The 144,179-nt window shown below is 45.3% G+C and overlaps 3 protein-coding genes across 3 annotated transcripts; 1 reads left to right on the forward strand and 2 right to left on the reverse strand.

The window, feature by feature from the left end:
* Positions 1-21,062: 21,062 nt before the first annotated feature.
* Positions 21,063-60,131, reverse strand: SDHAF3 (succinate dehydrogenase complex assembly factor 3). Its single transcript, XM_075143707.1, has 2 exons — positions 59,938-60,131; positions 21,063-25,611 (listed from the first exon to the last, which is right to left on the reverse strand). The coding sequence occupies exons 1-2, from the start codon at positions 60,097-60,099 to the stop codon at positions 25,408-25,410; spliced, it is 366 nt and encodes a 121-aa protein (XP_074999808.1). The 5' UTR covers positions 60,100-60,131; the 3' UTR covers positions 21,063-25,407.
* Positions 60,132-89,335: 29,204 nt separating this feature from the next.
* Positions 89,336-91,840, forward strand: DLX5 (distal-less homeobox 5). Its single transcript, XM_075140781.1, has 3 exons — positions 89,336-89,690; positions 90,899-91,083; positions 91,352-91,840. Exons 1-3 carry the CDS (start codon positions 89,336-89,338, stop codon positions 91,682-91,684), a joined length of 873 nt encoding a protein of 290 aa, XP_074996882.1. The 3' UTR covers positions 91,685-91,840.
* Positions 91,841-100,140: 8,300 nt separating this feature from the next.
* DLX6 (distal-less homeobox 6) lies at positions 100,141-104,278 on the reverse strand. Its single transcript, XM_075140782.1, has 3 exons — positions 103,717-104,278; positions 102,608-102,801; positions 100,141-100,853 (listed from the first exon to the last, which is right to left on the reverse strand). Exons 1-3 carry the CDS (start codon positions 104,078-104,080, stop codon positions 100,602-100,604), a joined length of 810 nt encoding a protein of 269 aa, XP_074996883.1. The 5' UTR covers positions 104,081-104,278; the 3' UTR covers positions 100,141-100,601.
* Positions 104,279-144,179: the final 39,901 nt, after the last annotated feature.

Here is a 144,179-nt window from a genome sequence, read left to right on the forward strand (position 1 = left end):
CCATGACAGAAGGTGGCACCAGGCCTGCTGGCGACGGACGGAGTTCAGCTGTCTCACAGGGGGAAAAGGATTCTCACGTATGAGTTGGCCGGGCTCATTGAGAGGGCTTTAAACTAGATTCGAAGGGGGAAGGGGATAAAACCAGGCTCTCTAGAGAAGAGCCTAGGGACCGCACGCCAATGTTGGGGGAGAAATCGGCAGCCCAGCTCAAGTGCATCTACACCAATGCACGCAGCATGGGTGGCAAACAGGAGGAGCTGGAAGCCATTGTGCAGCGGGGTAGCTATGACTTAGTCGCCATCACGGAAACATGGTGGGATGAGTCGCACGATTGGAGTGCTGCAATGGATGGCTATAAGCTCTTCAGAAGGGACAGGCGAGGAAGGAGAGGCGGTGGGGTAGCCCTGTATGTTAGGGAGTGCTTTGACTGTCTAGAGCTCAATGGTAGTGATGACGAGGTCGAGTGCTTGTGGGTAAGGATGAGGGGGAAGGCCAACAAGGCAGATATCGTGCTGGGAGTCTGTTACAGACCACCTAACCAGGACGAGGAGGCAGACGAAATATTCTACCAGAGGCTGGCAGAAGTCTCACAGTCGCTAGCCCTTGTTCTCGTGGGGGACTTCAACTTTCCGGATGTCTGCTGGAAATACCACACGGCAGAGAGGAAACAGTCGAGGAGGTTCCTGGAGTGTGTGGAAGATAACTTCCTGATGCAGCTGGTAAGCGAGCCCACCAGGGGAGGTGCCTCGCTTGACCTGCTGTTCACGAACAGAGAAGGGCTGGTGGGAGATGTGGTGGTTGGAGGCCGGCTTGGGCTTAGTGACCATGAAATGGTAGAATTCTTGATACTTGGTGAAGTAAGGAGAGGGGCCAGCAAAACCGCTACCATGGACTTCCGGAGGGCGGACTTTGGCCTGCTCAGGACACTGGTCGAGAGGGTCCCTTGGGAGACAGTCCTGAAGGGCAAAGGGGTCCAGGAAGGCTGGACGTTCTTCAAGAAGGAAGTCTTAAAGGCGCAGGAGCAGGCTGTCCCCATGTGCCCTAAGAAGAACGGGCGGGGAAGGCGACCGGCCTGGCTGAACGGGGAGCTCTGGCTGGGACTCAGGAAAAAAAGTAAAGTTTACCACCTTTGGAAGAAGGGGCAGGCAACTCAAGAAGAGTACAGGGATCTCGTTAGGTCATGCAGAGAGGAAATTAGAAAGGCAAAAGCCCAGCTAGAACTCAACCTGGCCACTGTCGTGAGAGACAACAAAAAATGCTTTTATAAGTATGTTAATGACAAAAGGAGAGCCAAGGAGAATCTCCATCCTCTATTGGATGCGGGGGGGAACGCTGCCACCAAGGATGAGGAAAAGGCTGAGGTACTTAACGCCTTCTTTGCCTCAGTCTTTAGTCAGAGTGGTTATCCTCAGGGTACTCAGCCCCCTGAGCTGGAAGACAGGGACGGCAAGCAGGATAAACCCCCCGTAATCCAAGAGGAAGCAGTTAACAACCTGCTATGCCACCTGGACGCTCACAAGACTATGGGGCAGGGTGGGATCCACCCGAGGGTACTGAGGGAGCTGGCGGAGGAGCTTGCCAAGCCGCTCTCCATCATTTACCAGCAGTCCTGGTTAACTGGGAAGGTCCCGGATGACTGGAGGCTCGCCAATGTGACGCCGATCTATAAGAAGGGCCGGAAGGAGGATCCGGGGAACTACAGGCCAGTCAGCCTGACCTCGGTGCCGGGGAAGATCATGGAGCGGTTGGTTTTGAGGGTGCTCACGAGCCATGTCCGGGACAACCAGGGGATCAGGCCCAGCCAGCATGGGTTCATGGAAGGCAGGTCCTGCTTGACCAACCTGATCTCCTTCTATGACCAGGTGACCCGCCTCGTGGATGAGGGAAAGGCAGTGGATGTGGTCTACTTGGACTTCAGTAAAGCCTTTGACACTGTCTCCCACAGCATTCTCCTAGAGAAGCTGGCGGCTCACGGCCTAGACAGGTGCACTCTTCGCTGGGTAAAAAACTGGCTGGATGGCCAAGCCCAGAGAGTTGTGGTCAATGGAGTTAAATCCAGTTGGCGGCCGGTCACGAGCGGTGTTCCCCAGGGCTCAGTGCTGGGGCCGGTCTTGTTCAATATCTTTATCAACGATCTGGATGAGGGGATCGAGTGCTCCCTCAGTAAGTTTGCAGATGACACCAAGTTGGGCGGGAGTGTTGATCTGCTGGAGGGTAGGAAGGCTCTGCAGAGGGACCTGGACAGGCTGGATCGATGGGCCGAGGCCAACTGTATGAGGTTCAACAAGGCCAAGTGCTGGGTCCTGCACTTCGGCCACAACAACCCCAGGCAACGCTACAGGCTTGGGGAAGAGTGGCTGGAAAGCTGCCCGGAGGAAAAGGACCTGGGGGTGCTGGTTGACAGCCGGCTGAACATGAGCCAGCAGTGTGCCCAGGTGGCCAAGAAGGCCAACGGCATCCTGGCCTGTATCAGAAATAGCGTGGCCAGCAGGAGTAGGGAGGTGATCGTGCCCCTGTACTCGGCACTGGTGAGGCCGCACCTCGAATACTGTGTTCAGTTTTGGGCCCCTCACTACGAGAAGGACATGGAGGTGCTGGAGCGTGTCCAGAGGAGGGCAACGAAGCTGGTGAAGGGCCTGGAGCACAAGTCTTATAAGGAGCGGCTGAGGGAACTGGGGTTGTTTAGCCTGGAGAAGAGGAGGCTGAGGGGAGACCTCATCGCGCTCTACAACTACCTGAAAGGAGGTTGTAGCGAGGTGGGTGTTGGTCTCTTCTCCCAAGTAACTAGCGATGGGATGAGAGGAAATGGCCTCAAGTTGCACCAAGGAAGGTTTAGACTGGACATTAGGAGAAATTTCTTTACTGAAAGAGTGGTCAGGCCTTGGAATAGGCTGCCCAGGGAAGTGGTGGAGTCACCATCCTTGGAGGTATTTAAAAGACGTGTAGATGAGGCCCTTAGGGATATGGTGTAGTGGGCATGGTGTGTTGGGTTGACGGTTGGACACGATGATCTTAGAGGTCTTTTCCAACCTGTATGATTCTACGATTCTATGATTCTATGATTCTATTACAAGGTATTCTCCAAAACAGACAGCAGGTCGTCTTTGCAGGATGGTGCAGTCCCTCACAGGCTTGAAGGATCAGCATGCACTCAGTGCTGCCTCACAGGGAGGAGAAGTCCTGCCCTTGAGCCCTACAGCTACAGCCAGGTCTACATCCCTTGGCCTTTTCATGTCTTGGCCTTCAAGCCCTCCAGAGCTGCAAACATTATTATTTTTCTTGAGATAACAACTTTTCAATCTTTTCTCTCTCTTTCAAACAAATCTCTAGGCTAAAGGCCCTGCAAGTACTACAGTTTCTGTTTCTCGCTGCTGCCCACACTCCCCTTACCTTCCACTTATTTTCCCACCTTCTGGCTCTGACAGAGGCTGAGATTTGTTTGAGGAATTCAGTGACACACACACACAATTGTTTACTGCTCTCAGTCATTTGGTTCCAGCTGTATTCAAGCTTTTACCTGCTCCCAATCTTGTGTACACAGTCTTGTCTCTTCTCCTTGCTTGTGCCGAGCAAGGTAGCTTTCATTGCCTCTGCTGTCACATGCTGCTGTTGCCCCCTGAGGATGCTTTCATCCATAAATCTTCACAGCATGTCACACCCAAAAAGCACAGATTCCTTCCAAATTTAGGCTTCAGATCCCTCAGCCACCTAAATATTCTGCCTCATGGATGAATGAAACACAGTCGAAAGCACTGGGAAGGGCCTCAGCACCTGCGGATAAGGAGCCAGCGCATCCCAAGCGGCACTGGGAGCCAGCTGGCCAGGCGCTCTGCTGGCTGCAGCCCCAGCAGTCGCACACCCCGGCTGCACCGGCGCCAGCAAGTCACTGCTGTAAAGACCAGTGACCATAAGCAAAGCAAAAATAGTAAACTTGCAGACCTTAACTTTTTACATCCAAATCTTGACCTATTTTTCAGTGGCTGGACTGAGATTACATCAGTCCCTTGCTTTTTTCTTAGCCCTGCTGTCTATCACACGCACGGGTAATCACTTGATCACAGCCTGTCTATAAAAAGAACAAGTTTCTGTGTTATAAACAGGAGGTTATAATAACCAAGAGAAGGACTTAAAGTATATTATTTCTATTATCTGAGGAATGTTTTATTATTTGTATAAGTGAAACTTGTAACCTTCCCCACTTGGAAAATCTATCCATATGGTGCTTATAGACAACGTATCCCTGTGGGATAATAGTGCTGCTTACAAGATGTACTTATACATAACACATCTAGCACAAATGTTTGCAATCCTAAGATAACCTCATAGCAATTAGAGCATCATAGGGTGGCAGCTATACTAAAATTATCCCGAGAGTGTTTGCAGTAAGAAAAGCTTGATAATACTTCTTCTGTCCCTCCTGGTTTGCTGTCATCTCACTGTTCTGCAGGTGGAGTCCCTTGCTGACCTACACAGGGAGACTGAGCTTGAACTGGCTCTCTCTCTCTCCTTTTACCTTTCTTGGTATCCTTTTTCTCTAGGTTACAGGTTTGCAACAAATGGTTTTGTCTGCCTTGTGCTACTCTCTCCCATCCTTAAAAGTGGATCAAATGACAATACAACATTTTCAATTTGGAGGAAAAATGCCCACACGTGAAGTTATCCGGCAATAGCCGGGTGTTACTACACATTCAGAAGACTTCATCCTAATCCCCAGATGAATACCTGGGATGAAGCTATCAGACAAACTCTCGTCTGTTCTGATTCTATCTGGCATGAAACACCATCCAATACATAAAAAGTGCAAAAATCCCACATACTGGGAAGAAGACAGAAAAGAGAAACAGCTTTGTAGACTTTTCAATATCTTGTTCATAAATGTATTCTAGACTTCCACAGCAAGATGAAATGAAGGAAGTAAATATCTATTTGATATATGAGAGAAAAACTAAGCATTTGAACTGCCATTTTTTTTGTTATCTGATGGGGTAATCTGTTTGCAGATAAGGGTTGCTATAATTAAGGTATCTGGCCGAAAGTGATTGGTTTAGTTTAATTAATTATTTTATGTAATCTATTAACCAGTACCTGTAGATTTATTTCTAATTGTACTTAAGTCAATATTTTTATCTGCAATACTAATGTCCCTGTGTAGTGTTAAATTACCTGTGGAATATTATTTTACAGATTCTGATAGAAATAATGTGATTGGTTAATTTGAAATTAAGTAAATTGTATTTGGTTTTATGCACTGATAACAGGACCCACTAAAAATCCCATCTCATTTGAAATGCTATACCTAGCACTGAGGACACACTACTTGCTGCATGAGCACAGCTACTGGAGTTGGCCAGATGAATTTATATGATGTTCCCCATTCCTATTGCCTTGTGTCCCTTGGATAAGTTAGAACAGACTTGCCATAAAATATGATACTTAAAATCAGACATTAGAGATGGAGCTTGCAAGCATTTACCCTGTCTGTCATTACCAGAAACAGACAGGCTTGATAAAGCTTATTAAACATCTCCAGTATGTCCTGTACAAGTTTTTGGATCACTGGCTGAAATGCAAAAAGCAAAACCAAACAAGTTTTGGGTAATCTGATAACCAGATATTTTGTTTGACCTAAAAATGAAACGGCCTGTTTAATTCTCAGGAAGGATTACCTTAAAAAATATAAGTTAAGTAAATTGTGAAATGAAAGTCTAAATATGTTTCATTTATTTGAGAAGTCACCAAAATGAATTAGACAAAGGAAAGTTTAAACAGTTGTTCCTTCAAAGGAGTTGCTGTGCAAGCAAACCATCAGAAAAGTAGACAGAGTCTTTTTCCTACAAGAAATTCAAATAGCACTGGGCATTATTTTGTCTCTTCCACACTCCTTTATATTCTCATGTGTATGTTCAAAACGTAGACATCAGTTCAAAATCAAAATCAATTTGCAGACTAAAGCTAACTACAAGACGTGAACAGTTGCAGTGCACAGAGGGAAGTCTATGACCAGTGGGAATATAAATGAGTTTGAGTAGCAAAGCTGCAGTGGCCAAGGGCTCCCCCTTCCCCTCCCGGGCACCGCGCAGAGGAGCCGGCTGAGCCGTGGAAGTGGTGATGGGGTGAGCTTGGAGATGGGGCTGCTTCCTTCTTCCCTCGAAGGCTGACCCCAGCTCTGGGTGCCTGTGCTCCCAGCAGCTTAGCTGGCACGCCTTCGGTCCTGGGATTCGGCCACTGCTCAGCACTTCTGCCTGCTAGCTAAATTTACCCCCCTTACAAGGGGTAAGCAAATGATGAAAGACTAGAGGAGGGGAGGACAGGATGGGAATTTGGGAATTTTTTTCTAAGTCCTTTCTGGGATTTACAGCTGGTTAGGCTGTAAAGGGCCGTGCAGAGAGCCACGATGTTTCCCAGCTCTTGTTTCCAGAGCTTCTGTTCCACTGTCTCAAACGATTAGTAAAACTATGGATAAAAAGCAGTGCAAGACCTATAGGAGCATATGCTGATGAGTATTGAAGGGCTATAGAAAGCACAGATATGACACATACTTAACCAGCAGATTTCCAGAATTTCTGAGGCATAGGCTGCAAATGGAAGTGTTAAAGAGCCACCGTCCTTCAGAGCTGCTCTTGGACCGAGCATGAGCTAACGCAGTGCTTTCAGCCATGAAAAACTAGTACACTTATAAGAAACTGATTAACAAGGCATACCATGTGCATTCAACTGTCTGAGCAAACTCATCTGAAATTTGGGGAGGAAAGTAATCAATAATTCATGGTTTTATACATCTCAGTATCCTACCAATGCCAGGTTCCCCGTAGAGCAAGCCAGCCCACTCCACCTGACAAATACTGGTACACAGTGGTCTAGAGCAGCAGTGAGAGTACTTCCCAAAAGAAATGAAGTTGCAATGAATCACTATGATGCCTGGGGCAACAGCTCATCCTGTGAAGGACAGTTTTAAAGATGTTTTTCTTTTCCGTCAATGAAATATTGTCCCGTCAGAAAGTGCTGATGAATGAGTTAGCTGGATATGACCCATCTCTGCAGCAAGATGAATCTGCCTTTTCCCAGGGAACACAACATGAGGCTTAGCGAGCCGATCCATGAACCAGAGGACCTCTGAAGCACTTTGATCCAGACCAGCACACAGAGCAACCTCCAGCTGGCGTGGCTTCAGAAGAGCCGAGCCACCGGCTCCCTGTGCAGTGTGCTGCAAGAGTCATCAGAATCATCAGATGCAACCAAAATTTGCTCATATAAGAAAAAAACATCAGGAGCTTGGGGCTGTAAAACAAAGCAAAGGGCTGTAAACCTGTTTCTAAATGAGCTAATCAATACAAAATCAGGATCATGTTTTCCAAGGGCATGACGAGGTTTCACAAGGGAAATTAGGTCAGATCCGCGTTCCTCATCTTAAGCAGAGCTGATAATAGGGACCTATTTAGAACATATATGCCATTGTCATACATTTCATGAGTAAAGCAGATTTTGAAAAGTAGATTGAAATGGGAAAAACACAATGCTTTTGAAGACTGGGGCATGTTTCGTACAGATCAGGTGCCATTAAACTCACAGCAAGAAAAACAGGATGAAACATAGTCTGCTCATGTTGCAAAGATGACTGCACTTTTGGAGAACCTTCTCTGTCTAATTTCAGCTAGACTGGATCCTGTGAATCTATAATAGGGAGAGGCAATAGTTCTGAAAAACCGAAAGTTTAGAAAGAAATCACTGGAGATTGCTGGGAAATGGGAAAAGATGGGGCCTATGTCTGCCTCAGAACAGCAATATTGGACAAGCCCTGGACTATAATACCTGCACCCTATCTAACTCTGTGATTAACGGTCAGTCGCCACTGACTTTAGGTAGAATTTCACAGCACAAGGTCTTTTTCTATTTCTTTTGTAACTTAACAAAATGTTAACATTTCATTAATGTTAATCTGCATTTCACAGGAAATTTTTAATATTCATCCACTTCTCATGACAGTCCATACTCTGTTGTTTACGGGAGTCCTGGCCAGGATCCTTGAGCTAAGAAGTAATTAGGGTTTTCGATGTCTGGAAAGAGGAAAGTTTGGAGAACTTGGCATCCCTCTCACTGCAGGTTTGGCAGCGGAGAAGGAGCTGAGACCACCTGCCCACCCTCCATGCGCCTAGCCCAGCACCACCCACACAGCTTCTGTCCAGTGCATCCTCACGGCACAGTGGCATCCACAGTGGCATCCCTAAAATTCACTGGATGGGGCAGAAAATATCCAGCCTGTCTTTTTTAGTAAAGCAGCAGAATTTTTAAACACATTTCAAAATTACTATTTTCTCCTTTTTCAGAGACTTAGTCCAGAAAGAGTCAGATTTACAGTGGTAGCTAATTGCACCTTCATAATAACCACAGAAAACAACATTTTGTGGTTCAGTTATCAGCAAAGATGCAAGGGATTTGGATGTAAATTTGGACTCTTAAAGGGTTAGGATTACTAGGGATATTTAGAAGGTACTATGCAGGTGAGCTGCTTTTGTAGCAATACTGACAAGAAGATAATATTAAAGGTAATTATAAATATCTTCAAATTTTGCTGCTAAGAAAAGCCTTCCTCATATGTTTTTACCAGCAGATGATGACAATATTTCTTCCCTAAGAAGAGAGGCTTGGGACCCCAAGCATCCCGCACCGAAGGAGCTCACCTGGACGGGTGAGCAAGGCTGAGCGCTGGCTGCTGCAGGGGAAGCCGTGCCGACACCCAGGGGAGTTGTGGACGCGAGCCTTGGCAGGGGCAGAGACGCTCGTGACTTCATGTGATTAATGCAAGCCATGCTTGCAAAAGCACATGGCAAACCCTGACCCTCATTAATCACATTAGGAAGGGGGATTATTTTGCCTGTCACCATGATTAGGCTGTGTCAGAAGGAAACTTTTTCCACGTTTGCAATTATTAATATTTGCTAAAAAGCTTTAAAGCATTATTTAATTAAATTTCTTTTGACTCCAAATAAGGCCCTCTCTCTTGCTCTTTTCACCCAATTGTCTGTATCATGCTGATAAAGGTGCTTTTGTCACACCACTCTTTGTGGGGCTTGGGGTTTTTTTTGCTAGTTATGGAATTTTTAGTGGTTTTTGATGAAACTGAACTCTGAGCCCTTCTAGTCTCTGAATTGTTTCACCCTACCGTACAAACAGTAGGTAACAATGGCACGCAAGGGATCTTTCACAGCGTCTGTGTTTCCCCCGCCTTCTCAGGGGGGAGCTCACGGCTGCCCAGAAAACAAGAATTCTCCTTCACACAAAAAAAATCACTGATCTGGTTCCATGCAGAAATGACAAAGAGATCTTTTCTAGAAAGAAAAAAAAATAGACATCAGGGAGAGGTTAGACAAGCTCTGAGATATGCAGCATCAGCAGGAGTTTGAATCTGGGTCTGCTGCATTTCAGCCCTCAGCTCCCTCCCTCCCTCTCTCTGACCCCACCAAAATTAAAGCAAAAGATTTTATCTAAAGGGATGCCCTTCTGTGGGGATCTTCATCTTCAGCCAACCTACATTTTGTGATGGAAAAATGTTTCATACACCAAAACTTCAGGTAATTGTAATATTTCTAGGAAATAAAAGTTTTTCAATCCAAAACTATTCTGAATCAAGCTGTAGACTTTGCGTCCAAAGATTTTCTTTAATTATTTTTTTGAATTTCAGCACCGATCCATTAACTTATCAGGGATAATGGAGAGCATGTTGCTTCTTGTGTTACAGTGCTAATGTATAGCATTTGTCAGATTTGGTAATTTTCTGTTTACAGGAAGCCAACATTTACCAGTCATTAGTCTTTATCCTTTTCATCTTTTTGCAGCAAGGAGTGATCTGTATTTTCTCCAGTGGAGTCATTGAGATTTGTAAGCCATATAGCCTCGGATCTGATATTATTCACAATGGGAACACTCTCTCAAATTAACTTATTGGAGAAAAATGTAAATCAATTATGTTTACAGCTCTCAACAAACAGAATTAAAATCTTCCACCAGTCTGCTTCGAGTTCCTTATCATTTGTGTGATTAACCCAGTGTCTGGGATTTGCAAGAGAGCATGAGATGAATTGCTTTCTCTTCATTATCTGACATTGTTCAGTTATTCCTGAGGTGTCCTAAAAAAACAGGCAAGAAAACAAATCCCCCTTAAAATCATTATCCACTGGGAAATGGACAACACCCACTGACATTCCCCAGGACCATTGTGCGGCGTATAAGCAAGTCGGAAGGTCACGCTCTTGAGATGGCAAATGAAGCAAAATCACTCACAGGCCAAGAATAAACCTGCCTGCCTCTGGTCAGCCTGCTCCTGAAGGAGTGTGAGCGAAGGAAAGAGCATTTGGTGTGTGATATATAGAAATGCAACTCTTGAAAATAATCAGCAACAACTGAAAAGGTGAAGCTCTAAGTGCCACTTACCTGCCCACTACAACATTTTAATACTGTCCTCTGCAGTACCCATTTCCCATCGATTCCACTTCGTTTGGACCAGTACAATAAGGAGGCTTTGGTGATCCCCAGGGTCTGTCTGCTTTTGCAACCGTGTTAAAAGCCAATCCCTAACCCATATGTGCGATTTGGTTCCCGGCTCTGAAGGGCCCTTTGGGGCTGGAGGGGTCTACCCCGTGCCACTCCCCAGGTCCTGCTCCCGGGCTAACAGCCGTGGGGGTCGCATCCAGGCTCCCCACCCCTCTCCTGCGGAGAGGAGGGATGTCTTTGGGTACGTCGGAAAGAGAATGTGTGGGGATTTGCCAGGATAGCAGGCCTGGAGCTCTTTACCTTTCTGTACAGTGATGTACAGTGATGTATCACCATTTTTAACACTATTACCACTTTTGTCGCCCCAGCAGTCGTGTGAAGCAGAAGACCATAGCTGCCCCATCATACAGATGGGACATTGAGGCAGAGCCCAAAGCCAAAGCGCGAAGGCTCCCTGCGTAACTAGCTTCCACAGAGGTGCATTATTTCAGGAGAATCCAATGTGTCGGTAGCGTTCTAGAGCCCAGACAGCTTTTCTGAGATGCAATGGCTGGGCTAACCCTGCATGAGAAGTCAGCCCGAGCCGTCGGGCAGGCTGTGCTCACTCCACTGCAGGAAGAGTTCAACCAGCAGGAGCAAAGGGACCAGCTCTTCACCCAGAGAAGGCAGAAGCCTCCACCCAGCAAGGAGCGAAGGGACGAGCCTCCACCTCTGCAAGAGCGCCGGCGCATCCCGCTCTCCCTACGCACGGGCTGCAAGCCCTTGCACCAAAATGCAGTTGCATGCAGCAGGAGCGCGCTGTTCCTAGAAAGAGTGTGCTGTTCTCAGCAGCCTTCATCCACCTCTGAATTTCAACCGCCCAGATCCTTCACATCCTTATGTAAATCTCTGCTCATTCTAGAGTTTGACAAAATACATACCTTACACAGAGCCTGCACCAATATCTATAAAGCCAGCATTTACTGGCTTGACACACTGATAAAATATCAGACTCTTTATTCCAACCTTATAATCAGAAAGTCAGAATTACAGTAAATGGAATCTTTTCTATCCTCTGTTTTAAAAGGTCTAATTATTTTATTACTCAATGTATGTACATGTGGATAAGTAATAATTATTCTGAGTATTATCCGGCATAATAGAGCCAGTTAATGCTCAGAGATAATAGCGCAGAGACAGCTCATTATACCAATTTGTACAAAAATAACAGAATTATTTTTTTCTTCTGAACAAACTTGGTCTGGTTTGATAATAGCAAGTTTCAATCACTTCTTTCTTTGCTGCAATATTAAACCATGTGCAGCCAGTATAGTGATTATTATTTCTATGATGAATCACCACGTGCTTTTCTACTGGATTCAAAGAGGAATTAGCCATCCAAAGGATTTGAAGACAAATTCGTGTAAGGTGATACTAAAAGGAGGATGATCCTGAAATTATTTCCCAGCTGTTTATACACAGCCTTCCTACAGGAAATGTCACCTGTGAGCTCGTGCCGCTAACAGCTGAGAAAACTCGGATGAGCGTGGAGAGGAGGCAACGGTGATGTTTTCCAGAACCACGCAAGTTCAAGGTCTAGAAAACCAGTTTGGCCATGGAGCGCATTTGGTTTTGTCAAGGCTGGACTTGAAGCAGGACAACTGCAACACAGGAGGTGGCTTTCCTGCAAGAAGAAGACAGCGTTATTCCTTGATAACCCCGCTGCCCAGCATACCCCCTGCTCTCCGGTGGATCTGGCAGCGTGCTGCCCTCGATGCACTAAGGAAGGGAAGTCCTGGGACAAAGCACAGGTTTTGTTTTTCCAGCCCTTTTTTCTTTCATTTCCCCTGATCCAAGCTCACTTCATTCAGCTCCTCCTTACCTAATCCCTTACTGCACTTTTGCCCTGAAATAAAATACTCTAGGAAAAAAGCAGAAAATATAAAACAATCGCTTGTCACTCTTGGCTCCTTTCTCTCTTACTCCCGTTTGGTTTTTGCTGCCTGGAGGCCACAGGCATGACATGGCCCGAGGCCACAGGCAGGGCCACCGCGAGACCAAACGACCAAGCCCAGGGGACTTGAAGCATTAGCCAGCCCCACGATGCACAAGCCACGGCGCTGCTGGTGAGGCACAGCGAGGGTTTGGTTTTTCCCAGCACCAGGAATTCCTCTTACCCCAAAAAAGGATGGGGCAGGAGGACACAGGGCAGGGGTGAGGAGTAAGGCTGCCCACCAGTGCCCAGGTAAGGCCAGGATGGAGCCGGACAGCCCGACCGTCTCCGCTAGCGAGAGGGGTTGTTTCCCGGCAGCGACCTCCGGGTCACCGGCAGACAAGTGCGATGCAGCTGCTGGGGGCAGGTTTCCGAGGAAAGGATCAGACACCTCCGCTGGCACCCGGCCGGGAAATCAAACCTGCGGAGTGGCTGCAGGTCCCGAGGGGAGACTCTGCGCCGGCGGCAGACGTGTTTCTGATGAATACCCGTGTCTGTCTGTCCGTCTGCTCAAAGGCATGATGCCTCTGTCTCGCATTTAGTCACCACCTTCTCCCCATTAATTGTGTTTAGGAGGGGCTCTGAATCTTTGCCATACCCATTGCTGCTTTCCTCGCACGAGTCATTTATGGCTCTAAATGCACACGTTTATAATAGTTGTTAATTTTGACTAATTACTAAGTTTTTTCTTCTTTTATACCAGCTTGATTCAGAGAAGGAGTTTGTAATGAGATTCCGGTTGGAAGCAAAAGCTGCTATTAACACTAAGCCAGCTGATGCCAGCTGCTGTGAGTTACCGGCAAGTTGGAAAGCATACAGGAGGCCTGCGGCTCCCGACCCGGGGAAGTGCTCGCTCGGCCCCTGCTGCGTTCCCAGCCCCCCCAGGTCGCGCAGGCAGGCGTGGGAGCAGGCAGGGCACCACACCAGAGCTCCTGGGTTGAGACACCTCACCGCCTGCCCTTGCTGCAGCTGCCACCTCCCCGGGCTGGCAGGGGCCCTCGCGACACCAAAGCCATGCTCCATTGAGGAGCAGGGTCTCAAGAGGACTCAGGAGCTTAATGACACCCACAAGTCACGGTGCATGGCCTACAGCAAAAGAAGAGCCTGGTCAACGTTACCAACAGACAACCACCTCCATCCCAAACCATGTGCTGCATCAGCGGTACATAGAGCTTCCTACTGAACTCCCAAAACCCATCCTCACCTGCCAGCCCCTTGCCTAAAATCCTCACTGAGGGGTTCCCACAGACAGAGCTCACCCATGCCCTCCAGATGATGGTTGGTTTCTAATCTGGATGATAACATCAGAGACCAGCTAAACTTGGCTATTTCAGGCTTTGTACAAGTACCAAATTTATTTTCAGTTTGCATTAAAATATTTCGAAAAACCTCCAAACCCAGCAAATCTACCTGTGGGAAGAACTTGGTCTGCTTCTGACTGAGCACTGAGGAGCACAAGTATCCTTGGCTCTTGGGGGCAGTTTTGACGGGAGGATCACCAACCGCAGCATCCTCACAAGGTCGCCCGGGATGTCTCCTCCAAAGGGAGGCAGCCCACGCCATACCTCACAGACCGACATGGGGGGTGGCTGGGGCTGCAGCCGGCATCTCCCCCAAAGCCAGCTCTGCCCCGGAGCTGTGCCCTGGGAGCAGGGCACAGCCGGACTGAGCAGCAAGGAGGAGACTGACCCACTGCCACCTCCTTTTCCTGTGGGATGGGCAGTGCCAGAGACTTCTGGCACAACGACGTACTTTCAAGGAAGGAAAATAATGCACAGAGAACTAAAATAAAATCTCCATGGAAAAGGAAGACTTTCATTTCAAGCCCTTCTATCTTGCATCCCTTGGAGTTCTGTCCTGCAATGAAAAGAGAAAATTATCCTTATACTGAACACAATTTCATAGCTCACTTCTTCTTTTGATGAAAACTCATTCGTCCTTTTTTTTTCTGCACCAACATTTATGCATGCGCCTAGGGAACGGGAAGGTTCCCTTTAACCAAATGAAATATTGTTCCTGCCTCTAGACAGACATTACGGATCCCTGCAATTTCCATCTTCCAGCAGAGGAGGCCGAGACTGTGAATTTATTTGTCTGCAGCTTTTGGGTTTTTTCTACGCCAGCCACGTGAGGTGAGCGATGCTGCTCCTTGGCTGCGACCTGTCCTGCTTTGACTGGAAGTCCAGGTTCGTTCTTGGGCCGAGGCGCTGACCCGTCTCCATCACTGACACAAGCAGCAGGAGCCTGGCTCTGCGGGCGCGAGTGAACTTTGCCACCTTCTCCCCTCTATCTGGGATTTATTGGAGGAACGGCGCTTGCCCATGGCCTGGATTCCAGCTAGTCGATAACGCTGCCGCTTGCAAATTTTATTTCTACAGTGCTGATGAGTTCCTTTTCCATAGATTACAAAGGGCATTTTTATCATCCAAATTGCATGAGCCAGCAATACAATTCACTGGAATATAGTACCTCTATAAATATTTCATAGAAAGATGCCAAGTGCTATAAATTGTTTCATACAGCCACTCCCGAACACCACCAAAGCATGGGGCACACCAGAGGCATCGCAAGGCCTGTGGTCCGAAGCCTAGAAGGAGGAGCTGTCTGTCCCATCTGTTGGCAAGGGGAAGAAAATACACTTAAAACCTCGCTCGGGCAAGGTGTTCACGGGCACACCACCCCAAGGCTCTGTGACAGCTCTGAGTTTTCATGGCATGCAATCTGGGCAGAATGTCATGGAAAGAGTGGGAAAAAACCTTCATATTTACGGCAGAAACTATGAGTCTAGTGACGAGCCCCATTCCTGGGGCTTGGGAAGCCTTCTCCTCCGTGCTGAAGGAGGCCAACCAGGGATGGCACAGGGCAGGGAGCGGTGCGTGCCGCGGGATGCCCAGAGAGCAGCTGCACCCAGTGCCTCTTAACACCCTCCACAGCTTCTTACATCTGTTTATCCCCACCCCTTCCCGTGCTCTCCAGGGCTGGTCTCTGTGCCTGCCCCCTCTCCCCCTGCTGAGCAGATGTGCTTTTTATGCAGCAGATGTTGGTATTTGCTCTGAGATCAGTAATAGATCTTTCCATTGGCACAGGGAGTGAGAATCGTTTCTTAAAAAAATAAAATAACCAGCCTGTTTTGGGACTTATTGCCAATGTTCATTAAAAAGTTCATTTTTTATTTAAAGATGTGGCATTTTAAGGCCATTCTCTTTAAAAAGTTGGTGTTACAGGCCTTATGCAGTGCCCTGAGGCTGAAAAAACCAACCTGGAAATGCTTTGATCTCCAATCTGCAAATGCCTGAGGAGAGGCAGCAATGGCACGTTGGGTCCTGAGCTGGTGGAGGAACAGTTCACAGGAAACCAACACCTGCGCAGCCCATCCACAGCAAAGAGTTTGAGTAACTTCCAGAAAGGCTCACTTCAATCCAGGACAGACAGATGGTGCAAAGTTTCCTTTCTAATCCCCTCTGTGGCATGTTAAAAATAAGACAGAAAAGCCACCCAGATCCCTTGGAGCGATGTCAGAGGCCCCTGCTCATTTGGACAGAGGAGACCTTTTGTGCAGAGCCTGGCGCAATGGGTCCCGAGTATCCTAAAGCTTCAGACGCTGCAGTAAAATAGCATCAATTTTAATAATCTTAACCAGGTTTGCAAACCTTAAGCAGGTTTGCTTACCTGCAAAGGGGAGAGCTAAGGACTGTCTTTTTTTCAAGCCAGTCTTTCCATTTTTTTCAGTTGAAAAGCAAACAGTTCTGGTAAAAGAATGCCACCTTGGGACTGAAAAAACCATAGTCAGAACAAACACAGTTGGGACAGGATTTGGTTTGATGCAATTTTCAGATTCTTCCAGTTTTTCCCCCGAGGGAAAGGGAAAGGCTGGCTGTGGGCACACCACCGCAGTCAGGAGATGCTTCGCTGGTGTGCTACATGGGGAAGAAGTGAACCCTTGCAGTCCAAACCTCAGTCCCCTGAGGGCAATGGGCAAATCCCTGCAGGATAACGTTAGGATTTCTCTCAGTGGCTTTCTGTGCCATGCCAGAAGTGCCCTTCTTCACCGTCCAGAGGATGGAGGTGGCTGCCCCGAGCCCCCTGAAGCTGGTCACACTGCCCAGGGAGGTGCCAGGAGCAGGGACCACAGGGAATGGCCCTGGGGATGGGTCCCCCTTTCCCGTATGGGGACGCTCCCCGGCTCCCACCAGCACAAGCAGTCCTTTGGGCCCCGGAGGATGCTGCAAGGGTGCGACATCCAGTGCTACCTGATTTAGAAAGAAGCCAAATGAAAGCCAGAGTGTGTGGTTTAGCTTTTAATCATGGCTACGCATCATGCCTCATGTTCCCGAAACATCCATGCTACAGCAATACGCTGTTAAGCATCAGAGCTATTGGAAAATAGCAATTGAATCCCACAGGTAGCACTGATATTTCATGTTTATATGAATATAAACCAGCTCCCTTTAGGCAGGGAACAAACTTCTGCTCTTACAAATGACTACACCATAACTAATTACATAGTGATCAGTTTGTTTTAATAGAAGGGGTTATGTGGTAATGATGAGACCCAGAAGTGATTATAAATCACATGTACGGTTCATGTGACACATGCAAAGAGCTGCGCAGATATCTCGTTACGTATATTATGTTCAGGAGTAAGCAATAACATTATTCATTTTCTAAGCCTTTTTCTTTTTTTCTGGAGTATAGCCCAGGCATTTTCAGATTTCTAACGTATTTATAGGAACTTTTTTGTAGTGGTCTTAAGAACCCTTGCCATCAGTTTTTGTAATTATTCCTGAACTTGAAAAGAAATAGCTACAATTTTTAACTCATCAAGTAGTTCTTACAGTAATAAAGAGCTGAATTAAGCAGAGTGAAATACGAAGAACAGCAAAGCTGGTCATCTGGGATTCCCATACCAGAGGGTAATTTCAACTTCGTAGAATTAAATAAAACCCCCACTACCCCCCCAACTTGATAGGAATAACCAAGAAAACAATCTGGGTCAAGGTGGAAATTCCATGCCACAGCTGAACTATCACAATTCACGGAAAGTTAGCAAAGCAGGTTTCGTTCTGCAAAGTTTGGGATTTGCTCTCAGAAGCCCCTTTGACTCCCTGGTCACCTGTGAGCTAAAAGATTTGTCACAGGTAAGAGCAGAATAGACAGCAGCTCCTGCCCACGTGCGACCCTCTTTTCCACAGAGGAAAAGCACCGCACTTCAGAGCAAGAGGCAAGAACAACCGACTTCAAGGTCGTATCAATTTCTTAACTTGCACTTGGCATTTGAAGACACTCTGCGGTTTGAAGGACCTCCTGCACATCTCCCAGATCCCCCTTCCAGTTCTCTAGATGTTTTCTCAGAAGCTGCTTTACTCTCCCTTCCTTTGAGATTGATTTTTACACGGACTTTAGAGCTCATCCCGTTTTTGAGATGGGGGGAATTATATTTTGGCCTATAAACTTGCTCAATATTGTTTAAAAATAACTATCCGCATTGTAGAATGTCAATTACATCTGAATAGCTTTTACAGGATTGCCTCTAACTCCAAGTACGCCCTTGGCGTTGCAGGTCAATATTCCTTGCTTGCTTTGTCTCACTGTATAGCTTTTAGTGAGCTTTTATTGTGATATCTAGTAAAATCCCTACCACAGTTCAGGATTAGGAATCAAACTAGTAAATTCCTATAACATGTCCCCTGGCATCTCACTTCTGTTTGTTTTTTTGATTCTGAAAGCCATTAGCCAGTCTTTAAATCACTGCCAGTCAGCACAGAAGTCCATACACTCTCAGCCTGGCTGCTCTTAATGCATGGAGGCTATAGAAGGTGTTTATGAATAGCCGGGAGGGCACCTCTTGCTTTGGGAGCCAGCTGTGGCTTTGCAGAGCCGATGCAAACAGAGAAGAAGAGACAATGGAGAAGTTAATTCCATCTGATTTACTTGTCCTGGAGCATCTCCACTTGGTGGGATGCTGTCTCTGGACTAACACACACATCGCTGTGGGAAAGCACAGGGATTCAGGTATGTCCTGAATCATGACAATCAGAAGAGGCTGCTGATGGATCCGAATGGTTAGGGATGGGATCCTTCTTTGCTCCTTCAGCACAGAAATTCAACGCTCATAAACCAAAAGGGATATTTCTCCATGGTGCTCTGAAACCTGTTTGACCACTGTGTCAGGGATGCCTTGTGCCTCCGCTCTAGGGCTTAAATCCTGTGACATCAAAATAGCTTTAGTCTGGCAGAGTCTCACTTTTTGGTGTGGATACGCTATTTTTTGAAAGGGCAATCTATTATGCTTAAGATGTGTCATTTTTTGAAGTTTTAGAGCTGCTTTCAAAACGGTGCCTAAGCAAATACTGCAATAATCTATCCATTGTAGCAATGTGAGCAGACACACTTCATGCTTTGATCTGCAATAAAGCAGGGCACGGACTTCATGCAGTGCCATCATGCCCATACCAATCCCGTGCCCCCAAGGAACAGGTACGTGTTCGTGCCTTGCTACGCTGCCATGCAGTTCCTGCAGCAGATTTTGTCTCAGGTAGTGGACTAGCAAGGGAAGACCTCATCCACAGCCATTTAGGAGAAGGTAAAGTCCCAGAATTCATATCCCTCTTGTCCAAAGACACAGATTATACAGAAAATGTGGGTAGGTCTTATTGTTAGAAAGTGTCACGCTGTTCTCTGAGCATCCGGTCATCACCAGAGTGCATGAGCTGAGGGGCTGGAGCAGTGGCTCTGGATGAGGAACACTGGATCCTCCAAAGGACCTGCAATAGGTGGTTGCTCTTGTCTCCACTATAGCCCTAGTTCCTTCTCTGCAAAAAGAGACTGTCTTATCACAAAGTCTCTTTTTCCCTTTTCCTGTCATCTTTGTTTTCCTTTGCGATACTGCTGAGAGGTCACTCAAATTGTAATCTCATGTACCAGAGGTTTTGTCAGTGATTTTTTGTGTTGTTCTCTTTTTTGGCATAAGGTCAAGGAGATGGGAAACAGAACAAGTCACTACTACATAAACTCCAGTCTCTGTAGCAACAATGAAAAGTGTTCTCCTTCCTCAGTTTTACAATTCCAAGCCTATAGTCTCACTTGAGGCTCAGCAAGAGGTTAAAATGTTTCCTGACTTACTCGCTCATTGCAGAGTTTTAAAAGCAGGCTACTGGGGTAAGAAGCATGGGCCAAGTGAGACCCAGGAAGCTTTCCTGAGCTCCGAGACGCAAGGCAGGGTCTTGGGAAGGGCAGGTGGGAAATAACATTTTCACCTCTGTAGGACTTGTATGCGGTAAAGCACACTTCTGCGGCACAAATTGCATAGGGCAAAGGAAGTGATGGAGAAAACAGAACATTATGCAGTGCTAGTTTTCCTCAGACTGCCCATCCCACCACGGTGGGATCAGGAAGGCAACACTGTACTAACTCCCCCGAGAATATGGGGCCGCATTGCTGTATTTGCACCAAAATCAAAGCAATTGCCTTGTCCCAAGTTACTGCTGTGAACCGGCTGCAGCTATGCAGAGTGGACGCTGCACGCAGGCAATGCTGCACGCCCCAGCTCAGGGAAGCTGCGAGCCATCGCTGACAGCCATCTCCTGCAGCTATGTGGTTTTGATACTTCATGTGTGTTCATGAAATGCTAAAATTGCTGAATGCTCAGGAGAAAAATTCAAGGAACCTGTGACGGACAAATTGAATTCCCCAGGACAGATTGGGGAATTTTCAGCCTGAGGAAGACTGGACCCCCCAGTCCCTGTCAACCTCTGGCACCAAGACCTCTGCCGTGGCTTTGGCACTCTGCGTGATGGATTAGTGCTTGGCAGAGGCCTCTCTGGAGGAAAATACTTTAAAGAACCAAGAGGTGCTTGGAAGACCTTTCTATTTGTTTGCAGAGCCAGTTCTTCCTAAATCTTCTTTCCTTCCCTGCCTCCCAGCCTCCTGGGCAGGGGCTGCAGGCGAGCAGCAGGCAGCGGCTGCGGCTGTGCAGCTGTATGTGCCATGCTCCTGCCCGCGCCGCTGCAGCAACGCGTGTCAGTCACACGTCACTAAGGCATCCAACTCATCTGTATAAAAGGTGTTGATTCCCACTCCCTCACAATCTGAGCAAAGTCCCACCGTATGAAATTAGCAATTAACAGCGTGACAAGGGCAACAAAATCAGGCTGAAATACAGACACATCTGAACAAACTTTATTGAACCTCAGTGCACATAAAAACTGCACTTGATTTCTTTTCCAAGTTGATCTTCCAATTAAAAATGTTAATTTGGAATAGCTGAATTGGGCAGGAATGGCACATTTAACTCAAAAGAAAAAACAAAACAGAAGAGTTGAGTTTCATCATTTGTAAAGAAACTCCCCAAATGTTTTTCCAGTCAAAACCAGAAATAGTAACCTTTTGGGAAAAAATGATAAATGTGTTAGCTCACTTAACAGATGATTTAGATTTCGCTTCATCCCTCTAGGAGTGTAATTGGCATAAAACAGAAGGCTCATTCGTGCTGGAAATGGTATTGCAAATGGTGGTATTTCAACAAACTACTTATTGAGGGCTTTACAGTAGTAATATGCACTTGTCTTGATGTTCCTCAGCATTTATAACAAGTTGACAGATATTCAGTAACTAAAGGTCATTTTATTAAATAAGGATTCTTGTTTTATAGTCTCAAGTACATGCTTTGAAATTGTTAGAGAGCAGATTAAACACTGAACTCCCCAGACACACGTATCTCTTGCGTAGGATCCTATACCACGTAAATGGGCTTGTTGAAACACCTGATACTTACTTGTATCACACATTGCTAGAAGTGGCAAAACCATTCAGTTCTTAGTCGTTTATACATTGAATTTATACATTGACTTATAACTCTCAATTTCGATGAACAAAGAATACTTTGTATAATGCTTATATAATGGTTGCATCCAAATAAAATTAAATTCTGTGATCTTCATGTGCCTTAATCGGTAGACACAAACCACTGGAAAAGCAGGAAGGACTCAGCACTGTCGAGTCTGTTCCCAGGGCAGAGCTGTGCAGAACTGAAATTGCTGAAAATGTTCGTACCAAAGCCAGTGGTTATGCAGCAGGTATGTAACCTCCATGAACAAGAGCAGATCATTTACAAATGCAATTATTGTCACTTCTAACACCAGCCATTTGATTTGTGTCAGTCTTTACAGTGAACTTCCTGATGTGGTCCAAAGGGGAAGACTTCCCAGTACCACCATTCCTCACCGTGAGGCTCTTGGGTACCGAAGGCTGGCAGGCGCACCACGTCGGGTCCAGCTCTGGGACACGGATCGGTAGGAGGTGGGTCAGGCAGTTCTGTTCTCAAACAAGCCCTGCAAAACCTGTGTTGCTGCATCTCTACCCTCCAGCAGGAAGGATTTACCTTGAAACCCTTTCCCAGAGGTCTGAAACTCAACACTGAAGCAGGACAGCACGCAGAGGCATCTTTTGCCCTAGAATGGGAGATGCCTTTTACAGTGATTGAGCTTTCACCCTTCCTCAAAGGTAGACGGACTCTCTGTGTTCACACCTAGAGTAAATCAGTCTGCTGAGAGATTCAGCTCTCCCTCTGCTATTAGTTTGGCTATAGAGCGTAAAAATTAAAATAGATGATAACAGGCAGGGAAAGGTATTGCTCCTTCACTAATTGTTCAATGTTTTTACCTAGAAGCCAATGAAAACTTGGCCACTGACTCATCGGTGAATAACCAGCCTCTCATAAATACATACCCAAGATGAAGAAATAGAAAGTCCACTAATAATTCAAAAATATTAAAGTAAGTCCAAATAGCTGAGAAATGAAACTCCTCCATAAATCCTGCCTTCAATATGTTAAATTATTAATTTGTTTTTAAGAGAGAAACATCACATTCTAATAGCTCTTGCTGGACAGCCAGTTAAAAAAGCATAAACCCACATCATAGAACTAATAAAACACTGAAAGAATGACATTTTAATTTGTTCTTTTTAAGATGTATAACTTTGTATTTTGCATATCAAAACTGGCAATTTTTAATGAGACAGCTTTCTGAAAATTGTTTGCTTTTTGATAAGACTTCAGCTCATGCCTTTCCCAGCTATCTAAAACTTCAGCTCCCTCCAACTCCTACCAGCTGCCAGGCGATCACATAAAGTGTTACCACAGATAAGGTTTAGCCAAATTAACCAGTGAATTTTATCACTCTCTTAGTTCTAGAAGAGCCAAATGGATTTAAGATCAACAAAATACAAAGGATCTTTCTTAATGGATAAGCTGAATGGGGAGAGGTCTTTTAAGGGTGGTAGGAGCTTTTCAGTGTTTAGTTGTATAACAGCAATCTATACCAACACACTCAGAACATAGCTTAAAACTTTGTACTCATTTCTAAAGTGATCATAGTTATTTTTCATTATAAGGTGATTAATTACCCTTTTTCTAAGCAACTCTTTTGCCACTTGAAATAGCACACTGCTTGTAGTTTTGAAGTAAGTTTGATGGATGCTTTCCTTTATTAATTATCCATCAAATCCTGTGTAAAATTCCCCACAAAAAGTATCCTATACCTTAAAAAATAAAATTAAAGAAAAAGCATCTTCGTCACTCTACCTTTCTGGGGACAGGATGAGAAGCCCGTTGTCTTCTTCAACTTAACTGTCATTAACCACACTTGTAAATCAAAGAATTTCACTAATGCATGGTGGTGTTGGCGTTGCAAAGCTTCTGTGAGGCCACCCGTGCCCATCACTTGTGTAAGCACTGCTCGGATCAGAGCATGCCTTACTATTAGCACTGGCTGTCGTAATGCCAGCAATCTTTAAAGATGTTTCATTCCTATTGTGGAATTTTGGCTTTTGTAAAAGTTGTTTTAAACAAGAATACAAACATAGTACAAAATACAAGCTACCATTGGGAATGAAAGAAAAAAGTTGTCAGATTTACTAGAAAAGGGACTGTGGATGTAAAGATGTTTACCCTCACCTCCAACTCACTTTAGGTCTCATTATGAGCTTAAATTTTTCATACCAAATAGCAATTTTTCATTATAAATTAATTTAGCCTCTAGAAATGTGCATTATCTAGGTATGTACATGAGGAGACAGATGCAAAACAAGTATTCTAACCAGTTTCATCGAACTAACAATTTTCATTAGATGTGTTGATAAAAATAACTGTGCTCCAAATGGCAGTATTTGAAATAGATTTGAAGCAACTTGGATATTGACTGAAGTAGGCACATGTGTACTAGCAATCAAGGAGTGGAAACAAACTCTGTTGTCAACACCCAAACGTTGCTTTTGGTATTAAAACTGAGTACATCTAGTGATGCAAATTACTGGTTACTGTACATGGGATGGAAGTGCAACAGAATACATCTTTACGCCCTAAACTCTGGAGTTGGATTAGATTTGAAGTTTAAAAAGAAAAAAGCTTTAGGTATGTGTGAATGGCAGTATCAGAGACAATTGTCAAGCTTCCTGCACACCCCATCCGCTTCCCACTTTGATGCTGGGGCAAGACCTGGGCACGTAGCAGGCCAGCAGGGAGCTGCCATTCTCTGCAACCATGCCCTTGAAGCACCAAGAACCAGGACTTGTGAACCTCAGCCCCGCAGTCTGGATATCATCACTGCCCTCCGATCCTGTTTGGATTAGGCCCGTGAGGCTAAAGGATGTTCCTACAGCACACGCAACAGAGGCTGGGGCTACCAGAGGAAGATGTAGCAAAGCAGCTGTAAGTGTTCCTTACGCAGGAGTCTTGCAGTTGAACTTTCAATAGAAATGAGCAATCTACAACCTAAATCCTAGCAAAGAATTGGGAAGAGAGGTAAGGGAGGGAGAAGCAGACTACTCCCCAAATTGCCCCCCGTTAGGATGCAGGAGCGTAGCTTTGCAAACATGTTGTTACAACTTGAGACAGATGGAAATATGCTTACTTGTCAAAGCTGTTATCCCCCAAGAGGAAAGAAATTATGTTGTCTTGAACACGCTATGTGTAACAGACAGGGAAAAGTCCAGAAATAGAACAAAACTAATAATATAAAACTAGGTTTGGAATACAAAATGAAAGCTGTCTTTTACACAGAAAGGGTGTGTTTTTTCTTAACAGATAAAAAACCAGAACTTTTCTTAGTCCCAGTAATATGAGTATTACAATAGGCACGCATTGTCCTGATGAAGACTTGACCTTTACAAATAAATTACTAATGTTTGTCATACAATATTATTAACAGCATAATTTCCGTGATTGAGGAGTTTACAAATTCTGGTCAATATAAAATATTGAATAATATGGGGTACTGATCTTTTAAAGAGCCTTTGAATTCTAACTACAGCACAACCAACTCATGAATGGTTTTTAAAAATTTCAGATACTAACAATAATCTGAGTCTAGCTTTGAAAAAAATGCAGAATTTTCTTCTTAAGCCAGTGGTTCCTTCAAGGTCAATTTAATAATGAACTACATTTTTTATTTTAAAGCACATTTCACAATAAAGCTCAAGAAGAAAACCAACTTTCAATTTCAACAGCAGTATGTTTTTCGAATACTGCTCATTTCTCTCCCTTGAAACAAACCCACTCTAGTACCATACCTTTGTTCTTTGTCTACTGAATCCACATCAGAAAACAAATGCTAATTGCACCTCTTCCATTAAAGCAGAGGATGATATACAAACAGAAAGATGTTTTGCCCTATGGGTACCAAGATTAAAAAAAAAAAAAAAACTTTCTATTTTAAAAATGTCAATTTACTTTTACCGAATTCTTTAAGTCTCCACCTTCCATTAGGAGAAAAGAAATATTGCAATTAACATAATATTGTTGTGATTATTCCAGTTTAACATTTATTCTTGCATAGAAAGCCAAATAGCCAGAGACATCCGTTTCAGACAAGTTACGGTATCAGTAGCGCCCATTATTCCACAGAAACCACACTCAAGTCCAACTGGAAAAAAACAATTTTTAAATCCTTTTAGTTTTTGTGTTCCAAGTCTTTAGAAATGGTGATTTTTTTATTAGGTTTGGTAGCCTCATCCATCAGTTCTTTCAGCTGCCCAATCTGTTCATCACGGAAGTCATTAAGTTTTTCTTCTGTGAGCTGGATTCCATATACAGTCTTTTCTCTCAAGTTTTGTCTGTCCTCATTAATTTGTTGCTGTATCAGTGCTGCATAGTTCTAATGAGGAAGGAATATAAAGGTCACAAAACTGACAAATGCAGGACTCAGGTCAACTTTTTTTAATATCATTTTACTGTAATAACATACTTTTACTCAATCTTCTACAACAGTCTATTAATCAACATCAAATGACAAAAAAAATACACTTCTTATAAGAAAGAAAAGTTATTAAGACATTTCTAGTATCTATGGTCCATTTTATGTAGCTCGTTCAAAATGCATATCACATATGTACAATTTAATTTAATTCTGTCATATCATGTACTACTACTGAAAACAAAACAAAATTTAATTATAGATCAAATATATTTATGTAGTTATAACTATTAAAATACATGTTTTCTATCTAGCAGGATACCAGTAGGATTCACTTTGTAAACCGATACATCTGTAAAAGTATTATTCTTGAAGAAATGTATTAGAAAAAGCAATCTATAATCAGACAAATGTCCTAAAGCCTTTCCGCCTAACCACCCTCGGCATTTCTGGGAATTGATAAGGTCATTTGCACCCAGCCCTGGGCTGCTCCAAGGGTGGTAGGAATTCAGCAAGAGACTTCTGTCATTCTGCCAGTTTTGGAACAAATTAGTTAGCAAAATTAAAAGTTAGGGGAGAATAAGAAGGGACTTCAAGGACAGATACCTCTGTATTGCGTGCTCATTCCCGGAAGGAAAAAAAGAAAAGGATAACCCCCTTTCTGTACCGTGTTCAACATAAGTAAGTTTGTTCAGACTTACTTTCAATCCTGTTGTAACAGAAAGCATTTGGACCATGTTTACTTAAATAAGAGCATTTATGCCAGTGGATAGGCAAAACGGACAGTATGTATTACATCAATACCAGGCTGAGGACCGTTACAAAAGCAAAACTTTCTCAAGGCAGGAATGGAAGTGGCCAACAGGTCACACAGTAATGTGGGCACAGTTGGAAAATTGCTTTCTCACCGTTCTGGAGCAGTCTTTGACCATTACGACTTTTCTAAATTACAACGCTCAAGGGTTTTGCAAGGACAGCAGTTCTGCAAATTTAATTCGGCTAGCAGTGCTGCCACTGACACCGCTGTGTTCAAAGCCCATCGGCGGGGCTCCTGTGCGCTCCCCAGCTCCCTCTGCCCAGCACCAGCCCCGCTGCAGCAGCTCTCGAAGAAGCTGTAGTGAGTGAATTTGTGCTTGTGTACCTTCTGAAGTCAGTGAACCTACTCGGATGTTTAAAAGTTAAGCACACATTTAAACACTGGGTTGGAAGGGAGGCTAAACTTTTATTTTTCTTAAGAGGAACTTAAAAACAAACTCCACCATTAAGAAATTAATTTCAAAAGTTAATTTTTATTGGAAAAAATACAGGCTTCTCTCCTACTTTAGTAAGGTATCCTTTAAAGCACCCTTAAAGTTTCAAGCACAACTCTGAATATAGTATAAGAAACGGAACGAAAAAAACCTATATTCTGAATAAATAAGAATGATGACTGTGTTACATGGTAACGTTTTTTTTTTTTTAAATAAAGGATCAAATATCAAGAGTGTTCAAAAGCACGGGATTATAGTAATGAGATATAAGCATTATTTTAATTTCCAATTTTCAGCTAAAAGAAGCCTCATTATTGCATATTGAATTGTTAATCCAATTACCAGCAAAGTTGCTAAAGCCACTACTTCAGCTGTATGTCTAATAATTCCAGAGAAGTGGGTGAGAAGGAAGAATGTTATTCATGAGCATGTGATAAATTTCAAAACCCAACATTTACTAACATAAATACACTACGTTGTTTATGGACCATGTCAAGCCTCACTGAAGTCAGCAGGATCTTACCAGTCCTGCTGCAAAGCTTAATTCATGGCTATTTAAAGAAAGTAGATAGATAAACCGGGGCAAACAAAAGTAAATTTTTATTAATACAGACTCTGAACTAAATTGATTCCTCATTTCTAATAGAGAGATCTGTAGTGGTAGAACGTTTTGTTAAAGTTACCTAACAAGAAAAATAGCAACAGTTTCATAATACTGAGGTTCTTCCCTACATCACCTCTCCCCTTTTTACATTAAATATGCATTCAGGAACAGTGACACTGCAGTTAATCCTGGCAGTAATCCTACACCTCAGTGGTATTACGTTATGGTAGAGTTGGTCCAGGGTTTATGAAGGAACTAAATACAGTTTTTTCCTGATGACTGAACAATTAAATAGTAACAACAAGGTAAAAAATTATAATGGGTTAAAAAGTCTTCAACTTCATCATTTACAGAATTTCTTATCAAGGCAGATGGACAAATGCGATCTCTGAAGCTGTCAGCAGGCCAGTAACACACTGACATGTTACACTTCAACTATTCCACCTCATTCTATCTTCAAATTTCTGCACAGAACAACCCAGTCAGTATTGATTCTGGACTCCAAAAAATGAAATTCTCATTATACCAAACAACAACATTCACAGCATATAATTCAGAAACAATACTGAAAGCAAGCAATGTGAAACTCTCCACATCTTACCAAGAGACCTGACTAAATGTACAAACCCTGAGAAACCCTCCATGCAACATCCTACCAGTGCAGGTTCCACAGTGGGAGAAAAGTCCTCCCCACCGCTAATGATCAACCACCTGGGAACAGCCTGGGGCTACTGCTGCAGGCACGGGCTGTGGTACCTAGAAATAACTGAAGTCCATTTAAAGACCGGTTATAATTTTACAAACTTCGTTGACTAGAAGATATCTTTTCCAAAAATACCAAATTAATTACTGGTGAAGAGTCTGCAATATATATATTTTTTTAATCTAACATCAAAGCATCACATTTCACAAAGCATCAGTGTTAAAGAATCCAGATCTCGGAAGTGATGGTCCTCGACAAAGCCGCAATGCCCACTCTCACCGATGCCCTGCATCCAGACACACAGCAACGGACTGTATTTCCCCATTCCTCGATGCCAGGTGCACTCCAACGTGCTCCCGTCTGGACATGTCACTGCTGGCTCTTTTCCCCCACTCATTTTCTAGCTGAACGAATGTTTTGTACATGCCAGAAAGCCTCAATAGTTGCGGTTTCACATTGATTTGCAATGTGAACAAAACCTCAAAATTGGACCCTGAAAACATGCTGGGTTTTGCTTGGCTCATGACAGAAAATGGAACTTTCTCACCTCATTTTACCAAAAGGCAGTGATGCACCAAAGAAAATACGTTTCAGCCTTTACAAAAGCACTGGAAAAAGATCAACTATATGGTGTATCTCATTTTCTCTGCCCGTGATGCCAGAGGAGGAACAAACAAAGCTTGGGATATTTAAGTGTTTAACACATTACTGTTCCCTCAGAAATTCATACTGTTATTATGTGATCACTGATTTGTGGAAAGGTACTACAGAAGTTGCTGGTACGTAGTTCTGTAATTTAAGATTCAGCTTCTATACAGAAAATGTGCCATTTTGCCAACTGCACATGAACTTTAATATGTTGAACTCCAAAGTTCGGTAATAGGTTTTAAAGCGTATTGAGGGGAAAAAAAAAAACCCATAAGCTAACATTTGTTCTTTCAATAATATACCTTCGGTCACAAAATATGATGACCACAGTCCCTCTCAGGCCATAAGGAGGAGCAGCATGTTTGTGTATGCTCTAGTTTTCATTAGAACTTAATAGATACAGAATTTAACGATTTCCTAGTGTCATCTTCCCTACCAGCAGAACTGAAACAAGACCTTGCTTAGCTTTCTCAAACAAGGAAAATTACTTCACTTCTGCCTTTCATTTTATTTTACATGTAACTACATCTTTCAAATACAATAAAACTCCTTTGTCAATCATGACACAAATCCCTGGCAGAATTTTCAAGGGCATCTTATTCCAATTACGGGTCACTGCTCACAGAACCAGAGACAGAAGACACAAAATGGGAGACAAGTAAACCTGCACCCTCGCAGAGCCAGGCTCAGCATACACAAGGATGGCAGAGGCACACAGGTCCTCTCCTCCCTTGCACAGGCGGTCAAGTGTGGCAGGTCAGTCAGGGACAACTTCTGCACCTTAGGTTTTTTTAGGTTGGTTGGTTGTTTCTTTGTAAGTAGCAATGATCCTCTGCCTGCACCAGCCATACACTTTCTGGGCACCTACATGAAAACAAACAAACAAAAACCAAACCACCAGCTGAATGGTAAAAGCCTTTGCCGCTTGTATATGCCTGCCACCACAAACAAAGAGGATCAGAATCAAGTCCAAGTCAAGACAGCCTCTCCTGACCATTTACCATCAAAAGACGGCTGATTTATGCAGTATTCAATTCCAGCATGCTGGCCATCCATATCACAGACACCCTCACAGTCCCGCTCCTCCCAGTATCCATCCCAGTCTTAAAGGAGGGTAACAGTCCGAGGTGCAGACTGGCCAGGTCCCTGCATTGCCAACAGGACATGCAACCGCAGAGACACCCCGAAACTCTCTGTATCGCCAACGCAGAGAGGCAGATGCCTCACCTGAATGCTCTGATGCACTCCTTAGAGATGCTGGTTCTGCCCACAGATCATGCTGGCACCTACAGCATGCAAGCCGAACCCAGCCATTAGGCTCTCTTAAAATCCTATGACATGATTAAATACTTGAACCTCCAGGTGATTTCTACAAAAACACAGAAGGTGAGTATTTGCTGTAATCAATAACCACAGGGTTTTTAATTTAAATTCACTCACTGAAGCGAATTCACAGTTTTCCTCTGCTCTCTGATTCATAAGCATTCACAGAATGCACAAATTCATCAAAAAGGCAAGGGGATGGATGACATTTGAGGTTTTAAAATACCACACATTACAGAAAGGGTGTCAGCCCTTTTGTTTTCAAAGTTGAGAAAGGGTTAAATACAAAAATAAAAGCAAAAACCACACAACCAAAAGCCCCACTCCCTGACTGCCACATGTATAGATTCCTACCTGGTCCAGTGTGTGCTGATCGACATTTATCTCATATGCGAATACAAAATGCTGATAGATATTTATGATTTAACCATAAGATTAAATGGGTTAAGAGTCCCTTTGCCCATTTTCACTGGGAAGAATGGTAATCCTCATTTCTATTTTCTTTGGCATCCTCCTCAACATGTATAATGCTACATTTTAGACAATCGCTCCAAAAATCTCTGTAAGATTCATTCAGATAGAAAAAGTCAGGATAGGTATGTCTGTTCACACTAACTACCTGCACGATTCACTTTCTTGCCAGATTTTCTCTTAAAAAAAGGTCTAAAATTTTAATCTCCCTTAAGGAGTTAAAGTATAAAGCTGATGTATTCATTCATTGCAAAAAGACTACCTCCACTTGCAGTCAAATTAACGATAACACAACAACATTACTGGGGCCAGATCAGAAACCGCTACTCTGAGACATGTTAAACAAACAGGTCACAGTCAGGCACTGAAAAACGCTATCAAATTATTTTAAATTGATTTTTCCCAGGGTGACATCAAAAAACCAAGCATGGCCTGACAGGCCACCCTCACCGCTCCCTGGAAGTTAACTTAAAATTGCAGCATTTCAAATTCTTCTGCTGCTACTAAGAGCAAAATCAAACACATGCTGCTAGGACGGTAGCATGAAGAAACGACTGTGAACGAACAGCACAGCAAGGAACCACCTGTTCTTATTATCGTGCAGAGATATGTTGAATGAATTATTTTACACATGTTCAGACAGAATTCTGCAACTGATTTACTGTATTTTTTACTACAAAACTGTTTTGTTTGTTAAACTAATTGAGTATCAGCAAAAGACAAAATCTTTATAGAATTGATTTTTAAATGGGAGATACACCTCAAGAAATTTCAGAGCATCTTCATATATTTGACTGAAGCTGTAAGTATAGTTAGAAATGTAATAACAAACCCAAGAAAATTCTACCACACTCAAGCTCAGCTTAATACACAATTTCAGTGGATATTTTCACACACTCACATATGCTTCACCCTGTAAGACCACTTAAAATAGCCCATAAACACTTTAAAAACTGCATAAAATACAATTACCATCAAATAAATTACGAATCTGAATAAACCGCTATGTGAAGTCACACATCCTCTAACAGGAACAATGTATTATCAGACACTTTCAAACCACCTTTGTTTTTGTAAAGGACACACCATGATCACTTAAAAAAAACCCTCAATATACTGTAAAGGGTGGTGTGTAACCCTTCCTCCTGCTTTTGAAAATACCCGTCGAGTGGTATCTGAATAATACCAGGGAATGACACATGGCTGGCATTATCAGAGTTTCTTATGTAGAAAATTAAAATAGTAATTGCTGAGGAAAGGGCAACAGAATAAAGATGGGAATTTCGCTCTGAGGTACCCAGCACAGCAGAGGACCTCTGGGGAATAAAGATGTCCAGCTCCTACTGCAAGTCTTGACGGAAGGTGAAAAAACAACTTTCTCTTCCGGCATTTAAATCACCTGAGCATCCATTACATGTGTAACAGCACACCAGAGGCACCTCTTAGCAAGAGGAATTTGCACGAACGTTCAGCACTGGCTTAACGCTGCTCCTGCCGAAAGCCTGAAGGATGCAGGGTAAGTCATTACTGCTGAGTGGTTTTGCAAAAAAAATTTTTATTGACTGTAGCGTGAGCACAAGAGGGAAATCTCAAAGATTAGCCTCTTTCTGAAAATGCTATAGGACTTTACACGTAACCCTGGAAAACACCAACATCCAAAAGGTATGACCATCACCCATAGACACTCCAGCTCCGGCGCAACAGACAACGCTCGCATTCTGAGGCAACAGTAAGGCCTCTAAAACAGCATTGTGCTCCAGTTAAATAAAGCATTACAAACAAGTTGATCATCATAAAAATATGGTTACACTATAAATTTAACAGGCATATAGAAGAAAAAACTAGCGACAAGCTTATTTATGATAGAAACCAATGTTCTTCCTCATGTTTTCTTGTTCTAACATCTCCTTCATTACCAATGTCACAGCACAGAATCCATCAACAAAATGTTTAATATCTACCAAGAGAGGCAGAGTTGTGCAAAGCAACAAGGAAGATTTTCCCAGCCATAGAACAGCCCTTCAACAGGGTGGTTTGGGCTAAGGTAGCCATAGCTGCAAAGTCAGAGACCTGAGACGGTGCTGCAGCCAGCACAGGCTGCAACAACGGAGGTAAGCAAGCAATTGCTCTTTGAGTCCTGTGTTCACCACTGCTTATCTTGAGGTATCACTTAAATAATATTCTAAACCTCTTTGCATTCACACACAAACCTCTATCGCTCAAATTAAACACACTGTAAACTCAAGCTCTTTGGCTTGAGTGAAGCACCAGGGTTGCTAATGGACAGAACACCAGTGGCCATGCTATAGGCTACAGACTTAATTAGCTCTTCTGTTGAATGATTTATCTATATTTCACGAGAGCAATTTGGTTATAAACGCTACTGTTCCGAGATCTGTTTACCACCTTCTGACAGCTCTTAGACGTAAAGAATAAGATGCCTTAAACAAGCTAAAAAATCTGCCATTTCTGTTACATTTCAAATTTCAGCCATCCTTGGTATTTTCTGTTAATAATAGAACGGTTCCGTTAAGCAGAATTTAGGATGTAACATACTAAATAGGTATGTTTTATCCAGATGTTTGCTATGTATAGAAACACGAACACTTAAAAAACTGACTGAGTAGCTTATATGACCAGTCATAAGAACACTAAGTTGAAACTTTAAGCACATATAAGAATCAAAAAGGGCATCAGAAAGAATACTTTATTTTTATTAAAGCTGAAACATTACTTACTCTGTTCAAAAAAAAAAAAAGCACTCTTCTCAGAAATCAAAGGAAAGCACATTTTCATACAAATTTTTGAAAACTTCTGATTATGTGAAAGAACAAAAATAAATTTTTTAAAGCATTTTTTTCTAATCCAGCAACAGTGCAAATTGCATTCCTCCCAGGACGAGATCCCTGTTCTTCCCCTGTGCATCACCACCTCGTGAGCAGGGCAGTTGAGGAATCCCCAAAGGGAAAAGAATCCCAGCGCGGGGCTAAACCAGAGTTGGTAACTCACAGCCACTGTCCCTGCCCCTCTGCTGAGGCAGCCACTATGGTGGCACTCCAGAAAGGGAAGGAAAAACAGGGACAGCAGAGCAACACACAAACAGAGCTCATTTAATCACAAATGCAAAATACAAAAGGTACAAAAATAACACGGTTTGCCAGAGGCCAAACTGGTTCCTCAAGTACCCTTCAAGACCACGAGTGTGGAGAACCCATCTCACTACGGGATACATCGCCTACCCCCAAAGAAAAGCAATGCAGGTGAAATAAAATCCTCCCTTTTCTAACAAATATACCTTTTCTAACAAAAGATTGTAATTAATGAGGAGCTCTAAAAACAAGTTGTGTGAAGAGCAGCTTGGATAAGCTGTTTTGTATTTCAGTCCATCATTAGATGGAAAAATTTGTAGAGGCTATTGCAAGCCAAGGGGATAGTCTAGCACTTGCGATGGGACTGTCTACATCTAAATGTCTAAGTGAAGCCAGAGATGTACGTTGTCTTTGTGCTGAGCATCGGAGAGAGAAACTTCTGTCTTAAACATGATGTGATGACTGGGTACACTGTCCTCCAGAGATGAGGGTCTCATCACCACGAAAGCAACTACATGTCTCTCTCTCTCGCTAGCTGTAGATGACTGGCTTCAATCAACTTCCTTCCTTTCTCATGGTAAAAGGAAAGTGTTCATTATTTGTTTTGTTTTGTGGTTTTTTTAATTACAAAAAGCAACAAAAATACCATTTCTCCCTGAATGAATCTATAATCTCTCCCCTGGAATTTGTTTTATCTTTGGGTAACACTGCTGAAGTCAGACTTGGCAACATCCTGAAGTGATGGAAAAAAAAATCATAGTTCCTTTTTATCCTTAGAAAACTTTGAATTATGTATATTTTAATTTCTGGGGATGAAAGACCATGTCACCATTTCTAACTACAATGCACAGAGGTAAAACAGATTTCTCCAGGACAAAGTCACTGGATCATAAAGAATGGGAACAACCAGAAAACTTCAAAGTTTTCTAAAAGTTAATCTGAAAGGAAAAGCCACGAGAACTTTAACAATATCATGTTTTCCCAGGAGATTCAGGAAGGATGCTACAATATGTGACTATCAACCAAATCTCAGGGTAGTGATCACAGTAACACAATGCTGCACATACTGTAACTGTACAGAACTGTTACCATAGAAGGGTTGTTTTTTTTGGTTGCTTGCTTGTTTGCAGTTTGGAAGGAGAGAATGAAAAATTGTTCAGCTAAAACGGAGCCAGGGAATATAATTATGTAATACTTAGTAATCAGCATGGAGAATTATTATTTGATCAGGAAGGTATAAAATGGACTACTTTTTTTGAACACAGTTTACTAATATTGTTAAACCGGAAGAAATGACATTTATTTAGAGGAACGTAAAAAAAGCTGAAGGACTAACTCAGCTTTGTTTATAGCTTAAATAACATGTTATTTTAATGTCCTTTTTTCATGTAAGACTTACGAGATCATAATTTGAGGTGAAAGTGGGAAGTTTGTGGCCTGACCATCAAGGTAAATATATATAAACGCTATTAAGTCCAAAATGGAGCACTACAGCATTACAGTACATCAGAGTGACTTTACTGTCATTTGTGGAAAAACAAGCTGTGATTAATTATTTCTTTCTGGATGCACAATACTTACATCAGTATTGTACATCAGGGCCAAAATCTAGGTCACTAAAAGCTTTTTGCATCATCTGATAACAACCATAGTCTTTAAGATCCTCTCCACTTACGTTAATAAGCTTCATCTCAGGCCTTAAATAGAACGCTTGAGCTCATTCTAGGGAAGAAGAAAAGACAAAAAATCGGAACATACTTGAAGGAAAAACAACATTTAAGAAAAAATAAAATGACCAATTAAGTTCTGAGAAGAGAGATCAATCTGAAATGTAGATGCAGCACAAGAAACAGAGCAGGAGGAAGAGATGGGAGGTAGAACAAAAGAGATGGTCACACAAATGGGTTCCCATGGTTTAACAAGATTCATTCTGTCATGATTCTCTTCCCTTGGACAGGTTGTATCATTCGAAGTGGGAGCTCCACCGAAAAAAAGACTTCTTTTATGAAAGAATGAAAAAAAAATTCTTCTCTGAAGTACATATCAGTATTTGAAAGTCTTTTAAATTGATACTGGAGGCAAAAATACTTGGAAGAGAAATATATTAAAAACCCCATTAGAACCTAATATAGTTAACAATTTAAGAACAAAACATGGAAAATTATTCAGTCTGGACTTTCATCTGTAAAAATTATGATGAAATTACACTGTTACTAATACCAAACTCTAAGACTGCTGTGACTGGACAGATAAGCTACAGACCAGAAAAGTTAAACTACTTTCGAGAACATTGTTTCATGTTTTCATACAAATCCTAATAAATCCTCAGCAATTTGAAAGACAGTTATTTCTTGACTCAGTTTCTATTTTGCTTTGACATTTTATGCTGTACATGGCAGCTCTTTGGCTAATAAAAAAGCCGTCCTGTGCACTTTTGTCTACTGCTGATGTTTTGTCTGGCTAAATATTACGCTACAATCTCGAAAAATATTCAAGGTTTTATCACATGCTGTCAATTTAAAGCAGGGCAAGGGAAAAGACTGAAAGTGATCGTATCAGTTCGTTTTTAGGAACTTAACTTCCTCAATGCATCAGTTATACTGTAATATTTCTATTTAAATATTAAGCTAGGAAATCTTGGCAGAGTGCTTCACTGCAGATAATTCACAGACAAATATCAACACTAGGCATTTTACCTAAAAAAAACCTAAAGACTGTTTTAGCAACATAATCACACAACTATAATTAAAGCGCACAATGCAAACATCACTTACAGACTCCCGTATCAGTTCTTTAAATAGAAGACAAGCATCTTAAAAATTCGCAGTTATTTCTTTCAGAAGTATTACTTCCAGATTTTCAAGGAAGACAATGATTTCACTTCTAGATATTTGCAAAAGCAAAATAAAGCCTGTTTCCAAGACAACCACATTGCTTTCCAGACTGCTAGATACTAAGAACATGCAAAAGATTACATATCCAAGATTATGACACTTGAAAGACTTTCCAAGCATGTTCTTCTACTCAATTTATACACAATGAAGCATTTCAAGTGTTCATATATATCCAAAAGCGACTCGGTATTCTTATTTTTCCATTACTCACACTCCTATATGCTCATTAGAGCCAAAACCTTAAACTAATACAGCAATGAAGAAAACCTCAAGTATGAACAAAAATTTAATCCACTAATAGGCATCTTGCATTGATTTCCCTGACACCACAAATAACCTTTCTGCTGAGGGTGCACTGAATTTTTTACTTTAATGGACCCATAGAAGAATAATGTGCTTGAATGAATTAAGTAAAAAGTCATGCGCAATATTTAATAAACAGACCAGAAGGTCATTAGTGTAAAAGTCAGATCCATCCCTTAGGACTTCCCCAGTTTTAAGTGAACATATTCTACACTCCCTGTTCCAATACAATACATGGGATACTAATTTAGCAAAGCAAATTTGGCCACAGAAAATACTGAGTCAAAGGCTGATTTTCTTGGCCAGTCTTACCACGGTCCCTCTAGTAACAGGGGAGAGAGAGACAAGCCCTACCTGGGTGCTTGTGGAGGCATTTAGAACAGAAAGCAAGGAGTCGTTAAATTTTATCTACCTGCTTCTTCAACGTGGCTCAAACATTTTGAGGTGTGCTCTTCATAGAGCACTACCTAGGAGACTGGCTATCAACAAAAGAAAGCCTACATACAGGTGGACTTGTATCATTTAAAAAATAAAAAAAAATTGCCACTGGGAAACACCGGTGAATTCCTGTAAGGGTGTTACTTAGACAAGTATGAAGTTCAGTCTGGTACTTTTGAAAGTCCTACTCTATAGAAATAACTCCGTGTAGTTGACCACAATCATTTGGTTACAATTCAGTCCTCCTTGCTTTTAAATAGCAGCCAGACAGCAGGGCATCTCTATGAAAATAAATGCATACTGATGTAACTGACATCTTCCTTAAGACAACTAACAACATGCTGATTTATATTTGTAAACTCACTCTATGGAAAGAAGGCTTATTACTGCAATTAACATGTACTTCATAGTACTTAATAAAAGGCAAAAAAGATTAACTCTGTGCTAGACCCAGTGCAAATTTTTAAAGTTCTTGTTGCTGCAGCAAAAGATGCTAAATGACGTTAAAGTTTTAGACCAGACATACACTTTGTATACACGTAAACATACCTCTGTCAAATGAAGTTAATAATATAAATTGTTTAAAAAGTATTCCATATCCTCCAAGCAATAGAACAAATCACAGCATTACTGTCATCTTTAGTTTTATTGCTCTCAAAATTACCACAGAAAGTTCCTTACTCTGTTTTATTTTCCTAAAATATTGTGATATAACATATATGCAGCCAGAAAGTCCTCTGATATAACGGTGCAGACAAAAAAGATCAGAGAAATTAAAATCTCCCATTCTAAACATAATTCTAAAATTGTGCTGATTTTTTTTAGCAGTTTCTTAAGGTCAAAAATCTCTAAGGCCTACAAATCTATGTATCTTACCAAGGGTTTTTAACTTGCAGATTTTTATACAATCTCTGAACTACTGCAGAAGTAGCCACAGAAGTTAACTGAAGAAAACAAATTTGTCATCAGTACGTTCAAGAGCTGCTATAAAGGAGCATGCATCTCTGCCGACTACATCAAAGCCCCCAAATCTGAAAAACCCCAAAACTTCTGTAATCATCTGCTAGTCACTATCTATTTATCCCTTTATCTAATGGCTCTGACATTTAAGAGGATTTTTATAGCGTCTGTCACATACAGCAAATACGGGCTGGGCTGTCACAGAAGACTGGAGGGATTAAGTACAAAAGGAAAAAGAAAATTCACTGATCTGCTGAACAAGTTTCAAAATTCAATAAAGCAAATTAGCTGTAGAGACAGCTAATTTGAAAGCACTTCTGAAAAATTCAATAAAATACTCTGTACTGTTCTTGGGGAGATCAAATACATATCAAACTCAAGCCTGAACACGTTCTCCTGTAATCTCACAACAAAAACTTCAAAATTAACTCACCTAAATCTTGTTCTATTCCTCCTTTTTTGTTTCTGCTCTTGCAGGAGGTTTTCCAACTATTAAAGGGGGCTTGCTTTGAATTAGCAAATGACAGGGAAAACAGGGTAGGGGAGTAATAAAGGGATGGAAATCAAGTCAGTCAAATAGCTTAGAGTTGCACATACTTCATTTTGAAATGAACACTCAGTTAACAAAACCTTAAGCTTTTGTAACAGAAATCCAGACTGCCTACTTATTCCTAAAAATTCTCACCCACCTAGAACCTCTCCTTTTTCTCATGCAACCACAGGCTGTCCGGTCCCAAGCAAAAATACACGTCAAACTGGAATAGAAGTTAATTTACCTCAATAATTCAAAGGAAAGCGTCTTAAAAAGAATGCGAAAACACCAGAGCCGGGAAAATATCAAGGCAACCTTTCAGAAATGCAAATGTGCCATATTAAGATTGGTCAAGCTGGCTTAGCCCTGTGCTCTGGCTGCCAGCCTCCCAGGTGCTTTCACAGCTGAGTACCATGGTCTTCAGCTACGGGTAAACCATTAACATTTGGAGCAGAAGCACCTGCCTGTATAGAAGATACCAAGAATGGAAAGTGTAGCATATTAGTTCTACTTATACGTCAAAAACCCCCGAGATAAACTACCTCTGCTCTGAGTTAAGTGGTACCATTTAATCATTTTGATACGGTACATCCGCATCCACTCAGATGTTCTCTCCACACTAATACAATGATACTTTTGCCATTAGCGTCAATGTCAAACTGCTGCACTGTTTGTTTATACCAAATTAAGAAACAAGTCCTTTTTCTACTGTACATAGTCAGGAAGAGAAGAGTTTTCAAACTGACTATATAGTGAGTTCTAGAAAAATGTTTGCTTGCCATCCATTGATGATGCGAATAAATAGGTTGCCTCAAGGTTTCTACCAGTCAGAGAATACTAAAACCATTCAAAAGGTTTCATTTGGGTTTCAAGACTTTTCAACATTAAGGAATTATCTCAACTTACATTTTCACGGCTTTAAAATTACTCTGGACTTGTTTAAAGCAATGCAATGCTATACAAACAATAAAAACTTGAATTATTTTTCAGTTGTTTATACAATGAATCTTGCTTGCTAGCCAAGAAAAATATGGAAAAGAAAGTCTTGTGTACATCTGCCCACAAGTAGGCAGTTACATGAGAATCAGGATGACTTCTTGTCTCACTCTCCACTCTGCTTTTTACCATTTAAGGTAAACACTCAGTTAAGCTACTCTGCTTTTTAATTTAGTCACAGGATTCACTATAGAGTTAGGCCAAGATAGTAAACAGGAAAAAACTCTCAAATAAGTTGCCTGAAGACACCAGCAGAATAATCTTGAATAACATTTACATTGCCTACCACCCAGCGATGCTTCTCCTTGAACCACACTGATGGTAAATTATGGGGTCTTCATGAGCAGGGGTTTACTTCAGTCTTAAGGGGGGATGAATATTAGCATGCTTTGCTGTCCTGCAGAATGTTTCATGTGCCTCTGAAAAAAAATCATGCTCACTAAATGGGGGGGGGGGGGGGGGAATAATCCTCCAAGTATTGCAATCCCATTGCATTTGTGAAGCTGCCAGTCCAGGGAAGAGCTTAGAAGAGTCAAACTAAATCCGTTTAGTGATGTAGTGGAAATTCCTCCCGCTCAGCGGTACCATAACGGTGCAGCAGGTCACAGCTCTGAGCACTGGCCCTGCACAGGAAGGCATCAGATTGCAAGGGTTCCTCTACCATCCCAGCACGTGCCCCATTTCTGTCACAGAAAAGATGGGTAGACTAGAATAAACAGTTGTTTACACCAAAACCCACTTGTGGGCTGCTTGCTGAACTGTCCCTATGGGCTAGACATTGAAGGCATCTGCACAGGCTGGTCCCAGGGCCATGGCCAGGCATCGCTTTGGTGTCCTGACCATACTGCGCTTCCCAGCTCACCCCGGCTCCCTGTGGATCTCTGACCCGCAGGCACGTGCACCACAGGAAATTCAACCTTAAAGTCCACCTGCTGTTATAGTGCAGGACTAGCCTTTACTATTGACGGCTGCCCTAGAAAACCAGAACAAACATAACTTATCTTCTCTATATCAAAACATAACATTTTAACATGAATTTTCAATTTCTTAAAAGAGGAAAACACTGAAAACAAGACTGTACAGCAATGGGGGGGGGGGCGGGGGGCGAAGCAATGGGATCATTTGTATTCTACTATACTTATTTATGAGAAAAATACAACAGATCTCATCTTCACTGAACTGCTTGCTATATCCACTATAGCAGTGATTTTACAAATAACAGCTTCGCAAAACGTCTTCCTTTGCAGAACCCAGCTTAGTAATGCTTTATTTCATCAGGTGGGTGGAGAATTTCCCTGGGAAAATTCTGCCACAATTGCTGTCAAAATTATCATACTTATTTGAAATATCTTTAGGATCCTATCTTTCCTCAAAATCGCTGCCTACAAGCAATCTAATCACAAGTGAAAACAAACAAAAAATTCCCATTATTCAGGAAAAAGGAAACTTTTGGCAAGTAACTTGGTAACTTGCCAGTGATAGATGCATCACTGTACCAAAAGCTTTGATCAACAAATGGGATATGCTAAATAGTACAAGGGGTCATGAGAACTTCATCTTATACAATAGAATTGAACATCTGAAGGTGGAAAAAAAAGACAAAGCCAAACAAAACAAATTCAAAGTGCTCATTCACACTGCAATTAAATCCATTACACATTGTTGCATGCTTTCTGCTAGACTACTAAATAAATTCAAGTGAAGCAGTGTTAGATATCAATCTAGCTAATGCATCCTAAAATTGTAATGCCATGAAAGACTGGAACTAAGTCTTTTGGATACCATAGAATTCAAAAGAAAAATCTGCACAAACTCATACACTAAATTTATTCCTACCTATACTTGTTACTGTACATTAAAAGTGCACAAACAATCGATTAAAAACAATACAATAAAAATTAATAACATAGACAGCATTCACACCAGTATAACACTCATTTCCAAGCCCTTGCTAATTGCTGTAAAAGTCTCTCCATCACAGTTACACTTCATACTGTCTAGCACATTAACCCTCATTTCAGCCACATATGTAATTTATATGGCTGAATTGTGTCTCAATATAAAATCAGATAAACTAAGCTAAAGCATACTAAACATATTGTTGAAATGTAAACACTCAGTCACCATCACACCTACATAGATACATTTATATATAAACTAAACAAATTATTAGGCAAAACCCAACAACACAGTGTGATTTTCAATTCTTCGACACATAGTACTCTTGGATTGAAAACAAGGGATTAGATGTATGGCAAAGGATACCGATGTGTGTCAGTGATCACGTACTTTCAGAGTACTCAGTTAGCACTTGTACTCAGTATCATCTAGTTGTGAATGCTGATTTAAATTATGACTTCCTGACTATTATCATTGTAATCAGTTTTGCTTGAACACCAGAAACTTTGGGAATTTTCTCAGCTAACATTTGAAAATTATACTGTAAGTCAAATCTTTTCTCCACATCCTCTACATCAAACAGCAAAAATCACAAGGATTTGTGACCGGAAGAGGCCCCGAGCAACCTGATCCAAGACGGCCCCGCTCTGAGTAGGGGGCTCCAGAGGTCCCTTCCAGCCAAGGTCTTCCAGGCTACCTCTGCTTTATTACTCTACTCATTAAAAAGCCAAGATTAGTCCAAGTTATATTTTAACAACTATCCCTAAGTAAAAAATATTTAAAATACGATAAGATCTGACATTATGTTTTGAGGATTACCAGATTTTTTTTGAAATGTTCCAGTACTGAATATATTGTTCTACAACAAACAGTTCTTTTCTCCCCCCAAGGCAAATGTATAAAAACAACTAAACCAACTACAAATTTCACTAAGACAGACAAGTTCACATACTTAAGAGATTAGTAATAGAATATTATCACCATTCAATAATCATCTGATTTATTCAAACTGTATCAGAACACGAGCTTTTACTGAATGCATGCAGAAGCTAGTTTCCATCCTATTCTTTCGCAACAAACACAAACCTTCATTGGCAGCTATTTCTCAGAAAAGAAACACAGACTGCATTTATTATTTTCCTCAGTAAATCGAACAGTCATCGAAGCTTTATTTGTACAACATGCAAGTGAAAAGAAGAACAAAACCTCCTTTCCACTTGAAACACAATATGCATTATGCAACAGCACCCAAAAAATATCTGATCAAAATTTACAAGCAATACAACTTAAAGATACCAGTTCGCCAAATTAAGCTCAACAACAACAAAGCATAAATTAGAATCCACAAACTGGCATTACCCAAAGAGAAACAACGTGTATTTTCTATCTGCTTGTCCTTGGGATATTGCGTAAGATGACAGTAGCTCTAGTTTTTCCAGGGAACTCAGGAGTTCCTCTACACCCATCATTACCCAAGCAAGTTTAACTGGGCTTCTTCAGGCTGCTCTTCACCCATACAACACCCTCTTACAGGCACTGCACACGATGAACTTCACAATGTCATAGTCTCATCTGCTGCGGCCCATGAGAGTTTAAACTTGGCCCATGACATTTCAGAAGTGGGTCAGTAGAAGGGAATTATGAGAGTGTGCTTACTTGCCCTATCAATGCAAAGAGCAAGCATGAATGACAGCTGAAGCATGTTCTCAAGAGGACACTGAAAGGGTTAACACCAGTGAATGCTCTCATTGAATTGAAGCACAAATGAAATTTTAAAGAAACAGGAGTATTCAAATAACATTTTTCAGATCTAGGATGCAGAGTAACAAGACACATGTCTGGCAATCCCTCCTGGCTAGAAAGACAGCAAGGGTTTTTTTTTCTTTCTTTCTTTTCCTTCCAGGAATATATCTTCCACCTATTCAGAGCAGAACATTCACAATTGTTGCTATGCAGACATAGCGCCCAGCTTTGACATGCAATTTCATAAAGGCCTAGAGAGTCTCCCTTTATTTTACCAGACCAGCAACAGAACAGCACTAGGGAGTTCAAAACTTGTTTCTTAGAATGGTTCAGATCTGCACACAGGTTCCAGAGATGACAACTCTTGATTTGGAGAAAGTTAGATAAATCTAACGGTTGATGAGAATCTGATAATGCAAGAAAGAAAGAATCCAGAAAAAAAGCAGCACTTGCACTTGACAGCAGAGGAGTCCGAGCTCTGTCTGCAATAACGACTCTAAAAAGTGCCAGGGAATGCTTTGAGAAGGTACCAGACCTCAACCAGCCACCCTGGGAGCTTGGTGCCACAGTCCTTGGCACAGGTTTTAATTAAGGATAACTAGCTTTCTCCCAAACACCTCCTAGGCCCAGCCGGTGAGCTGGCATAGATCGAGGGCTGCTCCCAGCAGGCAGTTTGGATGTGCCACCCTGCTCTGGAGGGTAAGAGTTTAACAGCATGGACATGAGCTGTTCCACTGCCAGCTGCAAAGCAGCCCCAGGCACATCTGATTCAGCAGCAGAGACACAGCTTTAGCCCGGCAGTGCTGGGGCCAAACAGAGAAACTAACAGATCCCACCACGCTCTGCAAGAGGCGTATTCCCAAGTCAAATGCTTATCTCACACATTGCTTGGTTTTGGCTTAGAATCTCCTCTGTGATGTGCAGTTTTTGTATTGGGATAGTTTTTTCCAAAACCTTATCACTCAGCCTGTGAAGACTCCGGGTGGCAGAGTACACCGTCTGAAAGGGACGGGATTTAGCGGTATGTTATCAAGCAGAATTAGTACAAAGATTTGCTTCAATGCAAACAGGTAAATGCTTAAGTTCTTCAATTGCAAAATTCAGACTCCTTTCTACTAACCAAATACTTTGATACATGAATGACTTTACTTTCATACTTCAGTAAAGGAGCTGAAAGGAACTTCACCTACAGCAAGTTGTCCACACCTCCTAGTGAGGCAAACAATAGCAAGAGATTGGTGGGCTCATTAATCCATACTATTTTCCTCCTTACTATTGTACAGCAATGCCTCAACTTACTTCCAGTTTAAAAAAATCCACTATTTTCTTTTTTCTATTCTCCTTGTCTTTCCTTGTGTATCTAGTTTCCTGTCTCATCCATAAGCAATACTTACGAGTAGTTTAGGTAAAAGTTACTGTCTAAAACTGTGCTGTATTGAATACAACAAAAAAAGTATTTTACTACCTTAAGTAAAATACAGATTTGTCTTCTACTTGCAAATTTTCAATTCTTAGTAAAAAGAACAAAAAATTAGTACTATACTAAGTATTCCTCATATTCTATTGTATGTGTTTTATTTTATTAACAGAAGAAATACTTTCCAAGTATCAATTACAATACAGCAACAAAATTCCTCAAGTTTGTTCTCAGCAGAGTATGTTGCAAAAAGTATCCAATGGTCTTCAAAAAGATCAGTCACTGCAAAATCAAGCACGCTTTCAACAACAGAGTTTGAAAGTTCAATATATGTCACTTCAGCAAAGTCAAAATGAAACTGCAAGACAACTATAAAGCATTTAACAGACCCCCTCCAGACTTCTGCCTCTGTTTCAGCCAACAGTGTTACAAACTGCAGCATGTTGGAATGCTGATTATTTTGTCCAACATAGTTTGTACTAGAAGTACAGCAATTTCAACATTGTTTTCCTTCTTGCTAAGCTAAAAGCTCTTCAGACAGATCTCGGTTTCTTTCGGCAACTATTCTATAATCCAGGCAGCCAGCGTCTTGTTACACTTAATTTTGCTCCTCCAAATTTCACTCACTGCCCTGCTAATGGCATCACGACTGAACTGGCCACCTTCCAACCTAAAGGACTTACCAACGTTATCAATGATAGACAATTCTGCCACCATGAACTCAGGAAAAAAAGGGAAAATTTTCCAATTTTTTGTGACTGATGCTACCAATTAGGTGGCCATGAGTCAACCACATGCCTACAGGAGGCAGCCCAGCATTGCTACTGTCCATTGAGAAGACTGGCCAGCACATCTGCAATTTCAGAAGAACCCACTGAAATCATCTTATGATTTCAACATGCTTTGCTGCAGGTCAAAACCATTACATACTCAATGAAATAGATAGTGTCAAACCTCTGAAATACACCATACATGTATAGTCTGTATCTATATATACACATATACAGAAAAAAAACAATCCTAAAGGGTTGGAAGTAGTTAATGTCTAGAAAATCCAGTTTGTGAAACACCTGTTAACACTGGATAGTTGTTACTAGACATTTTCTGTAGCATTGACCTTAAGAGAAGCAAGTTTGTTGTAATGTCAAATGAAGTCAGAAAAAATTTTTCCTGAAAATGATGCGAATAAAGTAAAATGCAGAATATAAAATTTCCTAGGAAGAGCTGATAAATATAAAAGCAAGGTCCAGAACCCTGAACAATTCCATATTACCCTTTACAAAAACAGGTTATTGGTAAAGCAATTATTAAACAAATGCTGATAAATTCTGAAATATGTTTTCAAGCTAGACATACACAAAGTATCATTCTATGATCATGTGTTTGTTCAACTTCAAAAAGTTAGTGGTGACACTTCTCTTTTGACCAATTCATTAGTTACATCCTATTTTAGGATGTGAGTTTCAATACACAGCAAACCCCTACTGCTTGATGAACACATCACTCAGAACAGTTCAGAAATACTACTTCCATGATTCTCCATTTCTTACAAAATAGCTTAATATCTATTTATCTGGAATCAGACAATATCACTCAGGAGAAGACCCTGTAGTTGTCAATGCTGACCTTCCACCTTAATCTTTCCATTTTAATTGTTTTGCTATTCTCCCCTGGACTAAAACATTTTTAAGCATCCCTTTATATTTTTCCATTCAGAATAACTCGAATATAAATGTCCACAGAAATTAATCTTTACCACTGGAAAAACATACACTTACGGTAATTAAAACATCCTAGTTTTATAGAATCATAGAATCATAGAATCATACAGGTTGGAAAAGACCTCTAAGATCATCGTGTCCAACCGTCAACCCAACACCACCATGCCCACTACACCATGTCCCTAAGGGCCTCATCTACACGTCTTTTAAATACCTCCAGGAATGGTGACTCCACCACTTCCCTGGGCAGCCTGTTCCAAGGCCTGACCACTCTTTCAGTAAAGAAATTTTTCCTAATGTTCAATCTAAACCTCCCTTGGCACAACTTGAGGCCATTTCCTCTTGTCCTATCGCTAGTTACTTGGGAGAAGAGACCAACACCCACCTCGCTACACCCTCCTTTCAGGTAGTTGTAGAGTGCGATGAGGTCTCCCCTCAGCCTCCTCTTCTCCAGGCTAAACAACCCCAGTTCCCTCAGCCGCTCCTCATAAGACTTGTGCTCCAGGCCCTTCACCAGCTTCGTTGCCCTCCTCTGGACGCGCTCCAGCACCTCCATGTCCTTCTTGTAGTGAGGGGCCCAAAACTGAACACAGTATTCGAGGTGCGGCCTCACCAGTGCCGAGTACAGGGGCACGATCACCTCCCTATTCCTGCTGGCCACACTATTTCTGATACAGGCCAGGATGCCGTTGGCCTTCTTGGCCACCTGAGCACACTGCTGGCTCATGTTCAGCCGGCTGTCAACCAGTACCCCCAGGTCCTTTTCCTCTGGGCAGCTTTCCAGCCACTCTTCCCCAAGCCTGTAGCGTTGCCTGGGGTTGTTGTGGCCGAAGTGCAGGACCCGGCACTTGGCCTTGTTGAACCTCATACAGTTGGCCTCGGCCCATCGATCCAGCCTGTCCAGGTCCCTCTGCAGAGCCTTCCTACCCTCCAGCAGATCAACACTCCCGCCCAACTTGGTGTCGTCTGCAAACTTACTGAGGGAGCACTCGATCCCCTCGTCCAGATCATTGATGAAGATATTGAACAGGACCGGCCCCAAAACTGAGCCCTGGGGAACACCGCTCGTGACCGGCCGCCAACTGGATTTAACTCCGTTCACCACAACTCTCTGGGCTCGGCCGTCCAGCCAGTTTTTTACCCAGCGAAGAGTGTACCTGTCTAGGCCGTGAGCCGCCAGCTTCTCTAGGAGAATGCTGTGGGAGAAGAAACATCTCAGACACAGAAAGTTAAATTTTAAAAAGCAAAGTAAAATAAAACGTTTTCATCTTACAATTACGGTCCTTCCAGAAAATCAAGAGCTCTCAACGTTGTAAAACCAGCAGCAAGGACCAGACAACAGCAAACAGGCAAGGGTCGTATCTAAACGGACACACGGCCTGCTCCAATCCTGCAGGTTCTCGGGCTGCCTTTCTAGCAAAACCCAAACTATAGAACCCAAACAAAGACAATCCTAGGCAAACTGCCATCAGTGTTTCTAAAAACAAAGATCTACCACAACTGTTTTCCTCTATCTGGTCAAGTTTGGGAAACTAGTCTGCTGCTGAGCATTGGCATCTGCTGGCGGATAGGCACTCTGCAAAAATCAGATTCACCAATAAAAGAAAAAAAAGAAAGAAAAAAAAGGAAAATCAGAGTTCACGCTACTCACAAAGCAACTTTCACTTGCTTCTTGACTGATAGGATGATGATGTTTTTCTTAAGAATGTAACTCCTTTCAGTTCTAGTGATGGTACTGAATTGCCCATGACCCAGAACGACATTGCCAGCGCTGCCTATGAAATTTCTTTTCACTAGCAATCAGCGGCAGAACTAGTGAAAAAAACCCACAGCTATACAAGATCTCATCTTTATAAACCACTAAGGACATAATACACATTTGTTATTTAATTAAAACTCTTCACATCATGGATCTCTTAAATAAATTCTTAGAATGACTCACTATAATGGATGTTAAGAAGCTCGCTAGCGTGCTTCACTGCGAACAATCAACTGAATTTAAAAATTCAACAGGCCCAGAAAACATCTGAATATTGTGATTTGCTGTACATCGTAAAATTAATTCTAAGCATTAAATCAAATTTAAACTACTGTAAATGAAGTACATACACAGAACAAGACATTTCAACATGAACCAGAATATCCCTAATTTTAGAGCAACCTGCTTGTACCACAGCCTAAAGCTGACCTATGCTTTCCACGAGGTGCTATTCTTAATAGCCATAGTTCCTGTAACTGTGGCACTCGATAGCTTTTTGGCCTAAAATATCATGGTGGATGACTGACACATGCTATATTCGTTTTGGAAGGGACAGAGGCTCCATCTCCTCCAGGTATACTCTACTGGGGACTACTGTGGCTGATCAGAATTTTGTAATGACTCTTCTCAGCTGTCAGGTTAGTCGGATGAAACCAGAGCAGAAAGCTACTGTGATAATTATCTCCCTTCCTGATACCATAGTGGCAAGCAAAGGTGTGCTTTTATGTCATGTACGTCGTAACATATGACCTCTGACATCAGATCTGCGGCTAAAGAACCAGCTGGTTATCCAACTACCATTATCCAATGTTGATCTGAAACATCAACAATCATCCAATTATTAGACTTTTAGAAATTACAGGAGGCTGCTGTTGGTAAATGCAAGCCATGCTCGCAGAAAGACTCAGCCCCGGTGTCCTCATGGCTCCACTGGGGACCTGGGCAGAGCACTTCCCAACTCCCTTTCAGCCCCACGACATTAGAAGCCTACAGGTGGAAACCAGAGAGCTGCTGTGCACGTCTCAGTGCAGAGTCCAAGACGTAGCCTAGGCATGATCACTGATGGAGGTTCTAAGGGTATTTCATTGGGCCAAGAACGCTTGCTGGAAAATTGACGTTACTGATCTAGATCACAAGGTAAGAACCTGGAAAGAAAGACTGCAATGGGGAAAAATAAAGAACAAAATACTATATGGTATGTCAAAAATATATACCTATTTAGAAGTACAGGAAGAAGAAAATATTTAAGCTGATAAATGTGCCAGAGAAAAGCCTGAAGAGAAACGAATGAAGCAAACCTATCATGTTGGACCATTTAATCACAAGACTATGAGAAAAAGTCTTTGAAGAACTCCAAGAACTTTCCAACTACAGGAAAAAAGGAACTTTCACCATGCCAATATCTGTTGAAAAATGTAGAGTCATACACTGGCAGTCTATAAAGTTCCTAGAATGTGATTAGGATATTTTTTAAATTTTTTAAATATCATGGAGGCTAGTGCAGGGTGTTTATCTTAGGCTAGTTCTCCATCGCAGGTTTGACTCATCAACAAATCCAATTGTGAAAAGCAATTTGAGTAAAAACATCACAAAATGAGAAATCAACACTCTAAAAAAGGAAGCGTGAAAGAGGAATATACGAGATCTCTTTGCAGAGAGATCAGACATATTTCTCCAATAGCGAAAAACAAAAATGGGCCTCAGAAAAGCAAACTTCAGCATCACTGGGGAATCAGAGGTGCCGGGGCAACACTCTGAGGGATAACAGAGTGTTGTAGGTGCCCTTTTCCCTGCTAGGGTATCAAAGGGTAGCCATGCTAAACACTGCAAACTACTGGGGTAGCTGCTGCGTTTCACTACTGGGGTAGCAAACTACCCCAATACAAATCAAAACCAGAAAGCTCATTATGAAAACATTATGGCTAAACCAGGTGGAAACCACAGTAAAGTTTCTGAATTAAAAATCCTTCTCAAAATCTGCAGCAGTATGTTAACAAATCTCAATATGTATTTTAGTAAATAATTTAACAAGAACTGAATCTGAAAATTCTAGTTCATATTAGCAAAATCAATAGCCTGCTTGTTTCTAGTACAGGAACGGGCCTTCTCAATTTAAGTATTTGCTGCCATCATGTGTACACTTCAAAAACTGCAATCAAGTCAAAAATCGGCTATTAGACTACACGAGGGCATTAGACTTCAGTTAGAAGGTGATGAAGTTTCCAAGATTGCTAATGTAATATGAATTCTTCCCTCAATACAGATTGCTTATACATCAAACAGCATACAAACTTAATTCAATTACAAAGACCACATGCTTCCGCTATGCAATCATAAAAAGCAAGAAACTGATAATGAGCTAAATGGTATTTGGTGGTCCACAGAAAATAAACCAATTGCTCCAGTTCATTCCATGCAGATATCAATACTACCAACATAATTCAATGCCTTCAGTCATGACATCTCCAAAGAAGCAATGGTGATGGGGACTTAAGTTCAAACCCTTCCACCAGGCTTCTTCTGGTTCAGATTCAGAAAAAGAGAAAGAGAAAAAGAAAAAAAAAAAAAAAAAAGAATGTTGCAGTGACCTAATGATCTGTTCATTTCCTCTAAATTATGGAATAGAATAGTTCAGGAAGAAGAAAAAAATAGTATAAAATAGCATAAAACTAGTGTATCAATTTTACATCATTCAGGAATTCCCACGGAGCAAGGGAATATGCATCTACATTTCAAGGATCAGTTGCTAGCCAGTCTTGAAAGATGGGTGCAAGATCAATTTAAAAGGTATTCTACAGATTTAGCTAGTTACTGCAGGGGAAAAAAAGTGCATCATGCTGTGTTTCGTCTCAGTCTGCTCCGTCTCTCACCAACATCCCTAACACAACAAAAAAGGAGCATATTAATAGGACTCAAACTGCCCACATATCACTAAGCCTAAAAACCAACACTCAGTAACTCTACTTCTAGTATCACTTCTAACTTACTTTTATTATAAAACATTTCATTAGAAATATCTCATTGACATTACTTCTGGAAATGACCTTTAAAAACCTATAAATTCAAACATTTTATCAAACACTATGATTAAATACATTTTCCAAATCATATCCTTCAAAAAATGCAGTTTGAAATCAGCAGCTTTGAGACACAGAAATAAAAATATTTCAGCAGAGATTTTCTGCTCAGTGTATTCCCAGGATTGAGCTGCATAAACAGCAGGATATCAATTAGAAGATGTATGGTTGTAGATACAGTCAGCTTCAGCGTTAAAACAGTCAAAGCTCTTTGCATTACGAAAGACAGCTAAAACAACATGAAGATTGATAAAGATGCTACTAAATCCAAGATTATGAAATCGAAATCTGAGGTTCGCCTTCTTGCAAAAAACATACTTGATTAACTGACTTTAATATTAGTGAACTGTATAAAAAAGCCCTCATCCCTTAATGGGTTCAAACACATCTTTGTCTCTTAAGTACAGCTCTGTATCGAGATGTGATACACACATCTGGGGCTTTATAAATCCTCCAATTTGTATAACACTACTTGTGCAGACACATGCTGAAAGAAGAAAAAAAAAAAAACAATTCCGAAACAATTATTCAAATTGCTCCAGATTCCATTTTAACTCGCAGAAAATATCAATTTTGTGTCTACTCAGGACAGAAAAGCACATCTATACAGCATGCGCAATTACAGCACTCATAATATTATTGCAGTAATTACAAAATATGGTACTTGACAGCACTTGTGGAAAGTTGGCAGTGTTTATAGTGTTGGTAGTGGAAATGCACTGAAAACATAGTAAAACCTACCAAGCTTACAAAACACTACAAGCTGACAATATTCACACAAGTACCAAACAAATGCTAGAAGGAAGGTGTCAATAAAATGCAAACAAGCAGAAATCCTTATAAATTTACAATTCCGATTCATACTCAGTTTGTCTGTTTGACCCACTACATTGTCTTAAAATACAACAAAGTTCAAAAGATTTGTAGATTAGTTACCTCGATATTATCTTCATCTGAAAACCTAACCTGGCAAGGTTCTCTAAATTCTACTGTAAAATACTTTAAATAATAAAAATAGACAGTGCTGGAACATCAAGATGGGGGCAAAGCAATCAGAATACCCACCTCCTCCTCTTTCTTTGTTGTTTTGTTTTTTTTTTTAAGTCTAAGAGGAAACAAGAAATCTAACAAGACTCATACTTACACACATACAACTTAAAGACAACTTTTTAAGACATCAATTTTCTTTCTGCAACCTGTACCGAGTTAAATTTTTTGAAATGGCTGTCAAGGAACACTGAAAAAGCGGAATCAGGCTAATTTGCAGCAAGCTAAATAAACTGTTAGATTCAAAGAGTACTCAGGGATCTGAATGCACGCTGCCAAAATAATGGATTCCTGATCATTACAGCTCTAACTTTAAAAAATCTGGAGGCCCTGACAATTATGTTCTATTATGTGTATAATTTATACACAATAAAGGCTTTCGATTTCCTAAGATTCCAACACATACACAAGTACTACAGTATGTTAGCTAGCATGGTTAGGCATATGCTGTGTCTCCTATGGCTTGGACAGACTTTTATACCACCACTAGATGGAAACCTGAATTACCTCTTAAACTGACAATTCTGTAAATGCTCCATTGCTGGTTCTGCTTCTACTGTGTCTGACCATTCCTATTTTCTTATTTAGAGATCTAATCACATGCTGGCTGTCACAAACCTGTACTTATTAGGAAAGTATCCATGAGCAAGCACACACAAAACTTCTACAGTGTCTTCAAATCTGAGGGCATTAACATAAATATGCCCTGATCATTTCCCAAGCCAGTGCTACTCAATGCAAGGAATAAACTGTTACGCATGTTAGAGATTTACCCCACTTCTACAGCAATTTAAACTTCTCAATCTAAGTTATAACTAATAAAAATTGCTGTACTCTGCCAACAAATTTCAGTTGGGATTTAATTAATGCCACACTTTAAATATCAAAGGCATGTTATATATTTTACAAATACATGCAATGATCAAATCATCTGAAATTTATAAACCTATTTGCACACCACATTTATACAAAGTTCCATCACTTCAATGGAAGTTATCCTGCGATGTACTATAACCTGAGGTGACTGGCACACGCAAGTGACTGACATTACTGTCTGATGTGACCCCAATGACTCAGATATTATTTCCTGTTGTGTCAAAACAGTTGTAAATAAAAACTTCAACTAGCAGACAGGCACAGTTATCAGGACAGCCATCTGACTAGCTACAGGCAATCATAGATACTGTAATATAGAGATAATTGACATGGTAACACGACAGAAGCATTGAGAGTACTGATGCCACAGCTTATGAAATTTTGAATTTGGAAAATATAGTAAAAGTCTAAAACCAAATCTCACATTTGCCTTTAAATCTTATTTTCCATCAACCCCAGACCACACCATTTTTTTAAATAGGAAAAAAAAATGCAGTGTATTTACACATAACAGAGTTAAACAAAAGAAGTTAATCAAATGCTACCCCACACTAATATGTACACAGAAAAAAAAAAGGCCTTAGCAGTGGGCAGGCGAATCTGAAAGAGAATGACACTGCTCTCCAGATGAGAAATACCGTGACGCATGTGCACCACGCACAAGCCAGCGGGTATCCACCAGGTTACCCCAAGTCTCTCCGCATGAGAAAGCTCCCAGACTACCTGGATTCCCCGTGGAAGAGGGTCGGACAACAGCTCCTGCTTCTAAACCCAAATTCGAAGGCACACTGAAAGGATGGAAGTGATGCCATAATATGAAAATGATGTTATTACCATGAACCTTTGTTATAGGGATCCATGTGGTCAACCTTTGTCTTTATTTTTTTGGTCAAAGGGACAATCGCACATGAATGCTGGTTCAGGAACCTCACCAAATCATGGGTGCACCAAGGCAAAATTGCCATCTCACACAGGTAGACTTCAAATCTTACAGCAAAGCAGGCCACCAGGAATGCCAGGTCAGAGCAGCAGACTGATTTCCTGCGCCTGGTCATACCCGAATCCCACAAGCTCTTCAATTTATCAGCCACAACTCTGCAGCTCTCAGAAAAGTGAGAAATTCTTTCCTGCCTTTTGAGAAATATCAGAGAAAATAGAGGAAATTGTGTCCAATTTAGTTCTTACAAATTAATACCCAGTGAACACTCTAAGTGGGGGCTAAATACATAAGTCTCAGTAGGAATTTACTCTTAATAAGAAGGTTTTCATCCAGATAGCCATAAAAATCACTAAAAGCAAATTCCAATGTATCCGGTAACGTTACAATGAAATACTACTCTTAAATCCTATTTCACAACTTTTATTAAAGTCATAAAATGGCAAAAACCTTAAAGTCATATTTCACTTCCAAAAAAATGTATTTCTTTGTCAGGCAAAGAAAAGATCACTTATATAATGTACTTCAGTGAAACTGAGAGCAGAATACAGAAAGTCAGCAGCAGTTTTAGACTTATGCAATCTATGTATTTGCTGAAAGACAGTACAAAGGGCAACCCACATGTCCCATTCCCATCCCAGTCTGACTCCAGTACCGGCCACAGCTTCCTCTTCCACCCGTCCAACTTTCTTTGGCTATTTGCTCTTCAAATTCTCCTTTCAACATCTCAACGTATTTTTGAGTGCCAGAAGCTTAAAAATAAATCAAGAAGGGGAGGGAAGATCACACTAGCCCAAAGAATTAAGAAGCAAAAAATTCTGTAAGTGTATCCACTCACTCACAAAAAAGATTTATCAGGACAACTATGTCCTGGGAAATATCATGAGACCATCCCACAATCATTCCAGCAAACTAAACACTGCAAGTGACATGGGCAATTGAAAACAAATTTCATTAATTATAATTATTTGTACCATATCAAATATCATACTGATTCAAAAAATTAGCCATTCTCAAGAGGCTACGTGACCAGGTTCCCCAGACAGAGAGATACAGTTCCGCCTTAATTTTACCAATATAATGCTTAGATTTGTTACCAGGAATGAAAAAAAATGTCACCTTTCTTCTGAGTATACAACAGCAGACGTCAGCTCCCAAATCAGTCTCAGTTCACTTGAAAGCTTATAAAAAGGCTTTCAGAGTCAAGAGTGGCCAAAGCATTTCAAAGGCAATTTATTCAATCTATTAGATGTGAGAAAATGTCATGTAATTCTGCAGAATTATTCTGCTCATCTCAAGATAGTCCAGACCTTCCCATCTACAGGGTCAGGCTTTTTAAACAAGCTAAGTACGAAATGGTCATTTTCGAAATTTAAAGAAGAATTAACTTAAATGATGTAAAACAAACGATTACTGAAATTACTTAGCTGAATATTCTACATTATATCATTTGTAACCTGGAATAAAGTAATCAATATTATCTTACCTATTCTTAAGTAAGCATTCTCATCAGCTGCCATATGATTTAGAAGACTGCTGAACTAATTCACTTATCATATCTGTCAACATTAATTCAATAGCATTCCAAGGTAATAATCACTATCAATCTAATTATATGAGCCCTCTCTGTAAATGAGTACCAATTATTTTAATTAAAATATTAAATATTTAGAAAATAGAACGGAACATATATTAATAATTTATATAATTAATTTTAATCTACCTGAACAACGATAATTCCTGAACAACAAAGCTTGCTTTCTTTGTATCCCCCTTTAATACCTTCCAGTGGGTTTCAAGACACAAACCATCGATCCAACACCAATGACAGGAAAAATGCAAAATTCACATTGTTCTACTATGTTCTAGACTATTTCTATCAGTCTTATTCACTTAAGAACTCTTCCAGGAATATTCAAAGGATAGTTTCCCAATTTTGTAAACACAAACAGGTCAGTTTAGGTTTCCCATAAAATGACATTAGCCATCTACGCGGTTGGGTTCTAACACTAAATCCCTCAATTCCTGTGCATAGCAAACAAGGGGATCCCTTCTCATCTCCTTTACGTGAAAACAATATGAATCATTCACATACTAAGACAGTATTATTTGGAAGCCTTTTTACCTCTTCTTTCCCTCATTTCTTTTTAAAGTTAATCTTAGAAAACTCCCTTTAATGTTCCACCCGTGCTTTTCTGGACTGTAAAGATATTCAAAATGCCTGTACCCCTGTTTGAGAATTAGGCTGAGTATTCAGGTCCTGCATTGAGATTTGGGTTCTTCCCAAAAGCCATGAAATGGAACGTAATATTAAAGAACTACAGCAATATTAGAAGCTATGGTAGCTTGAATGCTCTGTAAAATTAAGATTCCTTTAACAGTTCTTTTTAAAGCTTTTAACAGTAAAATCCCACAGGTTTTTCACCATGTTTCACATGAAATAAAGGGAATTTGCTCTCCTTGTTTTGTTTGATAAACAATCAATGTGCCCAGTTCACTTGAATCAGCATGATTTAAATACCAAAAAAAAAAATCATTTGGCACAATCATAATGCAATTAAAATGCCAGGCCTGTTAACTGAACAATTAGCAAATACGAGTCAAATTGGAAGATAAGAAAGCATACCACAAACACAGACTATGAACTAGTATATTCAAGCACACACAGAAGGCCTGACTATCCAAAAAAAGCCTGAAAATTTTTAATGAAAGTCAAGTAGTTTCATGTTAAAATAAGTCATCCTTGAAAATTTTCATTCAAAAAGCATATGAGGTGGCTTATTAAGACTACACTTCATATTGAAGTCCTTATTCAAAGACAAGAAGCATCGATGCAATCATCATATCCATAATCTTTAACCTCTGGTGAATATACATTATGATACACTATTTTAATATAAAATTACGAATACTCTTTTTCTGTAATACAAGACATCATGCCACTCTGTACCAGACACCCTGCATGCAATAGAAGACACAAGGAAAGAACTTTTCCAGATGGAAGTGGAATATTGACAACACTAAAGTGCATACAGTAAGGTATACGCATACCTTAATGAACAAGCAAATTGGGAAGTGCTTGACGCATGCAACATGCCAAAATACTGTTAACAGAACCGTAACTTTGCATTTTTCCTCCAAAAATGGCTAAAACTTAACAGGGAATGCAAACATCATTTTGTATTAACGTTGTAGTGATTTGTTTGGGGTTTTTTTGCTTGGTTTGTTTGGTTTTGGGTTTTTTTAAATATAAATAAAAATAAAATAAAAATAGATATGGAGGCAAGAAGTACAGTTACGGTTCATGTATGCGAAGTAGCATATCACAGCTTCGCGCATTGCTAACTGTGCGATTCGTAGGCCCTTCAAGCACTGGGCACTTTGCAGGTACGCTGGTGTGTTCCACAAGAACCGTTCTAGAGCCTCCAGCCTATTTCTGATTAAAAGAGTGTCTTCCTGCCCAGGAAGGGTGCAAAGAGGACTCCAACATGAATTAGAGCATCCTTCTCTGTTATCTAATCCAAGTTGTCTACAGTCCACCTTCCTCAGCTATCTAGTTCACGTCTTCAAGGTGCTGGGAACCACAGCATAGCGTTAAGATGCAGAGTGAGTCCCACAGGCCAAAGACGTGAAAGTCTGATTTAAATCAGACCCTTGAGATTATTATTTGGGGGAGAAAAAAATCCCAGAACAAAACAAAAATTAAAGATGAGAAGAGCCACGTTAACTATGTGCTAATATCTCCCAGCATCTTGTTAGAAGACAGACATATTTGCAAAGTTCTTTATACGCACACACTCAAAACAGTTATTAAATTAGTTTCCTTTCCTTGAACATATGATAGCTAATAGCACTAAACATCAGGTTTCAAAATTTGACTTCCTTGTAATTTTTTCCTTCTAATTTTTTTTCCCAGTTTTCCCTATAATCTACTTTTAAAACATTTTAAAATAACTGAGAAACATTTTCACTATTTGTTTACTTCACAGAAATGGCTAAAGATATTTCAATGTAAACATTTTCTTCCTTTTCTAAAACTATTTTAAGGAAAAATTTAGCAATGAAAATAGTAACCTGTAACTTGTCTTTTTAGCTCATCTTAGAATTGGAAGCAGTGGTGCGGAAACATTTTGGCAACATCAAGTAAATGGCAATTGAGAATTACAATAGCATCAGGCATTTGAGAGGTAGATACAAATTTTCCCTATTTCAGGATCTATCAGTTGGCAAGAGGCAATTAAAATACACTTATTCCTGTCCTCTGAAGAGGATACCAGGCAGCGTTCTCCCTGTCGGTTCCCCAATGCCCCAGCACAAGGGTAATGGAGCTGCTTTACCCCCAAGATTTTAGCTAGAGTAGGCAGAAGGGGTGGGTCAGATCTCCCTCATTACCTTTCTGTTGGTAAACCGGGAGGCACTGGACGCTACCTATGCTAACCAGCTTCCAGGGCAGAGCAGAATACAATTTTCTTCCACAGAAAGAAAAATAGTTTTGAGATTCAGAAATACTACCAAACCAGCAGTTCAGTGAGTGTGAAAATTAATGGGAAGCTTGTCTATAGACCTGTCTCTTGCAGTTGTTTTCATGCTCTGACTGAAGTTTTCCCTCCATGAAGTATCTATAACATTTGCCTGCCGTGGATTTTTTGGGGTCTATTAATAGGCTAGCATCTGCTGGAGTTCAGGCATGTGGGGAAAGCACCTCAAGAGTCTCCCTCCTTTGCTGCTCGTGAAACTTGTTACATCCTAATCACTTGTGAGCTTTTCTGTCCTTGGTGAAACCGAGGCGGGGGGGTGTACGCAGAGAAGCAATGTTCACGTAAGACTTGCTTCCTTAGGGAACACTCTGAAAAAATGTCACTCAAAAATTAAATACAAGTTCGTGGGGAAGCTATTTACACCTATGTATACAATTAGTTATGTATGTAGTTATATATCTACACATTTACATAACCTATTATTAAAAATTATATAGATAATTTATTATACAGATAGTATATTTTTATATATGCGTATATAGCTAATTATACCATTTTTGTCATTCCGTTATATATACTTGTGCGTGCGTAGTTATACTCACACATAGATGAGGCAAGGAAATACGAACCATAAAAGACAACCTGCCCAGGGATGTAGAATTACAAGGCATTTTGTAACTCTGTAACGAGTTCGCCCTTCAGGGGAGCGTGCCAGAGGAAGGCGCTCTGAGCACCCAACCCCCTACCCGCACCTCCGCGCTAACGAGCAGCGAGGAGCCAGCAGGCACGTTCTAGGACACACATCCTTAAAACAACGCGCAGTCCAGCGAGCTGCTGCTGCGACAGGCAACAGCGGGGCCGGCAGACACGGCGAGCGGGGGTCCGGCCGCCGGCTGAAGGGCAGCTTGCGAGAGGCCGGCCCCCCTTACCCGGGCGGGCGCCTGGGCCGCGCCTGGGCCTCCCCCGCGCACGGGCGGGTCCCGCCGCTCCCGGCCGGGGGAGGCAGGCGGCGGCTGCGCGGCGCCCGCCGGCGGCGAGGGCCAGGCCCGGAGCCACCCGACGGGCCCGCGGCTCGGGAGGCGGCCCCCCCCGTCAGACCCCCGCGGGGCGGCGGGCACTTGCCTCCCATTCCCGCAGGAAGCGCTGGGCCTCGGCGGGCCCGGCGGCCTTGTGCTTCCTGAACTCCTCCTTCACGTAGCGGTCCCCCAGCGCCCGCAGGGCGGGCGGCAGCGCCCGGTGCAGCAGCAGGATCCGCCGGTACAGACCCCGCGCACCGCCCGGCATGGCGGCGGCGGCGCGGGCCCCGGCGGAGCACTGAGGCGGCCGCGCCGGGGGCGGGGCGAGGGGGCCGAGCGCCGGGCCGGGCCGGGCCGGGCAGGCCAGGGAAGAGCCGGGCAGGGCCGCTTCTGGCACGGGGAGGAGCGTACGGCTTGCCCGCTTCAGCGGCTGCAGAGTATAAGCGCGTCTTGAAACTGGAGCCGTGCTTTATGTGTCAGGAAATAATGCCGAATACACTAGCGCCTGCTTTTTTGCAGAAACTTCGTCTCCACCGTGTTCATCTGCACAGTGTTTAAAACGTTCCCAAGAAATTCAGTTGCAAATACTGCTTTTAAACTAGAAGGAGGATGAATACGCAATTTGCCTTGTTTCAAAAAGATGTGTGCGGATGGCAGGGATCACGATAAAAATCAAAAATCCGTTAATTTTCAGTTCTGTTTTCATCACCAGAAGAGCGAGCTGTGCATTTTATACCTGGGTAGAATTTGGTGCAAATGAATTAGTCCATTAAACCCAAGCTTCGTAAGCTTAAATTTGGTTTTACCTGCATGGGTGAGAGACGGGAGAAGGCGTAGTAAGAAATCTTACTGCCTCCGTGGGGCTGCTCAGGACTCTGTGCCACCACATTGTTATCACCCAGCTCCCGCTTTCTGTTACCTCCCACCTACAGCCCGAGCTGCAGCTCCCCAGCTCTCCATAAAGTTTTTTCAGCTGTTTAACATCACATCCAACCCACCCACATGGAAAAATCTTCAAATGTCAACAGTCGTGGATATTTTGAAAAAAGCAGAGAGTCTGAAAATCAGGCGGTGGCAGCGGTGGCGTCATCACGGGTGCCTGTTAAGCTCCTTCCTGCCAGTCAAATCATTGACGCTTCAAAACAAGAAGGAAACATTTCCATAGGCCCAGAGAGCGCTAAGCTTTCCCAGGATACTCAGAAATGTCATAAAAATGTATTGCCTCTTCAAAAGCTCAAGTCATTATATGTGAGTAACAGAGGAAAGAGCAAATATAGACTATTTTGCTCACTACCATTTCTTGATGTTTATTTATTTCCCAAGCACTTCGGCGATGGAAAGCTGAAGTTCCCAGTAACATAAAAGTTACCAAAATAAAAGAAAACGATTATAGTTTCACTTTTTCTCACTGGCAGTTCCAGTTCTCTTTATGCCTGTGATGCTCTCGGGGTGGGTGGACGGGCCCTGGCAGGGGAGGCCTGATCCTCAAATTGATTTTCAAACTGTATTTTCTGCAGATGTTTCTTTGAGGAAGGATTTCTGGACTTAATGCATTTTGTCTACCCCTGTCCTTCAGTATGTTCACATTTTTAAAAGATTGAGGTTAAAGAACTGATTTGCTGTATCAGTTTTATTTGCAGTGATGCAATTCCACTGAATCATCTCAGGGTGCATTCATTTACAGAATTTATTTAAATCTTTTTTTGTATAATGACCACCGTACTTTCGTTGCACATTGACAGCTTCTCCTTGATACATCCACCCTGTGTGGGTTTTAGGAGTCCTTTTCCTTTAGTGGCCTGCTTAAGCCCTCTGCTGGGCGCTTGCTTTGTGGCTCAAATACTGATCAGGATGCATCAGCCAGATCTGTGACCTTCAACATTTTTTACACCTTGTCTTTCTGTCCACAGAGACCAAAAGCCTTTCTGCCCATCCTCTGGGGAAGGTGGTCAGTGCCCGGCAGAAGAGGAAGATTCCCGCAGCATCTGTGCACCTCCAGGCTGCTTCAGCTGTGGCTCGTGAGCCCCCTCCTTGTGCTTTCCCTAGGCACTGCTTGAGGAGTGAGGAATTTGCCAGTAAATTCCCTGTGGAGCAGAAGATAGAGCTGTAAGCTCAGCAAGCTGTTTGATAACAGGCTAAGTTGTCAGCCTTTACCCATTAACAATTTTTATATCCCAAAGTCCTCGAAGGGCTCTGCACTATCAGAGAATGTGGAGAGGCTGCAGAGGCAGTTGAACGCCATACCCCTTGTGTATGGGCACAAAAGGACTCACCGTCAGAACTCGTTAGGATATAACAAGATATTAGAGGTATTATTTCTGTATAATGACCTCTCAATCATCAGTACTAAAAATACCTATGCCACAGCTTGAGTCCGGACACAGTTTTAGCTAACGTGCATGAGTGCAACTCTTCTGCTTGCCTCTTGCAGACACCTGCCCGTGCTTCCAGGCAGCACTGCCTCCGTGCGGGGCACTGGGACATCTGTGCTGCCGTCCCCAGTGCTCCACGGCCTGGGAGCGCTTCTTAGCTTGCACCAAAGAAAGAGACACCTCAGGAAAGGGATTCATCCATTTCTTTTATCGGTAATGTGTTGACTAAAGAAGATGAAGCTGAAGTACTTATCGAGCTGTTATAATTGCTGTAATTTTTAAAATTATCAAGAGCATCCTGAGAGGAGTTCTTTTTGTGAATCAAAATAAATGATTAAATATAGAATGCAATGACATGATATTCCTTTCCAGAACTCTTAGTAGTCCTGGCAAAGCTAAATTGTATTGTCATCTGTTAAAAAAACAGGATAATCTGCAATCTTCTTCTCTAAACTGTAGGTAAATGATAAAGTATAGTCTAATTTCCTGCTATTGGAAAAAAGAGTATATAGTCCTGTCCCATATTTTCTATTTTTGCATTGTGCAGATCACAACAAAACTGCATCTCTTACTTCAGAACTATGAAGTTTTTAATAAACTCTTTAAATATTCAAACAGATTCAAGACAGTTCCTTTTTGCATACTATTCCAGACCAAGGCAGACTTTTCTGATTCAGAAGCCAAGCCAAAGATCTGTTATGACGGCACAAATTGCCTGCTAAATATTCTGCGGCATCTTCCAGTGTGCCTCGTAAAGTAAAAAGATGCGGAATTATCCCTTCTTTGTGGCAAACAACTGCAAAATGAATAGTTTCATAAACGACTTACAAAAAGCTACGGGTAATTGGAGATTCACAGGATGCTTCTGCCTCTGTCGAAGTGGAGTAGAGCTTTGTCCTTGATTCAACAGGAGCAAAATCAGTCCTAGCATGGGACAGTCTGCTTCAAAACCCACCAAAAAGTTGGGCATGCAAACTATTATATGTGGATGCTGTTAAAAAATGGACCAGCTCTTTCCCCAGGGCTTGGGGAAATACAGGCTGATGAAGATACCAGCCATGTTTTCCTGTTGGCTGCAGGGACAACTGCCTATCCATGTCTGGCCCAGGTGAGACCGGCGTTCTTCACACAGGCTGTGCTTGGTGTGCGCCAGCCTGGTCAGCAGGGCACGGTAGTGAGAGCAGGACAGATGGTTTTCATTCAAAAGCTCCATTTCAGTGAGGAAAAAAGATGCCATAATAAATGCTGTTTGGTGTAACTCATCAGGATGGCTTCAGGTACTCATGTATGCAGCTCATAGTAGGATGAAACCAAATAATAGAAAGTATTTCTTATGAAATAAATAAAGTACATGACGATTTTGGAAGGGAGAGACAGCCGGCTGTTTCTGGACTTCAGTCAATTGCATGCTTGGCATGTTGATAGCTTTTGGATGTTAAAAAGAAGTTCTGCTTTGGTTCAGCTTATGCTTGAGCTGCTCATTCATTGCAGGATTTCTTGTTCTTTCATCTGAAGCATATGATCTGTATCATCCAAAACACATTTTTTTGACAGTCAAAAGAAGCAATTCCCGAGGAAGCGCTGCTTGCCTCCTGCAGACTTGAAAGATGCAGGAAAGAATATTGGAAATCTTCAGAGAATTTAGCTGCCAAACTCTATCAAGTTTCTACTTGAACATGTGTGAGCAGAGCTTTGCAGCGAGCCAAATGTAGGCAGCTTCATGCCGGAGGAGTGCCAGGCTCGTACGTGGACCCTCCTGCTCACCATCTCCCCACCTTCCTCCCTGCAACTCTCCTCTCCCTGGTCCAGTGCCAGATTTCGAAGCACAGAGGCACCAACACTGCTCAGGTAAGCAGCTGAGAAAGAAAGAGAGAAGGATTGCGAAGAACTTGTGAGGGGTTTCTCTAATCTCATTTTCAGAAATATCTACTATTCAGCTGAAATTTTCTAAAGAATTCAACTCAGTGAACTGATCCAAAATTAAAACTTTGGGTAGAACAATTGAAGAGCATCAAAACTCAATGTAATGACAGGCAAGATATTTTTAGGGGAAAAATCCTACACCTTCATTTATAGGCAGCAGTGCCAAATCAGACTGTGAGCTGGAAATCTTTTTTGTCCTTAAGCTATTATTGTTTTCAACATTCAAAGTAAACACCCAAAAGATTGCCTAGATTACAAAACAACTTTTCTACTTTTGAAAATTCAAACAGAAATTGAAAATGTCCATATTTAGAATCACTGTGTGTCTTCTCCTTTCACGAACAATCTTTTTGGTAAATGTACTACTAATCCACTTGGTTACTCTGCCACATGTGCCGTTCTGTTCAACTACATTAAAATTCTATAAAAGATGCAATATTCTCCTGTTAATTCACATAAGTACAGTTTGAAAGTGCGTGTTTTGTTATTTCAAGTATAATATAAAGTGTGCACCGTTCATGGGTAAAGCTTTGTTTTCCTGGTCATTATAAAGTAAGTCATTGTAAAGCTCAAAGCCGTGCAAAGATGCTTCCACAAATCCATTAAAATTCCTTCCCAAAGAACACAAAAAGAGCACAGAAATTGTTATGTTGACAGTTGTAACAGAGGGGGGAAACAGAACAAGGGAGAAGATGGCCAAGCTAAATAAATTAATATTTTGAAAAGCTGCAGAAAAGACCATATGTGTGTGAACTCAAAACAATAGCTCAGCTTCAGAGCGTCAGGAGGGGAGCACAAGCGAGCCCCTTCTGAACAACGGCGTCCATGGGTCCTGGGAGCTCCAGATGACACACCGTTGGGCTCCAAAGTCTAAACTCTGGGAATAAAACTACCTAGGCTACATCACTTTTAAGCTTTTAGCCCAGCTTCACATTAACCCAAGGGGAATTTAAAACACAACGTAAACATGTGTTTAAACGAAGTTAGAAGAAAGCTTGTTGTCCTGTCTCCTGTTTTAATTAAATATGTTTTATATGAAAAGCATAGCTTACAAATGCAAGCTATGTGGTTTCTCTGGCAGCACTGCAGCTCTGAGTAAACACACTATAGTATTATTTTGTTTGCTTTCTTCCCTAATTAAGTTTTAAAAGTTTCCTCAGCTCTCTGTGTGGCTGCTTCAGTTTTGGCAGCAGTACTGTGGCAAAGGGGGCTGGGAAGAATACGCTTTCTCTTTCTCCCTCCCTCCACCAAGTAAACCAATCTCAGATCAATTGGAAATCCCATCTCTTTTTTTAAGATATATAGATGACAGACTACATGCTGCGAGTGAAGCATGAGCCCTATGGGTCATACCGGTGTGAGAGCCCATACCCCCCCACTGGGAGAGAAACAAATCAGTTGACTGCATTGATCATGGGAGGTGCAGCTGCGAGCGCCCAGACTGTGCTGCACACTTCAGAGCAGAAGTCAGAGCTGAGACGCAAAATTTGAAGCCAAACATGAATTTTGTCATCCTTTGAGGGTGTTTGGATTTCTCCTTTTACCTTCCTCAGAGGCTATGGGTTTTCAGGTTCAAGGCTTTGCTATAAAACTGCTAGGGTTTAACGAATCCAGCTCATTGTCTGCTGTTTAAAATGAAGCACGCGTAATCCAATGTCATTCATCATTTTGACACGAACAGTGTGCTATCAGCAAAGCATGTTTCCCATCTCAGGCTCTTCCTAGCCCTTTGATAGCCCTCTGAATGCATCCAGTCTGTCCAGGACAATTTAACATACTGGCCAAGTACTGGAATACTTAACTGGCCTTGCATTAAAACACTTGGCCATCACCTTTGATGTGAAGCGCTGGATAGGCATCTCTTGTCTCTATCCAGTTTCTGATGTTGCAATCAAGCAGAAAAACAAATCCGACACGAAACTGTGTAGCTCTGTAACTGTTCATGTCTGTTTGTTGTGTTCCCTACCCTGAAATTCAGCACCACACTGCAGGCTGGGGGATATCTGCATGGTTACTCATCCTGGGTTTATTATTCACAGGATCTGGTAATATCGGGGGTTACATTTCTTGGTAGGCAGGATTTTCCTTTGTGGTTTCTTTCTATAACATCACGTATTAATGGTTGAGATTCAGGATGGAACTATAGGATACCACATGAAAAAAAGGTAGTTTTAGCATAAATACTCGAGGTCCCTTGAACCCGTTTCATCCAACAGTGCTATCACTGTTCATCAATTCCTCCCTCCGCCCCCTTCCCAAACCACCTGAAGGCAGGATCGGTAGTGATCAAAAGACTTGCTGCATTTCTTAGTATTGAAATGATCACATCTGTGAAATATGGTTTTTAATAATGAGTTTATTGCTGTTTGCTTTGTGAATTATGGCTTTGCACTTCTCCTAAACCAAAACAAAAGTTATTTACAAGGTGCCACAGGAATAATTTTTAGACTGAAAAACAAGTAAGTTAGCGATCACAAACTCCTCGCTGATTTGTGAAAGTGGCATTTGGTTTTTTACTTCTTTGAGATTTGATTTTACACTGACACGTTGAATGATAATTTGTTCTTGTATGCTGTGGAGCAATAGCAGCTCCAGGTGCTACAGAAAGCACAAAGCCCTTCAATTGCAAAAGCAAGCTGTAGGAAAAAAAAATTATCAACTGTTTCAGTCTAACATGTTAGATAGTAGCATGGTCACAATCTCTTCAAAAGAAAAAAGCTGGAGACTTTCCACTGATGGGAGATAGCAACTACAAAGTGCCATAGCGTCATTTATTCTCCTATTTTGGTTTTTTTTCACCACATATAACATTTTTATATTCATTAATAGGGTACAAAAAATAGTGTATATTTTAAAATACTTGACAATGAGTCTTGAAAGCAAAGTGTTTAATGGTGCAATGATGTACTTCTGGAGCTTATGGTGAAAACAGCATTCTGTAGGACAGCTGATTTTTCTGTGAGCTCTAAAATTCAAACCTTTGCTGCATCATGTGGAGAAATTGCCAAATCCCGTCCAGGTCTAGGCTATAGTCTGTATTTCAAATGTCAGGTTGTTTGAGAAATGGATACCCAAAATGGAGCCCACCTTTAAAAAACATCCCAGCATTAATATCTGGCAAGTCTTACTGTGTTCGAGGGATCATTTTTTATTTTTTATGCGTGGAGGCGCACAAGCATACCATGATCTGTACTGGAGGGGATCAATACTTCAGAAATTCTTCAAAAGGACAAGAATTGTATCCCTTCTGTTGTTCAGCTTCATATATCAAAATTGTGCTCTTCTCAGCTTCCAGAGGGCTTTGCTGTGACTCATTTACTGTCTTCCTGCACTTTGTTTTCAAAGTTATGCCCTGGGAGCAAAACTTCTCATTTAAGACCTGGCTTTCAAAGTGCTCTAAAATCCACAGGCATCTCCGACATGTTTTGAAAATTGTTATACCTCATCAGAGCCAGGGGCAACATTATCCATGCAGGTCTGAAGTCAGTTGGTCTAGCAGGTCTTCAGATAATACCCCTTCTTTTCAACCTTCCCAGGAGGACTGCATTTAATATGCTCTGAAATCCTCTGGGATATGATGATTGTCTTGAAAACTCAGTCATGGCAATGATTGCAGGACAGTTCACGCTGAAAATTTGGGGTCATTCCTCCTTCCCTGTGGAACTGCCTATAGCAATTTTTGATTCTTGTGTTTTCATGAACAGCTCAGAGAAATCTGAAGGTATGAATCCCATGAAATATGTATATATTATGGTCTGATCCTGAGCTCAGCTCTTCAGCTGACCAAACTGACGTTACTGAAATTTGGTAAACAGCCAGTTTAGAAATATTTAACACTACTGATTGATTAGAAAAAGAGTAAGACAAAGTCGAAAATTGATTTTCTGATTCTAGAACACAAATCATTTTTCTTGCTCTCAGTAAATGCTTTAGGTTCCTGCCTAGCTATTGTCTGTATGATACATGTGCTGCTGTACAAGCAAAAGAATAGATATGCCACAGATATGCCACACCAGTAGTGTGTGCATATATATGTGTATACCTATTTTTATATAAATGTATATACATATACATACACCCACATGCCCCTCCAAGCACACATATGTATGCTCATACACACACACACATATGCACGAGTGCACACAAAACTGTTTTGTTATTGTAGCGGTCTGAAGTGATGTACCAAAACCATATTTCCCTGTTTTACTTTGTAATCAGATTTTTTAAGGTTTTCAATACGATGATTTTTTTTTCTTTCTGGTAACTCATCCCAGTACTTCCCACAATATAAACTGTACCCTGCACGTGTGTACTTGACACTCACCAATTGCTTTGCATGCTTGCGTTTCAAAATGTGCCTTCAGCTACATCAAGATCGCCTGTGAGTACTATATCCCCATTCAACAGATGGGAAACTTGAGAAACTGAGACATCCTGCAAACCTAGCATTCAGTAAGACAGTGCAGAGGCGGTACAATAACCTAAGACTTTCTTGGGTCTCAATTTAATGCTTTAGCCAATAGCTCATATTGTCTTTGAGGTTTGCACAACTTTTTATTAATCCACACTGTGTCAATGTGACGGCTTTTGTTGAAAACTTTTTGGACAATACCTCGTCATCGTGTGATAAGTTACCCGTACAAAACCAATGTAAAGTCTATGGGAAGTTTAGTAAAATCTTTCTATATACACTGTAGAGACTCTCTCAACAAAGGGAACATGCAACTATCGAGATCTGAAGTCTTAACCCTAAAATGAACTGAAAGATGTTCCCGCAGCAGAGTTGCAAACGCCCCTAGCAGCAAAAGACTTGAAAGATACTGATTGTCTCTGATTGACATTGAGTAACAGAAATATGTCTTAAGGCAAGATTAAAACATTCATTAAAGAGGGAAAATAAAACAGTATTACAAAAAACTGAGGTTTCCCCCTTACACTTTAGTAGTTACAAAATATTCTTCTGGCTCTTTAATTGCAGCTTGCAAAGGCTCTATACTGAGTCATTTAGTTTCTGTAAGTAACAACCCTGTCCTAGCCTTCTTATTGGCATTTACTCCTATGCCACCCACATTGAACTCCAAATGTGGATCCAAGGATTGCTGAGCTGTGAAGACTGTATTTGTATAATTCTGCCAGTAACCACCCATATAACCTCAGAAGAATCAAAGAGAACTAAAGATATGCTGAAACATTCAAAAGCCATTTGAACACCACCTACCGGGAGATGCTCACAGGTTTAAGGATATTTTATATGCATCCTATTCCATTCTCTGGTTGGTCTTTTCAGGGTGGAGAGGGATGGGAAGGGGCCAAAGATGGCTGTTTGTGTTTGTTCATTTAGCAAAATAGAAGTTTTGTATTCCATCCATCTCACCTCCAGATGGTGGTAAGTCAAATCTCAGCACTGTGCCACACTGCAGGACCAGAGGAAGGCAGCTGAGTGTTGCCACAGGGCAAAAAAGCATGTTTATAAGGAGATGAGGACTAAAAGCTGCTGAGAATAATTAGCATGGCTATGCTGTTTACCCATTCCACAGTGTGCTCATTCGCTACCTAGTAATCATCCCTTCCTCAGTGGGTAAGTGTCTTCTTTTTGCCTGCTTGCTAAAGAAAACGAAGAGATTTACCCAGGGCCAACAAGAGGTCAAAGCAAGAGCAGAGCAGCCTCAGAATCCTCACCTCCCTCTCCTGGCTTCACCCATCACCCGGGGAGTTCCCATGTCCAGTTTTGCATGTCCCAGAGGAGTTCTGTTCTTCTTGACAGAAGTTGCTGTAAGGCTGGAAACAAAGTGTTCATCACTTCTGGTGTCTGAATTAAGTGACCTAAAGACGGCACTGGCTGTGTGCTCCCGAAAAGCAGATTCTTTCAGGATGTCTCAAAGTGACCACCCAAAGATGAATAACGCCAGCTCGCTCATGAAATGTGCCCGGATGGAGACTGCAGCTCTGTGTGTGCAAAGCTCTCTGGTTCATCTCTACACACGTATGTGAAGAAGACATATCTTTATCCATCCACATATGCAAGCAGACCTCTGTATTGAAAACCAGGAAACAAAAATTGATGTAAAACACCCTTCCTCACTCTGTTTAACTGGCAATAGCAGAGATCTGGCACACCTGAGGACAAATGTTCTCCCATCTGTGTTTTTAACTAGGGTGCTTAACCCTCCCACCTTTATTTTCTGAGACTTTATAAACATTTTTCAAGTATTTCCTCATTCTCCCAACTCGGTCAGACAAAATGGGTTGATTCGTTTCAGGTTTAAGTAATGAATTTCTCATGATTTCTCTCCCTGACCACCATGCACGAGCATAAGGCTGCAATGTCTGGGATGCATTGGCTGAGTGGAAGATGTTTATTTGTAATAAAGATATACCAAAATCCCCTGTATCCACTGGAAATGATAAACACAGAAATATCTCCACAAGTCTTCAGTTTGTTAAAAAAAATATGTTTATGATTACTATCTTTAGGTCCCAGTTTGACATCATGGTGTCCCTTTAAACAAATAACTGAGGCAATGCAATACTTTTTGAAGGGGGAGCGAAGGTTACCACTGACTGTCTTCTTGCTGATCAAGAGATTCAGCAGATTTTTGGGGTTTGGATGAAGAAAACCCACCCTTTATTATCTGAACAAATATTTTTTCTTAACAGTTCCTATGTAACCAAGTTCATGGGAAACGTAAGTCAAAGTCAAATGAGGGAAGAGAATAACTGTGTGGACTCTGGAGAGTGTTTGATTATTACCCAGAATTATTGTGGAATGCACCTGTGGACACATACACATGTCCACCCACCTGCCAGCATAAAAGGCAGAAGGTTTATATTAGCACTAAGCAGGGACACGAGTGTCACACTTATAGTTTTCAGGCTGCATCTCGGTTGGTTACTGCAGGAAGAAAACCACTAACATACATGACCACTTGCAGAAGTCATGGATGGTGTGGTAACATAGAACAGCAGCCCAGAAATCTGCATCTGATTTCTTTTTTATTCATTATTAGGTGTCACTGTGTTTAACATAGAAGTTCACATCCCATAATAGCTCTGTTTAAAGAAGTTACACATATCAGAAAATATGGAAGACATTTTCTTGCTCTTCATTTTTTTTTCCTCGATACAATATAGCCATTCAGAGCCAAAACCCAGGATGTCATATCCAAACAAGCAGCTTCGCAGATACACACATTCCTGTTTTGTCCTGCATCCTGAATGCTGCCAGTCAGGAATCAAATGCCAATTCTGACACTCTGAAATTATTTGAGGAGGGAAATCCAGCCCACAGTTGTCCCATTGCTAGCATCCCTGCATCCCCTGCAGGGGATGTCTAAATCCTATGTACAGAAGGATACATCTGCTGTATAGGGTCTGGTAAGAACTTTCTGTAATATTTTGACTGTCAGATCATTTTTATCACAGATTTCTGTTTTATTGCTATGAGGAAGATCATTTTTAGATCTTTATAATCACAGACTGAACTAGTAACACCTTATCATATTTTTCTTTTCTGTGTTTTGCCTTTTCTCCTCTGTCTCCTCCCTCTCCCCATCTCCCCTTTTCTTTTCTTCCTTGCAAACCGCACTGTGAAAAGCCCATTGTTGAGCAGTGGGGTTGTGACATTAGGGTCAGTTCCCTACCCCTTCGCTCACATTCCCTCTTCTGCTCTCTAAGGGATGAAATCTAAGTGAGAGAGTAACACACAAAAATGTACAGAGCTTTGGACCACTTGCTTATGTTATAAACAGAGCCTACAAGATGATGCTTCACTTTGAGCACATTCTTGACTCGCACTGAAATCAGCACATAACGGTACTCGAGTCTCCACGGATTAGGGTCACCACCTTTAATGCAGAGCTTTATGTCAATGCATTGCTTGTATTTGCTGCTCTTGCTTCCGTGCAGAATATTGGCCTTTTTTGGACAGCCTAGATTTTCTTCTCACCGCCTAGAAGCTTGTACAACCCTGGACTGGATCTAGTCCATGCTGTATCCCTCAGTTCTGGACTGATTTGCTTCCATGAACTGGAGCCAAAGCCTTCCTTTCAGCACAGCGTATTCCTCTTCTGGATGCTATACTGATACCGTAGCTGTGTAACATTTCCAACCCAGTGCCGCTCACTGAGTAAATTGGCACAGCCTACCAGTTTTAGAAAGCAAGTATGATGATTTTCGGAGGTGCTGGTTCTGCTGAACTGCATCATCTTGCTGAGGCAACAGAACTGAAAATTATAAGGGCAGAGATGATGGAAGACAAGGGATTTCAAAATGATACACTTTGAACATAAGAAGTGTGAGCTGGTAGGAAATTTATTCTCTTTGCTATCGTTAACATTTACATTTTCAGAAACAGACATGTTTTGATTGCCTCCTTTATTTATTTTTAATAACGCTATTTGCAAGCGAAATACCTTACTGCTGGAGCATCGTGTGTTTGGGGTTGATTAGGTATAATTTTCTGCACAAGACTTACAGAGATTGCATCATGTTAAGAGAAAAATGCACTAATAACACTGCGGTGCAGAAATCAGGACTGTGTCATTTTAGGATACCAGAAATCCCTGCTCACATGTATCCCTTTTTCAAGAGCAGAGGAGGCGCATTTGTGCGTTTTTGATCTTGTTTGTGGATTTCAGCTGGTTACACCCAGTGTAAGTTGCTTTAACTCCTTTTTATATCTGACAGCCACTACTGAAGACAATAGGGAAGCTTTTGCAAATCAGAGGATTTAGCCAGTTGTTTGCTTGTTTGTTTGTTTTTCAACTAACAATAAACAAGTGGTACATAAGTAAAATACCTTATATTTTCTGGTTTGCAATTTCTATTGTATTACTTGAGATATCTGCGGATGTTCTTCTGATTTATCATCCTGCCTCTCAGAAGGATGACATCCCCTTTCCTCGCAGAGTCGAATCTGCGCTGTTTTCTGCATATAATCCTCCTGCAAACAGTCTTACAGCCATCTGCATTGGCCAGTAGATGTCATTGTGTTTCCACCACAAGAGCACATCAAACGTATTCATCTGGCTGCAAGTGCATGTCCAGTCCTGCAAACAATGGTGTTGACTATTTAGGACTTTTTCCACCCTGCAGCAAAATATTTGTTAAAGATGCTTAGCCAGAAAAGAGTGAAAATTAAGTTCCAAGCATTTGATAGCTGTGACTAACTAGCCAGAATACCCTTGGTCTCAGCTAATATAGTGCCAATGGTGTTATACAAACACAGCTTACTCAACAGGACACAAATCATTGTTAATAAACTATTACAAAAGATGCCAACAGAAGAGGACAGAAATAATGTCTCATGGATTAGCCAGCTTCTTTAAGTAACCAGCTTGCTTTGCTGTGAGGTAATCTGCTCTTCAATACTCAAAGAGACAGGATTGGGGATTTATACTTCAGAACTTTTTAGACCTTCAGAGTGTAATGAAAAGTGGCTGTAGCCTGTTATTTTTCAGCTATTTTATCCTGGACTATGTTAACAGCTTCCTAATTTGCATGATATAATAATATTTGTGATGTAATTAGAAAGTTCCATTTGAGGTCAAAATATGGTAGCAATAGAGAAGCAAACACTTGGCAGCAATCCCAGAGGTAGGGTTTTCCAGAAAGTCTGACATATTTTCTATCAGCAAAAACTCAAGAGACATTTTAAGTTTTCTTTTTAACCATCGTTTCATAAACTTAATGAATGTAAACGGGCTTTGATATCTAAAAAGCTACATTCTCAATTACCGCTTATTTCCCAAGCTAAAGAAGCAGCACAAGATGAAGGGAGGGTGAAGTCAGCTTGCGACATCCGCGCTGGAAATGGCACGTAGGGCCAAATTCCCCGCTGGCAGCAACCAGTGAGGCTCTGCTGGCTCTAACAACACAGGAGACCCTTGACAGTTTCAGCAGAGAACTGGCCTTTTGCAATGTGTTTTGAGTCCCAGGGGCCGGCCACAAAACTGAGTGAAGTCAATGGAAATCTTTTGCTTGCTGGCAACGGGCTGTGGATGAAGCCATGAATCAGGTTTTCTGGAGGCTGGGCACAGCACATCTGTCTTGGGGTGAGGCAGCTGAAAGGCACGGGCTTGGATTTGAAAGGATGAGCTCCATCTCATGAGTCTCTCTCTGCTCAAGGAATAACCTGAGATGACACTGTGATAAATTTCGTTCTTCCCTCGCAATGCCTACGGAAGCTATGAGGAGATTGGCTCGTCCTCTTCCTTGCTCATGGAAACATTGAAACCCCTTTCTGGCCTGAGAGACTTTTGCAGAGGGAGGAATCACAGACTGGTTTGGGTTGGAAGGGACCTTTAAAGATCATCACATCCAACCCCCTGCCATGGGCAGGGACATCTTTCACTAGATCAGATTGCTCAAAGCCTCATCCAACCTGACCTTGAATGCTTCCAATGATGGGGCATCCACAACCATAGATGGGAACTGTGGCTGTTTTCAAGTTTGGATATGAGGCGTATGCTGTACGTACAGAGTAGAGACCCTGTAACTGAGGACCCCTTTGACTGTCTAGACCACCAAACCCTTCCATTTGGACAAGCAGAAGGACACTCTGTGGTGGCCCATTGGTACTACAGCAGTTTTCTCTGGGCTGTAAGATGCATGGGACATGTTTAAGGATCACCTGCTGTTTTACAGATTAACTCACTTGCAAATACAGAAGCCATCCACAGTGCAGAACTTGTCTTTAATAATATTCCAATGTCATCCCCTTATAAAAAAATAATTGCCTGACAAAACATAAGCCTAACACTATTCATGGGTCTGGCTGCAGGTGACATACCCAGTTCCCACACACCACTCCACACTCATGTCATAAATCCTACTGCTGCTTGCTCTCCGAAGCACACGGAGGAAACTCTGCACTACTGGGCTCAGGCTGCTGAGCTCCCAGTGCTATGCCTCCAGACTTTCACATTTACCTGGGATTTCTCATTGGAATAAGATAATTTAGAATTGCCCCCAGGTAACTATTTTTATGCACATCAGCTGAGCCATAAATCTGAAATAAGAAACATGCAGCACTGTCTCGAAAAGCTGTATTCCCAGCTCACTGCTTCCCCACCTGATTCCTCTCACTCTTGCTCCCTGTCCGACGCAGCCAGAGCTTGCTGGCACATTTAGCTGAGGATTTCGCTGACTAAAAGCACATCAGGAACTTTTTTACTTTCAGGTGCACACTATTTCCAGGCAACCTACTACATCATTATAGTGTGAGGCTGACAAACATACACAAAATGTAAAGGAGAAGAAAATAGAGCCCTGTTTTTCTGTCTGCCTGAGGACATCCACACACAGGTGGAGACAGTGGCGTGTTCGCTGGTGGGATGGATGTGGGAGCCCAAAGAGCTGACTTTAATCTGGACGCCAGCAAGTCTCCTCTGTCTCGTTTTTCCATCTCAAACAGGGGAGGTAATGCTATTCATTATCTCGTTTCACCTGAAGAAAAACATTATCAAGGGTAGTAAGGCACTTACATACTACAGAGACTAGAAAATTCCTACTCCTGCAAAAGATCATGAAGAAATGACTGACCCTACTTGTGGTACCAAATGCAGTAGCTAAGGCAGAGGATCCCTAATTTTAAAATGACAGTAAAAATACTGACCTATCTCACTTCCTAAGCATGCCTTGGATATCCTCACCAACACAAATGTTCCAATTTAAAAAAAAATATATAGTGGTTGATGATGTAATTAAAGCCTGTGTTAGAACACACTTCCAGAAGGGAGATGAATGAAGACTTTCTGAATATCACAGAACATTTTGATAAATCCAAAGTTTGCTGTATTTCGAGCTGCCACTACCTTAATATGCTTTAATATTTAATGTAATTGTGCATGAGCTGGCATGTCTTTCCTTTCTTAGAGCAGATCCCAGCATGGGAACAGTCAGGTGCAGGTGGAGGTTTTGCAGCAGGGTTCAGGGAACCAGAGCCACCCTCCACGGCAGCCAGGGAGATGTGTGTGATCCTGGGGTGGCCACACTGCTGGCCTGCGTGGATGTCACTGCAGGAGCATCTCTGGTGGGATCGATTCCCCCTCATCACAGAGGCTTCAGAGAGGCACCTGGCTTAGGCTTGTCACCTGGGATCCCTCTGCACACCCTGGCTTGTGCAGCCATGAATCTATAAGACACAATCATATAAGACATATAAGCAGTGAAAGGCATAAAAAGAGAGATGTTGGGGGGTTGGGGGGTTTTTTTGGTTTTTCTACCATGTTTATTTTCTCCAGTTGCCTTTTTTTACCCCTTTGGGTGGAACTAGACTCTCCTAACTAACTATTTAAAAGTTAGACAGCGAGGCTAATTCACTTCTCCAGGCTCCTTCTGCAGTTGGGACCGCCATGTCCCAACAAAATCTCATCATGGCTTAAGAGACGGGTCTAACACTGATGGGTCAACCCTCCTTTGGTTCCTTCTGCTGCCTGTGATGGGAGTTGAGGCACCTGGGCACCTCACTGCCCAGCTCAGGCACTTGACTTCCGAGGGGCTGAAGATGATGGACTGACTCCTGACTCCTGGTGAGTGCTGTGCCCACCTTTGCTAGCCATAACGGCAGGCTGTGCACCCACTGTGCTCTGCATCCTCCAGCCTCGGGGTTGCTTCACCTATACCTTGAATCTCCTGGCCATTTTTAAAAGAAAGAAAATATCGACTTTTCAACAGCTGAAAATTTAAGCAAGAAAACTTGATCATGTTCATGCATAATAATTACTCTTCAGCAGGGTTATTTTGCATTCTAACTGTTCTTAGTATAGTATCATCACAAAACTCTCTTGGTGTGCTCAGTGTGGAAAGTCAGTTGAGATGCTATAATGATGTCGAAATGAAATGCTGTCAGCGCAAATCCATAAAATGACATAACGGTGTCAGAAATGAAAGGGAATCATATCAGAGTGTGTTCCAGCACCACTCAAAAATTTGTGAGAGGAAAGGGTGCCACAATTTGGGGACAATGTTTGTTATGACAGAAATGCTCAAACAGCTTAAAAGGGAAACTGCATTTGCCAGCCGCATCACTTTTGAATCCAACAGATTTATCAAGAAGTTGTGCTAATTTCCTCTATAAATATCTCTGTGAGCGGAACAGTGCTTTGTGTTGCAGCAAGTGGGTTTTAAGTAGTGGCAACTCCGGGTTTCTTCTGAAAAGGAATGGGAAGGTTCATTGCATTGTTAGCTTAAATAAACGGTCATTTCTCTTTTGAGAGAAGGAAAAAGAAAATACCTCTCATCCAGTTATCCTCCTTGAGGAAACCCACATCCCCATGTCTGTCACACCATCCTAAAGAAAGGACTCTCTAAGCATCACAGGTAGGACAAATCTATCCCTATATCTATTTTTTCTGCTTTGTAATGGTTACAAGTGCCTAGAAATTCCCACACCCTTTGAGGAAGGATCTGTATTTTGCAGCTGTTCACCTCCCTACCGTGTAACATCATGCTCGGCAACAAAAACTGAGCCAGAAGAAGAAGGAGGGATGGGGAGCTGGCTTCCAAGCCTGTGGGAGGTGATGAGTGGTTGCCTTGCTTTCCTTGCTGTTTTCTTCTCTTTCCTTCACCTATTAAACTGCCTTTATCTTGAGCCATGAGTTTTCTTGCTTTTGCTCTTCCTGTCTTTCCCACCATCCCACTGGGTGGGGGGAGTGAGTGAGCGGCAGCGTGGGTGCTTAGCTGGTGGCGGGGGCCAACCCAGCAGGGAGGTGAACTGGCTAGCACTGCCGAGGAAAACACAGACCTCCCAAGCTTCAGTAATACTTTGCATTTACCTTATTAAGTCTGCGTCATAGGCTTTGCTAAGCTATCTCATAACCAAAACTATTTCTAAATGCTTCTAAAGTCCTCCTTAAAGCCAAATGCTGCAGAGGACATAGCAAAGGGTGCAATAGCATGCTGCAAGGGCAAGCAGCCAGCCTCATCTGCTGCAGCACAGACACAAGACTTCAGCTGGTGGCTCCTATCCCTGCCCCGTCCGACGACTAAGCTAAACACATCACGGTAAGCTGAGAATTTGCGAAGGCTCAGCGCTGACCTGACTTCGCTTCTGGGGAAGCCCGTGGTAAACCTCTTCTGGCACCAATGGGAGCAGCCTGACTCCAAAATACTTTTGACTTGGTTTGCTGATGGTAATGAATTTGCCATGACTTTTACTATGGCATCTGAGGCTTAATTACCTTCATTATTAAAAAGGAGCGGTATCGTTTCTGTTTCTAGCACTCTGACTTCAGCTTCTCCTGGCTAAAATCTGGGACCATGCTACGTTCGTCCCTGTGTTTGAACACCCAGCCATAGCGCTTGGAGTGGCAGGCATGCCAGGGGATGCTCTGGTTACCCAGCAGCTTGAAGAGTCAAACATTAAACTCATGGTGTATGCGCACACGGAGCAAAACCACCTTTATGTGCTGGTTTTCAGTGGATCTCCTGGATTTTGTGCAGTAACAGTGCTAAATACTCAGAATGTATTATAGATGGTCTGGAAAGTACTCCTGACAAGTCAAATTAAACCAGCTTGCAGTGCTTATATTATTGTCCACAAGTATCCTAAATACTTGCGTTTGACAGTATTCTTGGTAGAAGCAATAGATCAGGTATGTAGCGACACAGCTGTCTCATGATGTCTCTCCTAGGAGAGAGTGACCCCTCCTCGAGACACATCCATTGTTCTCCACCTCAGCAATGGAAACTGAGGGTGCTGGCCTAGACTTGAGACCTGGATTTTAGATGGCTAAAATAAGGCAAGCTGCAAAGACCATGTTAATGAAGCTTACCGACCAGATTGTGTCCGATGTTCATGGGTAGAACCTTCAAACAAGACTAAAATTTCAGCTGATGAGAAGAATTTTTCTAAGTGCCTATCTGCTGTAGGGGCTTACACTACATTTGCCAAAGTAGGTTCTGATTACTTTTTTTCCAGCCAAAGTTTTTAACAAAAACTGTAAATTTGTTTACTCAAAAATATTCCATGACTTGATTTGAGAGGTTTTTATCTTCAGCTGTCCATACTGAAAAAAAAAGACAACATAGTATGGAAGTCTAAAAAGTCCACGCTGATGTTTTACGACACATTTTCATTCTGTGATTACAAAATTTCTTTCACGTCCTTCATACAGAACCAAAGACCTTAAAGGAACACTCAAAGGTGAAGTAAAATATTTAATTTCAGGTCAAGAAAAATATATGTTTTACATGACCTGAAAAATTTGTCAGAATTTCTGATTTCTACAACATTCAGAATAATTATCGAGTGATCATTCAAAATAAGTTTTTAAAAGATCTATCAGACTTTCCAGTGAAATAAAATCCTACCTAAAATGCCTGCACTTTTTGAAAAGTGGCTACCTCATATCAGCAATGGCTGAAAATTGGAAAGCAATATTGCTAATTTAAAGGGAAAGATATTTTTCTGCAATGATTTTGCAACTTCTTTCTGCTATAGAAATGGTGGTAAGAGAAATTTCAATTTCATTTCAAAATAGATATTCAAGCAGATTAAAACTCCTCAGGAAGTCTCTGAAGGTGCTGCTGATTTCAACTAAATAATATTCTTCGGATATTTGCAATTTTGACAAAATATTTCCATTTGACTGGGAATAGCTCATTAGGCTTTCATTTGTGTAAAATATGCTCCCCAAAGCAGTGAAGAAAGTGGAAAATCGTGTTTCATATGATGGTAAAATGGGGATATGTTTTAAAGCCTTTCAATTGAAATTTTGATTTCTTCAAGGAAGGTTGAATATTCTTTTTTTCCCGTATATAAACAGGATTTTCACTCAAAGGAACCCTCCAAGAACTTCTGTACATTCATATTTAAAATGTACATTTAAAAAGTAAGTCTATTACTATATCAAATGTGTCTTACTGGAAAAAGCTATTGACTTTTCCATTCTACTGCTTTAATTTTCCACTACTCTTGTACGTTGGAATACTCCAGGTGGGTGCTGCGTGTGCTTCTGATTATGCTGTGTTACACAGCAGGGAAACCTCTTATCTCAGACTGGTTGCCTGGTTGAGAAAAAAACACATTTAAGGTAGTAAACACAGCTGTGGAAGAAGTATTTTCTATTTCCTTGCTGTTTGTTTTAATGTACTAAAATGACATAATTATGGAAGTTTGCAAAAATGCCAAAATGTAAAACACAATAATAATTTGGTCTATGTGTTTCTATTATAGTCTATATGTCTTCAGACAGAGCTTTAAACAGTCCAAGAAAATCTTTAGAAATATCTTTTCTGCTTTACGCTCTGTTTTGCCCTGATAAATAAACCACAGAATTTCAGAGAAAAGGAATTTAAAAGTAATCTCGTGGTTACACTGGTATTAAGAAGTGTTCAAATCTTCTTCTTGCCATTTTTCATGCCAGCTTGGAACTTTTGGCTTGAAGATTTGTGTTTCTATTGTTTTCTTTCTGACTCTGTGCAAACACTTTAAAGATAGGAAATTTGCAGATCTGTGGAAAAAAAAAAAAAAAGAATAGAGGTTTTGTAAATCTAACCACCGCAACTTCATTTGAAGAAAATGAAATCTGAACTCTGAAAGAGGACAATGCCTTTTTTTTTTTTTTTTTTCAGTTTGCAAAGAAATGGAGTAATGCAATCCCTTTTATTTCCTATTTAAATGAGGCTGAAGCATTTTCATCTGTAGCGTGTAAAGTCTACTTTGCAAAGAACATATTCAGAGCGCACACATTTTAAGTATTTGCTGAGAGCACCGCGCTTATATTGGTTGAGTAAACAGCACTATAATATTACAATTATAAAAACAAAATGTGCAGAAATATGTGATTGTCACTTTTTTTTTTAACACTCTATTACTTTCTGAAGTCCTAGTGGGAAAAGATTAAATGTGAAGCCCTCAATAAGGAGCTCTGCTCCATTCAAGCTGCAACCGTTCTCCATCACCTATTATTTCACCAAAAGCAGAACCAGATTTTGATAGAGATGCTGAGTCCAAACTCTGCCCGCAAACACCCGAAGCCATCTCCCCTGAAATCCTATGTAAGATAACACTAAGGACGTCCTGCCCACTTCGGCCTGTGGAAGATTTCGTCTTTTGTATCACGATGTGTAAGCACACAAAAGGCTGCATAAAGTTCTTTTGACTGTGGCTGGAAAGACTCGCGCTGGCACCAGCGTGCCTTTGGATCACACTGTACCATCCTTTCACTCCATCCACAACTATTATTTCGCTGCCCAGAATTGTTGTAATATGACTGCCTCCCTTCATAATCTCTGCATTTCATCTAGCTGCTTTTCCAAAGCCAGGGAGGATAATTGTCATCTCTTGTATAGCACAGCAAAAAGGCCAAGGACAGGCTTCGGGGCGATGGCTTTCTCTCTTCTCCAGTCCACCCGTACCTTCTCCAGACTGTAAGTACGTTGAGGCAAAGAGCAACAGCAAGCATGACGAGGATTTCTGATCTGCCTAAAATCAGTAACAAGTGCCAGAGGAAGGCAAGATTTCATGTCCAACTCATTACAGCAGAATCCTCCAGCAAAGTGGGATGGAGAAGAAAGAGGGCAGGTGAGAGCCTCTAAAGCATGGGTACCGAAATGGGTAGGCTAAGGCAGAAGCTACAGCTCTGTGGTTCCAGGTATTGAACCAGAAGAGGGAGCGTGGGCACACAAAACATCCATCTACCCCCACTGAAGCCAACGGGGACCCTTTCTATTGATTTTAGCAGGACCTGGATCATGTTGGTGGTTTGTATCAGGTGGGTTCCCCGTGGAGATCAGGGAAAATGAAGAGGCAGCCATGCACACCTTGTTGTAAAGGTCCTTCAAGTAATGAAAAGTCCCAAGCCCAAATCCAGGCATCATCACGCACCCACCATTTCTAACAAAGAGGGATTCTGAAATCAGTGTGATGGCACATAAACCATGAGGACTTTATCTGGCAGCATGTGAGAAAAAAAGTGGAATTTTCTATGAAACTGACAAAAAGATTACTGAAAATATACAGATTTGAAGGCCAGAAGGGACCACAGCAATCATTTGCTCTGATTTCCTGCACAGCACAAGCCATACAACCTAATTTGGTCACGTCTGCATCATTTGTTCATCCTCTGCTTGATCCAAAGATCTCACTTGGAAAGGGAGGCATCTTCACGAAAAAGTACAGAAGCCACCATAACCCTTTGGGGTTTTTTCCAAAGGTTAATTCACCCTTTTTGAAAGAAGACGACAGAAAAAAAGATAAAACATGTCTTATTTCTAATCCAAATGTATTTTCAGCTAAATATCTTTAATGACAATTCTTTTCCTTCTGTAGGTATTCACCCGGGTGGTACTTTACCTCAAAATACGTGCCTGCCTCAAAGCCTCTTAAGAAAAACACCTTATTTCTCATTCCCAAACCAAGGCATTTTCCTAATAATAGAAGAACTAGCAGGCTCGCAGAAGCACAAATGATACAGCCCCAAGAGCTATTTTTCAGTCACTGCCTAGAGAACATCGTGATGAAGAAATCTGAGCTGAAGAAGAAAATAACCTCCATTTTTCCAATAAATTAAGGTCTTCACAGGAATGTAAAAGGAATCTTAAAGCAGAGCATCTTGATGCTTCTTGCAGCAGGGCCTCTTTCAAGGACAAAGATGTAATTCAAACATGGAGACCAGAAAAAGAAGAAAAGTCTTTTACTCTACGCTTATGAATATGACGGTGACCTTACAGAGCCCCTTGAAGAGACAGCACTGACAACGCAGCCAGTGACAACCAGCTTCCCTGCAGGGCTGCTTGCAGCTGCAGACTGGATTGCGAAAGATGAAGGAGGAGGTTCCCCTGTGCTGCATAGGAAACTTTTAGGAGACCAAGTTTGGATTACAGCAGCATGCATTTTAGTGAAGGACATAAAAGCTAAGGCAAAAGATGAAATAAAATAATATAGCCCTGGAATTGCAGTCATGGGGAAAGTCTAGCATATATTTATTTAAAAAATAATAATAATAAGGCTAAGCTATAACTGAGGAACCGAACATGAAGTGGGGTTTATGACAGATGCAAGTTATTAAGTCATTTTATAGGTATTAGCTACTGCTAGCTAGCGTACACACTGTCAGTGAGTACATATTGATAAACTTAACAGGCAAGGCCAGACAGACCATGTAACATAAGTAATAAGGACAGAACGATATGACAAGAGATGTGCTTTTGCTATTTTGATCTTTCACCTGCAAGGTGTCCTGGCCCCTGGTTGAATGTCACTTCTCATATTCACAGCCTAATTGCTGTGTCTCATTTCTGCATCGATTTGTATGGTTTAACGTTGCCTGATTCGAGGTGATTGCACAGGCATGCTAACCTCGCACTAAACTTACCGTTAGCTAAATGGGAGTTTTGGAGAGCTTGTCCTAACGCTGCCATCATCCACAAAACCTTCAAGGTCTAAATTATAAAAGTTTGGCTGACTTCTGCAGGAGAACAACATATTAGATCATTATTAAAAGAGCAAAAGGAAAATTGCAAGCTTAATTCCCGAGGTTTGTAGGGGAAAATCCGCGTTGCACGAGGGTCCCCGCAGGCAGGCTTCCCCGAGCCCCTCCGCCAGCAGCCCTGCCCTGCCCTGCCCTGCCCTGCTCGGCTGAAAGCACACCAAAGGGCCTGAAGAGCTACGCCTCAAATTCTTTGACCGGTCATCTTTTAACAGGGATGTCAGAGATCTGGGAAAGCATTCCTGCGGCATTGGGATGCAAAGGGGTTTATCTCACATCTGAAGTCCCGCAGAGAGGCAGCAGCCCTGCTCCTATCTGAGGGGCTGAGAAGTGAGTTACGGCTGAAGGAGATGTGACAGGCGGGAGAGAATAAGCAGTGAACGGCCGTACTGGAGATGAATTTAACTGCCTTTGGCTACTCAGAGCTAAAAGCTACAGCAATAAATTTTAAGGCCTGAAAAGATCATTACAGTCATCCAGCCCAGCTGCCCACTCATCCAGGACGCTGGATTTCCTGAAGTCGTTTCCTCCCGCCCCTCCTGCCACCACGGCCGAGGTCCCTTCCTCCTCTGCTGTTGGTTGGAGGCCGTTCCCCACGTGCTGGCACCACCACCGCTCCGACTGCCGTGCCAGACCTCTGCAGCGGGCGGCACCGCAGCTGGGCAGCAAGGGCAGCTAGTGCAAATATTTTCTCAGAGTGTTTCTGGCAAAGAGAGCTTTTACACCGGCTCTCCAGCAGTGCTGGCTGATGCTCTGTGTCAGAGCAGCACCTCCAGCAGCAGTTTTGCCCATGGGGCTCCAGGTCCGTGCTCAAACATCTGTTGTGGAAACCTCAGGGAACTGTGTGGGGAGCCATGATCTTGCAGCTCTTGCTGCTGACCCGAACTGCTGATCTGAAATGGCTCCATCTGGTTTGTGTCGTCTTTTTTGGAAACCACCAGGCCTCACATCAGTTAAAGCATGTACAGCTCCTGGAATAACAACGCCTAGCTACCAGGGAGAAGGCAGGTAGAAGAACAACTCAGTTGGGAGAAGCTGGGTTTTCTGATGACGTTTCTGTGCTCCATGACTTCAGAAAGAGGTCGGTGTTACATCGCTACAGAAGCACGTGGGCTGGAAAAGGGAAAAAACACTGGGACGGGCTTTTGCTTGAACATCCTGCCCAGCCCAGAGCAGGTCTCCTTAAGATGGGTCACGTCTGTGCCAAGCTGTTGAATCGAAGAACAACGGGAGCTCCGCATCTGGCTCATGTGGACAGAGCTCCAAAGGGGAAGGGAATGGGTGAGTTTGTTAAGTATTTCGCCTTCTGGAGGTGCAGGCCATGGCTGGACTGTGACTGCCAGGCAATGCCCTGCCTTGGGAAGGTTGTGATGCATTAAGAAACAACTAAGCAACCCCTCAGTGACCCTGGCAGGCGCACCCCAAGAGAGGAGGGAAGGAGGGCTCCAGGCGGGAGTCTTGCATCTCCAGGCATCTCTTAACATCATCTTGTCCAACACATTTGGCTCAGTCTGGTATGGCTGATGCTAACAGGGAGCCCTGGCTCCTCCCTTCAGTCATGTTGGTGCAGTTTGGGGGAAATAGGTGCAAGTGTAAGCTCCTCATGTCAGCTCTTTGGCAAGTAAAAGAGACAGCCACAATCTGCCCTAAAAGGCAAATTCTAATTCTTAACATTGTACATCATGGGTTTTATGCATAGTGCAATTTACAGGCCAGACGAGCGAGGCCAGCGGGGCCCAGGCTGCGGCCAACCCAGCAGTGAGTCCATCAGCTGTGGAAATGCCGAAGTGACAGGTTAGCTTCGTTAACTAGAGGCCCGGCCTTTCCTGGGCATGCGCAAGCAACTGGAAGAGAAAAGGCTATTCCGGGGTGGGAGACGACCGGAGCCTAGTGAACGCTTTGGGGTGGAGGGCAAAACCAACGCCTACCCCAATGCTTGAGAGACCAGACAGGCTTCGATCCCAAGGTCACATGTGCATCCTTCCATCAACACGAATGGTGACCTTCACAGGAACACAAAACCTCCTTTTCTTTTGGAGGGATGTAAGTTCTCCAAAGCAGAGCATGTCATGTCTAGATGGAGAAACGCCTGTTTTCCTCTCCCTGAACTAGCTGTACCCAGAGCCAGAGGCACTGCAGAAAGCTACTGAAATCTGAGCAAAAAGTCCTAGAGTCTTTGTCTGGGTTTTCTGTCGGGTTTATTCCTCCTCCCCTGCTCCCAATTGTTTTTTTCCAAAATCCTTTCCTGCATTTTTCCCTTTTATCACTGCCCTGTGAACATCCGTTGGGTAGTTCACTAGCCCTCTCCACTGGATTGCCGCTGGCTTTTGCTACACGACAAGATTTTTACTTTGAAGCAGATGTAATTTTTTTTGCCCAGTCTTCAGTGAGAATACAAGGACTTCCAGTCCCTTTCCCTCTTCGTTCTGAAAATACTCCCCCAGGTAAACAAGTCCTAAGCCTAAGACGATGCACTGGAGCGCCAGGAAAGCCCTCAGTTGAAGTTTTGTGGAAATCACCATTTTCTGATGCTGTGAAACACGAGTTAATCCATGTTTCCACTGTGGAGGGCTGTTTGGGTTTTTTTTTAAAGAAGGGAAAAAAATTCCTTTCATTCTTTGCCAGCAATTTCCATGGAAATAGAGTTTCCAGCAAAAACTCGGTGCCCAAACGAGAATGTTTTATCCAGAAAGTGAAAGATTTTCTCTGAACAATTGCAAGATTTCATCCAAAAGTCTGAGAGGCTTCATCCGAAATATTTCGCTCGTCGGCTGGAAACAAAGCGCTGCCGAGCGAGAGAGGACGGAGAACCCTCTGCAAATCCCCCCGGCCTCCGGGCAGGCCGAGCGCGGAGGGTTCGGCCCGCGGAGATGCTCCCGAGCCAGGACCGGGGCAGGGCGGGGCGGCCGGCGGGCACCGGCCGGGACACAGCGCCTCGTCCCGCCGTGGGGCTTGGTTGGGGGCCCCAGCGCTGCCTCCGCGGCAGCTCCCCGGCGCGGGCGGGAACAATCGCCGCGTTGTCCGGCCGCGGCCGCCGGCCCGGCGGCTCCCGCGCCCCGCTCCCCGTGCCCTGCGGGGACAGCGCTGGCGGGGCTGCCCGGCTCCGCGGCCGCCGCCGCCGCTCAGTCTGGCCCCGGCGGCGGGGAGGGGGGGGAGCGGGCGGCGCGCAGGTAGCGCGGCGGCGCTGCGCCCCGCGCGGCCACGCCGTGGCGCTCTTGTCACGGGCACGGCCGCCGCGCGCCCGCGGCGCCCCCGCGGCCGCGGCGCCCCCGCGCCCTGCGCGGCGGGACCGGCTGCGAGCGCGGGGCCCCCCCCCGCCCATCAGCGGGGTTTGGGCCCGAAAGGGCCGCGGCTGGGCGCGGGGGCCCTGGGCAGCCGCTCAGGCGGCGCGGCGGGCATGTGCCGGTAAACAATGACCGTATTGTGAAATAGAAAACAGACTCCGGCTCCCTCTGAAACGCTCGCTCCCCACCGGATGTGTTAAATAAAAACCGCTGGGGGAAAAAAACAGCAGAAAGTCAAGAAAATCGGGTTCGGGCTGGGAAGGACGGGGGGCAGGAAACCCGCAAACAGGCGGATTTGTATGCCCTCGGCTCGGTAATCCTCGCGCGGACTGCAACGGCTGCGGATGCCTTCAAAAAAATCAGCTTGGGAGTTTTGCGGTTGTATCTGGTGGATTTCAGTCTTTTTTTTTTTCTTTTAATATCGAAACTTTTTTTTTCTTTCCCTGCCTTGCCTCTGAATAAAACAACAGCAAACTTTCTCTGCTGCGGGAAACCGAGCCAGATTTCCCCGGTAAGCTGCAAAAACAGCTTGTCAGGACGGCTTGGCCGGGACCCGCCGCGGCTCTGGACGCTGCCGGGGCTGGGTGCGATACCAGCGCCCAGGTCCTCTCCTGTTTTCTCCCTTCAAACGGCACCTTCCTGCCCGGACGTGTTGAAGTGCAGTGCCCTGGAATTTATGACACAAATGGGCTTCCCCCCCACTCTCTCCCCCTCTTCATCTGTTTAAAATCTCTACCGTCCCTTCCAACTGGACGCAAATTGGGAGCTTTAATAAACCGACTTCCCCCTCCCCAGTCGTAAACATATATGCCTCTCCGGTTCCTCTCTTTAGAAAAAAATAAAGGGGGGGAAAGAGATATTTCCAATGGATTTAAGTAAGTGATTCATATAATGAAATGCTTAGGGATTTGTTTAATGTGATTTTATATGAGCTGTGGACATTTCCAAAGCAAACAATAAGTTCAAGTACAACATGCATGGTTGTGTTACAAGTGTTACCCAGCTGGCTAGGAGATCTTCGGTGAGCAAACAGGCTAAATCTGGAGAGCAAACAGCTTCAGAAAAATCTACAACTCCAGGTCACTGAAAAGAGCCTTTTATTTGTTTTCCTTAGTGTCTAGTAAAATCTGATCCATTTTTTTGCAACGCTGCTGTAAAATTACCAGGGACGGGCATCACCAGCCGGTGGCTCGCCCCGGCCCGGCCGCAGGGCCCATCGCCTGGGACCTGGGTACGCAGACGGGCGCGGAAAACCGGGTGCCGGCGAAGGAGGGTGCTGCTGGTCGGGGTGCTGTGGGGGAGAGACACCCCCGCACAGCGCCAGCCACTTCTGGCTGGGAAGTCACCCGGGAAGTGGGCTCTTGCGACGGCCTCCAAGTGGAGAAGCCCCGTGGCGGCCTCCCAGTGATCCTGCCCACGCGTGAGGGTGATTTGAGCTCCCCTCGTGACGGGCATCTGATCCTGGGCCGGAGCCGGACCAGATGGTGAGCATGGCCACGGGGCAGTGAGGAGCGGCCACGCGTGGGGCCGAGCGGCCACGGGCGCACCTGGAAGGGCGCCGGCGCTGCCGGGGGGGCCGGGGGCTCTCCGCCCACAGGCATCGTGCCACAGCCAGGTCGTCCTTCGCGAAACCCGCGGGGTGGGTGCCCCTAGGCCGTACGGTGCCACCGGTGCCCCCAGCAGCTCCCCCACACCCCCACGGCAGGGCGTCCTGCCGGGAGACTCCCGCCTGGCTCCGGGCCGTGCTGGGGTCTTCGACGCAGGAAATGATGCAACTAAAATTCAAGATTTTTGGGGGGTAATGTGATTTACTTTATTTAACGCGGAGGTCCCGGACGGCGTCCCCCCGGAGGGGGAGGACAATCCGAGTTAAATAACCCCAGTTCGATGCTAATGGTTATTGCCACCAGACCAGAAATCGCGTTGGAACCAGGAGTGCCCGGTGCGTTGTTCCCAAGCCATCAACGTAGCCAAGAGGGACCGGACGGCAAATCCGAGTGGCGTGGCTGCGGACTTCCCCCGGGGGGCTGCAGGCTGGACGTGCGGGGGCACCGGGCTGCGCGCCCGCGGGGCGGCGGGGCGGACGAGACCCCTCGCCGGCTGCGGGGGGGGAGCCGGAAACCTCCCGATCGCGACGCTCCGGCTCGAAGATTGCTGTTGGTATTCACTTTAAAAGAGCTTGAATAGGACTTTTTTTTCTTCCCCCCCCTTTTTTTTTTTCCTTTTTTTTTTTTTTTTTAAGCCAAAGCTTTGTTGTGCTAAACTAGTTGGACGAGTTAGGGTGTCGCTGCTCCCGATTGCTCTGGCCAATGGAACCCGATCCACCCTGCTGTGCGTAAGAGCGCAATTAAGGATTTAACCAAGCCTATGCTGCGCCCCAGCCAGCAGTCTGCCGGAGACAGACACAGCGCCGCAGCCTCCTCCCCCAGACATGTCTGCTTAGACCCGAGCAGCCCCAGCAGCCAGCCCCAGCCAGCCGCCGGCTCCGAGCTATGACAGGAGTATTTGACAGAAGGGTCCCCAACATCAGATCCGGCGACTTCCAGGCTCCTTTCCAGACGGCCGCAGCCATGCACCACCCATCCCAGGAATCTCCCACTTTACCCGAGTCCTCGGCTACGGATTCCGACTACTACAGCCCGGCGGGGGGAGCCCCGCACGGCTACTGCTCGCCTACCTCGGCTTCCTACGGCAAAGCGCTCAACCCTTACCAGTATCAGTACCACGGCATGAACGGATCTGCTGGGAACTATCCTGCCAAAGCCTATGCAGACTACAGCTACGCCAGCCCCTACCACCAGTACAGCGGGGCTTACAACCGCGTACAGAGCTCCGCCAGCCAGCCAGGTGAGAGCCGGGGGCGTGCGGGGAGCTTCCGCGGCCGTGGGGAGGCTGGGGGAGCGCGCCCCGGCAGAACCCCGCCCCGTGGACCGCGGGGATGCAGCTTTCCCTGAAACACAGGGAGAAATAAATTTAAAAAATAAAAGGGGGGGGGGAGGAAAATTAAAGAAAGTTTAAAAAAAAGAAAAAGGGAGGAAAGCTGGGTCTAGTTTTCCTGACCAGCCTACACGATCTAAAACACAAATCCTAGGACTAGTGCTTTAGAGAAGCACACGTCGGTCAGCTGGCCCCGGGCCCCCACGGCTGCCTCCCTCCTCCTTCCCCCCGCAGGAAGAGGGGGGAAAATAGCCGAGTCTTGTTGCGTGTCTCAAACTCAGGTTCGCGGTAGCAAAGAAAGTTTCCTTCCCCCTGCGCTGGAGGGGCGGGGGAGGAGACTGGGAGGGGGAGCCCAGCCGTGGCGGGGCTGCGGAGCCGGGAGGGTTTTTTACCAGAAAGCGCCGCGTTCTAGGCGCTTTCCATTTACTTTTTTGTAAGTTGTTGTGGGGGGGGAAAAAAAGAAAAAAAAAAAGAAAAAAAAAGAAAAAAAAAAAGAAAAAAAAAGAAGGGGACAGGGATAAAAAAAATAAAGCAAGCCCGTAGCCAAGCCAAGCGGCTGGGGCTTGGCTGGGACGAGTGCGGCGGCGCTTGGGGACACGCCGGCGGCGGCGGGGGGAAGGCGCGGGCGTGCGGGGGAAGCGGCCGCTGCCCTCAGTAGGTCTCTGCTCCGGGCCGGCCTCTTCCCAGCAGGGCATCAGTAATCCTCCTAATTCCCGCGCCGGGCGCGCATGCCCCGCGCTCCCGCCCGCGCCGCGCTGCGCGCCCGGCGCCGCCGCCCTCGGCGGAGGATGCCCGGGGCGGTCGCGGGAGGCGGAGGAGGGCCGGGGGTGGCCAAGGCCCGGCGCGGAAGGAGCGGGCCCCCCCCTCCTCACTGCGGAGAGCCGGAGGAGGGTGCGCGGAGCCGCCGCTCGGCGACTGGAGCCCCGGGGGGAGCCGCGGGGGCTCGTCGGGCCGGCGCCGCTGCCCTGCCCGGCCCTGCCCTGCCCCGGCTCGGCCCGGCCCGGCCCGCGGGCGGGACGCCGCCGCCGGCGGCGCAGGCTGCGCGGCGCGGAGTGGAGCCGTGTCCCGCACCTTAACGTCTGCGTCTCTGTCTCTCTCCCGCCCTTGCGCCCGTGCAGAGAAGGAGGTGGCGGAGCCCGAAGTGAGGATGGTGAACGGCAAACCAAAGAAAGTGCGCAAACCCCGGACTATTTATTCCAGCTTTCAGCTGGCGGCGTTGCAGAGGAGGTTTCAGAAGACCCAGTACCTCGCCCTGCCCGAGCGGGCCGAGCTGGCCGCCTCCCTGGGGCTCACACAGACACAGGTACCGCGCTTGGCTCGGCTCGGCTCGGCTCTTTGCTAGGCCTCGCCCGGGTCGGCTTGGCCTGGCCCGGCCCGGCCCGGCTCGGCCCGGCGGGACGCAGAGCTCCGGGTCCCCCTCGGCGCGGCGGGAAGGGCCGGATCGGGCCCCGCGGAGGGGCTGGGAGGGCGGCGGGGAGCGGGTCCCGCGGAGCGCCGGCTTGCCGGGCGGGCATTAATGATGTCGGTTTCCCTCCCTCCTCCCTCTTTCTTCCCCTCTCCTCTCCTCCCAGGTGAAAATTTGGTTTCAGAATAAAAGATCCAAGATCAAGAAGATCATGAAGAACGGGGAGATGCCCCCGGAGCACAGCCCCAGCTCCAGCGACCCCATGGCCTGCAACTCTCCGCAGTCGCCAGCGGTTTGGGAACCTCAGGGCTCGTCCCGCTCCCTCAGCCACCATGCCCACGCACACGCTCACCCTCCAAACTCCAACCCGTCCCCTGCATCCAGCTACCTGGAGAGCTCCGCTTCCTGGTACCCCGCTGCCAACTCCATCAACTCCCACCTCCAACCCCACGGCTCCCTACAGCACCCGTTAGCGCTGGCCTCTGGGACAATTTATTAGAGTCTGACCCTTTTTTTTTTTTTTTTTGTTCCTTGGACTCCTGTGTTTTACTGTTAAGGAATAATAACGAAAGGAATGCATATGGGGGATTTTTAAAAGGGAAACAAAACAAAAAGATTAAAATGTGTAAAGCTTGTGCATGTAACTTATTGCATTTCAAAGGAAACCCTTTTTTATACAATACGGACATTTTTTGGCTCAGCTGTGGACACTATCAATGGTGCCTTGAAATCTATGACCTCAACTTTTCCAGAGACTTTTTTCAATGTTATTTTAACCCTGTAAATAATTGTAGATAGAGGAATTAAACTGTATATTCTGAATAAAATAAAATTATTTCGACCACGAGAAACGTTTCCAAATTACCCCTTCTTCTATTAATAAGAGGGGAAAAAATAATGCCAATTTGCTTGCAGAGAGCGAGCGAGGAACGAGGGATTTTGAGGGGCCCAATCCTGGGCGCTCACATTCGGTCGCCGTGTCGTGCTGTGCCATCGCAGCCCGGGCGTGTTGGCAGGATCTGACCCTTGTGGGTCCCCACGGGCGAGCCGAGGGGCGGCGATGCTCCGTCCCCGCTGGAAAAGGGGCTTTTGCAGGACCGCGTGCACCTCACGGCACCGTGATTTAAGCTGAAGGGAAAGCTGCCCATCCTAACGCTAGAAAGCAAATCTCTCGCCTTAAGCCGCCCTGAATCCTTTCCTGAGAGCAATTAGCGTCGAGAGCTGCACACTCCACAGCCCATCAGTCGCCCGTGTGCGCTCGGCTAATTATACAAATTACGTTTCCGTCAAAGGGAGCCACTAAATATGAGAAAAGGATAAAATGAGGGCCCTGCTCCCCTTACTCCTGGTAAAAGCCTGCGGCGGCTCCGGCTGAAGGAGGGACTTTGTGGAGGTACTTTTGTTTATTTTTTTATCTCTATCTACACGATTTAGGGAAAAAGCCGGGCGGCGGAGCCATCCCTAGCGCTTCCCGGTGCAGCGGGAGGGGATGGGAGCACGGCTTCAGAGAGGTGGCCGGAGCGCTGCCCACGGGCGCGGAGCACCAGCGTGGCGGCACGCACCGAGCGTGGGCTCCTCTCCCAGCAGAAACCCCGGGTTTTCCCCAGCAGCAACCGGCCCGCGGGGCCCCCACGGCGGCACACGCTCCCGCGGCCCCCTCCCTCCCCCCGGCCGTCGCGGGGGGAGCGGGGAACCGCGCTGGGAATTCACGGCCGTGCGGGGTAAGGCGGCAGCAATGAATGTGACAAAGGCGTCGCCTGAAGGATCCCCGAGATAAAAAATTACCCGCTGTCACCCGAGGATGGCGGGGAGAGCGCTGGCAGGGCCGGGAGAGGAGGCCTGAAAAGGCACGCTCCTGCCCTGGGGCGCACTTACCTGTCTCTAGTCTTCCTCCCCGCTGCCCTCCCCCTCCTTTCTTCTCCCTCCGCTCCTGCCTGCCATGTTTTGCGCGTGTGCGTGAGTACGAGTGCATGTGTGTGCGAGTGTGCGTGTTTTCTCCCCAAAGAAAGAAGCCCGGGGTTGCTGTTTTGTAACAGGTTTGGGGGTTGGTAAATGGCTTGCAGTACAATAGACCAGTTTGTTCGGTAAAGCTGCTCCCTGCACGCCGGGGAGGGGTGCGTGGGTGCCGGAGACAGGGCGGCGGGGGCCGCCGCCGGCTGCCCACCCCTGCCCGCTGCCCGGCGGGCGCTGCTGGCTAGCGGGCCGCCCCGCCGCCGGTGCCCCGCCGCTCCCCGCGTCCTCTCAGCGGCCCTGGGGACCGGCTCCTGCCCATTTCACTTGCAAGGTTTCAGGGACTTTCCCCCATTCTGGGGCTGCTGAAAAGCTCGGCTTTGTCTCTTCTGCTGACTTCCACCCTGTGCAAAAAAAAAGCCCGACCTTTTCATTTTCTTCCGTTCTTTCCCTCTTTCCCTCTAGACAAGCATTAATATTTTTTTTTCAACCTGCAGTAAGAGATTCTCCCCTCCCCGAGGTCCCTTCCCTTTACAGAAAGGCTTGGACACAAGAGGTGGAAGTCTATTTCCCAGGTTGGTCCACCCACCCTTTTCTTTGAGGAGCTGCCGCGGGGCTGTTTGGTTACGGTAACCTGCAGGGGCCGGGAGGGCTCGGACGGACAGCGCAGGAACAGCTCCGGGGAGGCGGGATGCCGGCAGGCGGGGTGCCGGGCAGGGATGGGAATTCACACCGCCGGCGCTGGCCGGGCAGCCTGGGCTCTGGCACCGCTCTCCTCTCCGAGCCAGCCGAGTCAGCTCGGCCCGGTTTCCATACCGGTCTCTCTCCCCGCTTAACTTCTCCACCTCCCAGCTCGGGGTGGTGTTGGGCACGTCGGGGAGAACCTGGCACCTCTTCCCGGGAGAGGGTAGCCAGGCCCGGTAAGGAAATGTCCCTCGCAGGGGCTTCCCGTCGCCGTGGCCCCCGCCTCAATGAACACCCAGGGTCTACAGCCGCCCGCCCCTTCGTGAGAGCCCCGGGCCGAGGGGGATGCTCCTGTTCCCCCTGTCCCCGTACACACAGGCAGGCACACCCCGGCGCCTCTCCCTGCCCGGGCGCACCCCCGGGCCTCCGGCGGCGGCCGGAGGGAGCCTGGCTTGTCCGGGCCTCCCCCCTTGTCTCCCCGGGAAAGGGATGGGATGAACTGTCCTTTGTCTGACGCTGGGTTTGGGCTCGGCGGATTGCTGGCTCGGGGCTCCCCCCCGCCCCTTCTCTTTTCCTGGCGGCCACTTCCATGTGGAGCCGGGGCAGCTCGGGGAGCCGAGAGGAGCCACATTCCTGTGGGTGCCGAGCGGCTCCAGGGCTGAGCCACAGGGCCTGACACACACACACAGACACACAGACAGACACACAGAGCAGCCTGCAGCCCCGGCTGCCCCAGATCGGGAGCTCCTGACGCTGCCTGGGCACCCCTGGGGCTCTCCCACCCACAGCAGATCCACCCGCCCACCGCGCTCGCCCCCGGATGGGGCGCACACCCACAACACCCACACCCAGAGGTACACAGCTGACTGCCCGCCACCCCCACCTACGGACATCGGGGGAACACCTTCCCCCATTCCCCCACAGAGCCCCCCGCTGCTCCCTGCCCGGGCATCTCCGCACCGCTCGGCGGGGAAGAGCCTCCGCCCGGGGAGCGCTGCCTCCTCGCCCAGCCGCTCGGCTGCCCTCCCCCTCCTCCCTGGGGAAAGAGAAACACCCCCCCCTCCAACCTGTCACCGCGTCAAGGGACCCGCTCGTCAGGCGTTTCTGTCGCCCTCTCGCTCCCCTCGGTCTCCCCCATACATTCATGCCCCCGCGGCGCGCGCTGCCTGCGCGGGCCCCTGCGCGCTGCCCGCTCCGCCGCCGGCAGCGCTGCGTCCCCAACGCGCACCGCACATGTGGCATCGATTAGAGATTTCTACCACGCAATTTTGCGACTGACAGACTTTAGGTGGTTCGGTTGTGGATTACGGAAAGGAGATCTATTGCTTCAGGGAAGTCGGGGGGGTGTGTGGGGGAGAAGCCCCTCTTCTTGCTTTCAGTCATTTGAGCGGTTGCCTGCAGTAACGCAATAACCTGTTTTATAGGTCAGACAAGAGCCGTGAAAATAGGAACAGCGGAGTTTACATTAAGCCTCCCTTTCTCTCTTTTTTTTTAGGGAGAATCTGTGTTACATCAATTAAATGTTTCTACTCTTTGTTCGGCGGTGCGTCTATTTGGGAGAATAAGCAGTGGTTTATCTGCCAGGAATACAGAGCCGATAAATCCCGACACGCACTCACGCCCCTGGTGTTTGTGTGAACGCCTTCCACGGACACGACCTTCAAGGCCGCGGGAAAAACTCCCAGTTCCCCTCGCCTCCATATTTCCCTTTAGGTGAGGGCCCGGGGAGCCGGGCCCGGCCAGAAGCTGCGACTGATTCAGCACTTGGCAAGGAGGAACCCGGGGATGGCTCCTCGCTCTCCTCCCGCTGCTGCCTGCCCCTCGGCAGTCCCGGAGAGGTTGCCTAAACCTCAGCCTGGGCTTTGCAGGAGGGATCAGCGAGCCTCGCCGGGCCGGATCCTGCCTTGGCTCCGTGCTCTGCAGAGGCATCGTCTGCCTGACTGCGGAGCTGGCCCTCCAGCCCAGGAAAACTTTACAGTCTCCTCGATACGCACCATATAACGCATTTTATAGGGCTTTCGCCTCCCGGTATCCACTGAGCATTCCTTTCCCTTTCTTCGCGTTATTTTTATTAATTCCCCTGGAGAAAAGCGCGCAGAGGAAGGCTGCGGGCTGCCAGGCGCGGCTGCAGCCGGAGCAGCCCAGCAAGGGCGGGGGCCGACACCCCTCCTGCCCACGGGGCCAGCCCCGGGCGCTGCCCCCCCGCACACAGACCCTGCCGGTACCTGCCGGCGGGGCAGCAACCGCACTTGGATGATTTGGCCCGTTAAAAATGAAGCGGGTTTTGTATTTCGTGTCCAGGGTTAATAAAAGCTAATCAGGAGTCGAAAGCGAACTAGCCCAATGAGTTAACCTCGCTAGCTGCAGGTAGTCCTGTTAGCCAGGCTCTTTTGGTTAATTAATTACAATTGAGTCGGTTCTGTGATAATTTCCTGAAGGACCCCTGACGACTGGTCCAGCGGGTGCGCGGGAGAGCAAAAAGGCACGGGCTCCGCAGCCTCCCGCGGAGGGTGCCCGGCCCCGGCGTCCCGCACCCCGCACCCAGCGCCCCTCACTCTCCCCCGCCCGGTTACGAAGCTCCCGAGGCTTCTTGCCCGACAGTGACGTTCAGTCACCCGAGAGGAGGCACACGGCAATGGCGAGCCCGCTTTTGGGGATGGGTGGGGAGCCTGGGGATCCTTCGGGTACCGGGGAGAGACTGGCGGGAAAAGCCGAGCCGAGAGGCGGACTGATGCAGACGGGAGCCCGAAGCATCAGCCCCTGCCTGCACATCAGGCTCGCACTCGTTGAGATTTGGACACGTAACGCTGCAGACCACTGATTTGCTATTTTCTTAATTCCCGCTCTTCTCATTCCCTATGAATCAAACAGTCTTTTGTCCTTCAGAGTTTGATTTGATCGCTACTGTTCACATTTCACTTTTGTATTTTTCTCTCCCTATACCATTACTCATTGAGTGCCCCGTGAAATTACAATCGTACATTTTCAACTCAGCAACCCATTTGCAGTGCAAAAATAGGGTCTAAATAATGGCTGAATTAGCCCTACTGGACAGTTTCAGATGTAACACTCTGTAATAATTATATTGCAGGCTGGATTAGGATGCTATTATCATAATCTGGACGTTTACAATTATCTGTAATTTGCAAAGATGCGCCAGGTCTTGATTACAGCAGTTTTTTTTTATCAAGCTAACCATCACTAAACAGTGACAGTAATAACAGCTAATTTTGCTGGCAATATAAGAGGTGCTGGGGTGTGCAAACAATTTCACACCTGGATGTGCTCACTCAACCAAGAATATAGAGAAAGAGCTTCTGCCCTGAGACTCAGAAAAATATTCTCCACTGCTTCTGTTCAGTATAGATTTCTAGACCCCGATCCTTGCTTAGCAGATTTTCACAGGGGGTAAGTTTTGGGGCTCGCTTGGGTTCGGGGTCGGTTTGTGACTGCTTCGCGCCTTCCCCTTGGAGGCACGCTCCGTCTTCGCTCGTTCCCCCACTTTTGCGGTCACTCTTGCGCCGGTGGTTTCCCTCACCGGGTCGGACGCCGGCAGCTCCGCGCCCCCTTTCCCCCCGGTGCTGCCGGGGCCGCCGGGCTGCGCGGGGCGGCGCGGAGCGGGGGGGCGGCGGGGGCCCCGCCGGGCTACCGGAGGGGCGGCGGGGGGCCGGGCGGCCGGCGGAGAAACCGTGCGAGCCCCGGGGCCAGCCCCGGCCGCCCGGCCCCGCGGCGGGGCGGCGACAGCGCGCCTTTCCGCGGCTCTCCGCGCCGCCCATCCCGGCGGCCCCGGGGCGGCGGAGCCCGGCGGCGGGCGGGCGGGCGGTGGCGGAGCCTGCGCTGGCAGCCCGGCGGCGGGAGGTTTGGCGGCTGGCGTGGGGAGCTGCTGCCGCTCCATCCATAGATGACGCTGTTTCACGAGAGTCTCCCGGGGCGGCAGCCGCGCGAGTGGGAGCCGGCGCTGCCGCTGCTGCCATTCGCTCCCACCCTGCTCTCGGGAAGGCCTGCCTCTCTCACCTTCTCCCGCTCTGTGAAGCTATCGGGCTTTTTATATTATTATCACTTATTTGTTTCCTTGCTTGCTTGTTGTCTGGGCTTTATTGAAGCCTATACAAGAAATCACTCGTGGGGAAGGAGGGCACGACGCACCGAGAGGCTTTCCGCGCCGGTACCCACGCTGGCACCGGCGAGGCGTGCAGGCGAGGATGAGCCCCCCGAAAGCCCACGGGAAGCAGCGAGCCCCCCTCTCCCACCCCCCCGGGCCCGCCAGTGAGGGGGGGGACCGCCCGCCGCCGTCCCCACTCGGGGGCTGCAGCGAAAGGGTTAAGGCGGCTACGGGGGCTGTGGGGGCCGGGACCCGCCAGGCTGGGCTCGGATGGGCTCGGCTTGGCTGGGCCGGGCTCCCCGGGCTGCGGGGATCGCTCACCTGGGCATCCGCCGCCCCTCTGCGGGGGCGAGGGTGAGCCCGCGGAGGGGACAGCCCGGGGGGGTGTAAAGGTTTTCTGAAAGATGCGCGCACACACACACAGAGAAATGCTGTTGGTTTAAGTGTATGGTAGCTTTCTCCCCAGTGTCATTTGAATAATTCAGTGAGCCCCACTACCAGCTGTACTTCTGAAGCCTCTTCCATTCTTTTCAGCATTATAATTTTGGTTAATTTTCAATTTTAGGCCCTACGTCTCTGCAATTTGTGTATGAATAACAGAATAATTTTCCTCTTTTGTTTCGCCTTTCCTGTTCCTGAATCTAAATAAAGATGGCTTTTTAGTATTAAAAGTGGAAGAAAATTACAGGTAATTATCTTTGACGGTAAAAACGCTGTAATCAGCGGGCTACATGAAAAATTACTCTAATTATGGCTGCATTTAAGAGAATGGAAAAAAACCTTCTTGTGGATAAAAACCTTAAATTGTCCCCAATGTCTGCTTCAAATTGGATGGCACTGCAGCTGGAGGCTTTGTTCAGAATTGATCCTGGGGAGCTCTGAACCCAAAGTTTCACAGTGGGAAGGGGAAAAAAAGAAAAGAAAACATTTTTCCTAATGTAACAATACGAATGGTAGAAAATGACAAGACTGATCGGTTTTAAACCACTCTGAAGACTGACTGAGCGTGGAAGTTGCTCAAAAAAAAACAAAAAAACACCCCCCAAAAAACTGGTATATTGGTAAGTAGTCTTTGCTTTGTGTCTAATTATAGTGACTGTCCTTTTGCACGACTGTATGTAGCTGTCATTATATGGAGCACTCTGAGGATCTCTATTGACTTCTGATAAATGGCTCAGTGGTTTCAAGGTTCATAATTTGAAGGATGCCCAGGTCTCTAGCCATTAATTCTCGCAGTATGGGGCACCCAGCTTGGATGAGGAAAGGGCTTTTCATTGTCAGTAGTTGCTGTGCTTTCCACAAGCTGGTGAGGCTGGAGCTGGCTGGACAGCGTGTTGTGTGCCTGGGCACCTCTCAGGGCTCTGCAAAACATTCCTTAGCTTGCATTGTCTGCTCTTTAAAAACAAAGGAGGGCGCCTCCTTTCTTAATAATTCGGAGCCTCCAAGCTTTGGGAAGAAAGGCAGGGCTCCGAGCTTTGCCTCGGCGAGAAAGCTCAGCTCAGCTGAGCAGCGGAGCAGTGAAATCGCAGTAGAAATGGCCGGGTGATAAGAAACTTCTTCTAGGCTTATCTTTGCGGTCTCGATATCTCCTGTCTTAGTCGTAAAACTAACCAAACCACCAGCTCCCCGCGCCTCCCCATCCTTTCTGTCTTTGCTCGCAGATAGACGTTCAGGTAGCGGTGTCTGTGCGTGCAGGCAAGCGGGCGGGCAGCGTGAGCTGCCTGGGCTGAACTCGGGGGGCAAGTCGGGGAAGGTGGGGATCCGCTAAGGCGGAGAGAAATAGGAGCCAGGCGGGCGTTTTGTGGCTTTTACTCTATATATGAAAGAAGACAAAACCATACAAAGTATATATACAACTAAAATTCAACAATATATACAGAAAGGTTGCTCGGGGGAGAGGTCCCTCTCGCTCAGCGGGTGAGGCTGCCGTCAGGCAGCGCGGAACATTCCTTCCCCCGGCCGCGGCGGCGGGTGCAGCCGCGGATCCCTCGCTCTGTCTTTCCTGCTCGTCTCCGGGAGTCTGTCCGGCTGTGTGCGGGTGTGTGCGGGTGCGGGTGAGGGGGCTCTTCGCGGGAGAGACGGTGGTTTCTTCTGAGCCGCAGCCCATTGTATTTTGAGAAAGCATGCAGGTTTTGCTTCGTGGTAATGTTCTAATCTTACAGTATATTTTCATTTTTTCAACCAGTTCTCCTTTTTTCCCTTCTTCTTTTTTTTTTTTAATCCTTTCTTCTCTCTTTTAATTTTTTTCCCCAGTCCGGATTTGGTGAATAAAAATGAAGGAGCTTTGACTAGTCTCTCTTTCATCATGTAATGTCTTTAGCTCATTAAACAAGTAAAAACGGCTGCCATGGTAGATTCAGGTTCTTCTTGTGGGCAAAGTCTGTAAAAAGTTTGTTTTGACGTGTACTCCACAGAGAAAGAAGCTGGTGCCTTGGAGTCCAAAGGAAAATATCCTAAAGAGAAGTGTCTTCTGTGCGCCAGAATGAAAATTGTGTCTTTCTGTTCAAGATCAATCGCTGAGGTTACTTAAAAAAAATAAAATAAAATGAAGCCACTCTGTCTCTTTGCCGCATCTACAAGTTCACACAGAGCCTGTTAGCTGGCACAGCTTGGCAAAGCAGGGGAACTTTTTGCCATGTCGAGACGAGGCGTTCTTGGGAGATTATTTCTCTTGGACAATTCACATCATTTGTGGTCTCTGCATTGTGTCTTGATGTGGAGAAGAATACCAGTGAGAATAGCCAGGCATGTAGCTGTTGGGAGGCATATTGACTCCCTTGGCAGAAGCTGAAACGTCCCAGACTGGAGGCAGAGCCGGAGAGCGAGGGGAGAGGGCGGCGGAGCCGGGCAGAGGGTCGCTCTCGTGGGGGTTGCTGCCCTGCTTCAGCAGCTTCTTGAATTTGGAGCGTTTGTTCTGAAACCAGATCTTCACCTGTAAACCAAAACGCAGCAGACGTTAGGCTGCCGTCAGCACCCAGGGCACGGCAGGGGAGACCCCGGGGGCCGTGGGTTTGCTCTAGAGAAGGTCTTGAGAGCTCACGCCAGTCGGGTGCGGGGTTGGGGATGGGGAGAGCTACTGCTGCTGCTGCTCTCGGGCTCCGGATGCAGCTGGAGAGAACAGGAGAGGTCGAGCGGGGCTGGAAAGCGAGGGGATGCAGGTTTTAGCCTGGAACGTTGTTTTCCCTGGGCAGGCCAGATTGATCGAGCTGAAACAAAGTACATGCTCTGAGCTCTCCTGCTTTAACGCCTCACTCGGAATTTTGGAGGTCATTTGATCATTTGGGCAAACTGTTGTCAAACACGGGCAATCATATGATTTTGTGCCAGGAGACAGGAGCCAATAGACAAAGGGCATCTTAGAAAGAAATCACGCATCCGAAAACATGCGTGATCAAGAGGTCTTTGCTGATGTGACGGGGGAGGAGGCGCAATGGAACCGGGATTGTGGCTTTATTCTAAAAGTTGTTTTTAAAGAAAGGAAAATTCTCTTTTCTTGGCGAGTAATTGGCTATCAAGATTGCTTTGGGTCTCATCCTGCTCCTAATCCAGCAGAACTCCCGAGGAGGGAGCCTGCACTCTACGGGTTGTGCAAGGATCGGGCCCACTCTGGCAGATCAGAATTATTATAGAAATTATATATATGTAAGACATATACACACACATATTTCTTAAAATCAAACAAACAAAGAAAACTACTCCCACATGTGTATTTGACCTTGCAAACTTTGCAGATGTAGTGTTAGGGCATAAGCAGGGGTGCTTGTTTAGCTGCATGCTCAGGATCGGGCCCCTAAATCTATGTGTGCGAGAGAGAAAGCGAGACAGCAGAGAGACAGAGCGTGCACGCTAAGGGTACTAAAATCAGGTCTGTTCCCATGATTAATGTTTGCTGAGTATTTAAAAATCGCTGGCTGGAAGCGACTGTTATCAATGACAATGATAAAATCCTGAAGTTATTTGTTAAGCTCATAAATTCACATGATTACATTTTACCCGAATTGATCCCATCTATCCATGCACGTCTCCGCAAACCCCAGCCTGGGAAGCCTCTAATGCCTCGTGTGTCTTTCAAGCTTAAATTAGCAGAATGGCACAGCTACTCCAACCACACTTAACTATGGCTTAACCTGCTATAATTTTGTACACGGCTGTCTTTGATCTTCAGATCTATTATCACCTTTCGTACATTTTGCCCAAGGGTAACCACTGCGTTTGCGTTAGTCATCCAGGATGAATTAACTATTGATTTTACAGGTATTTCCTAACGTGTTCCTCCTTCCTCTCTACCTATAGGGTGCTACGAGGCAGCTTTGCTTTGCTTTTAGCTCTATCTCAGGCCCAGCGATTCCTCGCCTTTGTTTTGTTCTCCTTTTCACAGCTGGGCAATTGCATCTCGGTGCTGGAATTATCCGAAAGTACAGGCAATTTTAAAATCTTATGTGTGGCATCAAAAGGGAGCGTTTGCTCGCCAGACGGCTGAGGGAAGAGCGCATTCGGCTCCTTCTGCGGTAGACCCGTCTCTCTGTCGTGCATTAGATAAGTTCTATCGCATGGAGGTGGGGGAGCGTGTGCGTTACCTTTTCTACCGTTCCTGTACAGAGGGCAAAACGTCTAGGGAGCATCGTACTTTGCTTGGCCTTTATTGCTCGCGCAGGATTTCAGTGATTTGGGATTCCCAGTAATTACCTGTGTCTGGGTAAGTCCTAATGAAGCTGCCAGTTCAGCTCTCTCTGGAAGTGCCAGGTATTGAGTCTGCTGAAAGCGATGATTTAAAGCCTGGAGTTGTAGACTAGAGTAAATGGTTCGAGGCTTCCGAATCTTTTTTCCTTTTCCATTGAATCTGATTTCACCGTTTTCAATCACTGTGGTTTTTTGCTGATCTGCAAGCAAAACAACACAGCTGAAACATCACCCTCCTCAGCTATTTGACGCGGGCATTTTGGCTGCCACGGCTCTTAAAAACCCAGCAGCCTGCTCCGACGCCGGTTCAACACCATCGCGTACACACGGGCTCCGGCTCCTTAAAGGCATGCCGCGACCCACGCTGCTGCTTGGGAGCAACCGGGAGAAAAAACAACTGTCCGGGCACAGTGGGCATGCCGCCTTTCCCCCGGGGGGAGGGGGATAATATTTTTTTAAAATGTTAAAATAAAGTGCAGCACTGGCTTCGTGAAGGGATGCCTGGTTCCCGGGCCATCCAGGTTTTAGCCAGCTAATTGACTTCGCGTCGCCAGTTTGGTGGTCAGTGAATCACCAGTCCGAGACTTTTAACAATGCTTTTCTCCCCCCGCCCCCCCGACGTGCCCCTCCGGATGAATACGTACAAACGAGCGGCTCCCTGAAAAAAAATACATAAATCAGACGGCCCCCGAGAGGAATGCGACCCGCTCGCCTGGAAACTTTCACTCCTCAGGTGTTAGCAGGAATTTTGCCTAAAGCCGGTCCCGCCGTAACAAAGGAGCGCCGAGCGCAGTCCCCTGCCCGCCGGTCGCGGGGCGAGCGGGGAGGCGCCGGTGGCCAGCGCCGCCGTACCGCCGGCAGCCGCCGCCGGCGGGGGGGAGCGCGGCGGCCTCGCCGCCCGGTACCGGAGCAGTAGGCCCGCAGGAACAAGCAACCCCCCCTTCTCTCCCCGCCGCCCCGCGCACCCCAGGGCCGGCATCTCCCTCGGCAGGAGCGGGGGGGGCACGGCCGGGGCTCGTTGCGCGGATGCCCGGGGGTGGCCGAGGAGAGGCCCGGGGATGGAGGGAGCGGGGGAGAAGCTGGCAGCGGGTTCTAGGGAAGCGGTGCCGGCTCACCTGCATCGTCCGCCCGCGTCTGGCTGGCCGCGCTGCTGTTGTGGTAGGACTGGAGGTAAGGGCTGTGCTGCGAGTGGCTCACGTAGGGGTAGGCGGCCAGCGAGCGGTGGTTGTAGGAGCCGGCGCTGCCGGAGTAGGGCGAGCTGTGGTGGTGATGCTGGTGGTGCGGGTGCGAGCCGGCGGCGGAGTGCAGGCAGTGCAGCGGGTAGTGGGCGCCAGCCATGGCCGGCGAGCTCTGCTGGGAGTGGGGCGGCGGCGGCGGCGGCTGCGGCGGCGGCGGCTGCTGCTGCCCGAACTCCATGAAGGCGGATTTGGAGGAGTCTTGCGCGTCCAGCCCGTCAGCCATCGTAGTCATGGTCATCATCAAAGTTTGGGAGGGAGAGCGCGGCGCTCCCCGGCTCGCCCCCCGCGCTCTGCCTCCTCTCTGCCCAGCCACCGCCGCTCCCCTTACCCGCCGCGGCACCGCTGGAGAGGCGGCGGTGATTTAATTTAATTTCTTTTCTTTTTTTTTTTCCCCCTTTTTTTTTTCTTTTCCGCCTTTTTTTTTTCCTTCCCCCCCCCCTTCTCTCCAAGGAGCCGTTGTGCGAGGGGGCCTCGTTCACCGAGGGAGGGGAGGAAGGGGAGGGCGGTGTGTGGAGGGGGAGGGCGGGCTACTCCCGGCGCTTTTTTGCGCCGCTCTTTTCCTTCATCCCCCCCCCCGGCGTGTGGGGTGGGTGTTTTTTTTTTTTGGGGGGGGGGGAAGAGGCGTGGGGGGGAGGTTTTAAGGTGGGAGCCGGGAAAGTTGGGGCTCCGGCGCTTCGACTTGAAGGGCAGGGACGCGCACAAGTCGAATGGTTCGTCTCCGGAGGGCAGCGCCTCCCTCATTGGTCACTCAACCCCCTGACGTCACCGCCCCGCCGCTGGACGTCACCGCCCCCCTCCCCCCCTTTTTCCCCCACCCGCGCGCGGGGCGCGGAGCGCGCTCCGCGCCCCGCGCGCGGGTGGGGGAAAAGGGGAGTGCCTGTCCCCATCCCCCCTCGCCCCTCTCAAAAAAAATCACGCATCCCCCCACTACACGATCCCCTCTATCTCCAACCCCCCCCTTGCGCGGTATTTTCGCTGCGGCGAAGCGACGCGCAGCGCATTTTTCCCCGCTGAAAGCAGCGGCGGCGGCAGCAGCTCCCGTAATCGCTTTCAAATATATGCAAATGGCTAGGTGCGGTTGGCGGTTTTGGCAAAAGCTTGATTAGGATATAAACGACCCAAGGAAAAAAAAAAAAAAGCGCCTGCGCCCTAAATTTGCCTTTAGATTACAATTCCAGTTGATTTTATTTTATTGTCAACATTGTTAATGATAAAAATAGAGTCGTTTTACAGTTATTTTTACTTTCTGGAAGGAGGCAATTAGACTTCTAATCAGGAATACACAAAAATCTCCCATGATTAACTGCAGTACTTTGTTCAAATTGCTGCTATAAAATTCAGAACAATTTGCCTGTAATGATTATGGACTGGGTTTATTTTGGGAGGTGGAATAAAAGTGGATATAGCATAAATTATCCTCTAATTATACACCAGTGTCGCCTCAATTATCCTCTTATCAAAATGGTTGTCTAACTGCCGCATTTAGTTTCAATTCTCTCCTTTTTTCTATAAAAAGAACTTCATACCTTGTTATTATTAATCCATTTATTATTTGCAAGGGGATTTATATCCGAACATCCAGGTGGTATTACCACTTCTCTTTCAAAGATGGACTGGGGAAAGACATTAAGTTTGAGCCAGCACGGCGGAGGATCTCTCTCTCTCCCCTCTCCTCTCTCTCCCCTCTCTCTCTCTCACTCCCTCTCTCTTTTTTCCCCCCTTTCCCTCGCTTAAATCTCCTCGGGTCCAGCTAAGCATGAACTCCAGAGACAGACCCCACCGCAGAGGACTGAGGTAGGAAGGACCCGGCGGAACTCGCTAAGCCTAGAGAAATCCGAAAGTTGCTCTAGATGGGGAAACGGGCTGGAGGCTTCGGGCTTTGAAAACCAACACCGGCACCAGCAGCCGCCGCTTGCAAAACCCCGCACAGCCCAGAGACACCCCCAGCCCGAGCACAGGTCCTGACACTGCTCCTCACAGCAACGTTGCTGAGGACTGGTTTCTAGATTTTGCAGTGTGGTTTTTTTTTTTCTCCTTAACGCGTCGCTTTTGGAAATACTTAGAGGGGTTTTATTTTTCACTCTGGGATTTTTCCGCCCCCCCTTTCCTTTTCTTCATTTATCTTTGAGTTTTTCTTCTCCACAGCCCGGTCTTTAGCTCTGGGAAGCCGGAGGATGCGAGCCCCCTGTTTGCATACCGCACCGTCCGTGGGGGTGGGGGGGAAGGGGGATGCGAAGCAGTGCTCGATCGGTGACAGGGCATAACCCACAGTCTCTCGGCGCTTATCGTTCAGCTGGCTTATTTCAGGAGGGTCTGAGGGGGGGTGTCTTTTTTCCTGGGCGGCTGGGATGTTTTGTCCCCCCTTACCCACGCTCTCATCGTTGTTTCAGTTCTTGAGTCCTTGGAGTCGGTTCAGTAACTCTGAATGCAGTTGTAAGTGTCTTGCCTTGTTCTCCTGCTTTTAACAAGAGTCCCATTTTAACACGCGAAAGGTAACCCGATCCAGGCGTTTACAAATCTACAATGAATAAAAATATAGAGAAAGGGGAAGAGAAGGGAAAGAATTCCTACCGGGACTCTTTATTCATAGGTGTAGGTAATGTACTCAATAGGAACAGGTACATTTGGCAGTTTTATTGCTTTATACCCTCCAGCTTGCTGTTAACATCATGAAGGCGTTTTTTCGCAGGTGCACATACTAGCATTTTCTCCAGCAGCAAGAGCATGCATAAGAAAAGGTGTCAGAAAATGGCTGGGGAGTGTTTGCAACACGTTGCTTTCTTATTTCGAAATAATTCCTGCCGCATAATGGATGCTAACCCTGGAATGGGGGAAAGTTGGGCAGGAGAGGAGACCGGTTTGAAATAATACCTAGATGCCGCCGTAGCGAAAGGAATAGGGCGTCTGCGTCAGGCAAGGTGGAACAAAAAGGAGAAGAAGAAAAGGCAGGGAGAGTCTGCAGGAGCTGCTCCCTTCGATAGGCAGCAAACGGAGTTACACGTGCATCCCTCGCCCAGCCTGGCTGACGGACGAACTGCGGTGGGGCGAGCGGGTGTCGCACTCGCGGGACTGGCAGCGGTTCCGGGAGCGGGCCGGGGGGAGCTGCGGTGCCGCGGGGGTGCGGGAGCCCCCGCCGAGCCGTCGGTGGGCGCCGGCGGGAGGGAAGCGCTGCTCTTCCCCGCGGCGCTCAGACATCCTCGTCTGTCGTCAGGACAGTTGACTCCATCCAGCCTCACACCGATAATTTTCCCCAATTTAATTAGGCAAATCTCTCGCTGTGGAGCTGCCGGTGATTGGTCGATGTTAATGACTCGGCTGCAAAGAGTCACGCTGCTTGTCAATATTTATTGTTTTCTTTTCTTTTTCTCCCCCCCATCCTCCTTTTCCCCGTGGCCTCTGGCACGAAGGATCCGCGCCTGCGGGGACGGGGAGCGCGGCGGGGCCGGGGCACGGCGGGTGGCGGGGACGGGCTGCGCGGCATGGCACGGCGCGGCACGGCTTGGGACGGCACTGCACGGCACAGCTCCGCTGCCTGCCCGACGGAGCTACCCCACGCCCCTTTGCCCCGCCGCCCTGCCCCCCCTCCCGCTACCCGCACCGGGGGGCGGAAGGCGAAGGGTCCGGGGATCCGGGGGAGGCAATAGGGGTGCCCTGCCAGCGGCAGCTGTAGGGGTATTTCCTCTCCGAGGGGCAGGCAGGGCCAGGGCCCGTGCTGTGGCGGCGGGGCGGGGGGTGCCGGGGCGGCCGGGAGATCCCTGCCCGCCGGGAGCCCGTACTGCCGGGCACCGGCCCTCCCCGGCTCCGGCTTCCGTGCAGCCGAGCTCCGTTAGCGGCCTTCTTCTAAGGAAATTAGACCTGAGTCAATAGCTCTGGACACACCGGAGCAGTGGGGTGCTCATTTTCCAGGATGGGTGACTCATGAAAAGGTGAGAGGGGGCACCCCGCACCTCTTAGTCCCCTCGCATTGAAGTGCCTCCGAAAGCGAGCAGCAGTCACGAGTGGGGCGCGGAGCTGCGGGGGCAGGAGCCCACGGGGGGAGCTGCCTGGCCTCGACGAGCTCCCCGGGAGCTGCGCGGGGCCGGGCGGGCCAGCAGCCGGGCCGGCTGGGACAAGGTGCGAGATAGGGGGCGGCTGGGGACTGCCCTGGGGCGGGAGTACCCGTCCCTCCTCGGGGAAAGGCAGCAGGAGCTCATCGCCTGCGACCCCGCTGCCTGGCTTCTCCGCCTCTTCCTCCCCCCCCCCCCGTTCCGTGGGTCAGAGGGAGCCTCCCCCAATGTTCCGGAGAGGGAGGCTACAGCCCTGGCCGAGGGCGATAGGGATGCGCCCTGCCCGTTGCTCCGCGCCCTGCCCGCTCCGGACCGCGGGCAACACCGCGCCCTGCCCGCGCATCCCCGGCCGGGCTTCTCCTCCCCTCACCCCCCGGTTTAATCCTCCCTGGGAGTGCGCTCCGCAAGTCACTCTAGCTCGCCTGGAGGGCAGGGAGGCCTTTGCACCCCGAGCGGGATTGGGACCAGTCCCTCTCCTCCCCCAGGTTGGCTGAGAGCCGCGGGGGCAGCGCGGCCTTCGCCCCCGCCCCCCGCGCCGAGCTCCCCTGCTCCGCTGCCGCGGTGACGGGCGGAGAGCGTTCTCTGTGCCCCAGGACTGGGTGACTTCTTGCTACCCGTCCTCCGTGTCACCTTAAACCGCGTCCCTCTAACGATGTTTGCGGGTAGTACTTTCAAAAGACCAAAGCGTGTGTGCATGGTTTAAAGTCACATTTGTGAGTCGAAAGATGTCACACAACAGACACAACAGTTAGAAGGAGCTGACGAACAACAGGAAACGGGGTTCTATTTTTAGGGTATAATAGGAAGTTAATATAAGCGGCCAGAGGCTTCCTATATGCCTCCGAGCACCTTCTGTTCCATTCATTCATTCATTCATTCATGCGTTCAACAATAACAACAGGGGAAAACAAACATTCCCGTTCCGTTTCTCATCCCCTCCTTCCCGGGAAGCCCTGCTCTGGTGTTTGCACGGGTGGGCTCTGCGAGCGGAGTCCCTCTTTCGGGTTGTTTAGCTGGTTTGTTGGGGGGTGTGTGATAGCTGATGGCGTTCATCAGGCGAGGATCCCCCAAGATGCTCTCGTTGGGGGGTTCCTGCCCGCAGAAGGAGTGCGCAGGGGCTGAGGGCTGCTCTTTGGGAGTATATATCCCCCCTCCCCGGTTCACACCAGAGTCCGGAGAGTGTTCTCTGTCCCTCCCCGACCAGGGTGTCTGGGAAAGTCCGAGAGAAGCTTATTTCAGGAATGATATTAGTGTGTGTGTTTTTCCGCGGGAAGCCCATGTACACGCATGAAGCGAATCTTGCAACAGGATTTTTAAAAAGGGCAGAGAAATGCTGGGGCGGGGGGTGGGGGGGGTGGGGGAGGGGAGGAAAAGGTTAGTGCCTGAGCCCGGTTTTTAGCGAGAGAACGGAATGCATAAAGCAATCGAAAGGCGCGCGGGAGGGAGTGGGGGTCTCCTGCAGAGCGGTGGGGGGAAAATCTCGAGAGAAGTGGAAAGCCGGAGAATATTCCCGCTGGCGGCGATCCGCTTCGGATGCATTTTTGCGGAGAGGCTCCCTCCGCAGAGGCACGGGACTCTCCCCGGCTGGAGCGCGGCTTCGGCGGCCGCCAAACTTGCGCCCCTGCCCCTCGCGGCCGTGGCGCTCCGCGGGTGTCCGCGGCCGCACGACGCGGGTGTGCACGGCGGCTGCCCGGCCCGGCCCGGCCCGGCGCGGCTCGGCTCGGCTCGGCCGGGCAGCTGCCGTCCTGCCCTGGTAGCGCGGCTCTTCCCGCGTTATCTGCAGCTCCCGGAGAGGCTGCAACAAAATATCTCCCCTTGCATCTGCCGGTGGCATTTTTTTCCCCCGTCTCTCAAGCCTGTCTGCCCCAAAACACATGGCCTCCTTTCTTTCTGCCAGCATGTCATATTGCCATCGTCTTAATAGCAGCTGAGTGGTGAGCAAAGGCTCCCGCAAAAGGAGGTCACCTCCTCAAGCTGGAAGCGAGCTATTTTAAGGAGAAACTGGGGAATCTGAGCGCTGCCAGTGCGAGAGCAAGAGCGGAGCGGAGGCTCCTCTGGATTTCAACCCACTAACATTATAACAGACAGGCAGGCGTCAATGGCTTTCCATACCGCGAGTGTGAAGGAAGTGGCAGGGAGGCGGCGGGGGGGGCAAACCCCAGCGCAGCCTCGCAGATGGATCACACACGCCGCTCTCTATGTTGTAGCGTGGGTCAAAATAATAGGAGTCAGAAGGGGAAAGATCCAGAGGGAACCAGCCACTGTCTCTTGTACAGATTTGTAGCGAAGCCTTCGCTGTAATTAAAACCTTACAGCCAGATTCATTCAATGTGTGGCTCTGCAGAGGGTCGGGGGTTGGGGCTTTTTGTTTGGTTAATGTTTTGTCGTGTTGTTGTCGTCGGTTGTTTTCCCTGATTGGGGGGGGCGGAATGGGGGGCTGGATATCTGCTTTAAAATGGAATTAGGCTTCAGGCGAGTGGCTGCCCGGCTGGGGGACGGGACCCCCGCAGAGGGGCTGGCCGCCCGCCTCTCTCCGCACCTGGCCAGGTGTGCATCCACACCGCCTTGCCGAAACTCCGGGGACAGGTCTCTCCCTCTCTGCCCACGCGGCGAGCCTGGTCCCGGCATGCGGGATCCCCGTAAAGACTCTGAGCGGGTGGGTTTGCCTCCTTTGCCCCTCCGCTGGGAGCCTTACGTGGGAGCGGCGTGGGGGGACCTTCCCCTCCGTGTGTCAGGGGGAGCCTCCCCGAATGCAGCCGTAGGTTTGCAGACCTCCGCCTGTGAGGCTTTTACTTGGCAGGCGTCCCCGCCTGCTCGGGTGCTGCTGAAATAGAGATGTTGATTTTAGCGGGGACTTTTGTTGTTTTGTTTTCTTTTCAAATGAAAGAAAAAACAACAAAAATTAAAAAAACCCTTCTTCTGGCAGAAGAAGAAGACGCCATCCAATTAAAAAAAAAACAAAAAAACACGGCTCTCAAGTGCCCATCTTGGAAGAACTGAGAGGCGAATGGAAACTCGAGGCTCTTTCAAGTCAGCAGAGAGGCTGCAATTTCTCCTGCGGTAGCGGCCAGTTTCTCCCCCGAGCCAAGCGCCGCGCCGAGCCAGCCGCGCCGGGTCGAGCCGCGGCTCCCCGCCTCCCCACGGCCACTCGGGTCCTGTCCCGGTGACACCCGCGGGGAACGTATCACCCCGGCTGCGCTCGGGAAGCCTCGGGTTCCGGCGAGCGAAAGCAGAGGCTCTAATTGCGGCAAACGAGCGCGATGTCCTCTCTCTCCAATCTGTTTCGCCTTCGTTTATTTTTAGTACACTTCAGATGCCTACACATTTCCCTTGTTGAGATCAGTGCAATTATTTACTCTACCTTTAGGGATGCATTTACCCAAGCATTGAATGGAAATGTAGTAAACACTGCGCAAAGTCAATGCAGTTATTGAGGTTTATTTAATAGGAAAAGAAGTAAATATCTCGGCTTTACTTGTTTCTTCAGACAGCCTCGTTATCTAGAGTAGATTGCAAGGAGAGTTCTTCACTCATTCCCCGTGTAATGAGATTGCTTTATGTGTTTATCTCGTATCTGTATCTAGCTACAGCCTCTTTTGTCAGGGTCTCAACGGACTATAAAAACAAATCTAAAAGTTAATTTAGAACGGTAATCCGGAGGGATCCATTATCTGATCTCTCTATAAAAACTCAGTTAGGCGAGGTCCCGTATCTGAGGGCGTAAAGAGAAACAGACAAACAGAGCATCGCCTCCAGCAACCTGAATTCCGCCTGCATCCACCGTCCGGAGCGGGAAAGCTCTTGACACCGGGCGCGATTTCACTGGCGTAGTGAAACTGCTTTGCCCGATTGATTGGTCCCAGTCTCACCACGACGCTACCCTCCACCTCGCCAAGAATTATTTTTCTTTTTCGCGCGTGGAGATGGTCACTTTTCTCCACCTGTTTGCCCTGACCCCTCTCCCCCCCGAGCATCCTTCGCAGGCAGTAAACGCAGGGGGAAGGGACGGAGTGGGGGAGGCGGTGAGAGCACATTAGGTATCTGAGACGCGGGAGGTATCCCGGGGTTCTGACAGCTGAATCTGAAACAAATCAGATCTGGATTAACTTGCCTGTTTTGTGAATTGTCTGAATTTGAGCAAGCAGCCCTCACCCATTCCGCTTCTGGCAGGTTTTGTTACACGTGCCTCTATAAATATATTATCCCAACCCTCTTTCCTCGTTGGAGCTCTACGTTCAACAAAACAGAAACCAGAACGAGGAGAAGCGATTTTCTTTTTTAAATGAAGACATTTATAAGTAACCTAATTTCGTATCGTGGAAGTAAATTTCATGCTAGGATATATTTTGCACAACATGTAATCTTTTAGAGCCGGAAGACATTTAATTAAAGCCATATTCAGAGAAGTACAGCTTAAAAGCAGTCATACGACCACATACCTCATTCATATTCAGGATCCGTCCGCGAATTCATACTGTTTTAATGTGGGACATCGCCTTTACGGCATAACTCCGCGAGGCCTGGGCAGCATGAGAGATAACACAAAGGGGAGCAGACGAGGAACAGCACGGGGTGCTTTACCAGGCGGAGAGGTGCCTGTTTAACCTAAAGAGCACCGCTTTCTGCTTCCCAGCTCCCGACTTTCGATCGGAGGAACTCCCAGCAATGCACATGCCGTAGCTGGGGGCTGGGGGGCGAGGGAAAAGCCCACCGAGAATGGGCCGGGGTTAAGCATCCCGAGCTGCGTGCTCCCGGCTTCGTTTCCGCACACTGCTGCCCACTTCACGTTGCCTTGCGAAACACGTGCGTGGGGACAAGGTTTGATCACGTCCTTTGCAATCCACTTGGGAGAAGGTCGGGGGTCCCGTGGCAGCCCCATTTCCTAGCACCTCGGGCTGGTCTGGAGGCGCACAGGCAGACCCGCACACCCTTGGCTAAAAGGGGTCTTTGGAGAAGGAGGGGATGGCGTCTGTGAATTTCTGATCGCACCCATGCCGTCTGAACGGAAAACACACTTTCTGTTCCAGTTCTTGCCCCATCTCCTGCTCGACTGTTTGATTATTCAAATGAAGATCAGGGACCCCCGAGGAAATGGGGATGCAGGAAGGGAATAGCCCAGCCCCGAGGTGAGAACGGAGCTCCCCCCCGGGGCTCAACTCGCCGTCCCACGGTCTGCGGGGCTCGGGAGGCGCCTGCCCCCGGTCCTTCCCGGCTCCGCCGGCGGGGCACTCGCTCTTTCGTTGAAATAGCTCCTAAAAACTGTCCTGAATTCGAAGGGGGTCGGATCGGCCCCCCCGCACTAATTCTCTCTGTGGTAAGTGTTGTCTAAGGGGTTGCCTGCTCTCTCCAGCCTTTCCCCCGCCGTCCCCGGGGCCGCCGGTGCGAGAGGCTGGTTTCGGAGGGCCGGGGGACTTGTGCGCTGCGGGGTCCTGTCAGCAAGCGCTTTGATTTTCTTCTTCTCGAAAGGGATGGCAAAATACCTGCAAAGGCGCGGGGAAAAGCGAAGCGAAATAAACCGAAAACAAATTTGTCTCCCCCAAACAAATAGTCCCCCCCTCCAGCCCGAGGCAAAATAAACCCGCAGCAAAACCAGCTCCCCCACTCCCCGCGGCCGCTCTGCCTCGCGTGGGGGCTGCTTTGTTTCAGAGGGGATAAAATCCAGCGGCCAAATCAAATCAGAAAGGTTCTGGTTAGTTTCCTAGTAGTGGTAATTAAAAGTATTAATTGGTTGTGTCGACAGCTTAAAAAGACAGGTGTTGCTAAAAAAGCCTCATTAATCTTCCAGTCATTACTGAGCGGTGGTGGGAACTGGGTTGGGAGAAGGAGCCGATTGTTACAAGGGTCTTTCAAGGTTTAAGAATGGAGATTATAATAATACCACTACTAATCGGACGACTTTCTCCATTCCTTTGAAAAATGAAAATAAATCAAATGGTCTGCCTGCAGCCCTCAGCTAGAATAGGGCAAGAAGTCTTTCACGGGCTTCGCCGCGCTTAAAAGAAACTTTAAAGGGTTCGCTTAATTTTATATGCATATATACGGATAAAAAATGAGGAAAATGATTCATGCTTTGTGTCTTCGGATTTTTTTTCGTCAGGTGGCCTGTGGTCCGTGGATAAAATAAGTTTTACACAAGTTTTCAGGACACTGATCTAAACTTCAAAGGTTCTCACTAAACCGGGTCGGGGCTGGTTGTGCAAAGCAGGAGTCAGTGGTATTGCAGCCCATGTGCATGAGAATGAGGAAAGGAGGAAAATCAGGCCCCCGGCATGAGACCCGACCCCGGCTTTTTAAATGGGTGATTTGGGTTTTTTTTGTTTGTTGCTGGAGGGCTGCTTGGCCGTGCCCGGCGAGCAGACCACCGCCAGTGCCCGCGCAAGCTTCTCCGGGGGAAGCAGAACTGCGGGTGTGGCGGCCGGAGCGGCGTGCCTGTGTCCCTGTGCGCACGTCGAGGGCACAGGCAGCCGCACGGGAGGCTCCCGGGGAGCCCACAGCCGCCCTCTGAGGGCGATGCCCAGGTCTCCGGCCGCATCCTCCCCGGGAGGGGAAACCCACCCCCCGCTGCCAGCAGGCGCCTCGGGGCCGGGTCTGCCCTCCTTCGCTCCGGGCAGCGCGGCCGGGCCGTGGGCCGGGACTCCTCCGACGGCCTCCCTGGGGCGGCCCTGCCTCCTTCTGCGCCCGCTTCCGGCAGCGCGGGTTAGCGCGGAGGGGGCCGCTCGGCGGGGGCCCGGCGGCCTTGCCTCACGGCCGTTACCGCCGCCCGCGCGGCACGTGACCGCGGCGCGGGGCATGCGCGCGGCGGCGGGCCTCAACGGTCCTAGCGGCCCTAACGGCCGCGCGCGAGGGGCGGCTGCGGCGGGCGGGGGCGAAGCGGCTCGGCGATCCCCGCGGCTGCCCGTGCCCGTCCGGGGGGCGCGGTGCTTCCCGCCCCCCGCGGCCCTCCGCCGCTCGCCGGGTCCCCGGCCTGCAGCCTGCCCGCCCAGGCGTTACGTCTCCACGCTAAGAAAAGCCCCGAAACGGTGAAGCCCCCTATGAAGTCATCCCACCCGACGGGTTATTTTTAGTCCTCCCGGTCGGGCTGTTCCCATCCGCCAACCGGCGCAGGTGCCGGGGTGCGGGCTCCCGGCGGCGGCCCTCGCTTCTTCCCTCCTCTCCCACCCCGTCGGGTAAGCGGGAGGGGGCCGGCACTGCCTCCCCGCCGCTCGAGCGGTGCCGCCTTCTGCCGTCCCCTGCCTCTCCCCGGCCTGTGACACCTTACGGTGCGTCCGTCTCTTACTGCCTTGCCGTCCCTGGTCCTTGGACAGGACAGGCGAGGGATTCTCGCCACAGCTCCGTACCGTGTAATTCCCCCCTCACCAAAACGATCTCTGAACGTTGAAGGTCCGCTCGGGCGGGCTGTTCCTGCAGCTTTATTTATTATCGAGGGTCCTTTCATAGCCAGAGAGCACCAGCTCCCCGGCGCTAGCACCCAGCCTGAACGCACCAGCGTTGGGGAGTGCGTTTGCGGGGGCGTTGCTGGGGCGAGGAGCGGGAGCCCAGCGGCGGTGCCGGCACAGGGTGCACCGAGAAAGCCCCGCGACCCCAGCGAAACACCCCATTCCCACAGCAGCCTTCCCTGACGGTCTTCTCATGGGTCCTGGGGCTTAACCCCCGCGGAACCGCGAAGACAGCACATGCACAGCCTCTTCCTACTGCGTATCAGTAATGGCTTTTTTCCTCCCCTTGCTCTAAAACAACAAAACACAGACTTACCTGAAGTGGTTTTTATTTCACAACAAGGGATATTCCCTGCGTTACACACATACACACAACGCATGCACACGCGCGCACACACACACACACACACTAACCAATAGAAAAGCAAGATATGAGGGTTTGATGCTCTGCTGTGACATGAATAATTGTTGCATCGTGTAACTTCCTACATCTTGGTTTTAATTTGCAGTGAACCAAACAAAGATATTTGCAATTTTTAAATAAGCACTCTATGTAATAAATGGGGACATTGTGCATGAATGCTGTTTCTTCCCCTTTTCTTTAGAAGACATTATTAGCTCTGACAGCATGCAGCTCAGGTTTGGAGGAGAGGATTTTGTAAAGGGATGACAGACAGGAAGGGCAGCAATCATGGGCTTCTTGGGCTAAAGCTTTTTTTCTTTTTTTATCAGAATGTTCTGTTCGATGCCATTTATCCTTGATGATAGAAAATTGCTCTGTTGCCAGGACGCTGCTGCTGAAATAGAGGGCAGGAGCCACATTTCCATTTTGCAGCTTGAAAGCTATTCAAATGAATTTGCAGAAAGGGGGAAAAATCTAGAGATAAACAAATGAGAATAAACCGAGTTCCCCTTTCCTCTCCTTTCTTTCTCTCTCTCTTTTTCTTCCTTTCTCTTTTTTTTGGGGTGTCTGTGTGTGTATGTGTGAGGCAACTATTCATTTTCTACATAAGGATTTTGGTTCATCAGTGTTTGCAGTACCTGGGAAGTGCTCTCAATCAGGGAACACTTGTTTTGCTGCTGTTCCAGCCACCGAACATATAAACATATTAGAGAAATGTACGTGTGTGTGCAGCTATGCAGCCACCTACGATTTCCTTAGGGGTGTGTGTACAGGCAGAGCCAGGAACGCAGCCTGTGCGCTCCTCTGCCTGCGAGGCGGAGGGGACACCAAAGACACGCACCTTCGGCAAGCGTGATTTCTCCCAGCATTTGCGTGCTGATTCTGGTGAAATACCTCGTCGTTTCAGAACAGTTAAAATCGGAAATGCTTAAGCCATGGCACTGTCCCTCCATCACAACTGACTGAGTGGGAAATCTTCATTTTCCCTCCCAGCCCATTTAGATATTTCCGGAGTCCCAAGGAGAAGTAATAACGCATCTGGCTATAACCCAGCACGTAGCCCATGGGCTAATTTTTAATCATTATTTTTAAATTAAGCATTGAATAAAATAAAGCCAGAAACATTATTTATAAATCGGAATGAATATAATGACAAGTAATTATGCTCTTCCTTCGCTGGTGATTCAAGGCTCAGCTCAGCTCCTCAGTTCAAATCCAAATAAATGAAACGTGTGAAGCCTGTTAAACACTTCCATTCCATTTACTTGCTCCGTCTGCTGCTGTGTCAGGCTGGAAATATTGGACATACCTTGACTGGGGCTGTAAAACCTCTTGGAGGTCTGAGAGCCCGGTTGCCACAACATAACTTTAAATGAATTCTAACTTCACTTCTCTGAGCAAAAGCTGGTGCCAGTGAGTCATGGGGTTTAGAAGATTATGCAGCGTCCTCTTAAACATAGGATTTTAAGCGACCATAACATATTTGATGACATTCTAAATTTGATCAGCTCGGATTTTTTTCACTATGTCATTTCAACTAAGTTTTACCTCTTATTAATCTATAATTAGCACGTTGGCTTCAAGCATGATGTATTTCAGAGTGGCACCTTGTTAGATGTGGTTCCCTTCTGCAAGGAAGAAAATTCTGGAGGCGGAAAAGAAACAAACAGGGCGAGAAAGAAAAAGGAGGATTGATTTATTGGCCTTGGCCAACAGCTTTCTCATAAGCGCCCAGGCAGTCAGGCATGCGACTTTACTATTGATTTTTAAATCTCCCTTCAGCCGAAAAGATCCGCGCGCAAATAATAATAAAGTCTGATCACTGCTGCTATTAGATTAGGCTAAAGGCGGGGATCCGAGGGTCCAGCCGTGCCCAGCTCTTCCACCCGCCGAGGGAAGCGGCCCCGCCAGCCAGCTCCGCGCCGCCCCGCCCGGCAGCCCCACGCACTCCTTCCCGCGGGGGCGGCGTGAGGGCACGGCGACCCGCCCGCAGGCGGGACGGCCGGGGGCCCCTGGGGTGGCGGGCAGGGGGGCGCCCCCTGCCGCCCTCGCGACCTGGATCCCCTCCCCTCCGGCGGTCCGCTCCCGGCCGAAGCCCCGCTCCGGGGGCCGGGGCAGCGCGGGGCCCCGGGGGGCTGCACCCCAGGGAGGAAGGAGCGAGCGGAGCCGGGCGGCTCCCGGGGGATCCGCGGCCTCCCATCCCCGCTTCCCCCGCCGTGCTCCGGAGCCGGCCCGGCCCCCGGAGGGGGCGCGGCGGCCGGAGGCGGGCCCCGGGCGGCGGCGGGGAACCGGCCCGCTCGCCGAGTGCGCGGGAGCTGCTGCAGGGCCTCCAGGAGCGGCGCACCTGGGGGGACTTCCCGGGCCCCGCGGCCCTGGCGCCTGGCGGGCGGCGGAAACCCGCCACGCCGGGGAAAGTGCCGCCTCCCCCGCCCGCGGCGACTGCCGGGCTGCACCGCCCCGCCTCACCGCGGCCCCGGCGGCCGCGCTGGGCCTCCTGCGGCCGGCCCCGGCCCTGCCCCAGGGGGCCGTGCGGGGTCCGGCCCGGCCCGTCCCGTCCGCAGCGGTTGGCCGCTTTTGATTGAGCCTCCTCAGGTCTCCGCAGCCCGCCTGTTTACCGTGGGCCCCCCGAGTTTTGTCGTGCCCGGTGCAAGCGGCGGGGAATGCCGTGAGTCCCGCTTTGATGCCTGATGGGCGATCCCAGCAGAAATCGGGTCGCCCCGGCCAGGCAGGCCCCGCCAGGGAAATGAGCGCTTTGCAGGGGAGCGCCCTCAGAGGAGTCCGGGCTTCCCTTGCCAGGTGCCTCACTGGCTATAGAAAGGGATAAATTATGATTCGAGAGGCAAGATTAAAGCCGCTCCGGCCCAGTCTCCTGCTATTATCTGGGAGATGAGAGCCTCTGTCTGGGCTTCCCACCCCCCGCCATCCTTAATGTGGTGACTTGACTTGGGCTCAAGGAAGCCAAGGCCTGCACATTGAAGTGATTGTAGAAGTCAAACCAAATATCTGTAATACCCACTGCGGTTGAGAGGGTGCTAGTGTATTTTCAGGCAGCAGATGATTAGAGTTGTAACAATTATTTGGGTTTTTTTGTTTAAGAAAACTTCAGACCTAGATGAGTCCACGCTTGCCTACAAGATAGTGACTACTTTGTTCAGAAGGCTAGAAAAGCAAAGATAACTAGACCTGGGTATAAAGTTTCAAAGGCACAAGGCTGAACAAAGAAATATTTAGAGAAGAGGTGACAAAAGCCACGGAACTGCCAGCAAATGCCAGAACAACTGAAAAAAAAACCCACCCCAACTTTGTCAGTACTGTACTCGTAATGTGAACCAGATTGCCACGGAAAACAAAACAGGTCATAGGCTAGGGAGCAACCTTGGCTGCAGTCTGCCCCTTTTTGTCAGCGATTCCCTTGACGGTGTGTAGCATGCCATGCTGCTGCCATCCTAGCCTGCTGCCTCCCTTTCTCCCTTTCTCCTCACGTGTCTGTGCAGGAGGTTACTGGCATGGCGGAGGGAAGGAACCTGTTGACATGGCAGCAGGGCATTTCACAGCCTCCCACCTCCACCGTCCAGGGCAGAGCTGAGTCTTTCGACCCATTTCTTACATGCAGACCTGGTAATTCTACATTTCATCAGGACTGTCCAGCACAGCACGATACTACTCTTTGCTCCTCTAATAAGTCAAGCTCGCACTATCTTTGTCCTGTGGAAAAAGTGTACGTGGCCATGTAATTAAAGCATGTCTAATCATGAGCTCGCGTAAGGAACTGAATTTAGGTTGCGTATGTAACCTCACATCTGGCACTTTCCACCTTTTGAGTGACTAACTTCACAATCTTCTTGTTCTTTTAGCTTCAAGGTATATGTGTGTGAGAAAGATCTTTATGTAAACCAAAGCCAAATAATTAAGCATAATTTTTTTTATAAAGTTTTTTTGAAACCAAGGTTGTCCATATTTTGGATGTATGCCATGAGAGCAGAAGTGTGTCTGCTGTTTGAATTCTGGCAGACACAGTACCTAAAAAATCTCTTCTTTCCAATTTGGGTTCAAACACAGCCAAAGTCTCATGAGAATGGCTTGAGACACAGCCTGGTTATCACTTGATCTCTGGCGCCTTCTCTTCCCCACAAGAGAATTAGAATGCCTCTTTTCTGATTACGCTCATTTAAGAGATTAGGTGTTGGAAAATTAAAGAGATAAACATTTGAATATGCATCTGTCTCCTTATTACCGCTTTCAAATGGCTAGGTTTTAATGGTACATTCCATCAGAAAGCCATCAACTTCAGTTTAAAACCATAAGGTTTTTGCTGTGTCACGATCTTTTTAACAGACTTACATTGTTCCTGCAAGGGGTAAGAAATCCATGAGATCTTTGCTTTACAGATCCCACAAACTATGTGAGGCTTCTGTCACTGAGAAAACTACAGACCTGTTTGGTTCTCCAAAGCAACGCTGGCTTCAACAAGCTAGATTTTAATATCTCAACAGGTTCTTTTGCCTTTGCAAGTCCCAAGCAATTCTAGATTCAGGCTGGTCAGATCTAATACTAGTTTATCGCAGCTCTTTCTGAGCATGTTTGCAGCTCCCTTTGGGCATCTTCTTCCCGAAGCAGCAGGAATGCTTGGGGGATCAACTCTTAGCCTGGCATGGCATCAGGGTAAGGGCAAGGCATGTGCATTCAGCCTTGTGAGCTTGAAGGACATTCTGGATCCATCAAATGTACGGTTTTTACTTCTCCTTGACACAGATTCATAAGGTCACCTTTGCAAGAGGCCTGTTGTGTGAACTTACCATTGTTACACAAATGGTAAAGCTTCTGGTTTGTAAATGTATCTCTTTTATACTGAGCGATTCCAGAGAACTTTCTAAGGTGCTTTTATAGCCACACATCACCTAACTTTCCAAACACAGCTCTGTGGTAATCAGCTATATGTAAAGACTAATTCTTTTACAGTTAAATCATGTATGGCTCAGATGGACCTTAAGCAAGGTCAGACAACAGAGAAAATTTCATAATAGTTTTATTTGAAAGCATTCATGGCAGAAAGTAGTCAGATTGGCTGCCTCCAGACAGCCCACGATCATGCCCGTGTTTCCTAAATACTTAAAAACTGTGGAGTTAAAGAAAATTAACCTAGAGTTTGTAATTAAAACTTTTTTCTCTCTCAGTTACTCAGTAACTCAGTAAATTAAGTAATTTTTCCTAGCCTGTTCATGAGGAACTCCCCCCCAACCACCACATGAAAATTGATTTGACCAATTTTAATCGTACTTTATAGAAAAAAGCATATGGGTACATTTTGCAAAGGTCAGTTGCAACATGGAACAGAGTTACTGTACCAGCTACACAAAAGTGAGAGCTCCTCATACTTGAGGTTAAAAACCTGAAGATTTTTATCACTTGACTTAAAGGGAAGATTCCTCTGCTGAAGACAGTAGGAAAACCTTATGTTGTCTGTACAGGTATTCTCACGTGCTTCCCGATGACGGAGCAGTTCCCACCCCACAGCTGAATGTTCCCACCCCTTGGCGAAGACACATTCGCTCGCCATTCACAGTGTCCTTTTCAGTTGTAAATGTGAAGGAAAGTGTAAGGTGGCTTTGCTTAAGCCAAACACTGTTGACTATTGGAGGATAAAGTACATCTGTTCATTCTACAGATATTATAAATTAGATACAAATTGTAATAATTATGCTTAATTGCTACTTAATTACTGATTAAAAGAAACCTTTTCATTTTTCTTTATTACAATGCCATGCATGGTTTTTTCAAGGATGTTTAATCAGGCAGACGTTCTGAAGAACAGCCACACATCATATTTTAGTGGAAGGATTAGAAAGATAGTATTCCATACACCACTTTGAATAAAAGCATTTGCATATGCAAACTAAACTTCAATACAGTTGGATCATTTTTGTCCAAGTGTTGCCAAAAAAGTATGCAGCTTTTCAGAACAAAGGTGTTTTAGATGTCCAGAGCATGCTAGTACACTAAATTAGTGACAGATTTTTTTTCCCCTGTATCGTAGCCCTTTGTTAAGCAGACAAACGTGCAGGCAGTGATGAGGGAAAGGAAAATAACTTTTTAAATACACCTGGGACTTTTCACAGTAAAGTCCTTCCATCAATGAATCAAGAGGAAGAGGTGGAGGAATCTTTTCGTGCTCTGTTGTGGAGTAGGGAACATAGATGGAGATGGTGTAGAGACACAGAATGATAGCCTGCTTGAATTCAAAGAAGAGCCAGGTGAGTCATTAATCAAGATCATGCCTAGATAATTGTCTGAAGGGCAACAGCAGTGTTGACTCTACATTTATGGCTTTGAGAGAACTGCTCATGGATAACAAAATAATTTTGACTGCAGCAAGTGCTGGTTTGGGCCAGTTCTTCTAGATGTGCGAATTGACTATCCTTTTTGAAGTCAGTGCAGATATGCTGGTAACAACTACTGAGATCTGACCCTAGGTATTTATAATCTAAAAAAATCCTGTTTTGTAGATATGAAGTCTATTTAAAATAATTTTCCAAGCATTAGAGAGACCAACTGCTGCTAGCTGTTTAGAGGGTTGGAATAATTATGCCCATGCACTGCACAATATAAAGCACTTATGACTACTGTATGGATTGTTTTACTGGGGGGGGTTCGTCATTTGGAAAGGAAAAATAATTACCTATTCTGTCCTCTCTTTGCTTGTTACAAAGCCCATTGAAGTCAGTGAGAGTGTTGCCATTGATTTGTGTGGGCTTTCGTCAGGCCCTGTATATGCTACTGCAAACTGGAGGGGGAAAAGGAGTATGGTGAAAGGGAAAAGAAGCAAGAGGGAGGGAGTTAAACACATGGGAAGAATAGAGCCCTTTGTCTATTAATTAGGGTTTAGGTGGCTTGTGGAAAGCAGCGTTCCTCCAACACTGGATCCCTCTGCCCAGCTATTTCATTTTTACATCTCCCATGTTAGTTGCTTTTCAGATCAATATAATGCTAATAAAGTATGCACTGTGTAGCACTAACCATAGCACTCCACCACTCTGATGCACAGGAGAGGAAGGGCATTGAATTGAACAAGCTTCTCTGGGGTCAAAAATGCTTTTTATTTCTGCAGCTGATGCCCACTGTCCTTGAATCGTGTTTTCTGGCAGGAACACCTACACATATCACAAGAACTTTTCTCTGAGTTACTCAACAATATCTAATCATTTGTTGTCTTTGGAGAGACAGGACCTGGTGGAGCGATGGAGTTTTCCTGATGAAGCCTTGCCTCAGCTGAAGCTGGAACGGCTCACTGGACAGTCCCAGTTCATTCCCATGTCCATTTTCTCCTGGTTACACCCACCAGAAGACAGTGACAATTGGTCGCAATTAGAGAGGAAAAGTGCCATTGTATTTGACACTAGGCTGGACTCCGGAGATGTTGTTCAGTCGTTGGGTGTGTCTCAAACTGCTGGGTGACCTCGGGTAAGCCATTTGGGACTCAGACTTATGATCAGTTTATGACAATTTAACAAGCTATTGTGTCTCAGTTGAACAGCAGTGACTGTCCTTGTGTGCACTCTTACCCAGGGCAAACACAGGCTGATGTGATCCAAAGTGTAGTTATACGAGCAAATTAAGCCAGTGCAACCAACTCTGCTGCCATGAGATTGTATCCCTGAGAAGGCAACTAATCCCAAAATATGGGAGTTTTTTTTGTTTTTCTTTTTTGCTGGATTGTTTTTAATCTTCACCAGTTCCCCAGTGCATGTCGCTCTGCAGGAATAGGTTTTTGGTAGCAATGTTGGGCATACAATGGCAGTGCTGATTTAACCTGTAGTGAAACAGGTCTAGTTACTTTGCCCTTACTGTGCAGGAAGAGGATGTGCATGGAGACAGTAGATTAGCCGGTGCTTGAAGATACTTTAATGCAGTTATGAGTCTGTCCTATTAGATCCAAACCAGCAAAGCACCTAAATATCTCTGTGCATCAGAGCATTTGTTCCCCATGTAAAAAGGGGGAACTTTTACCTCCCTCTTCTCCCTTCTCTGTCCAGATCGCAAGCTGTGTAGCAGAGATGCTCTCACTCCATGTTGGTACAGAGTCCAACATAATGATGGACCGATCTTATCTGAGGTCTGCGTACAAGTAAAAATAAAACAGAAGAGTAACAGAGGGAGAGGCGTGCTCATTTGTTAGTGGAGAAAAGCAGAAGGCAGCAATCAACTTCAGGGTTCGTAAGCTTTGTTGTTTGCCAATTAGCTCTGACCTCAGACTAGTGATAAAGGTATATCCTGAGCCCCCTTTCACTAGGTAATTTCCCTCAGTAGGACTTTTTATTATTATCTGAAGTGCTATTTTTATAAATTAAAGACTTTGGTAGAGAAACAGGATCTTAATAGTACAGTAACATGTGAGTAGTTATTTCACACTACACACACGCTTCCTACTGTTAGGGCAATGTTTTAGTCCAGTTTTCTCTCTCTTTTGGTGGACAGACAAAATAACACATGTATTTGTCTGTATGAGTTCAGGATGACGTAGGACCTGCTTGAGAGCACTGGAGAAGGATAAAGTCAAAAAAGAGCTCATGGAGCAGAAGACAGGTATCTGCTACCACAAAGAGGAGCCTGCCCCTCAGCGGCTGCAAGGTTATGTCTCAGAGAATGAGGAAGATAAACCCCAGCCACGGTTGTGAGAATAAACCGCTTCTTGCAGAAGATGCTGTACATCAATTTTACTACTTAGATGTAGTTTCATGTCTGTAAGTCTGCTGAATTGATATGCATTAGCTCTAGAGAAACTGTTCTTTGCTCAGCTGGTTTGCACTCAAAAGCAGAGTATTTACAATTTGTTCTTAGGTGCTGAGTAATGACAACTATGTGTTGGTTCTTATAATTATGATCACATTTTACCGTGACAGTAAATATTGGAGTTAAAAAGAATGTGCCGAGAGAGGGATCTGGACGGGTCACAGTCAGGCTGCCACCCAACTCCTTTAACAAGGGCTTCACACCAGCATGTTCCAGGTCTCTGAAATTATTTCTTTTCTAATGTAGTAGCTACTAGCTAGCAATTAAATCTCTGTCTATAGAAAATGAGTCCAGCTGGCTCTGCTTCCTCTCCCTTGAGAAACTCTTCAAGGTTCTAGGTTCCCACAGCCAGGCTTCCATGGCTTCAAAGGCATAATTTGGCACATACCCACTGGGCATGCGTTTGTCAAAGTACACATACAAAATTTCACTGTTGAAGATTTGTGCCCCAGGGAAACTTCCACTCTGAGGTGAAATTACTTCTTTCCAAATGCCATACTTGAACTATGTAAGCATACACCCTTTAACATAATAATAGTGAGTTCCAAATGCGAAGACATAGCCTCTGATTTACAGCAAGCATACCCACCGCAGATTACCTCTTAAGATATCTGAAGGCAAAGTATTATGGCAAGACCTATTTACCCTAGATTCTGCCTCTTTACAAATCATTCTTGTACATTATGCTGGAGGAACAATAAAACAACCTCCTATTACCCCTTACAGAGTGGCAGACAAATCAAAATGCTCTCATTTCTTACTGCTCCTCATTCAGACAACCATGGTGCTCAAGTCTAATCCTCTAAACAAGCCACACCTTTTTGAGACAACACAAGTACTCTTTTTTTTTTTTCCCACCACACACAACTTTTTATGAGGGAGGAATACGGAATGACAAGTAGTGCTCCTTCATGGAAAGAAGCCACGTGAGGTTTGTTCATCAGATGAGACACCCAAGCAGCCTGCCCAATGGCTCTCTTTTCTGAGAGCTCTTCTCAGATCTTCTCATAAGCTCGCTCCATTTGACAGTGTCATTTTTGACACATGCAAGAAAGGTTACATGAATAACCACAGATACCCTTAAGAAAGATTTGACAATGCACCATGCCCCAATACACAAGAACTAGTGTTTGTGTCACTTGACTTCTGCTGTCCCAAAGTAGTGTGTTTAGACTGACCAGTTGTCTAGACTTCCACTTCAGTTAATGGAGAAAGGCGGACTGTACTATTTTTCAGAGATATCTAAGTTAGATTTCTTCATTAGGGTATGGTGACGTGTTTCTGGAAGTGAACATCTACCTCCATAACTATAAAGGAGGCATAGGTAACTGAGTTATCCTAGATGCCCAACTATTAGACAGGTAAATATAAGGAGATGGGTCTCATCTAAATGGATGAAACAAGATAGTCAGAGAACAGCTACACAGGGAAAGTAAAGATGTGTGAAAAAATCCAACTGCGACTGGATGTTTGGCATCCTACAGATTTTCTTCTCTGCTGAGTTTATGAAAGATCAGAGTAGCTTCCAGTCAGACCAGTTTTGCTTTTTAGTTACAGCTGTGGAAGTGCAGTATGGTTTTAGCACTAGAGATCCAAATTAACTGCTAGTCAGGAGGGTGACATGTACTGCTTGATGTACTGCAGTAACCTGAAGTGTACATGTTCTACGCTTCCCAGAGGTTAGAGGTTACTGCAGAGGTCATCCCTGTGCTCATCTCTCCAACTAGTTTTTCATATCATCTGATGGCTTCAGCAGAAAGGCTTGTGCAGGCAGGGTTGAAACCAGCAAAATAGGTAGACCTGTCTGCCATTTTATGTACCACTGGGTCTCACTGATTGTTTCAGGGGAAGGAGGGGAGGCACCTAATTAGGGCTTAGCTGTCTAAGCCAGCTTTAAGGATGAGGCCTAAGCATCTACATATTGAGCCTGAAGGGACTTTGTTCTCACAGAAGGACACCATTGTAGAACTCACCTCCCACTTTGGTCTTACCGAACCCGAACCTCTTGTCCTGCAGAGCAGGGCTCATTCCTGAGGGCTGGTTTAAGCTTCAGGAGAGTTTCTTTTAGTGAAAAATGGCTAGTGTCAGTGTTGCTATCTGTTAAAGCATTTTGCATTTGCAATGATTTCTGTACATGTGGCTTTTGATTCATTACAACATAATGAATTTAATTCATTACAGCATCGTTAGCTTTCTCAGGACAGTGTAGGTTTGTCTGTAGTCTTCCCCTTGGTCTGTTTTGTTACCTATGATACTCCTTCCTTTGACACAGATGGCCACAAATCAAAGCTTGTTCTGGTTAGGAAGCTAAACCATTGATGGAGTCAGGCCTTTCTTGGAGGCAGTTCTACCTATTTACAAAGAACGTGCAAATTCCCCTTTCTCTGACTGCAGATGCAATCAAACCACCAAAGACAGTATCTTTGCTTATAGCATCACATTTTTTTGTTCAGTACACCCGATAAGCTCTCCCTTTAGGCATTTATGCCTAGATAGCTTCCTTTTAGCTGCTGTGTTTAGAGCTTATTTCTCTCTCTGTTTCAGCTAGCTTGTTTTCTTGTACATGCATACACATAAATACACCCTTACCCAAAGCAATAACCAGCAGTACCATCTGCCCACATTATTCAAGATTTAGGGTGTACTTTTGCCTTGTCTCGGAAACCTGTATTACCTCATCAAAGAATTTACTTGGCTCTGTTATCCCAAATGAAGGGTGGTGGTTACTTCTATCAGCTTCAATGACTCTTCTCCCAATCTGCAATGATAATACATCATGTTCACCCTGCTTTTGCCCTCACAGGGTTTTCTAGTTGCTTAGATTTCATTTATCTCAGTATTGCTTTATTTGGCATTAAAATACAGAATGGAAGTGCTCGGGCTAGATTCCCTCTCACTGACACAGTTCCACTATCTCCTGCCTCCACAGATACTAGATAATGGAGATACTTTTGATGCACATCTATAAATGAAGGAAGAGACAGAGCTTTGGTTTTTCATTACTTTTGTCAACTCCTGCTGTTTTTTTGGTTTTGTTTTGTTTTTATTTTATTTTTTATTTCTCTGATATCTCAACTTTTTTTTAGTTGACTTTTAAAGAGAGCAGCACTAAGGGAGAAGACAGAGCTATCTCAGGACCGCAAGGAAATTACATCTAAATTAAAAGAATACAAGTTAAAGCCAGGTTTTTGTCTATCAAACAATAATCTCTGGAATTAGGCAAATAATGCTCTCACACTTAGCAAGATATTAACTGCTAAAGCTTTTAGCTGTTTCTCCTGTCAAACAACATCCGATGTCCAACAGCCACGCTGACAGGGATTCACTTATGTCACAGACTTTCTCTGGGGAGAAACACAAAGAAACATATGGATCAGTATGACCCACCTCTTCATTACAACTGTGGAAATGCATTTTTTTTACAACAGAATAACATCTCTGTGATACCTTGGTTGTCAAAAACCACAATTATAGTCATTGTTTATGCATTAGGGAAACCTCATCCTAAATCTGGCACCATATGGGGGTGAAAAGAGCAGCTGCTGACATTTCAGGATAATCATTATGATCTAGCTGCAGATATGACTCAGCATGATGAGCCTGACAAGAAGGGGAAAAAAAGCAAAGCAGCATGGGCAGGTTTCAAATGTCACTTCAAGGCAGCAGCCCAAATGCATTTCCAAGGGGAGAGACTTTCAACACACGCAGAGTGGGACAGCTCCTTACGAGCTCCGCACGGAAAGCCTGGACAGGACTCCAGACCAACATAACCAAAAGGGTTGTTTATGTTTGTGTGTGTTGTAATCCAAGGGAGAAAAATAATTAATAACTGCCGGAGAAGAGTTTTGGAATATTGTTTTTTCTCTTCATTTTTGCGAAAAATGAAACTTGTGCCAAGCAAACCTATGCAAGCAGCCCCACCTCCCTGTTTTCAACCTCTCTCTGAAGCACGAGCTCATCACTTTTCAGTGAGTTTGGAGTTCACCAGATTCCTTTTGATCAGAAAACAACAGCGATACTTGGCTTCTTCCATGCAGCCCCACTGGTATTATTCAGCATCCCTGAATTCTTTCACCAGGCCACTACCTTTTCCACTTTCAATCTACATATTCCCCTCCTATGATGTCTAGAGAAAATCTCACTGTTGATGACCTTCTGAACGTTTTACTCTCTGGACCTTTTTTTGCCCCTCTGTTCTTGGAGTGTTGATTTCCCAAGGCAGGGATGCTCTTTTTCTGCATACATCTGAAACACAGATATGCTTTCACTGTCATGGATGAATCATTGTGACAGAAAGACTTCAGGAAAATGATAGACTGTTGCTACATATGTCCAAAGCCATGCTCTGGTGCATTAGATCTGGCAACAAATAATAGTTGTGTTTACTCCATAAGTATGTACTCCACATACCTTGCGTCAATCTCAGCCTTTTGGTCTGGAAGATTGTGTCATTTTTAAGGAAGAATTCACATGCTCTAATCTCTGACTTGATGAGAGGCATAACCATTAGAAAACCGAAATGCAAGTGCTTCCTTCAGAAAATGCTCATTTTGGCAATGAGGAGGTTCAAGTAGCGCCTGTCTCAAGGCTGAGGTTCACTCATACTTTTATCACAGGCCTGTTCACACCACCCATTCATCATGTGGTGGGGGCATGCCTGAATTAGGATGGATGCAATTCCTGGTTTGTAGTGGTGTAGAGGCCACAGGGCCTTGGGCAAAAATGATGCTAAGACCAAGCTTCTGGCCCCCTTTTTGCCGATTCAGCAGCTTGCAATTCATTGCCTCCCTGTGACTGAGGGCCTCAGTGAAGGATGTGACAGCAAAGCGTGGCTGTTGGTTGGATAAGTTATTCTGGCCTTTGGAAGCTGGCCCGGAAGCCATAGGTTGGGCATTTCTCCTTTATTCTAAAAAAAAAAAAAAAGTCATATATAGAATCAATTGAATAATAAATTGAGGCCCCCAGTTGATTTGTAGGTACATGCTAAGTTTTTCAAAACACTGCAGGGAACTTAGATGTGTGTCACAACCTCTCCTGTCCCATTTTGAAAGAAAGTCTCTGCTGTTTTGGCAATTTTTGTAGATTCTTCCACAGCTCAAATATTCTGTTTGCTTCTAATATTATATAAATTCTCAGATACACATTAGGAGCTCAACTCCCCAAATTCCTGTCATGCCAATTCAGAAAAATACTGTTTACCAGCTAATAAATATATTTCAATAATTTTCCTGCCTACTTTTGGCTGTGTGGGAGGGAAATGAAGCTAAAGAGTCTATGACCTGTGCTCTTATAGTAGACAACTGAATATTTATGTGTTTATAATGGATACATGTTCAAGGTTCAGCATTGCTATCCGTACCTGTTATTACTGTTGTGTTATCATTATTATTATTTTGCACTGCGGTAGAGATCCCCCTAAAGATCAAAGTCCCTTTGTATTAGATCTGCATGAAGAAAATGAGAGGCCCCGCTCCCATGCTAATCACCTCTGCTCATGCTTCAGCCTGACAAGCATTGTGCTTATGAAGTAGCCTCTGAATGTTCAGTGTTGGACATCAGGGATGGAAAATACATATCAGCTGAACTAGCTCTGTCATACTGTTCACCCAGTTCTTCGGAGAATATAGCTATGGCTACATCTTTGTGGATGCATGGCTACACCTGTTTTCGTAAAATTTGACTTGTTTACATACTCTATTAATTGCTCTACTGATGGCTCTTTAATGACCTGGACATTTTGGCTAATGTATTCTTGCACAACATTGAGTTCTCATCGCTGTAAAGTCTAAGTATTATGTGACTTGATTGACATCAGTGATTTTTTGGAGAGTTCTCTGCAGTCCAGGACAAGGGATGCAATTGCCTGATTGGTGCTGGAAGTTTAGAGCTATAGGGATATGGAGAGTTTTCATCCTCTGTGGTGTACTGCAATGAGCTGGTGCTTCACTGTTCTTATGGAGAACCTGCTCGTCTGTGATGCTAGGAGACCAGTTTGGTACATAAACACAACAAATGTAATTTTTCTTGCAGAGAAGCAATATGTGATTCTAATTTAATATGGACCGTCTAGATAATTCCTCTGTTGTTGTTACTCAAAAACGAATATATTTCCTTCACAGTAAGATGATATCCATTGTGCAATCAAAGACCATTGCTTACTGGAAAGGCCATTTAGATAAAGCTGTGGCATATATTGTAGAACTGTTAACTCGGGACAGAAACACGTTTATGACTGAGGTGTCAAGAATAACTGCTGCGTTGCATTGTCTGTTCATGAGTTTTATTGCCTCATATTTTTCTTGATCTTTAATGTGATCTGTTATAAAGAATGGGAAAAATTACAATGCATTGGTTATAAAACCCCATACATTTATAACACAGGCAAGATTTTGCATTGTGGCTGGATAACATACTCTGTCAGACCAGCGAAACTGATGCGAATAACACATAAGATTTTTGCTCACCTTCAACAACACTGAAAAAACTGTTGCAGTATCTTAACTGAACCTTCATTCTCAGTGTGCTCTTGACTCCACAGCCTACAGTGGGAGAACTGTGTTCATGGCAGCCACAGTTAGAAGAGACAGCTGTTTTCCCAGCTGCAATGTTGCAATCATCATTTAGATGCCAAAGCAGAAAAAGTTGTTTTTTTAAAACAACAATGGTAGCAAAAACTGTCCTTCTAACAAATGTATGGTATTATTCCTCAATGCGTTTTTAAGACATTATGTTTCTCTTCCTACTTAGCAGTATACAGAAGGAAGCAATAAAACTTGCATCACAGATCTGAAGAGTAGTTTTTGGGCTGTGCCCTCATGCTGGTCTAGAGGAAAATAAGGAGCAGGAGGCTAAGCCAAGAACATGTGTGGAGACTGGCACCATGAAAATACTCCAAATTCCTGGTCCGATCCCCGCTGCTTTTTGTATGCCCATTCTAGGCAATGTGACAATGTGTTTGCTTACTGGTTTTATCACCACTGGAGACAGAATGTCCTCTGGGGCTCCTCCAATAGGAAGATGATTTGTTGGTTTAGCAATCATTAACTCATCCCTATTTTTTTTTAACGCAAATTAAAGTCGGCAGTAGAGTAGGCTCATGCTGCTCAGTGGCAGCTCCTTGGCAGCTCCTTTATGCTCTCTGGTTAGGTCCTCTATGCCAACCAACACATGGACTTCAGCAATTGTTTGGAGTGCTTCAGCTGGCTTGTAATCAGATGTATCCTCCCAGAGCTGTACTGGCAGGTAACTGAAAGACCTCTCAGAAAACATCTAGGGTTTTCACTCAAACCACTAATGCATATATTAGCTAAGTTATTTACAACTGGAAGTAAGCAGCTGGACACCATGTATGCATTTATCTAATCATCTAGTAAAACAAGAATTTGAGGTTACCGAGCAGTTAGAACCAGAGTATTTAGGTACATGCAAATAGTTTCAGTTTAGGATGAGGTCAGTCGTCTCCACTGATTTCTGAGGCATTGATGGGAAGGTATCTGTAACATTCAAAAGGCTGCTGACAACATCAATCAAAAGTTATTATGTGACACGTTATTTGCTTGGAGATCTGCTGTATTAAGATGCCATGTGGTTGGAATCAGATCATTTTAATTGTTATCATATGTAATTGTCAGCCACATAATCGTGTCTGACCAATCTTTAACAGTGTTTGTTTTTCAGACTTCTTTCCTGAGGCCCGAGCTCTTTGTGGATTACTTCAGTGGTCTTTTTAATATCAAAAGAAAAACTGAAGTTTTCAGAGACCGGACATCGCAGTGATCCTACATCTAAACAATAGAGTGTCTGATGTTAAACCAACATTGTAATCTGACTTTCCCAAAAATTTCAGAGCTCATTATAAAATGCTATTTAGCTGTAAAAGCAGCAATGGAACCTTTTGTTCTGACTGTGCAAAAGCAAATAGACAGATTCTGCTTTTAGTCACATTGTTTTGAATGGATTTACTCTCCAGTTTTGCTAATGTAACTGGCTCAGCAAGTTTCCGGGAGATATAATATGCTACAAAATGGAAGAGGGGGGAGGATGCTAACAGTTATTAATTATTGTTATTTGATAGAAGCAGAAAGTATCTGAAGAGACATTGTGGTTCTAATTATTTTAAAAATAACACCGAGGCACACTTTAATGCCACCATGTAGTTCAAAGCATATGTGGTGGCAGCACTTTCATGATTAGTCTATTAATATTTGCTAAACTAAGATGAGTTCCATTTCTTCACTGTATTTTACCTCAGGTTTGTATCTCACAAATAAGGCCTGTTCTCTCCAGCAACTTGTAGTGCTGCAAGACAAGTTGCATTGTAGACTTTATTACACTTTCTAAATGTTTGATAAACTTTTTCTTTCATAATATCCCTTAAGGTAAGATTAAACAATGATAATCCACCTCCTTAGAAGGCGGTTCTTAATAAGCAATTGTCTTAACGAGACATACCACAGGCAGATGAGGAAACGTTGGCTTTGGTAAATTTGCATACATTCATACTCATAGAATATGATCAATTTGTCTGCTTATATGTCTTTACACTATCTCCAGTTATTCTTATGTTAAACAAAAAATTCTGGTTTTGGCTAAAGCATGTCTTCCTCTTGGCCTTAAGAGATCATAAAATGTATCTGGTATATCCCTGGAAAGTTTTTTCCCAACAGATAAGCATCTTTATTGTTAAAAAGGCACCTTACTTTCAGTCTATCTGGCTTAAGTTTCCAGCCCATAGTTCTCCTGCTAGATGGAAGAGTAATTTCTTACTTGGTATTTCACCCTCTGTGAATTACTTACGTGTACAACTCACCTCTTCCCATCTTCTTTCTGATAAACTAAACAGATTGAACTCTTCAAATTTCTTTTTTTTTCCACTGCAAGGAATTCTCCTTTGAATAATTTTGTGGTTCTTTCCTGTACCAGTCCCGATTTTTGTTTGACTGCCCGGTCTTCATCATCGTATACCATCCTGCCAAACTCACATCATTCACAGATTGTATTTGGGGATATGTTTACATGACCATTGGTGAAATTGCTAAAGAATATTAGGCCTTGTACAGAACCCACGGGAACATTTGAAACATTCATTCAATCTGAAATCCCAGCTGATGCCTAGTTTTTGGGATCTGTCAGCCAGTTTTTAATCCATTTGATATGTGCTTTATTTCTATTGCACAATGCTAAAATCATAATAGTATGCCACTTTCTGTGGATATTAATTTAAACCTTCCTTTCTCCATGTTCCTTCTGTACTACTGCAGTAGCTGCGTGCCTTCCACATAGAATGAATGCCACTAAAGAACTCCCATTGAAGAGACTTCACAGTATACCTGGCACTTTCCCTACATCAGGATTTAACAGCAAATAGTTTATTTGACTGTTGTGCACATTTTATAACTGATTGAATACCTGCTTGACTAAGCTGATTATCAGTAGAGGATCTGATGGTGTAAGTGCTTAACTGCATATATTAATTGTGAGTTACCTTCCAGTCTTCACTTTGATTTGAACAAAATATTATAGTATACATCCGGAAAGTATAAAAAGAAAAGCCATTAATGACACACACAAACAAAGACAATATTACATTTGAAATTGTGGCTCCGAATTTCAAAGCATGATGAGTTTAGTGTCTCATGCTAAAAGCTGATCCATTTTAAGTGCTAAAACCAGCATATGTACTATTGAAATCGGAACCTATGTTGTTGGTATTCTTGAAGTTACATAATTGAATGAGACGTGCGTAACCAATTTAACTATAATGCAGTGACAGGGAAATTAGCTTCTACAAGCTTTGACTATTCAGTATGTTTAATGTACCTAGAGCCCCAAAATACATGTATTTATTACCAAACCCTGTGGATAAACAGAAGTAAATCGGCCCCGAGAAAACCTGCTGATAACAGTATTCTGTAGTTGGCATTCAAATAAGTTGTTTTCAGTGCAACTACTGTAGAGTATTGTACCTAGAGTCTGAAAGACATTAAATACAAGACTAAGTTAGCGATGATGAAAAGCTCAGTCCTTTAGCTAACATATATTAACACTAACAGCATGTATAACATAAATATGCCTAAATGCAGTGTAACTAATAGGTAATTAGTATAGCAGTATTTGGTAAGTGGAAAAGGAACTGAGAGGAATTAAATGTTCACAAGGCAAAGGTCCGTGTATCTTCATGACCTTGCAGAAGCTATTACAGGTTTTCTGACGTCCAGATTCTGCAGAGAAAGTGAGGAATCATTATCATATCTCTGAGTGCAAGACTTCTTCATTTGCATCAGATTTGATTTGCTGGGCAAGGAGAGGGGGATTGTTTTGGTTTGGGGTTTTTTTACATGTGTATCTGTGGCAGCTCCTCTCTTTACTCACCTGAAGAAGACACTTAGATACGTGATTTCATCAAAAAATAATGGGGTAAAGTAGGACAAAGTATAGGTAAAATGGTGTTTTATCCTAGAAGGAATTTCAGTTGTGGACAAAAATCTTCATTCTGTCCAGTAACAAATGCTTTTTTGACTGCAGCCACCTGAAAAGTGGACATCAGGCAGACCAAACGACTCCTGAACTCTGGAGGGCATTGATGCTCTTCAGCTTTGAAAATAAGTAGGGATATTGTTGCAATAACTTGGGATATTGACTACAAATCAGATGTCGGCTCTTGATTATTTTCTTCCAGATCACTGGTATGAAAGGGGATTCGTAAAAAAGAAATTTTTCCACCTCCCTCAAAGAGTAATAAAAATTTCGGCAAAACAAACAAGCAGTTGGCTAAATTCAGCGTTCACGTACATGTGCCACTTCCCATTTGTAATCAATGAGAAACTTCTGTATACACCTCAGGGCAAAATCTGGCTCATCATATGTAACACTTTAGGATTAATTTAGGATGATTAATGATCAAGTCAGTAGCTGTGTAATATTTGTGAATTCTATTCTACAAGTGCTTAACTTTATATTATTTTTAAATTTACAGCTGCCATGGAAAATGACCAGAAATCTACAATCTGAGAAAACCCATCCATCATCTTCAGGCAGTCTTCCAATCTGTTAACTTTAGCTGCTACTAATAAGTGTCTCAGTCCAGGAAAAGCAATTATTACGATGTTTCACAGAATAGCTTCCAGATAGCATATGATGTAAACTGCTCTTGGGCAACATTTCTGCTAAAGAAGCAGCCTTTTTTTCTTCAGTAAGCAACTTCACCAATGCAAGTGTGATAAAAACAGAGGTAGAGAGGCAGAGCTGTTGGAAATTGAGGATCGGCCATAGCTACTGTGCCCATTTACACCTTCCAAAGACTTGGATTACTATGCTTTGTAAAGCCCTTGTTAGGGATTTTATCAGTATGCAGACTCTTTGAGTAAGGATGAGAGTTACTACTGTGATTGAGATGTAGTCACTAGTGTGCTACATGCCAAATCAGGCATCCTGTTTTGACTGCAGGTTCACTTCCAGAAAGCGATATTTCATATACTATCTAACATACATAATCCGCAATACAAAACAAGCCCAAACTCAGTGCACTAGCATCTCTATTTTGTTTCTTGCTATTTTGAGGCCCTTAATAAAAATGCAGCATCATTGCAGGCTGCTGTCTGCAGGCAGTATCCCGATCAGTACGCTTCACTTGGCAGTCGCATTTTTTTCAGTGCTATGTCTCCGAGGGAGCTGCCACGGGTGAGTGTCGCTGTGAAGGCACTGGTCTGGAGAGATGGAGGCCTCCCCGAGGTTATAACGAAGCGTTGTTAGGTGAATTAGGTGGATATGCTGCAGGTGTAGACAGGCTAGTAGAGGAACTCAACTGAGCTCCAAATACAGAGAGTTTCCTCTTAGGGAAGGGGAAAACAAAGGAGGAGGGGGTCAAAGGAGCAGTGAATTGTTTATCTAGGATCACCCTCACTGTAGCCTGATTTCTATAACGAGGGACCTCTGGCAAGGGATTGAGGAGGAAAACTTGACAACTCCTTTATGACAACAAACATACATTGGCAAAGCTCTACTTGAGGACCTTAGAACGAACACATTTAGGATCAGTCAGATAATCATATGGTGGCATCTCACCAAGCCTCTCTGATTAGTTCTGGGGGCTGGTTGATATCACACCTCTTTATTGAAAGTTCCTCGCTACTAGTTCCTGGCTGTTCTTCACACATCCTTGTAAGCAGATGTTAGCTTGCGAGTAACTTTGGAATCAATTCAGTCTGCCCCTGCTAGACTCCTTGATCTTGATGGCTGTTGTTAGCAGATGACATTCAGCATGCTTCCAGACACCCATCTACCTCATCAGACTGAATGACTTGTCTTTTCAATTCCACTTTTGTAGCATATTATAGATCGTCGTGGTGTGTTTGGATTTCTGATTGCAGACTTGCTTTCTGAACCTTGAAGAATTTGACACTAAGAGGAAAGCATCGTCTGGATTCCTTCTGAAAATTTCAGATTAATGTGCTAGATCTTTCTGCATAATATGTAATCCAAACCTGGATATCCATTTACTTCACAAGCAAAATTTTGATCTTGAATACCATCATTCAGTTGTTTGCTAGGAGAAATGAGATCAATGGGACCATGGTACACATAATCTTTGTTTGACAATTGGTTCTTTTCATGATTAAATTAAGGAGATACATATACTGTAAGGTTAGAAACCATAATTTGCCTGGCTTAAAAGAAGCTGTTCAGGATATCAAGATATTTGCTTTAGATCATCAAAGCTGTTTCGGCCAGCAGATGTGCATACACACACACACACATATATATTCTTAAAATAGGCATTGAATGTGTAGGCATTCATCCTAATATACGTGCATTCCTTATATACGTTATTTGGACATAATTTGTACATCATTCTTCCTTATAGATGTATAAAATTCCTTCTTATATATACATCCACATACATATACTCGTTCCTCCTCAATATGTCCTCTTGCCTTTAATTGTTGAAGACTGATGGATGTAAACAATCTGGTTTTGACGTCTAATAAGAGGGTAAGATACATTGCTGAAAGGTCAAGAGTTGGTGTTTGGGAGTTCTTGGGCCCCTGGACACCCTGAAAATAAGTGCCTGGAAAGGCTGATCTTGCCGTAAGGCTTGTGGCTGATCAGAGTTTGGCTACAGGAAGGTCTATACTCTTCATGCAAGTCATAGGCAGTTTAAAATATTCTCCAACTTAGTTATGCATCCTTTGTTCTCCTGTGTAGGAGTTCTACTGTAGTGAGATGGAAGGTGTTAAAATTAGTTATTTTCCCTGGGATAGGGGGAATGAGAGCTTCTGCCCTACCGATTTTTTTTTGCTTCATGTGAACTGGTTTTGGGCATTAGTGATGCAATGTATTAAAATGTGAAGATGAAATTGTGAGCAGGGAACATTTAATGGTACCTGCTTGATTCCTGACAGCATTATGCTATCTGTAATGATAAGAAAGGTGAAAATAAAAATGACATTTCCTATTCGGCAGATGCTCTGTAGCACTAGCAGAAAGTCCAACAGTCAGATGATTTCAAGGCTAGAAATTATTATAGGCCAAGTGAACTGAAAAAGTGCTACTTCTTACTACCTGTTATAGCAGAACATTCTTTTAATTAAATATGTAAATTAAGATGTATATGAGCCACAAATATCAAGTTTAAAGTCATGCTTTGGCATTAGTTTGAAACCAGAAATCATCACTGCTTTCCTAGAGACATGAATTTGCAGTGAGAGTGACTGTGGTCTTTCTGGTATTACTCTCTTATGTTATTTTACAGCAATGTGCTCAGCCTGTAAAGTACATACCATTAACGGAGTTTTTTTTTAATCCAGATACTAATTTTCTTGTATAAGACAATCTTGTTCCCTAAATCTTTTCAGACCTATTACTCAGTTTATGTGCACAACAGGTCGTTGACGGTTCTGTATCTTTTCCTAAAGCAAAAAGTCAGAGGGAAAAAAAAGGAGCTCTTATGTCTACGGATTTGAAAATTGCTTTGGTCTAGATGCCACTAAAGCACAAGTGTAACAGTACATCTTTAAAAAAAATAATCACCAGATGTAGAATACAACATTCCAGACACATCAGATTGTATTGAAATTCATATGAGCCTTTTGTCTGAGTCATTTACCCTCCTGAGAGGTCTTGTACTTTGCAACTTATCGAGGTCCCCAACTTCATGTTTCCTTACGTTGTTCCTTTGTACTCTCTGGGCTTGTTAGAAGAGATGTGTGAATGAAAATAGCTCTGAATTCTGCATTGCTTTTGGGCCTTGGTTCAGAGAGGATTGGCAGCCATAGAAGGAGCTCACCAAAGGCTTCCATGACTTCTAGTCACATCATTAAGGAAGACCTTTTGAACATTTTGGTCTTCTACCTTCCATATGAAGAGAAATAATGATCCTGCCTTTGAAAAAGGTTTTGAAATTGCCAGAGATGTAGATATTAATCACTATTACACGTCCTTACAAGCAGTAAGAAATGAAATAGCATTTAAAAGAAAGACTGTGTTTTATTATATTTACAACAATGGAATTCGAATATAACATTTTATTTAAAAATCAAGCTGCAGATTAAGTTTTGATTGCAGTGTTTTGTACTGAAAATAAGAATAATGGAAGCAATTAAGTATTCATAGTCCTGCTCTCACACAAACACCTTCCATGGTGAGCCTGTTTATGCAACTGAGTGTGCCATACAATTGTTTTTATTACCTTCTTATAAAACAGCCTGTATAAAACGCTTTTTTTTTGATTGTTTCTTTGTGTATTGTTGAGCGTGTTTGCATTCTAAAGGGCTTTGCCTCATTAAAGCAATTACCGTAAACTTGCTGTAGTTCATTGCTTTTTTTCCCCTTCTCCCTCTGAGCACTAGAGATATCCATAAAGAGCTCTTGCCCAGCCGGGATGTTCTCTGTCTCCCAAGGCTAGCAGTGGGAAGCTTCATTCCGAGGACAAAAAACATCTGCGGAGATTTTCTTTAGCTGGAACATCAAAACAGCAGTGAGCCTGAAGGGAGCGGGGCGGGAAACATGGTTGAACTCTGCCTGCTCTAGCACCCCCTGCCCTCCCTCTTCTTGGCGCAAGCACGAGAAGAACAGAGACTTCCAAGTCCAAGCTTTGCTGTGTGAGGGGAGGAAATAAAGGAAAGGCAGATGGGTCTGTTATGGGGCAAGATTTTGATTGATTCTCATAGGGGTTTTGTGGTTTTCAAGGGGGCAGGGCCATTCTTCACCTCTGCCCATGATAGTCCTCACCCTCTGCCCACATCTAGGATTCCCTTAATCAGATGGAAGGGACCCCCAGTTTCTCCTCATAATACCTCGGGTACCCCTGCTCAGCTGGTGAGATGTAACGTATGTATAATGCCTGCCAAGGATTTCAGCAATTTGTTTCCTACCTCTGGTGGGGGATGAAGAGAGAGAACTTCTTACTAGGGTTGCACCTGGGTGAGCATAGCTACAAGGTGACTGAAAGCATGGTGAAAAAAAAGGCAGAGCCTGTGCTGTGGAAAGAGTGATGAAGTAGCCTCCAATATTTTTCCTTGAATCAACTTACTGAAAACTTCTTAGAAAAATGAAGACTCGCAGGTGGAGGAACCTACTGAAGATCTACAGGTAAAGGAGACAGGGAACACGGGTGGCTGGGAGCGTTCTGAAATAATGTCCTCAAATCAGAAAATGCTGATTTGTCAAACCCAGAACTTCCAATGGGAAGATGTTCACTGGTTCAATGAGTATCTGGTCAAAATAAGAGATGTTTGTTTGCTTGCTCAGGGCAGCCAGAAGTTCCTGGGTAGGATATTCAGAGCCAAAACAGGAGACCACATGTAGGGCTATAGTCTCTTTAAATTAACCCAGGGATATGAAATTCAGCACCCCACAGCCTGGGTGCGTTCTGGGCTGCTGGCTGCTTCAGAATGGGAATTTGTCCTGTTGGAGATGCTCCAGTTCGCATAGATGATGAGACAGTCATTGGGCAAGAGAGTGAAAGAACCTGAGCTGGTAGTCCAGGAATTAGATCACTGTGCTGGGAGGAGCAGACGGAAGTCCAGGTCTCTTCCCAGACTGACGTGTCATTACTTGTACAAGGTGAAACATCTTCAGCCAGGGAAATGAGCAAGAGCACCTCACCCTCCTCCAGCATACTGAGCTGATCCTGGACTACAGCAGATTTTATTCTTATTTCTATATAGAAGTGATTTTTACCCAGTTCTCCAACAGCTCCAGTGAGAGTCTTAATCCCTGGCTGTTGACTGCTTTGAGCAGGCCCTATTTGAAAGGCCTTGGTAGCATCCTGAAGTAGAACAGCAGCAGGGACCTTCTTGAAACTGTGAGATATTTCACTCTGCAGGGAAACCATTTTTCCTACCCAGCTCTAATAAGGAACAAGTCGTTGAAAAATAAAAAAAGATGTTAAGGCCAGGAAAGTATATAGCACTATAGCACTCAATAAAGGGGCCCTTTATTTTCAGGAGTACACTGAAGTAACTAATATGAGTCTCCTGATATCTATAGAAATCCTAAACAGAGCCGCAGGGAGAAGAATTAGTTAGGGAGAAAGTTCTGCAGTGTGCTCGGGGGCAGCCCCGGGTGAGGAAAGCCACGATTGTTACTGCTGTCAAACAACACGCAGTGCTGTACCCGCAGAGGTTTCTCTGGTTGCAAACTCAGAGAGCTGGAGATGCTAGGGCTTATTCCTCACCATCCCACCGCCTTTCAGTCCTTCACTTCTTGCACCGAGGAGTTTTAAGGGCTCAGTTGCCTGACCCCCCCCAGCTCTGCTGGCCACCAAGGTGCTGTGAGGAGACTCACGGGGGACATAGAAACCTGATGGGCTTCGTTAGGAAGCCAGTAGAGAACCTTCTGTGCATGAATGTAGGAAACTGAACTTAATCCTGCTTTCCTGCTTCATGCAAACTCCCATTTAACTGGAATTTTACCATATTACATTCTCTAGTATCGCCACGAACAGTAGGCTAACTCTGCTTGCAAATCAGACAGATATTCCAGTGGTGACAGCAAAGGGTTACTCCAGAAATCTATAATCTCTCTCCTTTCCTGGTGAGTTGTTGCTCGTGCTGTTGGCTCTAATCCCTGGGAGATGCTGAACACCTACCTTTCAGCATCCGACTCCAAATCTCTATTCTTACCATAAACACAAACCGTAAAACTATGAACGATTTTTTTCTTTATGATCATATAACTTCTCAGAGAAAAGAATTCCCTCCAAATGCCCAGACCAGTTCTGAGTTTGCCTTAACATTGTTTTTATTGCAGTTATATTACTTCAATGCAAGATTGTTCAAAACATTTGCATTGTTATCAGAGCTGCGATGATTTACATGTCAGTAACTGCAAGTCTGTCCTACAGCTTTAAAAGTGCTCACATCAGCATCACCTCTCCTTATCTCGACACCATCACACTGCTCCACTATATCTAGCGCTAGAGAAGTGGTTTGTATTTATTTGTTGGTTGTCTCAATGATTTTGGAAGCTGCCAGTGACTTTCCTAATTCAATAATGCTGCTACTACAGCATTAATCATTCATCATATCCTGAAAGCAAAAGTGGAGTGATTTAAGAACAAAAGGATTTAAAGAAAAATAAACACATGACCCACTGTGGCTGCTTTGGGGAAAGTAGCAATATATGCATGGCAAAGGCAGTAATGAATAGCATCTGCTTTATCTGTGGAAGAGCAAACAGTTGTAGACATTGATCATTTCTCAAAAAGAGTGGTGTTGACCAAAGACATGGAGGAAAGCCATCCAGAAGCTATTTTGTGCAAATGAAGTGCAGATTTGTGTATATGAGTCGATATCCCATTTGCTGTTTCCTTTCATTAAAACCACAACATTAGCACTGGAAAATGATTATAATGGTTACAGTCAAAGCCACTGTAATGCTCAATTCACAGAGAACTCAGTGAGGGCAGGGGAGGAAAAAAAATCCTTCAGATCTCAAAAAAGTGTGCTTTCATGTAATGAAGCTCTAGTGGAATAGGCTCAGGTACCTTATCTTTTCATACTCTCAGTAGCCTATTGTGTAAGTCATTCATTGCATCCTCAGGGCCATGCAATGGCACAATGTGATTTCTCAAAGCACTGTATTACCACCTCGGTTTCCTTGCTGTATTGAGGCCAAATCCCTCTCCTTGCAAGAGGAGCTCCAGTGGGCCAAAGTAATTCATGGTGTCTCCTGGCTGGCTTTATCTTGAGGGTTATTTTAGCCTCCTGGCTCCTAGAGGCAGAGCTCTGCAACCCCCCAGCAGCCACCCATGCCTGGAGTCTGCCCAGTGCTTCACGCTGACCTTGTCCCATGCCCCTGTCCACGCACAAGCAGATGAGTGTCCAGGAGCTGCGCAAACTAATACTAGGGGGAACGGCTTTGCTTTACATCCTGACACGTCTCCATATGCGAAGAAGGGTTTCTGTTCTGGCATAAGTATCTGAAATTGCTATTCATTATTCAGTGCTCGTGAGGGGATTGCTCCGGTGAGATGCTCACAGGAGGAGGGATGCATGGTACGACAGCGACGTTCAGCCTCGGAGCAGCTGACTGAGGAGCTCTTCTTTTTTCCCTATTTAACGTTGTCTTGTTGCTCACTTTCCTTGCTATGAGGCGACTCCTCCAAGATTATGCAAGCTTTCTGTGTTGGGCCTGAACTTTTCTCTCAACAAAACCAAGAGCAAAACCTCCACTGGCCTCAGTGGCAAGGGATGGGAGCCCAGGCTGTCCAGTGAAATCCTCCTCAAATTGCCCTTCCAAGTCATCCCTTTCCCTGGAGGTACTCGGGACCAGATCCCGCTTGCCTCTTAAAACCAAGCAAGCCTCCTGCCCAAGCCAACAAAGTCCTTGTTGTCCTGAGCAGCAACTGCAGTACAGTATCCCCTCGCTAATGAGGGACCTTTCAGACACACAGACCTTGATAATACTTCAAAGCAGTGATGTAAAAAGTCTATTAGCCAATTTGTTACTCAGGTTGTCCACCTCTTCCCTCATAAGATGGCTATAAAGGCAAAAGGGCAAGTGAGATTTCTTGGCATCGGTTTTAGACCTGATTTAAGTTTGGCGAACGGCTGGTCCCGAGGGCTGACCCCCCTCTTGCCTCCTGTAAAGCTGCAGCCCCACGCTTGAGCATAGCTGGGGTTTGGCAGACTAATGCTCTACCTCTGCATTGCTGGGAGAGGCCACTGAAAATATACAATCCCCAGACGGGAGCGATTTAGTGAAATTAAAAACAGACAGGGGGCATTGAAACAAGGAGGTGTCAAATGTTCCCCCTGCCCCACCAAGATTTTGATGTGGCTGCTATGTATACCTGTCTGTCTCCTCTTCACTGCTGTCTAAGTTTGAAAGTTAAAATGCACAGAAGGAGTGGAATTAGAGCAAAGACACACACACCCTCACAGACACACACATGCGCTTTTAATTGTGTGTTATTACCAGTTAATTTCAGCTTGTCCAAAGGCAGGAAGAAAACAGCCTACAGTGGGGCTTGGGCCTCCAGAGGTATTGTAAAACATAACATCCAAAGGCCTTCCTTGACTCCATTGCTTCCTCTAGCCCGCAAAGAATGTATTAATTCACATTGTTTGATTTTTCCAGATGCCATTGCTTTCCCACTGTAGTCCTTCTATTTTTTTTCGGTTAGAAAATGTACTCTAATGCACGAGTGAATGATAACGGCGCTGC

The sequence above is a fragment of the Calonectris borealis genome, chromosome 2, assembly GCF_964195595.1.
Source record: "Calonectris borealis chromosome 2, bCalBor7.hap1.2, whole genome shotgun sequence".
NCBI lineage: Eukaryota > Metazoa > Chordata > Aves > Procellariiformes > Procellariidae > Calonectris > Calonectris borealis.

Coding starts and splice junctions, on each gene's coding strand:
- SDHAF3 (XM_075143707.1), bottom strand. CDS start 60,099: ATGCCGGGCGGTGCGCGGGGTCTGTACCGGCGGATCCTGCTGCTGCAC. Junction 25,612..59,937: donor GCTTCCTGCGGGAATGGGAG/GCAAGTGCCCGC, acceptor CTTCCTCATTAG/AACTATGCAGCACTGATACA.
- DLX6 (XM_075140782.1), bottom strand. CDS start 104,080: ATGATGACCATGACTACGATGGCTGACGGGCTGGACGCGCAAGACTCC. Junction 102,802..103,716: donor GACGCGGGCGGACGATGCAG/GTGAGCCGGCAC, acceptor TTTTGCTTGCAG/ATCAGCAAAAAACCACAGTG. Junction 100,854..102,607: donor TAGGACTTACCCAGACACAG/GTAATTACTGGG, acceptor TTTGGTTTACAG/GTGAAGATCTGGTTTCAGAA.
- DLX5 (XM_075140781.1), top strand. CDS start 89,336: ATGACAGGAGTATTTGACAGAAGGGTCCCCAACATCAGATCCGGCGAC. Junction 89,691..90,898: donor GAGCTCCGCCAGCCAGCCAG/GTGAGAGCCGGG, acceptor GCGCCCGTGCAG/AGAAGGAGGTGGCGGAGCCC. Junction 91,084..91,351: donor TGGGGCTCACACAGACACAG/GTACCGCGCTTG, acceptor CTCTCCTCCCAG/GTGAAAATTTGGTTTCAGAA.